Source organism: Salmo trutta, chromosome 12 (assembly GCF_901001165.1).
Source record: "Salmo trutta chromosome 12, fSalTru1.1, whole genome shotgun sequence".
Lineage (NCBI taxonomy): Eukaryota > Metazoa > Chordata > Actinopteri > Salmoniformes > Salmonidae > Salmo > Salmo trutta.
In genome coordinates this window covers 72,189,000-72,310,895 of record NC_042968.1, presented here as the reverse complement: position 1 = coordinate 72,310,895, position 121,896 = coordinate 72,189,000, and the positions used below count along the sequence as shown (strand labels likewise).

General features: G+C 43.7%; 2 protein-coding genes across 5 annotated transcripts; both read right to left on the bottom strand.

The window, feature by feature from the left end:
- Positions 1 to 3,930: 3,930 nt before the first annotated feature.
- Positions 3,931 to 57,249, bottom strand: LOC115204098 (nucleus accumbens-associated protein 2). 4 transcript variants are annotated; one of them, XM_029769415.1, is made up of 6 exons: positions 56,472 to 57,249; positions 21,492 to 22,414; positions 12,385 to 12,561; positions 11,866 to 11,971; positions 11,416 to 11,513; positions 3,931 to 10,561 (listed from the first exon to the last, which is right to left on the bottom strand). In XM_029769415.1, the coding sequence occupies exons 2-6, from the start codon at positions 22,336 to 22,338 to the stop codon at positions 10,017 to 10,019; spliced, it is 1,773 nt and encodes a 590-aa protein (XP_029625275.1). In that variant the 5' UTR covers positions 22,339 to 22,414; positions 56,472 to 57,249; the 3' UTR covers positions 3,931 to 10,016. The 4 variants fall into 4 exon arrangements, with proteins under 4 accessions (XP_029625275.1, XP_029625272.1, XP_029625273.1 ...); XM_029769412.1 differs by lacking the exon at positions 56,472 to 57,249 and adding an exon at positions 52,245 to 52,461; XM_029769413.1 differs by lacking the exon at positions 56,472 to 57,249 and adding an exon at positions 23,534 to 23,659.
- Positions 57,250 to 57,887: 638 nt separating this feature from the next.
- LOC115204099 (transmembrane protein 250) lies at positions 57,888 to 59,179 on the bottom strand. Its single transcript, XM_029769416.1, has 2 exons — positions 58,919 to 59,179; positions 57,888 to 58,613 (listed from the first exon to the last, which is right to left on the bottom strand). Exon 2 carries the CDS (start codon positions 58,418 to 58,420, stop codon positions 58,001 to 58,003), a length of 420 nt encoding a protein of 139 aa, XP_029625276.1. The 5' UTR covers positions 58,421 to 58,613; positions 58,919 to 59,179; the 3' UTR covers positions 57,888 to 58,000.
- Positions 59,180 to 121,896: the final 62,717 nt, after the last annotated feature.

The following is a 121,896-nucleotide window of genomic DNA, read 5'->3' as shown; positions in this document are numbered from 1 at the left end:
AATTTGATTAGTCACATGCGCCAAATACAACAGGTGTAGACCTTACAGTGACATTTTTAATTACGAGCCCCTAACCAACAGTGCAGTCTCTAAAATGTAAAGTTTTGTCACACAACACAATGCCACAGATGTGTCAAGTTTTGAGGGAGTGTGCAATTGGCATGCTGACTGCAGGAATGTCCACCAGAGCTGTTGCCAGAGAATACCATAAGCCACCTCCAATGCCGTTTTATATAATTTGGCAGTATGTCCAACCGGCCTCACAACCGCAGACCACGTGTAACCACGCCTGCCCAGGACTTCCACATCCACAGCTTCTTTACCTGCGGGAGCATCTGAGACCAGCCACCCGGACAGCTGATGAAAGTGTGGGTTTACACAACAGAAGAATTTCTGCACAAACTGTCAGAAACCATCTCAGGGAAGCTCATCTGCGTGCTTGTCATGCTCACAAGGGTCTTGACCTGACTGCAGTTTGGCGTCGTAACTGACTTCAGTGGGCAAATGCTCACCTTCCCTGGCCACTGGCACGCTAGTGGCTGTGTACTCTTCATGGATGAGTCCCGGTTTCAACTGTACCAGGGAGCTGCCAGCATGGCGTCGTGTAGGCGGGCGGTTTGCTGATGTCAACGTTGTGAACAGAGTGCCCCATAGTGGTGGTGGGGTTATGGTATGGGCAGGCATAAGCTACAGACAACAAACACAATTGCATTTTATTGACAGAAATTTGAATGCACAGAGATACTGTGACGAGATCCTGGGGCCCACTGTCATGTCATTCATCCGCCGCCATCACCTCATGTTTCAACATGATAATGCACAACGCCATGTTGCAAGAATCTGTACACAATTCCAGGAATCGGAAAATGTCCCAGTTCTTCCATGGCCTGCATACTCACCAGACTTGTCACCCATTGAGCCTGTTTGGGATGCTCTGGATCAAATTGCACGACAGCGGGTTCCAGTTCCCGCCAATATCCAGCAACTTCGCACAGCCCTCGAAGAGGATTGGGACAACATTTCACAGGCCACAATCAACAGCCTGATCACCTCAATGTGTCGCACTGCATGAGGCAAATGGGGATCCCACCAGATACTGACTGTTTTTCTGATCCACTCCCCTACCTTTTTTTGTGGCCTGTGGAAAATGATCAGACTTCAGACACCCTAGTCATAGATTATTCTCTCTGCTACTGCATGGCAAGCGGTACTGTCTAGATCCAAAAGACTCCTTAACAACTTCTACCCCCAAGCTATAAGAATGCTGAACAGTTAATCAAAGGGCTACCCGGACTATATGCATAGTCACTTTACCCCTACCTATGTACAATTACCTCAACGAACCTGTACCCCTGCACTTTGACTCAGTACCGTTACCAGCTGTATATAGCCTCGTTATTGTGTTACTTTAAAAAAAAAAACGTATTTAGTAAATATTTTCTTAACTCTTAAAACTGCATTGTTGGTTTAGGGCTTGTAAGTAAGCATTTCACAAGTATTCAGCACATGTTTATTTTTACCTTTATTTAACTAGGCAAGTCAGTTAAGAACAAATTCTTATTTTCAATGACGGCCTATGAACAGTGGGTTAACTGCCTTGTTCAGGGGCAGAACAACAGATTTGTACCTTGTCAGCTCAGGGATTTGAACTTGCAACCTTTTGGTTACTAGTCCAATGCTCTAACCACTAGGCTACGCTGCCACCCCAAATAACATTTTATTGGCAAATAACGTTTTATTGAATTTTATTTTAAATGAATCTGTGACCAACAGATGCATGTCTGTATTCCCAATCATGTGAAATCCATAGATGAACATATTTCTGTATTTTAGTAAAAGTGTATTTAAATATAGCCTACAAAATACCTTTCAACATACCAGTATTTGTGTAAACTTTCAAAAGTGATGCTGGTATAAATGATACAATACTAAAAACAAAATGTAAAATTATCCACTTATTTTTTCAAAGGTGGTTGCAATGCTGTGAAAAACATTTGTACAACAGCATGTTTTTGCAGAGGGACTCTTATTTAAAATATAAATAATAGGGATATTGCTGCCAGCATAATATCACAGAGTTTCTACATACTGTATTGTCTTTGATAATATCCTGCTTCTAGGAAAATGGTAATGGGAGTGACGCACAAAAGTAATCTGCAAGGCAGAATAATCAAACCCAGAGCGATGGGCATGCTCGGTTCCGTTCAGAAGAGAGGTATCGCCGAGACCAATGCTTTATATATAGATGAATACCATGGGACAATGTTTTGAAGCCAGCCTCCATTTTAGTACTCCCCCATCGTTGTAAAAAAGCTATATTTTGGAAGCTATAAAAATGAATTTATTAATCTACATTCACTTTTGCCACGTTTATTCTATAATATACTCATTTAAATGATATTGAGCTAAACATAGAAATAAATAAAACATATAAAAACATTTTCCTTAAAGTATACTTTTTTGAGAGCACCAATGTTGCTGTCCCCACTTTAACAAAAAAATACTTAATGACAGGTAATTTTGTCCTTGAAACATTGAGTACAGTTACACGCACACAATTCTATGATTATTGTGGATAGTCAGATTTAAAACGTTTATGCTTCGCAAGAAGACCGTTTTCTCTAATAATCCGGTTTACATGGACACCTTCTAAATCAGGCTACCTGATGGAACTTAAACAAATGCAGAAAATGAACAATAAAATAAACGTTCTACCACTGCGACCATGTTATTTTTGTGAAGCCTATTTGATTCCGAGTTCAGACATTTAAAGTTTGTATAGGAAAAGTATTTCTAAGATGCATACTTTCAGTTCTTCCGAAGTCACTTTACTGGCACAATAGAGCTGAGGCGTGTGCTACCGGTGCTGGCACATGCGCAGATCAAATATACCAGATCAAATACACCTCTGGAATTCCGAGGAGTACCAATATGGCCGGTGGCTTCAAAGCCTCTCATTGGCGAATGCATAAGCCACGTTTAAGACAACTCAGAAATTGGAAATTCCAGACTCGCTGTAGATTGGAAGCTCTCCGCAAAAAACGAACGCACATTTTAACTCAGAGGATCCAAGTTTCCGAGTTGTCTTGAATGCGGCAAGGGCACCAGCAATCCACCAATAGGAAGCTCAACGCAAAAAATCAAACGCACATTTTAACTCGGAGGTTCTGAGTTTCCGAGTTGTCTTCAACGCGGAATCCAGGGTGTAATGCCACGTTCAAGTCAACTTGGGAACTCGCAACCTCCGAGTTAAATGTTGTGTACGTTTTTTTGCGTAGAGCTTCCTATTGGTTGATTCTGATACTTTCCAAATGTGAAACTCTTTAATATATATATATATATATTTTTTGGGGGGGGGGTGGATCAGCTTTAATATTGCAGATAGATTGTTGCTTCCATCAATGTAATTGTCTGCATCATTTCCAATCCTGGGAAACTCTTTCTACAACAAGTATACAAGTTACGAATTTGAACGTGGCATATACATCATTGCCCAAGACTCACATGTGACATGACGTCAAATTTGCAAGTGTCCAAATCAGACAGGAGCTTCTCAGAGAGAAAATCAACCTCAAGATGGTAAGAGAATGAAAACATATCCTCAAATATTGGTAGAATGGAGAGATAAACTATGAAATGCTATGTTTACAATGTTTACTATAATGTTAGACATTTTATTTAACAACACAATCATTGAAATGGTTGGATACCCAGTAAGCTAGCTAGCTAGACCATGCCAGTCCACAGTAATCACACATCAAACCTGTCATGTTTGTTTCCCGAGTTTTCTCAACACTGTATAGGCCTACCATGCCAATTGCTCTATTCATGCTGTTGATACCAGTTAAACGAGGACTGGTACATGTTGATGTGGCCTATTTAAAAAAATAACAATGATAAACAGGGAATATAAAACAAGAAGACAGAAGATATGGTGAAGTAAGGAGTTTTATTAAAAAGCAGACTTCTCAATGTTGCATTTGAAAGAAATCAGTTACTCTTGAACTACACAAATGTCAACCTCAACTAAAACTGATGGTGGAAGGAAAAAACATAACGGGGATGGAGATTTTGTATTCTTTATGCAACATCAAAAGTGGCATCATGTGTTTGTCTTGTATATATTATTGATGCTTGAGTTAGAAAGCGCATACACATTTTAATCATCGTCTTTTAAAATATAAAGCAGTCACAGAGTTCCATTAAAACCATTTTGCCAGGTTCCAACCCTTTGGAACCCAATCTTTAAGAGATTGACAAATGTCAAGTCACTTGTCCTATAGATTTGTCAAGTAGGCTAAGTTACCCCAAAGCGCTGCTCTAGGATCAGCTTAAACTACCCTCATCCTGAACATGACATTTAGGAGTAAAAACACAGCAGGTCCTGAATCAGTACTTAATAAGGGGAACTTCTATCTAAAAACAATCAGGTTCTCAATCAAATCTACAGTAGCTGAGAGAGGTGCACCGAGAACCAATAGTTGCCTTAAGCCAGTGTTTCCCAACTCCGGTCCTCGAGTACCCCCAACAGTACATATTTTTGTTGTGGCCCTAGACAATCACACCTGATTCTACTTGTCAACTTATCATCAAGCCTTTGAGAAGTTGAATCAGGTGTTTTTGTCCGGGACTAAAACAAAACGGTGCGCTGTTAGGGCTACTCGAGGACCGGAGTTGGGAAACACTGGCCCAGGCAATCCTGAGGGCTGGAGTTGGAACTGCCACAGGCCTCCACTCTGGAGTAAGTAGCTCTCATGGACCAATAGCAAAGCTGGAAGCAACAAGGCAGGAATTAGCAGGAGCCCAGCTATTGATGACAGATCTCCCATAGTGCACGTGGGTCTTCCCTGTTCTGATTGTCAGCGCTCTGAGCACATGGCTTTGAAGGTTGCTCCCAGAGACTTAAGTCTGTCCTCCAACCTTCACTCTTACATTTTTTTTATTAAATATATTTATTCTTTATTTTAATGGCATTATGTCCAAAGACAAACAAACAAACTTAGTGCAGTTATTTTCTTAGTCTGTCCATAGGTTCACATGCACATCCATTGCAATAGTCAGTCTTCCAATTCCTCAGACCTTACTGTAGTAAGCTGGGTGGGTTTATGCTAACAGTCATTAGGTTTTGTATTGGTAGACAAAATGGACACTCATTCATGGCCGTCTGCTTTGTCAGAAGCGACCATAGCAAAGAGCTTGATATAACTTAGAAGTAAAATGTGTCAAGATCATAGACTTCAATAAGGTAGGAATAATGGGTGTCTGGGTATCAGCATGCATTACAGACATTGAACAAAAAGCCTGTTGTTACTGAGGCTGACCCTATTTCAACATGTCGAAAATCCATATGAAAGGAATTGTAGTTACTGTATTTTAGAACCTCTCCTTTCTGGACTAACAGCCAAACCAGGGGTACTGAGTTAGAGCTGTGTAGAAGTGTGTACTGTAGGAATTGGGTAACCAAATGCCACACAAAGCAGTTGGTTACGGGGAACACTTAACAGCTCAGATTACTGTGTGCAGACTGTTCACATTGCATTGCCAAAATGGTGGATTTACACACCCACTCAGCACAATCCCATATTCTATCCTACTCATTGAATTCATAGGTTTTGTTGGACAAGCTGGACCAAAATGCAATGTCAGATTATCGCTGATTTCTGGTAGTCAATAGGCCTCTATTTGAAGAAATAGCAAAGTGCTACACTACCGTAAACATTGTAAATTATAGCATTGTATTATGTTACATATGGGACAGAACATTATTTCTTCAGCCACCACAAAAAGAGCTCATTCTCTTTAGGTTAGCCATGACATTCTCTGAGCTTCACTCAGTTTTCTAGTGCAACATCATTTCATTTCCAACTTCACCCCCACAAAAAGACATTAGGGCGAGAGCTAAGAATACAGTTTGTGAGGGTGTTTTTTGGGGGCTTGGACAGAATCAGGTACAGAAGATGCAGAAAGGTAGGCAGGAAGCGGATCCGATATAAACAAGTTGAAGCATTAAAAAAGGTAAATAAACAAAGAGAATGTACATAAGGGCTCCTATGGGTGAAAGTCTGTACTACTGTAGCCTACTCCACGGGTCATCTGAAGCTTTTCCAGTCTTTCTGGACATTTATGGTGATAACTGTTTGAGTGTGTGATATATCTTGCAGATTGATCAAGTTCACATGTTATCCAGGTGGTTTTGAAATAACAAAGTGACACCAATAACTAAATATCCTGCCACTCAGGCAGTATAGACCACTACTGACAAGTCATGGAGTAAACCTGGTTGTTATACCATCCAGTAGCATGAAACTAACAAAGGTTTGTAATATATGTGATAATATGTCACTATTGTAGTCTGTCAGATTCTCTAGACCTATACAAGCATTTCCATGCAAAATGTCACAGTATTGTTTTTCTCGATTTTACACATATTTTGCTGAAATTTAGGAAGGCAAATGGTTCGGGGCTTAAGTCCAAAATCATTATTATTATTTGCTTACAAGAACACAGTAAAGCCTTAGGGGTTATTTTCCAAGAAAAAGCAAGACACCTCCCACATCCTAACCTCACCTGCCAATGTATTCTGAGAAAACAGAGCCTATTTACTGTCAGCATCATTTACCTTAGCATTCAGAACTGTACATAAAACTCTCCATTATGTCATTAGGACTCTAAAGCTAGTTTCTGTATTTGTTGATGTCCCAATGCAAACAGATGGTGGCTATGCACAACACTCTCTCCCCCTGCAGTCTCAATTAAGGCACTGATCCCCGCCCCTTCTTCAGAACAGGAAAACTCCCCTCCCTAATGACAGTATTTTACTGGAAAGCCATTTCACTTCCCCTTAGAGCCAGTAGTGGTTGCACATGCAAATAGACCAAAGGAGTCGATTTGCAGTTATTACCTCTATATTACAGGTTTGGTTTACAGTCTCTTTCCTATCTTATTAGTGATTTGCAACAAGCAGGTTTACTTACAGATGAATAGAGATTGAGAACAAGGAAGATAATTGGTTTCTTGTCAGGATGTGGATAGAATAAGTATATTGGCCTACAGTACAAACATTGCTAGTTTGACTGTATATTTGGAGATTTTCCACAATGGAAGACTTTCACAGTCCTTCTTTATTGAAATCACAGCAGCTCTAGTGGCCTTTAGAGGGAAAGTCAGATACCCCAGCTTTGTTTTCAAAGAAGTGTCATGTTATTCCATTCTCCGGCCCACTTTTAAATGAGTACATACAACACTGTACAAGGTGCTAGAAAATAGTTTTCTCTTGTGGTACCAAGATACTGTATTTTACTGTACAGTACTGTTCCCGTACTCTACCAAGGCTAAGTGAAGCAATTCTACAGTTCACATTTACCCATAGTCCCACACACCCATTCACCCATCCCCCTCCCCTGCCTTATTCTCCATTGCAGGTCACATTTCTCAAAAAAAATACTCTTGTAAACATTTTTGTTTTCTCATTACCTAGTGCAATTATAACCCTGTGCTCCTTATTAAAGAAACCGGACCATGTTAATGCCTCCCCAAAATAACCATACAACAGGATCATATAGATCAACACAACATAATGGGCCCAGTCTAAAAAATGGCACATATAATAAAGCATTTGAATTTGACACAGGAAATGTGATCTTGTTTGTTCTCTCTTGTTTCGTTGTTATGAGATCCCAAGCCAATATGATTACTGCCAGCGTCTTGAATCTTGGCTTAGTGTAGGCTGTAGTCGATTGACATTGAGGACCAAATGATATTCGTTTCTAAAACCAGATCAATCTTGTTTTCACTTAATATAGAACAATAACATATAAAAACCATGATGTGCTTTTGCATCATGCGATTATAACACAACAATTCAAAGCAAGGCTTTTCAGAAGGCTGGCCATTAAAATTATTGTCTTGGAAGTTGATTATTTAGGTTTTTGGGACCACTCAAATTCTACTGTCTCCTTACCTCATGTTTTTACCCAGGTCTTATGATCAAGTACACATTCATAAACTACAACATACAGTGTGGGTGTCTGATAGGCCTATCAATGTGTTACCCCAAGCAACTAATTCCGGTGGGTTATCGACCAACCATTATCGTTAGAAGCTATTTATAGACTCCTTCCCTACTTTTGGCAAAAAGTAACAGAGCGAGAACAGACAAAATATATAAAAACTAAAGTGCAACAAAACTAGTAAATGTCGCTGTGCAACATTTTGTCTCTCGTCTCCCCCCTGCCGTAGAGCAACAGTCGTCGTCAGCATGACCGACCGACCGTCCAAGTCCACAAACCTCAAATCCTCCAATCGAACAGGGAGATATGGGGGCAAATTTCAGTTAGCCTACTTCTTTAGAACAGTCTAGGCAGCTCCATAAGCTCCCCATCAATCTCTTCCTATAACCTCTTCAAGTGCAAATGCAATAAGCCAACAGAAATGTATCATATTAGTTTCATTCAATAATTTACAAAAAACAAATACCGGATGCAAGAAAGCTGTAGGCTGGGTGCTGTAGTATTAGTGCTGATCCTTTCGAGCACGCCGTAACGTTAGTAAAACCGTGCTTTTCACCTGCAACTCACTTTGAAGTCCTCACTACTATGTAGTATGCTCAATTCAGCATGTCTCTAGTGCCCTCCACCCCAGATGAAAGCCAGGCCATACCCAAGTTACACAAACCTGGGTGAAACACAGGCGAAATGCATGACTCCGAAAAGAAACGCATATATAAAAGGTATCTCCTTCCATATTAATGATATATCCTCAGGCAACTGCAGCTGTTGTTTCTTTTCTGTATGCATATTCATAAGTGGCTCTGTTGTTGATGTATTTTAGATTCTCTGAATTCGTTTTGCATGCAAGCTTTGTGTTAGCGCATGTTCGTGTCTCTGACATTTCCATGACTCAGTCTGTGTTACTGTGTACTATTGTAAGGGTATGCTAAGTTTGCAAGCACTGTTAAGCTGATTTGTCAGAGTCTCAGATGCATCAGTACTGTATTAGAGGTTAAAATCACAAGGTGGGTGGGAACAGTGATTGTGCGTGTGTGTGTGTGTGTGTGTGTGTGTGTGTATGTATATGTTCTGTATGTACGTGTGTCTTTCCGTTAAAAGACACAGGCATTGCATTGACTGGCCAATCGAAGATGACGTCATCTTGTCTAAGGATGATCCATAGACAAAAGCTCTTCGTGTTTCCAGATCATTTTTTCAATGGCGTGGAAAACCACAACCCTTAAGCAAGGAAGGTTAAAAGTTTATTCTCTCTCTCTCTCTCTCTCTCTCACAACATCACATGCTATTTTTTTCCCCAACATGAAATTGTTCCACTGATTTGCTGTATGTTGCGATGAGATCATATTATTTCTTCCAAGAATTTGTGTGGCACTTCAAGAAGGAATATGGTAATGTGTATAAAATACACTGAGCCATGTTGCTCCTGTAGAGTACTGTATGTTTAGTCTCTCACACAGCCAGAGCAGGGTGATCTGTTTCATGGTTACTTAGGTTATTTATAGAACCCATGCTGCTTTCCTAGAAAGAGGACTATCATTTTACAGTCTTATCTGAGACACACTCCATAGATGTACAGTAACTGTTACTGTTGTGTAGCAAGTTCTACAACTATGCAGGAATGGTAACACAACAGTGTTACTTTGTTCAGTTTTAACTACAATGTGGTCTTGAAGATGAATACTAAAAATATTCCGGAGAAAATGACCTGATGTCTCAGGTCTAAAGTAAAGTTCTTCCATGTTCAAATGAGAGCATTTTTATTCTCGCTAAGTAATTCTGTTTGTTCCCCAGCAATGCTTGTGTCTGTTCAACATAACACATCTTGTACTCCCTGCCCTGCTAAAGAATACACAGTGTGTGTGTGTTGTACTGTAAGTTCTGAGAGCATGGCTTTTTGTACTGAGAGGTTACCTTAGGAAAGGGCGGAGGAGGAGGGGTGGAAGAGGAGAGAAAGAGCGAGCGAAAGAACGTGTGGCGGTGGATGGAGAGATAGACGTCAGAGGATGTTCACTGCCCGTTCATTCTCAGGTCCTCTCCTAACTCCTTCCCTTCCTGTCCTGGGGCCATGTCACCCCGCCCCCCGGCCTCGCCTCCTGGCATCAAGCCCCCCTCTAACACAGCCTCCTCCTCCTCCTCCTCTTCCTCCTGCTCCTCCTCCCCTGCCTGGGGACCGACAATTTCTGCGTCCACGCCCTCCCCTCCAGCCTCCCCCAACCCTGGGCTGACTGTATCCAACAGAGAGTGAGTCCTGCGTGGGTCTTTCTGCTCCGAGTACAGCCTCTGGTCCAGGGACAGGCTAGAGGGGGTCAGGGATTTAAAATCGGTTTCGAAAGGGAGCACCACCCCGGGTCCGGCGGCCCCCAGGGCCAGGCCCAGGCCCACACCAGCGGCCACCCCCACACCGGCCCGGTAGACCTCCATACCATCAGGCAGCATGGACTTGATCTTGGGTAGCCAGCGTTTGCGGACGCGCCGAGCGTTGGTGCACATGTCTGCGGCAATCACGTTCATCTCGCTCTCTTTGAAGTTGGGTGCAAAGTTCTGACAGTAGACTGGAGAGAGAGAGAGGCAGAGATAGAAAGAGACAGAGAGATGGAGAGACAGATAGAAAAAGCCAGGGAGAAAGAACAAGAGACAGAGACAGAGGGAGAGAAAAAGAGAGAGAGAGAGAGACAGAAAGATACAGAGAGAGAGAGACAGAAAGATACAGAGAGAGAGAGAGAGAGAGAGAGGGAGAGAGAGAGAGAGAGACAGAAAGATACAGAGAGAGAGAGAGAGAGACAGAAAGATAGATAGAGAGAGAGAGACAGAAAGATACAGAGAGAGAGAGAGACAGAAAGATACAGAGAGAGAGAGAGAGACAGAAAGATACAGAGAGAGAGAGAGAGAGAGAGAGAGGGAGAGAGAGAGACAGAAAGATACACAGAGAGAGAGAGAGAGAGAGAGACAGAAAGATAGATAGAGAGAGAGAGACAGAAAGATACAGAGAGAGAGAGAGAGAGACAGAAAGATACAGAGAGAAAGAGGCAGAAAGAGTTGGAAGACATTCTTTTTAAAAATAACCAGCTGTTTTGCCTGTGGCTCAGTCTATATGAATAGTTGATCAAAACCCCCAAAAACGAATATTACAGTATGTTACAGTATTCCATTTTTTTAAAATGTACTCACACTTCCATAAATTCATAAATGCTTGTGTTTTCATAACCTAAAATGGCTAATGGCTACAGACTAGTCTGGAACATCACACTTCTTCATTCAAAGTCTCATAAACCATCTACAATAGTTTGCCTCTGAAACAGTAACATCTTTCAACAGAGGCTGCCATCCCCCTGAACCATTATCCTCCATTCTAAACAACCAGATATTTAACAATGTAAGATCACCGTTTGATCAACTTCAGACTCACGTTTGACAGCGTTGAGCACACGGCTGTCCAGAGGTTTCCTACTGGGGTCACTGGTAGAAGAGCGGATGCCAGTCCCACAGCTGTTAGCCAGGGTGTTCCTGCAGGCACACAGAGCCAACACCAGAGGGCAGCGTGAACACCACTTCCATATGAATACACGTTTCAACACGACTATACCGCACTGCAAACCGTAGGTTTATGTTGACTTGAGAAGATAGATTCATACATATATACTAAACTTTGTGCAAGTAAGGGCATTGAAAACAAGGAATCTAAATGTAAGTTGGATATGTGTATGGATTTTGAGTCTGAATACGATCGCATATGAAACAGACACTTCATCATGAAAACTATACTGATAAATCTAACAGCTTCTGGATCTGAGTCACACCTAAAACATGTGAATCATTTAACTGTTAATCAATACCTTACAGATTAGCTTTGACTTACCTGTCGAAGAAGGTGGCGAGCAGGCGACGCAGTAGGACTTTGTGTTTGATGCCAGCACACAGGTGACAGTTCATTAGCTGGCCCCGTGTCATAAACACAGATGTACCTTGGGTAGTGTGAGAGAGAGCTTCCTGATTGAAATAGGTTTCCCCATCATGACTCCATTACCCTATGTATTTCTATCGCTACTTTATAACCAACTCTCATTTCTTTCATTAAACATTTATGCTGTAAAAGTACTCTCACCAAGACAGTGCTATTTCACCCCATCACTTATCTTCATTCCCATCACTTATTTTATGTGACACCTCTTGAATAAATAAGATTTCCATCGTATTCATTACAAATGGCAAATCAACTTGAACTTGAACATTTCATACAGCATTTGATCTAATCTCTACCTTCTACCTCAACCCTTTTACCAAAGGCCAACAGAGACTTCAGCCTTGCTACTTCAAAGAAACTTAAAAGTCTCATCTAACCAGTATTCACCAATCCCTCTCCCCTCCTGCAGCCTACCTCCTACCAGCTCCAGTTTCTCCCCCGGGTCTCCTTCGGTGTAGAGCTTGGGGTGGCAGCGGTAGCCGATCTGGCTGACGAGGCTGGCGGGCAGGGCCACCAGGTCCCTACGGATCAGCACACAGGAGCGGCTCTCCAGGGACAGGGGCATGGCTGCCATCTCTGGCTTTTCCTGGACTGGAGAGGGACAGGTGAAGAGAGGGAGTGGGTTAACTCTGTAGTGGAAGACATCATAAGAGTTATGGAAATAACAATAAACCCTTTCTGTAGAGAGGGAGGCAAAATCACCCTGGGTGAAATACAGAGAGACAGAAAGACAAAGAGAGACAGGCAGACACACAGGCTACTATCTAGTCCTTCTACAGTGCTCTTACATATTTCAAGGAGAAAGCTAGATAGAATTTAACATCAGCCTACACAAGGTTAAGCTGATCTCCATTAAAAGTGAGGGTGTTTAATAAATGATTCAAGGCCTAGCACAGCTAAATTCCAGATAAGCAACGTGCTGTATCAGCATCTTGAGAGACATAGGGGAGAGTGTTACTGGTTTCAAACTGTGGATTAATTTCCCTCCCAAAACCTTCACATTGACCTCAAAGATTGCGCGTACACACACACGTACACACACACACATACACACACACACGCACGCACGCACGCACACACACACACACACACACTCTCTCTCTCTCTCTCAAATATCCCACAATGTCACCCTGGGGTGTTCTGACTGATTGTAGATAGAATGGATTTCATAAATATCTGAAACTCTAGACTTCGACAAACCTGTCCAATAGCAATGCCCTCTGAAACAAAAAATATAAACCTCTGCAGTAGGGACACTGGGGTGTTTTAGTGTCTGTGTGTGTGTGCGCGTATGAGTGTGCATATGTGCAAGTACAGTGCATTCGGAAAGTATTCAGAACCCTTGACTTTTTCCACATTTTGTTAAATTACAGCCTAAAATGATTTCAATGGTTTCTAAAAATCTAAAAAATATCACATTTACCTAGGTGTTCAGACCCTTTACTCAGTACTTTGTTGAAGTACCTTTGGCAACGATTACAGCCTCGAGCCTTCTTGGGTATGACGCTACAAGCTTGGCACACCTGTATTTGGGGAGTTCCTCCCATTCTTCTCTGCATATCCTCTCAAGCTCTGTCAGGTTGGATGGGGAGCGTTGCTGCACAGCTATTTTTATGGCTCTCCAGAGATGTTCGATCGGTTTCAAGTCTGGGCTCTGGCTGGGCCACTCAAGGACATTCAGAGACATCCCGAAGCAACTCCTGCATTGTCTTGGCTGTGTGCTTATGGTCGCTGTCCTGTTGGAAGGTGAACCGTTGCCCTAGCCTGAGGTCCTGAGCGCTCTGGAGCAGGTTTTCATCAAGGTTATCTCTGTTCTTTGCTCCATTCATCTTTCCCTCGATCCTAACTGGTCTCCCAGTCCCTGCAGCTGAAAAACATCCCCACAGCATGATGCTGCCACCACCATGCCTCACCGCAGGGATGGTGCCAGGTTTCCTCCAGACGTGACGCTTGACATTCAGGCCAAAGAGTTTAATCTTGGTTTCATTAGACCAGAGAATCTTGCTTCTCATGGTCTGAGTCCTTTTTATGGCTTTTGGCAAACTCCAAGCGAGCTGTCATGTGCCTTTTACTGAAGAGTGGCTTCCGTCTGGCCACTCTTGATTGGTGGAGTGCTGCAGAGATGGTTGTCCTTCTGGAAGGTTCTCCCATCTCCACAGAGGAGCTCTGTCAGGGTGACCATCGGGTTCTTGGTCACCTCCCTGACAAAGGCCCTTCTCCCCCGATTGCTCAGTTTGGCCGGGCGGCCAGCTCTAGGAAGAGCCTTGGTGGTTCCAAACTTCTTCCATTTAAGAATGATGGAGGCCACTGTGTTCTTGGGGACCTTCAATACTGGCTTGATTGGTGGAGTGCTGCAGAGATGGTTGTCCTTCTGGAAGGTTCTCCCATCTCCAGAGAGGAGCTCTGTCAGGGTGACCATTGGGTTCTTGGTCACCTCCCTGACAAAGGCCCTTCTCCCCCGATTGCTCAGTTTGGCCGGGCGGCCAGCTCTAGGAAGAGCCTTGGTGGTTCCAAACTTCTTCCATTTAAGAATGATGGAGGCCACTGTGTTCTTGGGGACCTTCAATACTGCAGAAATGTTTTGGTACCCTTCTCCAGATCTGTGCCTCGACACAATCTTGTCTCGGAGATCTACAGACAATTCCTTCTACCTCATGGCTTGGTTTTTGCTCTGACATGCTTTGTCAACTGTGGGACCTTATATGGACAGGTGTGTGACTTTCCAAATCATGTCCACAGGTGGACTCCAATGAAGTTGTAAAAACAAATCAAGGATAATCAATGGAACAGGATACACCTGAGCTCAATTTCGAGTCTCATATCAAAGGGTCTGAATACTTATGTAAATAAGGTATTTCTGTTTTTTATTATCGACAATTTCGTAATGTTTGCAAATGTATTATAAATCTGTTTTCACTTCGTCATTATGGGGTATTGTGTGTAGATTGATGAAGAAACATAAATCATTTAATCAATTTTAGAATAAGGCTTCAACGTAACAAAATGTGGAAAAAGTCAAGGGATCTGAATAACTTTCGAATGCACTGTATGTGTGTGCATAAAAGCCAATTCATGCTTGATCCGAAGATGGAGAGTGTGATGCAATTGCGGAGCCGCCGGAGGTATGCAGAGGCCAAATTGAGCTCTGTACCGCGTTGCCGTGCGCCACCCCTATTTCTTAACAATGTGGACGCCTCCGTATAGCTCCGTATAGCACTGCATTGACATGATTGGTTGATGGTAGGTGGTGGCAGGAGATCCAAAGTAAAAACAAACTCACTTCCTTAACAACATCCTTCACAACAGCTCTGCTCGCAAGAAGTTTAAATGCCCTGAAAACTGCGGATGCTGTATTGCAGTAAATGCTGTATGGCCTCTGCAGAAGTCGGATTGACCATGCAGAGCATTTAGTTGTATAATTAATACAGTAACTATAACCTCATATAACATTCTCATAAGTCTACATAAATAAGACTATTTAAAGCCCACCATCAAATGAGCATGACAAGACACAATGCTAATAGTGCACGATGTTCATGATTGATGTTATGAGATGCATTATATGAAACACCATTTTATGAGGCCACGTGACATTATTTATGACACATTCATGATTTTGTAAAAACAATGTATAGGTCAGCCTGGAAGACTGGCTTGCACGGCTATCATATGTGTTACCTGATACAAGAGTATTAACCTGATCCATTCTCCAGCTCACATGCAACACTCAGTAATGTGTTAATTAAAAAACTATTTTATACATGGCTGTTTTTGTGTGTATAAGGTGAAGGAATTTACCTAACATGCATATTCTTTGATTCTAACATTTAAACATGAAAAAAAATATTGCTTAATTTTTGCATGTTTCATGAACAATGTTGGGGTAATGTGTTATAAAGTGACATGTTACTGTACTCTGATTACTTTTTTTGTGGTAAAGAAATAACCTAACACAGTAGTTCAGTTACTATGTTACTTTTTTAAATAAGTAACTACTTACTTTTACAATATTATTTCCCTTTTTCTTTGTTAGCACAAATAAAACATGAAAATCCCTCCCCATAGGCTACTGTACATTTGTCGTGCTCTTCCTGTTTCTACAAGAATGTTGTGGCGGGTAGCTGGCAGGGGCGGAAATCCTGGGGGGGACGGGGGGGACACGACCCCCCCATCCTGGGAAAAATATGATTTGTCCCCCCCAATATATCACTGAAACATAACTATGTCATTTAAATAATATTAATAATACGCAATGAAAGCCATTGTGCTGATTATAGACACTTAATAGCGCGTTTTTAAGTTTCAAAAGATTGCGACCCACCCTTTGCCTCACAATGGTTTGATCCACTGCCAGTTCCTTAGCTTGCTAGGTAACAGAGAGGTCGTATCTACTGTCTGAAAGGCACTCAATGCACGTAACTGACGTGAGGTTAATCCAGTCAATCGCGCACACACACTAGCTGAATATGCAGAGCTAGCACGCAAATATTAACTATTAAGCTAGCTAGTACCTATTCCATTTATGTGGCGTCGTCAAAGATGGAATCAGCATGCAGATGATGTAAGTTAGTGCTTCAAAGTCCCTGTGATAAGGTTAGCGATAAACTGAAATCCAAACTGAACAGAACTACACTCTCTTCTACCATTGTCTTAAATATATTTAATGGTCTCATTGCAAAAGCTAAATTGTCGCAAGGGAACTTTTATTTATTTAATTTCACCTTTATTTAACCCGGGTAGCAAAGATTATAGCAAACACCACTGAAACTGAATTGGTGCTCGCTAGCTTTGCAAATTCAGCTATTGTTGGAAGCCAGCCAATATGAAACAAACTATTAAAATTACAAAAGGTTGCAGCAAATGTTGTGTAAATGGTGAACTCATACAGCTGTCAACTCTTGTCATTTTAATCCGTTTCACATTTGCTAGCTACCTTTTAGATCGAAGCCCAAATAGAATGATTGAAGATGATAGAAGCCCATCTCCTACTGTAAATAACCTACACACTGTGTGTGTGTAGCCAGCCAGCCAGCCAGGTAGAAAAATGGCAGAAAAATAAAAGACGGACATCAGAGTATTTTTCAATACACCAAAACGCATAGTAAGAACCCTAGTAGCCTAATATCTCAAAGACTAGTTGATAACATGTTCATAAGAAAGAAATGAAATTCTAATGGAAATGTTTCACAATGATGTCATTAGGCAGAGCAGGCAACAGATGGTACACAGACAGCAGAGTTGGGGACAGATATGCAGGGACAGACTGGCAAAGACAGGGAGTCTCAGGTAAGTTTGTTGAGTCTTTGTTTGGCAACATTATGAAAGGTTCTCAATTTTTTTACTTGTAAAATAGGAACATAATTGTAAAATGCCATGGATACCCCCACTCTCAACTTAAACTGGTGACTGAACTAAGATTTGTTAAAGGCAATGGTATTGCTGTTGTGATTAGTTGTGTAGTTTTGGGTACCGGTAGTTAGGAGTACGGCAAACACCTTATTTCTTTGGTTCCTCAATATAAATTTACCATATTACAATGTAGGCTATGTGTTACAGCACTACCTTTGGTGTCCCCCTCAGGAATTGCTCTTGAGAAAATTTCATGTAATTGTCCCCTCCAAAGTTGATATCAGATTTTCGCCCCTGGTAGCTGGCATAGTAGCTGGTAGCTAGATAGCTAGCGAGATGGCAGAGACAATAGACTTTATCGTGGAATTATTCAAATTACTTCGAATTGGTAGTAGAAAAGCCAGTTGTCGTTGTATTTGAGCTCTCATTTTAATGTGCCCAGTTGGTTTTATATATGCATTTACAGTACTTATGTGTAAATAATTCAACAAAATCATTTATTTTAAGTATTGCAAAGGAGATATTGTGTCTGTCATTATTACTTGGTATAGCCCAGAGTTATAGATTAGGCTACGGATGGTAGGCCATGCAAGGCATTCAAAGGCAGTGTGCACCCTTTAATGAGCATAAGAATGAATGACCAACACATGCAAGGCATCTTCAGAGGGTTTTCTGTTTTTGGTAACTCAAAAGTAACGTAACAAGTTACTTTCCATAGTAAGTAACGTTGTAACTAGGGCTGTCCCCGACCCAAAAATATATTGGTCGCCTGAGAGTCGTCTGTTTTAACTTATATTTTTCCATATATAAACACACCCTATGTGTTTTAACAAAATCAACTATATGCACTGAGCTTGTCTAATACTTTAAGTGCACTGTTTGATGAAATAATTAAGACACATAAATGACTCAAGAGGGAGCCAGAGATCAAGATAACCAGAAGAAAAAACCTGTTCCCAACCGTCCCTCTTCCGCTCCTGCTGGCCTTTGACTTTTTCATGTGGAGGGCCAATTTACAATTTATCTTACCCTTTCTACTGATCTGCGTGCCAGTTATGATTTTCATAAGCACATTTTCATGGAACAGTTTCATTTAAATTATAATAACGTATTTTAGATATATTGCAAACTAGGTAAAAATAGCCTACATAAAGCCAACAAAACAAAAACAGGTGGAAAATATCTTGATATAAATAAATATCCTATAAATCACTGGCTACACATGGAGAATTGTTCATGTTCTCCAGTCGCATTCATCTCTCTACTCTGCATGTCTACAACGAACTTGAAACATTGTATCAACTATCAACTGGGTATGGCCTGCAACTGGGTCTAGCAAACTTGCAACATTGTATAAATTACTCTGGGGACTCAGAGTTTCCTGTGCCAGTGAGACAGACACAGCTGTATTTGTGCAAGGGATAAGAAGTCATCTTTTTTTATGACGTTTACACTGGATCAGAGCATGACATTTTTCCCATTCACACCGAGGGTCGGTGGTTATTGAAAGGAGTAGAGCTGGATTGATTTTTCAAATACATTGAGGAACTATTGTCATTCTTAATGGATGTAAAAACAGACTTTGCTTACTTGCTGTTTGAGGTGAATAAAAAAAATACTTTGAGAAGCTCCACAGCTCATTAGTGGTGGTGAGTTAAAACAATCAGACATCCCCAAATGAGCACATTTATACGTTTGCATGCAGGCCAGGTGGTTTAGGCCTACATGTATATGTAATCAGGTGCGTGTCCTTACTCAACAATATTACAGGAGCGCTCCCAACAAAATACAATTAATAAATTGACAACTCATAAATGGAATGAAATAAACCAAAACTTGTTTCTCACAAGTGTAGCATAGGTTGTGCACTCTGCAAACAACGTGTCCACTCCGACAATGAGAATGACAAAAGACTGGAATAATAATATATTGAATGCATTAACAGAAATTACCGTAACCAAACAAACATTGTATATAATAAATTATAGGAATTAATGGTAAATGTACTACTGGTGGTATATGTAATGGTGAGATGCTAGACACAAACAATCAAAGGGCAAACAATTCACACAATTAAGTTATGAAACAATGAATGCGCACAAATTGGCGGGAGAGAGCGTATTCTGGAGAGAGACAAGCCTGGTGCATCTAAGCCACAATCCCCTTCTTCTTGACTCAACATTTTAAATTATACCCAAGACACATTATTTTCACACCTACTGTAGGCCTAAGGAATATTCTCACTCTTGCCGATACCTGTCTAAGAGTGATGGACTGTGCCATCCCCGCGGCCTCCGCAATGGATTAGTCCAACAAGACAGGCGCGAATCAGACAGGTGTCTAGTGTGCCATGAATTTTTTGTTACAATTTTTGACTGCTGAACTAAAAAAATCTCAGTCGAACAACAACCTATGGACCAAAGAAATCGACCAGTTGACTAAATGGGGTCAGCCCTAGTTGTAACATAACGTGTTACTTTTAATGCAAGTAATGTTGTAACATAACAAGTTACTTTTAAAAGTAACGTTCCCCATCAGTGCTCATGAAGTGAGATGTTGCAAGGGAGCCCTTGCTTTGACATGAAAGGATATTCTCATAACAAGAGATAGTCAGAGAACTGGGCAGCACTTTATTTGATACAGTCCTGTAAAGTATTTCCTAGAAAACGACATTGCAACAATTGGCAGTTTGGCAGCTGTTGGTATTCATTGTCGGTATTCATTTTGGCCTGCTTTGTACGAGTTCATTTGAAATGGTTAAATACAACTGTCAACTTTACACCAAATGGAACTTGTGCTTATTTTCCATATGAAGTATTATAAACCAGGAGGACTATATATGGTAATAATGATGACAGCAGCTAGGCAGTTATGTAAGGGATAAATGCAGACATTCTGTACATTACCTTGGAAATAATGGACAACGTAGTGGAGTTAATTTTTCCAAGGTAATGTATAGAACAGAAGAGTTTATCCCGCTTATACCACAGTTACCAAATAAAACAATACTAAATCACACATTTACCTGTAGAAATAAAACATTTTCATTGATATTTTCATTTTTATAACAAATTCATACTTTCTCATCTTTTGGTTGCTAGAGACGCGACCCAGTCGTTCATTCGATTAGTTCTATATTTAAGGACGCAACCTAGATGTTAATTCTATATGTTCCATTACTGTGCTCGCTAGCAATGTTCTTATGCCTTGCTTGCTAGCTAGCCAACTAGCTACAGTTAACACAGTCATGGCGTCTGCAGACATAATAACAGCGAAGTAGCTGAATTTGTGTTTGCTTAAGCTGTTTTCTATTGACATTCATTTGGATACATCCGTAACAATGAGCAGATGATGCCCAATTTTGCCTGGCATAGTGCCTTCTCTCAGGACACTCATCGATACAAATAGTTTGTTGCTAGCAAACCTGCCAATATGACAACCAAATTAAAAAACTATCAGTTGCTGAAAACAGCTGGTCAAACTAGAAACATGTCGGAGGATTTGACAGCACAGCACCACTTGCGTCATGACTACCATAGAATTTCATGTTCATCATTCACCATGTTAGGTCATCCCAAAAATATGTCTCTACAAAAACAAATCAATTGCTAGTTAGCTAGCAATGTTTTTCTTTGTTGGACCTGCTTTTACAATGTATCCAATTTCGGTTTGTGTGGTTGTTGGTTTAGCTTTCTGTAACTTTGTAGCAATGGTCTGCATGTGTAGGTGTATATTGCATCATGATTGCAAGGTTTCCCAGTATCTTTTCCAACTGTCCCGATATCTTGTCCAACCGTCCTGTTATTTGGTTTTAATGTCCATTCTAGAATGCTCTTCTAGCCAATCAGAAACGAGTATTCAACAATGCTGTGGTATAACATGTATTATGTTATTTCTACAGGTATATGTGTGCTTAAGCATTGTTTTCTTTGGTAACTGTGGTATATGCGGGATAAACGCCTCCGTTCTGCACATTACCTTGGAATAATGAACTCCGCAAAGGGACTCGGCGGTCATCCATTATTTTCAAGGTGATGTATAGAATGTCGCATTTATCCCTTGCATATCAAAGTGAACACCAAGGAAATAGCTGGCAGTTAAACAAATGAGTAGCAGTTATACTAATATACAGTTACAGAGAACTGCATTATTAAGCACCAGTTGATACTTACTTCCGTATGGGTTGGCTGAGCGCCCATAGATCTGACTGTAGGCCTCTTCCGTGATCCCGTCGTACGGCTCTTCCTCAAACTCCTCATCCTCATTCTGGTAGGAGGTTGGGCTGTCCGTGGTAGGCAGGCTGGAGGCCCCAGGACTGGACCTCTCTCCCCCGGCCACTGGATAGGGCTGCATCCCCGGGAAGATGGTGGTTCCCCCCGCCCCCGTGTAGAACAATGAGCTTCCCTTGGAGAGCCGCCCTCCCAGCTCAGATGAAGAGGACCCTTTCTTATGGTGACTCAGGCTGGGCAACGGATCGCACCCCTCCAGTTTGATCCTCCGCGTGGGCTGCACCAGGGAGGGGGACCAGCCCGGCAGCCCCAGGATGGACGTCCCTGACCCGGCCAGTGTGTTATTACTGGGGCTCTGGGGCTCTGAGCCTGGTTGCTGCTCCTCCATGGCTGCCGTCTGAGAGTCACAGTGGGGCGAGTTGGCCTTAAACATCAGGTCCATGCCCCGCTCCACAATATGCTGGATCTGAAGATACCCGGCGGTGTACATCACCACCAGCTGCTCGCTGGCTGCCATGGTCAGCTTTCCCGTGTAGCAGAAGGATAATATCAGCTGGAAGCAGGCGGGAGTCACCGACGAGGGCAGCTCGAACTGACTCTTGGACGAGCTGCTGAACAGGTCTCGGAAGTAGAGGCTGCTGGCGGCTAGTACAGCCCGGTGGGCCTTGAAGGCCTGGCCTTTAACCAGGATGGAGACATCGCAGTACTGACCGAGCAGGCGCTGCTCATTGAGGGAGCCCAGCACCGTGCTGCCGAAGTTGGGGATCTCCAAGTGGAGCAGCTGGGACATGGTGGTGGAGGAAGAGGAGGTGGAGGAGGAAGAGGCTTCAGAGAGTCACCACAGACAAGGCCAGAGAAAGGGACATCTGTACAAGGAGAGAAGGAGGGATGGATTAGACAAATTGGAAAACTTGAGAAGAGAGGAGAATAGAGTATGTGAAAGACAGAGAGCAAAAAGAGAGGTGAGACAGATAAGTGAAACCGATGTGTGAAACAGACGGTACAGCGGGAAAGGGAGGAAGAGAGAGGGGGAAGTTGGAGAGAGAGCAGAAAGAGCCATATGAGAGAAGAATGTGTGAGTGAAGAGAGAGACATGGGAAAACTGCAGAAATATGGTACAAAAAAATAAATTAAGGTAATATGCAAAGTAAGTATTCAAACTAGTAGGCCTCAATGACCAAAGGAACAGTTAATATAATCAGTGTAATGATATAATTTACATGTATTTTTCCAACTCAATAAGTATGCTCCCATCACTTTGACTGTATAAACTAAGCTGTAGCCAGCAAGGAAACATGCATAATAACTAGAAACACCTAACTTCAGAGACACAAATAATTGTAACTTTGATAGCTCTTTTTACGATAACACCCAGTTACAGCCAGACATGCTCCCCAGACATATTTGCATACGTTCCTTCTTTCTATGAACCTTATCTCTGTGTTTTTCTCCACCACATACTCGCCAGTTTCATTATTGAGCAATGCTGCAGAAGGGTTTCCAAGAATACAAACGGAAAATTGTCAACCCCTCTCTACCCCCCTCCATAGACACACACACACACACACACACACACACACACACACACACACACACACACACACACACACACACACACACACACACACACACACACACACACACACACAGCCCTCTTCTCCTCTCTCTCTCTCTCTCTCTCTCTCTCTCTCACACACACTTGGATGGACGCAAGCACAAACACAAAAACACACACACACCTCCATCCCAGACAACTCTGACCTGTACAACCCAGTCCTTAGGAAAGGAGAGTGGACACACCATGAAGCTTTCGCACGCCAGGACCAGAAGAGAAGAAAGGAGGAGAGAGAAAAAAGCGCTCTGATGCTCTTCATCTGTCTCAAAGCCTTGCTCTCTGTCTCACTCAGCGCTCTGAGCTTTTCCCTCTCCCACTGTTTCTCTCTTTTAAAGATTTTCTCCCTCGCTCTCTCTCTCCTTTCACTCACCCTCACGCTCTTTCTCTCTCTCTTTCTCCCTCTGTCTCTCCCAGGGCTGAATTCAACAAGTGCTGCTGCAGCTGGAGAGAGCGCATCAATGATGAAGGGAGTGGGAGGCTCTCTGTGTGCAATCAATGCAGCATCTATACGTATGTCGCAGGGAGAGGGAGGGATGGAGCCAGGGAGCGAGATGGAGGGAGAGAGAGAGAAAAACACAGGCTACAGTTACAGACAGAGACAGAGACGGAGACTGGGCGAGGGAGGGAGGGGGTGGGCTGAGACAGAGGGAAAGTCATCTAAGGACAGTACGAGCAAAGAAAGACAATTGCGTTTGGAGCAACTTCAGCTCCTATCTTGATGTAGACAATGACCAAGAGAGAAAACATAATCAAATAACTAAGTAAATAAAATGAAAGTTAAATCAGAGAAAAAGGGGAGCAGAGAGAAAAGGAGTTAATTATATTGTCGGAAATTTGAAGTTGAAAGTAACACAGTCATTTGCTCTGAAATCTTCAATGCAATATCTTATTGAGAATGTGACTCACAAAAACAGCTCCTACTATTACCACTACTGATTCTGAATGATGGAAAAGATTGAACTTGCTAGCGTTTGTGCAAGTATTACGTTAGATTGTCCGTTTAAAATGCTGTGACTGTCTGTTGGGGGATTTCTAACATGAGTGAGTGAGTTCTCCCAGTGAGATGTCACTGAGTTCACTGTATTAGTTTGTTCAGGTAGACAACTTCCTCTGTTGTTGTCTGGCTACATTTTTGCACAGGCACTAAGCAGGGCTCCCGGACTGGTGTTTGGGATGGATTAGAGAAGGAAAAAGGACCCCAGACGTCATTGAGTTTGACAGAGGAAAGCCCAGGGAAAGGTTAGACAGCAGCTTACAGTACAGAGAGTGTCTCTGCTAAGGACTGTGAGGGAAGCTGTGAACATAAAACAACCATGACACAGACTGACACACGAGAGAGAGAGAGAGAGAGAGAGAGATAGAGAGAGAGAGAGAGAGAGAGAGAGAGAGAGAGAGAGAGAGAGAGAGAGAGAGAGAGAGAGAGAGAAGACAGGGAGATATGTGGTGTGGGGTGTGGGCAACATGAAATGTGTGTTTGTAAAAAGTTGGAGTTTCACTCGTAAATTACTCACTGCGTAGCTATGTAAACAACACCTGCTATGTAAACAACACCAGCATTTTTATCTCCCTCCCTCCCTCTCTAGCTCTCTCTCGCTCTCTCTCTCTTATACGCTCCCTCTCAGACAAAAACCCAGCCTGCCAGATGTAATGAAAAGATACCAAAACTGGGCAAACTTCTCACTTCACATCACCACAGGGAAAGAAAATGGAGAAGGGGAATCACACAGTCAGTTAGTGTGGTCACACATCAGCATTCATATTCCTGCCACAGCAGTGGTGATGTCTGTATAAAAAACTAAAACTCAGACGAGTTCTGTCCCATTTAACACCTGCATACCGTCATTGACATGCTTCCCTCATCCTGTCTGTCTGTCTGCCTGTCAGCACGCTGAAGCCTTAGGATACCTCCCCTCACTCCTGCTTTCTCTTTCCCCCTCCCTCTCTTCACACCACTTTCCCTCTGAGCTGCTGTCTTTCTGCCAATTAATGCACACGGGGCTGCAATGCAGTGAGTCCCGTGTGCACCACAGCACAGAGAGAAGTGAAGCATGCTGGGTATAGAGTCTACAGACATGCATGTACGTGCCAGCCTGGGCAGAGAGGGGGAGGGGGAGCCAGAAATATGTTGAGTCAGGCAGACGGGACGACACAGCACTGCGCACAGCACATCAGAGAAAGAGAGAGAGAGAGAGAGAGAGAGAGAGAGAGAGAGAGAGAGAGCGATGCCACATGACAAGAATAACAAGATACATTCATCAGAGAGAGAGAGTTAATGCGCTTGTGTGTCAGACAGGGTGTGTGTGTGTGTGTGTGTGTGTGTGTGCGCGCACATCCACTCTTTATGTGTCACTGTGAGTTATGAGTGTGTAGGTGTAGTTTATAGAATGGGAGATGACATTTGAATGCTTTTACTGCTCCTTCTAAATTTGTTGGAATGTGTTGTGGAAATTTGAATCAGGGCAGCACTCTGGGGCCTGGTGCTGATTACTTGTAGTAGCAGGCTGGAGTATTTGAATATGCAATACATGACAAGTAACAAAACACTGATACAATGATAGACAAGGACAGTCACACAAATGTAATACACAACGATACACAAACAATACAACAACAGAAATTATGTGTGGGTTAGAGTGTGTCTGTGTGTGAGTGTGTTTGTATGTGTGTCCCTTCACAGTCCCCGTCATTCCATGAGATGTTGTTTAATCCGTTTTTAAAGGTAATTTTACTGTTTGCTTGAGTAATTGGAGACAGAAGGGAGTTCCATGCGATCATGGATCTGTATAATACAGTGCGATCCCGTGAATTTGTTTTGTACTTAGGGAAGAGACCCCTGGTGACATGTCTTGTGGGTTATGTATGGATATCTTAGCTGAATGTTATTTGATTATGCAGACAATCTGGAATAGTCATCACAGTAATATTTCTCATAAAAACTAGGAGAGATGCAGTTCGTTTCCCGTCAAGCCTCAAGCAGGAAAGACTAGCAGGCGTGTTGTTGATGTTAGTTCTGTAGGTGCAGTTAACGGCAAGGTGTGCTGCTCTAGCTTTGCTAGGTCTTTTTTTGCTGCACTTGACCATATTACCGGACAATAATCAAGATGGGACAAGACCAGAGCCTGAACAACTAGTACAGTTGATCTTTGAGTCAAAAAGGCAGAGCATCTTTTTATAACAGACAGTCCCCTCCCCATCTTCACAACAACTCTGTCAATATGACTTGACCATGATAACTGACCATCCAATCCTATACCTTTTTATTTATTTCACCTTTATTTAACCAGGTAGGCCAGTTGAGAACAAGTTCTCGTTTACAACTGAGACCTGGCCAAGATAAAGCAAAGCAGTGCAGCTGTATTCATCGACCTGGCCAAGGCTTTCGACTCTGTCAATCACCACATTCTTACCGGCAGACTCAACAGCCTTGGTTTCTCAAATGACTGCCTCGCCTGGTTCACCAACTACTTCTCAGATAGAGTTCAGGGACCTCTGGCAGTCTCTATGGGGGTGCCACAGGCTTCAATTCTCGGGCTGACTCTCTTCTCTGTATACGTCAATGATGTCGCTCTTGCTGCTGGTGATTCTCTGATCCACCTCTACGCAGATGACACCATTCTGTATACCTCTGGCCCTTCTTTGGACACGATGTTAACTAACCTCCAGACGAGCTTCAATGCCATACAATTCTCCTTCCATGGCCTCCAACTGCTCTTAAATGCAAGTAAAACTGAATGCATGCTCTTCAACCGATCGCTACCACTCCTGCCCGCCCGTCCAGCATCACTACTCTGGACGGTTCTGACTTAGAATATGTGGACAACTACAAATACCTAGGTGTCTGGTTAGACTGGAAACTCTGATTCCAGAATCAAGCATCTCCAATCCAAAATTAAACCTAGAATCTGCTTCCTATTTCGCAACAAAGCATCCTTCACTCATGCTGCCAAACATACCCTCGTAAAACTGACTATCCTACCGATCCTTGACTTCGGCGATGTCATTTACAAAAAATCCTCCAACACTCTACTCAGCAAATTGGATGCAGTCTATCACAGTGCCATCCGTTTTGTCACCAAAGCCCCATATACTACCCACCACTGCGACCTGTACGCTCTCGTTGGCTGGCACTCGCTTCATATTCATCGCCAAACCCACTGGCTCCAGGTCATCTATAAGTCTTTGCTAGGTAAAGCCCCGCCTTACCTCTGCTCACTGGTCACCATAGCAGCACCCACCTGTAGCACGCGCTCCAGCAGGTATATTTCACTGGTCATCCCCAAAGCCAATTCCTCCTTTGGCTGCCTTTCCTTCCAGTTCTCTAATGCCAATGACTGGAACAAACTGCAAAAATCACTGAAGCTGGAGACTCATATCTCCCTCACTAACTTTAAGCACCAGTTGTCAGAGCAGCTCACAGATCACTGCACCTGTACAAAGCCCATCTGTAAATAGCCCATCCAACTACCTCATCCCCATACTGTTATTTATTTTGCTCCTTTGCACCCCAGTATCTCTACTTGCATATTCATCTTCTGCATATCTATCACTCCAGTGTTTAATTACTATATTGTAATTATTTCGCCACTATGGCCTATTTATTGCCTTACCTCCCTTATCCTACCTCATTTGCACACACTGTATATAGACTTTTCTGTTGTATTATTGACTGTATGTTTGTTCATTCCATGTGTAACTCTGTGTTGTTGTTTGTGATGCACTGCACTGCTTTGCTTTATCCAGGTCGCAGTTGTAAATGTGAACATTTTCTCAACTAGCCTACCTTGTTAACTCTTTAGGGATAGGGGGCAGCATTGGGAAGTTGGGATGAAAAGCGTGCCCAGAAGCTACAATATGCATATAATAGTAGTAGTAGATTTGGATAGAAAGCACTCTAAGGGGGGCCGTCTGCTCCTGCTGACTCCATTTCAAGGTGAGTGATTCTGTAATGCGTCTGTGTGTAGCTGGTGTAGATAAGTCAGGCGCAGGACAGCAGATATGAGTAATGTTCGCAATTTTACTCAACAATAATCACAATACACGTCAATAAATCCAAAGCCACAATTACGGACCGCAATACAATAAACAATCACTCACAAACAAACATGGGGGAACAGAGGGTTAAATAATGAACAAGTAATTTGGGGATTGAAACCAGGTGTGTAAGACAAGGATAAAACAAATGGAAAATGAAAAGTGGATCGGCGATGGCTAGAAGGACGGTGGCGTCGACCGCTGAACGCCGCCCGAACAAGGAGAGGGACCAACTTCGGCGGAAGTCGTGACAGTCTTAGCGAATGTTTTGAGCCAAATGCAATGCTTTTAGTTTTAGATGTACAGTATTTAAGACCATTTTATTACTAATCACCCATTCTGATACTGACTGTAACTCCTTACTTAGAATTTCAGTGAGCTCACTGGCTTTGGGTGCTGACATGTAGAGTGTGGAATCATCTGCATACACAGTCATTCTAGCTTTGTGTAAAACCAGTGGCAAATCATGTAAAAATAGAGAAGAGTAACAGCCCAAGGTAACTGCCCTGAGGGACACCGCACTGTACATATCTGATGTTGCAGTAGCTTCCATTGAAGAAAACTCTCTGGGTTCTATTGGATAAATAACTTTCCAACTATGTGATGGCAGGTGATGTAAAGCCATAGCAAGTGAGTTTCTTCAATAACATCAAAGGCTGCACTGACATCTAACAATACAGTTCCAACTATCATCTTATTATCCATTTATTTTAACCAATCATCTGTCATCTGAGTCAGTGCAGTACAAGTTGAGTGCCATTCTCTATATGCATGCTGAAAGCCAGTAGTTAACTGAAAAATAGCATTGTATTTGGACAGAGATAGGCATAATATGGAGAAAAAAATAAGTAAAATTCAAACATTGTTTAGCTAATAGAGTCCAATAATCAGGCACTTGTGAGTTTCAGTTGATGTACGTGTGTGTGATGTTGGACTGAAGCTACTGACCCAGAAGTTTGCCTTTCTCTCTCACCCAGGCTTTTGGGCAGGAGGGTGGACAATGAGCTTGTCGTAGCAGATTTAAGCAATGTCCCCATGTTCTCTGGCAGCTTTCATAGCTGGGATAAGTTATTTCCACCTCTGGCGCACAGCTTCAGAGAAGTCCTCATTGAGGAAGATTTTGGTTCCTCTGAAGTTCTTGGCTCTCTCCATAACAGCCATATTGTCCTTGAACCTTAGGAACTTGACCACTATCAGCCTGGGTATGTCACCTGGGCTGGTTACAGGCGCTCCACCTCAATATTCCTATGATCCATCTGCAGCCTTTCGGTGATCATTTTTCTCACTTTCTCCTCAGACTCCATCCAGGTCTCATATGGAGATGCTGGTACATAACTGTGGGAAGCAGAGGTGCTGCAGCACCCACAGAAAAATCTGAATAAGTAGTCCTGTATTAGCGGACCGATATAGCCGTCTGTAGCGCAGGTAACATATTTTCCTGTTGCTGTAACAATTGCTTGTAGACATATTTTGTTGATTTAAAAGATCACACACCTGTGATAGGGAAACACTGTCCTCTCCATTACTCCAACCTTCTTTAAATTTGAACGGCATGATGGTAGCAACATTGGCTTACGCTAGAACTCCACACAATTCCTGCCAGCAAGCTCACAGGGGCCAATGGAAACAGCAACAAACAGCAGGGATTTAAACTGCCACAAGCCCGGGAATATCCGCGGTCCCAGCCACAAGGGCTAACCACGTCACGGGCTGTGTTCAAACTGTCAAGGAAACCTGGCTAGCTCAATAGCTAGCAGATAGGCTAGCTGCTTCGCCAAGTAGCAGCTCTTCAGACTTTAGGGTTTGGCAGTGTCCCGGGACAAATAGTAGCTGTCTCTGTAACTGAAGTACCCGTCCCAGCAAAGATTTTAATTTGATCAGTATTTTGTTGCTGAGAATTTTCCTGCACAGCAGGAAATGCAAACTTGTAGTGTATTCGAGTTTCAAAAATGATCTAAAGTTTGTAATTTCCACTTTAAAATTTCAGACTTGATTTGCCCTCATGAAAAATGTATCAACCCCAACAAAAATGTCCATTAATTATAATCCACATAATAATTAAACATTTCTGTTGCAGGAGGAGTATTTTCCTGCTGTAGCAAACTGGCTCAAATTAAGATCCTACATATGTAGGCTTAACACAATATATGTTTTAATGCATATAGTGCAGCAGCACCTTTCAATGCTTATAATGTGTGTTATTCTATATCCCTTCGAGGATAGATACAAGTCAATTAAAATTCTATACAATGTTAAACAGAGGCAAACATAGGCTAACAGCTTTCCAGCACAAAGTCTAGTCACTGCTATAATGGCGAGGCTATACATTCTCAATATGTGTCACACCCTGATCTGTTTCACCTGTCTTTGTGATTGTCTCCACTCCCCTCCAGGTGTAGCTCATCTTCCCCATTATCCCTGTGTATTTATACCGGTGTTCTCTGTTTGTCTGTTGCCAGTTCGTCTTGATTGTCAAGCCTACCAGCGTTTTTGTTCTCAGCTCCTGCTTTTCCCCAGTCTCTCTTTTCTCGTCCTCCTGGTTTTGACTCTTGCCTGCCCCTGACCCTGCCCGCCTGACCACTCTGCCTGCCCCTGAGTCTGCCTGCCGTCCTGTACTTTTGCCCCACCTCTGGATTACCGACCTCTGCCTGACCTGACCCTGAGCCTGCCTGCCATCCTGTACCTTTGCCCCACCTCTGGATTACCGACCTCTGCCTGACCTGACCCTGAGCCTGCCTGCCGTCCTGTACCTTTGCCCCTGTTGCTGTAATAAACATTGTTACTTTGACACAGTCTGCATCTGGGTCTTACCTTTATCCTGATAATATGAACAATCCCTCTCTATAAATATTCAGATACTGCAGTTGTTCTCATGTCTAAAGTTTAACAGACAACAGATTCCATCTACATTGTTGAGACGGTTGGCTCCATGGCAACAGTTCTACCAATCGGGAGAGAGCCTCAGCTCTGTCTGAGAGGAGCATTATGGTATGCATTGAGAGAAGTGTGAGAGAGAGAGAGAGAGAGTGAAAGAGAAAGATAGAAAGGAGGAACAAAGGAGAGGTGTCTGAGTGCTTATAGCTGCCTATAATACAACGTCAGGCTTTGTTTGACTACTCCCCTGGGAGAAGTTGTCTGCGCAAAGTCAATGTCAGATAATTTATTTTTGTCGTTGGAATCGTTTTGTGAATTACGGCTTGTGTAATATGCATACAGTGATTTGTTTGTTGTTGGTATGAATATTGTTTCGTTTTTTTTGTTCAAAGCTTTCTTAGCTGTCTCTAAGTTCTCGTTATCATCACAATGGCTACATATACAACACAACGTACAGTGTAAACGTAGAGAGCATAACACATATTTATCATATTCATACAACACAACATCCATATATTCCCTAACTAGTCTGGTGCATAGCCTTATAGTTATTGTAGTAACTAACTACTATTTCTCTCAACCAATACACTCACATCTCAACCACCCTCCACTTGAGTCTCTCAACACAGGTTTCTGACAGTGTACTCCTAGGGAGTAAAATCAGTAGAGGGACTGCCAGTGAGTGTGCTAATGGACTCCAAGTGGGCGTAGGAGCTAAACAAACAAACATTCACAGCAGCCCCACTGACAATGAATACAGCATGAGAGAGAGGGGATGGAGGATGACAAAGGGAGAGAGAGAAAGAGAGAGGGGGTGGAACAGGGGAGACAGCGAGAGGTATGTAAAAAGGGGGACAGAGTGATAGAGGCAGAGACATAAAAAGAGAAACAGACAGAGAAAATTACCTAGGTGAAGAGAGAGATAACACAAAAAATGCCATTAGAGTGCTTGAAGAAGACAGCAGTAGAGAACTCAGTATTACAATGGAGAATTGAGCAGGTTATTCCCTTCCGTCCAGGGAAAACCAAACCTGAGGAGTGGGTGTGTGTGCTAACATGAGCGTGTGTATCAGCTGTGTATCAAGGGCAGCATAAGTCCCATGTGATCTAATAACAGCTACAGTAAGACGAGTCATTGTCACAGAGTCTATATCATAGACCAGGGGTACTCAACTCTTACCCTACGAGGCCTGCTGGTTTTCTGATCTACTTGATAGTTAATTGCACACACATGGTGTCCCATGTTTAAATCAGTCCCTGATTAGATGGGAACAATGAAAAAATGCAGTGGAACTGGCTTCGACGTTCAGAGTTGAGTTTGAGGGTCATAGACCTTGTGCGAATCAGGTGCTAGAATAAACTCACAAATACACTACATGACCAAAAGTATAACAGCCTCCACTCTTGTGGGACGGCTTTCCACTAGATGTTGGAACATTGCTGTGGGGACTTGCTTCCATTCAGCTACAAGAGCGTTAGTGAGGTCTGGCACTGATGTTGGGCGATTAGGCCTGGCTCGCAGTCTGCGTTCCAATTCATCCCAAGGGTGTTCGATGGGGTTGAGGTCAGGGCTCTGTGCAGGCCAGTCAAGTTCTTCCACACCGATCTCAACAAACCATTTGTGTATGGACCTCGCTTTGTGCACAGGGGAATTGTCATGAAAAAACAGGAAAGGGCCTTCCCCAAACTGTTGCCACAAAGTTGGAAGCCCAGAATTGTCTAGAATGTCTATGCTGTAGCGTTAAGATTTCCCTTCACTGGAACTAAGAGGCCTAATCCAAATCAACTGCCCCAGACCATTATTTCTCCTCCACAAAAACTTTACAGTTGGCACTATGCATTCTGTGAGCTTGTGTGGCCTACCACTTCGCAGCTGAGTCGTTGTTGCTTCTAGACGTTTCCACAGGGCAGACATTTGACAAACTGACTTGTTGTAAAAGTGGCATCCTATGACGGTGCCAATGTTTGTCTATGGAGATTGCATAGCTGTGTGCTTGATTTTATACACCAGTCAGCAATGAGTGTGGCTGAAATAGCTGAATTCACAAATTTGAAAGGTGTCCACATACTTTTGGTGACGTAGTGTATGTACATTATTCCATGGTCAAATATTTAGGGCATTCATGGAGAGACTTTCAAAAGATTCCTTTAGCAATATGATCTTTATAAGATCTATATTAATACATCATCAAAGCAGGCTTATGTATTCCTCGTGATTGTAAAACTGCAGGAACTATATAATCTAGTGTGATGGAAAATGTTATTGTGTGAAGAGACAGCCTTGAAAATGTTAATCTTGTCTTTTGTGTCATAAATAATCCTTGGTTCCTGCCTGTGCTTGGTAAAGATATGAGAGGGGGCGACATGACCCCCTCCTTAGGACCATCTGGCAGAACACCCAGAATATGTTCTATAAGTTAATATAGGAGACGGTGCCAGACACATGCAGGAACTAACCCTATGAACCATGCCCATGTAACGTGTCTGTAACCAGTATATAAGAGAACTAACAGGCCTGCCCCGACGGAGCTCACTTCAGACCAGGTACTTTATGCATCTAAGTTTGACTGGGAGCTCTCCAGCTTGCTGTTAATAAACAATGATTCATTTAAGATTGACTTCGAGTGTGCCTGTGTAGAATTTCCACGACACTAGCATCAATATCCTCTTATAGCAATCTAGCCAGGGACACAAACGTTTTCTGTTCTAATCAGCAAACCTGCTGATTAGAAGGTCCTGTGACTGTATTTTCAACAAGCAACTATCAGGAAATAACACTGATGAAATGTTTTCACACTTTGACAGTGTTTGTTTCATCAGCTGTTGTACAATATGATACAAAACACAAGGAAAATCCTTTTGACTGCACTGGGCCTTTAAGGACAGGGGGGTCAACACTACAGACTCGGGCCTGCAGAATGTTACTGTCTCATACAGGGATGCAGTTTCCACTCGGTCTGAGGTAATGGGAGGTGTGTGTGTGGGTGGGTGGGAGGGGCATATGTTGTGTGTGTGTGTGTGTGTGTGTGTGTGTGTGTGTGTGTGTGTGTGTGTGTGTGTGTGTGTGTGTGTGTGTGTGTGTACGAGCGGTGGCGAGAAAGTGTAGCATGTATGCATGTGTATGAGAGTAAGTTGGTGTGAGTTTGAAAGAGAGAGCGAGAGAGAGTGTAGGCGTGTGCCTGAGTATGTTCTTGTTTGTGTACAGTATGACACAGAGAGAAACGAGTGTAGGCGTGTGTGTGCGTGTGTGTGTGTGTGTGTGTGTGTGTGTGTGTGTGTGTGTGTGTGTGTGTGTGTGTGTGTGTGTGTGTGTGTGTGTGTGTGTGTGTGTGGAGGACAGAATTGGGTACAGCATCCTCTGCAGGGTAAGAGGACTCTATAACTCAATGTACAAAAAAACTCTGCTGTGTTCCTGTGCCATTGAGTCACCTGTTTTTAAGGACGGAACGCCCTGATTCTATATGAGTCAGCAGAAGAGAGGGGGAGAGGGAAATGAGATTAAAAAAAACACAGAGATACATGGTATATGAAGGGAAAGTGAGTGAGTGAGTGAGTGAGTGAGTGAGTGAGTGAGTGAGTGAGTGAGTGAGTGAGAGAAAGAAAAAGAGAGAAGAGAGAAAAAGAGAGGGAAGAGGCACATAGTGATGAATGAGAAAGACAAACTGTTGTAGGCTATATCCAGTCTCGAAATTGGAGAGTGACTGAGTGAGAGAGAAGACAAAAAAAGACAAAGAGAGAGAGAGTGAAAGACAGAAAACATGCTAGTCAGGTCAGCAGAGCACAAACATAACCTCCATTCTCAGCTGAGTGAATTACTGTATATCATGTGATGCACGTCTGACAGAGTGGGGCAACATGGCTGCTGATGCGCAAAGTGAAAGGAGGACACATCATTCAGCATCACCGGTCACTGTCGGCACACCGAAACGTACACAACACCCTCAGTATACTTCTGAACTGGAGCACAGAGAATTGGTTGCAGATAAACTACTGTAAACCTGCAGGAAATATTGAATTCCATATCCCGCAAGGTCTATTATATAACCTACAGATTTTCCATGATAAGGACTTGGCAAACTTATGCTGTACTTTGCTGTGGGTCCACCCATGCCTCTAAAAATATACTGAACAAAAATATAAACACAACATGTAAAGTGTTGGTCCCTTGTTTCATGAGCAGAAATAAAAGATCCCAGAAATGTTCCATACACACAAAAATCGTATTTCTCTTATATCTCTCAGACTTGCACAAATTTGTTTACATCCTTGTTAGTGGTGTGGCATATCAAGAAGCTGATTAAACAGCATGATCATTACACAGTTGCACCTTGTGCTGGGGACAATAAAAGGCCACTCTAAAATGTGCAGTTTTGTCACAGCACAATGCTACAGATGTCTCAAGTTCGGAGGGAGCATGCGATTGGCATGCTGACTGCAGGAATGTCCACCAAAGGTGTTGTCAGAGAATGTAATGTTAATTTCTCTACCATAAGTTGTTTTAGAGAATTTGGCAGTACATCCAACCGGCCTCACAAACGTAGACCAGGTGTAACCATGCCAGACCATGACCTCCACATCCGGCTTCTTCACCTGAGTGATCGTCTGAGACCAGCCACCCAGACAGCTGATGAAACTGAGTGATCGTCTGAGACCAGCCACCCAGACAGCTGATGAAACTGAGTGATCGTCTGAGACCAGCCACCCAGACAGCTGATGAAACCGAGTGATCGTCTGAGACCAGCCACCCAGACAGCTGATGAAACCGAGTGATCGTCTGAGACCAGCCACCCAGACAGCTGATGAAACTGAGTGATCGTCTGAGACCAGCCACCCAGACAGCTGATGAAATTGAGTGATCGTCTGAGACCAGCCACCCAGACAACTGATGAAACTGAGTGATCGTCTGAGACCAGCCACCCAGACAGCTGATGAAACTGAGTGATCGTCTGAGACCAGCCACCCAGACAGCTGATGAAACTGAGTGATCGTCTGAGACCAGCCACCCAGACAGCTGATGAAACTGAGTGATCGTCTGAGACCAGCCACCCAGACAGCTGATGAAACTGAGTGATCGTCTGAGACCAGCCACCCAGACAGCTGATGAAACTGAGTGATCGTCTGAGACCAGCCACCCAGACAGCTGATGAAACTGAGTGATCGTCTGAGACCAGCCACCCAGACAGCTGATGAAACTGAGTGATCGTCTGAGACCAGCCACCCAGACAGCTGATGAAACTGAGTGATCGTCTGAGACCAGCCACCCAGACAGCTGATGAAACCGAGTGATTGTCTGAGACCAGCCACCCAGACAGCTGATGAAACCGAGTGATCGTCTGAGACCAGCCACCCAGACAGCTGATGAAACTGAGTAGTATTTCTTTCTAAAATAAAGCTCTTTTGTGGGGAAAAACTCATCCTTATTGGCTGGGTCTGGCTCTCCAGTGGGTGGGCTTATGCCCTGCCAGGCCCACCCATGGCTGCGCCCCTGCTCAGTCATGTCAAATCTATAGATTAGGGCCTAATGAATTTATTTCAATTGACTGATATCCTTATGTGAAGTGTAACTCAGTAAAATCTCTTAAATTGTTGGATGTTGCGTTTAAATTTTGGTTCAGTGTAGTTTTATTGTTTCCACTTGCTTTCCACAGACACAGCTAGACACACAGGTATGGCGCTTTCCACAAACACACAGCTAGGCACGCAGGCAAGAATGCACGCACGCACACACACACACACACACACACACACACACACACACACACACACACACAGACAGAATCTCACGTTAGTGGTTTACCAGACTTGGCTAGGTATTATAGCACTTACACCCCCCACACTCCACATACACGTGAACTCAAATAACAGTTCAATTTAAATAATTACTGGAAGCCCCTGACCAGTCCACTCAAAGGAGGTGTCTTTTCCTATAGACCTAGTAATAAACAACATAGACAAAGACTTCCTTATATTTACATGGGATTGACCTTCAGTGAGTTTCCTTAAAAGAGGGAGAGTCATGGGTCTCCATGTAATCTCGGTTAACCCAGAACTAAAATCTCTCATCATTTGGTCAGATACTTGATGTTTACGTAAACATCGAGCATCTGACCATATTATGCAACATTTTTGTTCTGGGTTAACCGAGATTACATGGAGACCCGTAGTCTGTCCATGAGAGATTAGTCTCCATGCATGATAGGATTCATAATAAGGGAATTGATTGTGGCAGCCCTTTCTAAATCTCTTTAAATGTGTATCGCTGTAATCACTAAAATACTATGTAGTATGTCAAATCAAATCAAATGTTATTGGTCACAAACACATAGTTAGCAGATGTTAATGTGAGTGTAGCGAAATGCTTGTGCCTCTAGATCCGACAGTGCAGTAATATCTAACAAGTAATCTAACAAATTCACGATGACTACCTTATACACACAAATGTAAAGGGATGGAAAAATAACATGTACATATAAATATATGGATGAGCAATGGCCGGGCGGCATAGGCAGGATGCAGAAGATGGTATAGAATACAGTATATAAACTCAGCAAAAAAAGAAACATCCCTTTTTCACGACCCTGTCTTTCAAAGATAATTCGTAAAAATCCAAATAACTTCACAGAGCTTCATTGTAAAGGGTTTAAACACTGTTTCCCATGCTTGTTCAATGAACCATAAACAATTAATGAACCTGCACCTGTGGAACAGTCGTTAAGACACTAACAGCTTACAGACGGTAGGAAATTAAGGTCACAGTTATGAAAACAGGACACTAAAGAGGCCTTTCTACTGACTGAAAAATGCCAAAAGAAAGGCATGCTGCAAGGAGGCATGAAGACTGCAGATGTGGCCAGGGAAATAAATTGCAATGTCCGTACTGTGAAACGGCTAAGACAGCGCTACATGGAGACAGGACGGACAGCTGATCGTCCTCGCAGTGGCAGACCATGTGTAACAACACCTGCACAGGATCGGTACATCCGAACATCACACCTGCGGGACAGGTGCAGGACGGCAACAACAACTGCCCGAGTTACACCAGGAACACACATACCCTCCATCAGTGCTCAGACTGTCTGCAATAGGCTGAGAGAGGCTGGACTGAGGGCTTGTAGGCCTGTTGTAAAGGCAGGTCCTCACCAGACATCACCGGCAACAACGTCGCCTATGGGCACAAACCAACCGTCGCTGGACCAGACAGGACTGGCAAAAAGGGCTCTTTACTGACGAGTCGCGGTTTTGTCTCACATGGGTTGATGGTCGGATTCGCGTTTATCGTCAAAGGAATGAGCGTTACACTGAGGCCTGTACTCTGGAGCGGGATCGATTTGAAGGTGGAGGGTCCGTCATGGTCTGGGGCAGTGTGTCACAGCATCATCAGACTGAGCTTGTTATCATTGCAGGCAATCTCAACGATGTGCATTACAGGGAAGACATCCTCCTCCCTCATGTGGTACCCTTCCTGCAGGCACATCCTGACATGACCCTCCAGCATGACAATGCCACCAGCCATGCTGCTCGTTCTGTGTGTGATTTCCTGCAAGACAGGAATGTCAGTGTTCTGCCATGGCCAGCGAAGAGCCCGGATCTCAATCCCAGTGAGCACGTCTGGGACCTGTTGGATCGGAGGGCTAGGGCCATTCCCTCCAGAAATGTCTGGGAACTTACAGGTGCCTTGTTGGAAGAGTGGGGTAATATCTCACAGCAAGAACTGGCAAATCTCATGAAGTCCGTGAGGAGGAGATGCACTGCAGTACTTAATACAGCTGGTAGCCACACCAGATACTGACTGTTACTTTTGATTTTGACCCCCCCTTTGTTCAGGGACCCATTATTCCATTTCTGTTAGTCACATGTCTGTGGAACTTGTTCAGTTTACGTCTCAGTTGTTGAATCTTGTTATGTTCATACAAATATTTACATGTCAAGTTTGCTGAAAATAAACGCAGTTGACAGTGAGAGGACGTTTCTTTTTTTGCTGTGACAGTGACAGTGATAACTTTATTAAATCCATGTTAGTACAATGTTAGTACAATGTTGTAGAAATAATTATACTACTTCTTTGACTTAATGTAAAGTGTTACCACGCCACATTTCCTACCCTACTGACTACACACAGTTAACAGTTAAGACACAAATTATTTTATTTCATCTTTATTTAACCAGGTAGGCCAGTTGAGAACAAGTTCTCATTTACAACTGCAACCTGGCCAAGATAAAGCAAAGCAGTGCGACAAAAACAACAACACAGAGTTACACATGGGATAAACAAACGTACAGTCAATAACACAAAAGAAAATAAAAATAGAAAAATCTATGTACAGTGTGTGCAAATGTAGAAGAGTAGGGAGGGAGGCAATAAATAGGCCCAGGAGGCGAAAATAATTACAATTTAGCATTAATACTGGAGTGATAGATGTGCGGATGATGATGTGCAAGTAGAGATACTGGGGTGGAAAAGAGCAAGAGGATAAGTAACAATATGTGGATGAGGTAGTTGGGTGTGCTATTTACAGATTGGCTGTGTACAGGTACAGTGATTGGTAAGCTGCTCTGACAGCTGATGCTTAAAGTTAGAGAGGGAGATATAAGACTCCAGCTTCAGAGATTTTTGCAATTCGTTCCAGTCATTAGCAGCAGAGAACTGGAAGGAAAGGTGGCCAAAGGAAGTGTTGCTATGGTGACCAGTGAGTTGAGATAAGGCGGGGCTTTACCTAGCAAAGATGACCTGGAGCCAGTGGGTTTGGCGACGGATATGTAGTGAGGACCAGCCAACGAGAGCATACAGGTCGCAGTGGTGGGTAGTATATGGGGCTTTGGTGATAAAACGGATGGCACTGTGATAGACTGCATCCAGTTTGCTGAGTAAAGTATTGGAGGCTATTTTGTAAATGACATCGCCGAAGTCAAGGATCGGTAGGATAGTCAGTTTTACGAGGGTATGTTTGGCGGCATGATGAAGGATGCTTTGTTGCGAAATAGGAAGCCGATTCTAGATTTAATTTTGGATTGGAGATGCTTATTGTGAGTCTGGAAGGAGAGTTTACAGTCTAACCAGACACCAAGGTATTTGTAGTTGTCCACATATTCTAGGTCCGAACCATCCAGAGTAGTGATGCTAGTCGGGTGGGAGGGTGCGGGCAGCAATCAGTTGAAGAGCATGCACTTAGTTTTACTAGCATTTAAAAGCAGTTGGAGGCCACAGAAGGAGTGTTGTGTGGCGTTGAAGCTCGTTTGGAGGTTTGTTAGCATAGTGTCCGAGAAAGGGCCAGATGTATACAGAATGGTGTCGTCTGCATGGAGTTGGATCAGAGAATCACCAGCAGCAAGAGCGACATCATTGATATATACAGAGAAGAGAGTTGGCCCAAGAATTGAACCCTGTGGCACCCCCATAGAGATTGCCAGAGGTCCGGACAACACGCCCTCCGATTTGACACACTGAACTCTATCTGAGAAGTAGTTGGTGAACCAGGTGAGGCAGTCATTTGAGAAGCCAAGGTTATTGAGTCTGCCGATAAGAATGCGGTGATTGACAGAGTCGAAAGCCTTGGTCAGGTCGATGAAGACGGCTGCACAGTACTATCTTTTATCGATGGTGGTTATGATGTCGTTTAGGACGTTGAGCGTGGCTGAGGTGTACCCATGACCAGCTCTGAAACCAGATTGCATAGCGGAGAAGGTACGGTGGGATTTGAAATGGTCGGTGATCTGTTTATTAACTTGGCTTTCGAAGATTTTACAAAGGCAGGGCAGGATGGATATTGGTCTATAACAGTTTGGGTCTAGAGTGTTTCCCCCTTTGAAGAGGGGGATGACCGCGGCAGCTTTCCAATCTTTGGGGATCTCAGACGATACGAAAGAGAGGTTGAATAGGCTAGTAATAGGGGTTGCAACAATTTCTCTGGCAACTGATTTAGGAAGGACTCCTGTATCTTTGTAGTGACTGGGTGTATTGATACACCATCCAAAATGTAATTAAGAACTTTAACATGCTCAAAGGAATATTCAATGTCTGTTTTACTCCTGAACTTATTTAGGCTTGCCATAACAAAGGGGTTGAATACTTTTTGACATTTCAGCTTTTCATTTTTTATTAATTTGTAATCATTTCAAAAAACATAATTCCACTTTGACATTATGGGGCATTGTGTGTAGGCCAGTGATAAAAAAAACTCAATTAAATAAATGTTGAATTCAGGCTGTAACACAATAAAATGTGTAAAAAGTCAAGGGGTGAGAATACTTTCTGAAGGCACTGTATGTGTTTTAGTTTTTTACCGCACAAAATGTAAATCGCAGTAAAGTTATCACAAAATATTTTTTCTGTGTTATAGCCTTACTAGACGATAGGCTATAAAGGCCTGGAGAAAGTTGTTATCAACAGATCAGTTGGGAAAAGTGATGGGCTACTTTCTGCACACGCCACGGTCAGCGTGAACCGGAGTGACTTGACACAATGCTTGCCTAACAAGATGTAGCTAACAACAAACATAACGAGTTAAATAGTCCTATTCTGCCGTGAAGCGTTCATCCATATATACAGGTAAGTCTAGCTACATTTTCAGATATTTTAAGTTTCAAATTTTGTCAGAAAGTCATTTTCATTGCAAGTTAAAGCGTATTGTTTGCTAGCTAGTGAACGTTAGCTTCCTGGCTCGCTAGCTAATGTTACGTGTATGATCTGTGTGGTAATATTATTCTAATCAGAAATCCATTTGCATTGCTAGTTAATGCCTAATGTTAGCTACTTGGTTAGCTCTTTAGCTACCTGCAGATTTATACTACAGCTAAGACAATGTTTGTATTGGTAGTAGTATGAGTTGGGATTATGCCGGTTCATTATTTAGCTAGCTAGCTACATGTCTAAACAAAGACTCCACTTCGCCAGATGATTACATGACCCATCATGTTAGCCAGGTGTGTCTGGGGGTGAGTAAGGCCATCTATTGTATTTCATGAACATGTGTACATGTCTAGACAATAGTGACCCATCCACTTAGCTATATGTGGCTGGTGGTGGTTATAGCATTTCCTTCACATGACCCATCAATTTAGACAAGTGCGTCGGGTAAGCGTCATATAATAATGATAAAATATTTATAAAATATTTTTATCTGGAAAACCTCTGTTTTTGATATTGCTACTATGCAAGTAACCATTTCACTGTACCGTTTACACCTTCTGTTTCCTGTGCATGTGACAAATAAACATAGATTTTATTTGATATAGTGTGTGTTTACCAGAGAAGGTAATGTGAAGAACAGCATGACCTGCACCAAAGTCAGATTAGGATATAGGCCAAGCACTAGATAAAGTGTAATTCTACCTGGAGTTTTTCCTTATTGTAGGTTACTACTTTTAATCTTTAAATCTTAGGTTGTTTACTAAACTACTCACTCTGTTTAGCACATGGCCTCATGTGAATCCTTAAAGAGATGGGTGGGACTAAGGCTTAAGAGGGTGTGAACAATGCTGAATGTGCGTAGGCAAAGAAGCGCTCTCCAGTAGGTGTACCATAACATCCAAAGGCCATTTTCTCAAAAGTGGGGTTACAAGTTTGTCAACTTTCAAAGCAGAATTACTTTCCCATTGTTCCTCGACTGCAGTGTATGATATACCATTTTCTAGCTCTGAAAATCGTATATCCTTACATTGGATAAAAGCTCTACTTTTTTCATATGTAAAAAAAACACAATTTCAAATTTTGCTACATAAGATCGAATCGAAGCAGTTGGTCACATATACACTACATGACTAAAAGCATTCGGAGACCTACTTGTCGAACATCTCATTGCAAAGTCATGGGCATTAATATGTAGTTGGTCCCCCTTTTGCTGCTATAACAGCCTCCACCCTTCTGGGAAGGCTTTTCACTAGATCTTGGAAAATGGCTGCAGGGACTTGCTTTCATTCAGCCACAAGAGCAGTATTGAGGTCTGGCACTGATGTTTGGTTCGATTACGTCTGGCTCGCAGCCGGCATTCCAACTCATCCCAAAGGTGTTCGATGGGATTGAGGTCAGGGCTCTGTGCAGGCCAGGCAAGTTCTTCCAGATGGATCTTGCCAAACCATTTCTTTATGGACCTCACTTTGTGCATGGGGGCATTATCAAACTGAAACAGGAAAGGGCCTTCCCCAAACTGTTGCCACAAAGTAGTAAGCACAGAATTGTCTAAAATGTTATTGTATGTTGTAGCTTTAAGATTTCCCTCCACTGGAACTAAGGGGCCTAGACCGAACCATGAAAAACATTATTCCTCCTCCACCAAACTTTACAGACACTATGCATTCGGGCAGGTAGCATTCTCCCAGATTCAGCCGCTGGACTGCCAGATGGTGAAGCATGATTCATGAGCGCCTCTCTCGCTCTTAATCACTCCAGAGAACATGTTTCCCTGCTCCAGAGTCTAATGGCAGAGAGCTACAGCTGACGCTTGTCATTGCGCATAGTGATCTTAGGCTTGTGTGCGGCTGCTCGGCCAAGAAAACCCATTTCATGAAGCTCCCGACGAACAGCTCTTGCTTCCAGAGGCAGTTCGGAACTCGATAGTGAGTTTTGCAACTGTGGAGAGACAATAAAATATATTTTGATTTGTTTAACACTTTTTTGGTTACTACATGAGTCCATATGTTATTTAATAGTGTTGATGTCTTCACTATTATTCTACAATGTAGAAAATAGTAAAAAATAAAGAAAACCCCTTGAATGTGTAGGTGTGTCAAAACTTTTGACTGGTACTGTATATATATATATATAAGTAACAATTTCCCTGTCTTATGTCAGTTAGGATCACCACTTTATTTTAAGAATGTGAAATGTCAGAATAATAGTAGAGAGAATTATTTATCTATTTTGTGAAGTGCACCAGTCCCTCCTGCAGCAAAGCACCCCCACAACATGATGCTGCCAACCCCGTGCTTCATGGTTGGGATGGTGTTCTTGATGGTTATTATGGCCAAACAGTTCTATTTTTGTTTCATCAGACCAGAGGACATTTCTCCAAAAAGTATGATCTTTGTCCCCATGTGCAGTTGCAAACCGTAGTCTGTCTTTTTTATGGCGGTTTTGGAGCAGTGCCTTCTTCCTTGCTGAGCAGCCTTTCAGGTTATGTCGATATAGGACATGTTTTACTGTGGATATAGATACTTTTGTGCCTGTTTCCTCCAGCATCTTCACAAGGTCCTTTGCTGTTGTTCTGGGATTGATTTGCACTTTTCGCACCAAAGAGATACCAAAGTACGTTTCGCACCAAAGTACGTATCTCTAGGGGACAGAACGCGTCTCCTTCCTGAACAGTATGACGGCTGCGGGGTCCCATGGTGTTTATACAGATGAACGTGGTACATTCAGGCGTTTGGAAATTGCTCCCAAGGATGAACCAGACTTGTGGAGGTCTACAATTGTTTTTCTGAGGTCTTGGCTGATTTCTTTTGATTTTCCCATGATGTCAAGCAGAGGCACTGAGTTTGAAGGTAGGCCTTGAAATAAATCCACAGGTACACCTCCAATTGACTCAAATGATGTCAATTACACTATCAGAAGCTTCTAAAGCCATGACATCATTTTTTGGAATTTTCCAAGCTGTTTAAAGGCACAGTCAACTTAGTGTATGTAAACTTTTGACCCACTGGAATTGTGATACAGTGAATTATAAGTGAAATAATCTGTCTGTAAACAATTGTTGGAAAAATTACTTGTGTCATGCACAAAGTAGATGTCCTAACCGACTTGCCAAAACTATAGTTTGTTAACAAGAAATTTGTGGAGTGGTTGAAAAACGAGTTTTAATGACTACAACCTAAATGTATGTAAACTTCCGACTTCAGCTGTATATATGGTATTCAGCCCAAGCCTTTTCCAGAGCCTGGGTGTCGAGCAGCTGAAGGCCTGGCACCCATGGTGGAGAAGCGTAATGGAGGGGTGACAAGTAGACCAGCAAAGGTGGAGCAAAGAGAGCGGGAGGGGGCATAGAGTGGCAGTTCAGAGAGGTTGGTAGGTGCCAGGTAGGTGCCAGGTTGTTGGAGGGATATGTAGGTGAGGAGTGTCTTAAAGTTAATACAGAATTGGACAGGGATCCAATATAGTTTGATGAGGATTTGTGTGATGTGTTCAATTGATCTGGTGCAGGTGAGGATTCGTGCAGCAGCGTTCTGGACCAGTTGAAGTTTCTTGGTGAGTTTGGTGGGGATACCAGTGAGGAGTGTTGCAGTAATCCAGTCGGGAGGGGACAAAAGCACTGATGAGGGTTTCAGTGCTAGAGTGTGACTGTGAGGGGCGGAGCCTGGAGATATTGCGGATGTGGAAGAATCCTGTCCAGGTGATGGTTTTTATGTGGGGTTCAAATGACAGGTTACAGTCATGGGTGACATTGAGGCGTTTGACTTTGTTGACAAAGGGACCTGGAAACCGTCTATGGTGATGCTGAGTTTGTGCCATTTGAAGAGAGTGGATTTGGAAGAGATGAGCATGACCTCTGCTTGTTGCTGTTGAGTTTGAGGAGGTTCATGCTCATCCAGCTCCGGATGTCTTGGTGGCAGCTGAAGAGGGAGGGGAGTGTTGGGTTTGGTGGAGAGGTGGAGCCGGGTGCCATCAGCATAGTAGTGGTAGTGTACTCTGTGATGGCGATATAGATTAGACATGACATTAGTTGTCCTATAAACAGTTTTAATCTGCATATGCAACCGCCATACTTGATGGATACCTCGTGTTCTGGCCTGGAGCAGGGCAGGTATAACCGTCATGTGAGGCCGAATGTGTTTTATGCTAAACTAAGCCAATATGACATTCTCTCAGTAAACTCACCAGGTAAAATAAAGATGTTATGTATAGTATATAAAGCATTTATAAGTTGTAGTTTGTTTAAAGTGAAAACATAGTAAGATACTGTGCAGAAGTTACACTGAACTCGAGCCACACTACTTTTTTATATATTTCACTGTCAAGTTGAGTGTGTATATATACAGATGTAGGATCTTAATTGCATCAGGTAATACAAAGTTGAAGTGTATTGGAGGTTTAAACAAGTTTGTAATTTCTTTGCCCTAAAGAACATTTATCAACACCTACAAAAAATGTCCATTAATTATAATCCACATAATAATTCACATGTCCTGTTGCTGCAAGATTATGTTCCTGCTGTAGCCAACTGGCTCAAATTAAGATCCTACATCTGTAAGTATTCCAAATTGTCAAGTCACTTAAAAGCCTCGGGGACTGAGGGAATAACATGTACTGTAGGTAATTGAGATATATTAGCCCGTAATTGAGCTAAAGACGTAATCAGATAAAGCCTGTAATCAGAGAAAGCCGGACCCTCAAAAAGATAAAGGAAATGAAAATGCTGTTTTGAGCCCACACACTCTCAAGACCCATTTAGTGTTCACTGGAGAGATAACTCCAATGGTATTGTTTTCCCCTTAGCAAATTCATTTACATTTTACCTCAAGGTCCATGGACGGATACACATTAGTAATACCACTGACCGAGAGCTTCTGTATAGCATAATCTTATAGATACTGTAGGGAACACTTCCTGTTGAAGGTCTGCTATACTTCTTATACAGATTACTATATTTTTTCAAAAATCTATGTAAATTCATGTACTATATGATTACAAGTCCCCATAATAAATTATTAACATTTAGTGTTTTGTATGTATTCACAAATGCTAATGATACATTAACAAATTATTTAATGATTTACACAACATCTATTAATGCTCTACAAACTATTTACTGGTGGTTTTTAGTGATTTTAAGTGATTTACAAGCAAACCTTCAGGAGGTTGCAATAGATTCTATTGACTTCTTTTCAGCCAAGCCAAGACAAATCTACTCTTGAATTTTTGTATACAGTGGGAACAGGGGAAACTGCATGTGTAAGGCTATCAAAATGTCATCAGAATTCCATAATCATCCCACCCCTTAGTACTTCTCTTAATTTGCTGCAATGGCTATGTGCTCTCATTCATAGGGAAACACTTGGAATAGTAAAATGCACACAAAATCTCTCTCTCCTCCTCTCAAACACGGACACACACATACACACACACACACACACACACACACACACACACACACACACACACACACACACACAAAACTGCCGTGACATCCATGCCATGTGATCTTGCCAGGCGTTATGCCAAAGGCCAACCATGTCACTTACCAGAAATCTCATACAGAGAGAAAGAGAGAGTGCACAAGAGCGAGAGAGAGAGAGAGAGAAAGGAAGGGAGGGAGGGAAGCAAGGAAGGGGAGAGTAAAGGGCCTTTAGTTATGCAAGAGCTCTTTGTCAATCCTCTCCACAACGTACACTGAAAAAGCATATGAAGCATTATGACTTTTCTCTGTTATCTCCAATGTTCTTGAGGCAGTAAGTCCTAAGTAACAAGGAGCACATGAGCTCTTATGTTAAATTGTTCTGGAGAGCATGTTTACTGTCCATTGTCTCAGTTCTTGGAAGACTTCCTGAAAATCACAGAATGAGCCAAAGCACCCAAATCAGTTACATCTCTCTCTCTCTCTCAATGTGTGTGTTTGTATTGTTGTGTGTGTCTTCTTGTTGTGTGTTTTCATTAAGAATGTACAGTGGGTTAACAGTTAAGAAAACACACTTTTCTCTCCTCTGCTTTTCTTTTAAACCCCTCTGGTAGAAGGACTTACACAGCTAGGGTGTTTTGAGAACAACGCCAAAGAGGAAAATAATATATGACGAACAATCCACAGTTGACCAACCAAGAACCAACGCCATGCTACACTACCTACAGTTTGATTTAATCTGCCACCCAAAATGTCAACAGTTGTTCAAATAGAGTCAACATACGTCGACATCACTAGTTAGGCTCCATAGGTAGGCCTGTTTATTGTTTGTTGATTGCATATGCTTAGAATGCTTGAAAGATAGAAACAAATGTATATACAGATCTGTCTCGCCATACAGATACAAATCAATCAAACTATTTTCAGTCCATTTCACACAATAATCTTTAAACACTATTATATGGAAAAAAGAAGGAAAAACTAAAAGAGAAAAAAGGTTTGAAACCATACCCATAACTAAACACACACACACGTCAAAAAGAATAAGGCAATGCAATACTGTATGACGGAACCCACTCCACATCTAAATGACAGGAGCTGTGTAGTGGACTCAGTTGACCTTGTGATGGGATCTGCGACAACACCGCTGGCCCAGAGCAACTGTACATACTGTACATAATGATGACGTATGAGAAAATAATGTATGCCTGCTCTGTATCACGTACCATGCACATTGTCATCCCATTGTTCCATCATCATCTCTAGAGGGCCTCACAGACAGAGGCCAGATGAATGCCGTTTGGGGCTTTTTTATACAGAGCCTTTGTAGTATGGTTACTCCCTCCCTCTCACCAAGTGCACTAGCTAAACCAAGGAGCCAAAGAGACAGAAATCAACACTAGGCATTTTTCAGTGAGCACTGTAAACAAAGAATGAGAAAATCTCATCTCAAATATTGGTTGTCAAATAAATAACATTTACTCCCACATACTGGAAGTTAAATAAAACTAATTCTCTAGACATTACTATAAGGTTGAATATTCATATTACAAAAACCAGACTCAAGTTATGGTAGTACAAAAATATGAGAAAATAGTTCTACTGGTCGAGCAACATAGTGGATGGGTCCTACAATGCTGGAGAATAAACATTAAGGAAGGTAACAATAAACCTAAACATTTCCTTTACTGTCGATCGCCCCTTATGATAATGAGTCCATACTGTTCAGTCAAGCATCTGATGATGCAGTTGAGTGAACACAACAACCTCTCTCTCTTCCCATGTACGTGTCTATCAAAATCTGTGTGTGTGTGTGTCTCTCTTCTCACTTCCCCCCTTGGCCCCCCTGTGGAATGTTTTGTAGTGCGGGGCCTATGGAGGAAGGGCATCTGAGGACACGGTACACACAAATACAGCTGTTGAGCGCCATCACAGCGCTTGGCAGCCGTCCAACTCAAAGACGTGTGGCGGTGAAGGCCTTGGTTGCGAAATAAAAAGTTAACAAAGAGCACACTCCTTCCATGTACTGTATGTTGTGTTAAACATTGAAGATAAGAACTTGGCAGTACACCTCGATGCCCTCACTGACTTCCCATCAATATAGCAACCACTAAGAAAAAAAGGTGTCATTGTGTGAAGCACACTATATATACAAAAGTATGTGGACACCCCTTCAACTTAGGGGATTCGGCTATTTCAGCTACACCCATTGCTGACAGGTGTATAAAATCAAGCACAGAGCCATGCAATCTCCATATACAAACATTGGCAGTAAAATGGCCTTACTGAAAAGCTTAGTGACTTTCAACGTGGCACCGTCATAGGATGCCACTGTTCCAACAAGTCAGTTCGTCAAATGTACGCCCTGCTAGAGCTGCCCCGGTCAACTGTGAGTGCTGTTATTGTGAAGTGGAAATGTCTAGGAGCAACAACGGCTCAGCCGCAAAGTGGTAGGCCACACAAGCTCACAGAATGGGACCGCTGAGTGCTGAAGCACATAGCCTGTAAAAATCGTCTGTCTTTGGTTGCAACACTCACTACCAAGTTCCAAACTGCCTCTGGAATCAATGTCAGCAAAAGCACTGTTTGTCTGGAGCTTCATGAAATGGGTTTCCATGGCCGAGCAGCCGCACACAAGCCTAAGATCACAATGAGCAATGCCAAGCGTCGGCTGGAGTGGTGTAAAGCTTGCTGCCATTGGACTCTGGAGCAATGGAAACGCTTTCTCTGGAGTGATTAATCACGCGTTACCATCTGGCAGTCTGACGGACGAATCTGGGTTTGGCGGATGCCAGGAGAACGCTAACCAAACCCAATGCACAGTGCCAACTGTAAAGTTTGGTGGAGGAGGAATAATGGTCTGGGGCTGTTTTCATGGTTCGGGCTAGGCCCCTTAGTTCCAGTGAAAGGAAATCTTTATGCTACAGCATAAAATGACATTCAGACGATTCTGTACTTCCAACTTTGTGGCAACAGTTTGGGGAAGTCCCTTTCCTATTTCAGCATGACAACGCCCCCATGCACCATCCATACAGAAATGGTTTGTCGAGGTCGGTGTGGAAGAACTTGACTGGCCTGCACAGAGCCCTGACCTCAACCCCTTCGAACACCTTTGGGATGAATTGGAACGCCGACTGCGAGCCAGGCCTAATCACCCAACATCAGTGCCTGACCACACTAATGCTTGTGTGGTCTTCATAGCAATGTTCCAACATCAAGTGGAAAGCCTTCCCAGAAAATTGGAGGCTGTTATAGCAGCAAAGGGGGGACCAACTCCATATTAACGCCCATGATTTTAGAATGAGACGTTCGACGAGCAAGAATCCACATACTTTTGGTCATGTAGTGTATATAGGAAGGCAGGCAGCCAAGTACACGCCTACACACACAATGTGCCTATAGATTTCGTTTGAATCAATAAGCAGAGAGATGGGAGTCACTCTGTCTGTATATCTTTCTCTTGTTTGGTATGACAGTTCAGATGGATTTCACAGTGTTGAGAGCTGTGTGTGAAAGGCAAACCTGTAGACTTGGAGTGTTGGATGCCAGCCATGTTAGTTAAAGCTACACACACGCACACACACACACACACACACACACACACACACACACACACACACACACACACACACACACACACACACACACACACACACACACACACACACGAGGCAAATGAGGCCAACCTCCAACCCGACACCATACCACCTCATATAGATGAAAATAGAGGGAACATCTTGCAATATACTGGTCTAACAGCTGTAAATCATCTCCAAAAAATAACTAAACAACATAAAGTGTGTGTGTGGGAGAGAGAGAAAGTTAGAGAAAGTGTGTGTGTGTGTGTGTGTGTGTGTGTGAGAGAGAGAGAAAGAGAGAGCGAGAGAGCAGGAAATGAATAAATTGCCACAAGTCACATGCAAGGCGCAAACAGTACAGTAGGCATTGGTCACATGTCAGGGGCTTCAAGCGAAGCAGAAAGTGAGTGACATGCCAGTCAGACCCCAGGTCATGGAGAAGCACTGATCCAGTGTGTCACTGTCAGAGTGAATGGTTGTAAACCTGGGATTCTGCAACAAGATACTGACTTTCTTTGACGATTTTGATAATTCTGTCATTTTTTGCCAACAAACAGCAAGGATATAGCCTATTGAGATTCCATTGAATCAATAATGGCCTATTACCTATTCACAAACAAAATAATGTATACTCCATAGGCTAAGGCATGTAGGGTATATTTAAACAACTACAGACCCATTAAAGTATTAGACAGAAGTACAAGAGGACGTCATAGTTAAATTATACCAAGTTTATAAGCAATTCTCCATGCTGCATAGCCTACTTTATAGTCTACTCCTGAGGCTTCAGGCTTAGATTGATTTTCTGTACACCATGATTCACAAATTATGGTAGCACCAAGGACATAAAAATACTATGATATATAAGGTTGAAGCCTACATTATGCCAAAAAATATCCTGGTCTGATGGCGGTGAGTCGAGTTGACCTAAGTTCACAGTATAACCTCTCTCATTTGGATCCCATAACTTTAAGATCAACAGCTATGAATAGGCTACATTGTATATAACATACTGTATGTCTGGGGGTGTGGTTAGGACGGATATGCCTATAGCCTACAAAGGAGTGGGGGGCGTTTTTGTTTTGGACTTGACAGCGACGCAATGACCGATATATTCTCCACATATCCCGTTAGAAACACTGTATTTCGTTGACTGATAAAAAGTGGTCCCAAAATGTTAGGCCTACATTTCATAAAGTTCATTGTTAAAGTAGCATTTCTAAACATCTGCGCAAATTCCTTTAGTCTAAAATACTGGCGGGTTTTATTTTCAGGAATCCAGTTGCATTAAATCAATGTCATGGTTCTAACAAAATCACAAAATCTACGAAATTATTAGGCTATTGTACAATACTATAAAAAGTTAAATCGTTGTTGTAGTTTATGTCAATATCGCTATGTCATTCGTGAATTACTATATCACGCGATGGATATGAAAAATGGGCAGATTAAATCTAGCCTACATACGAGGAAATAAAACATGGCAAAACCATATGCGTTATACAAACAAACACTATAGCCTACATATCAAACCACGATTAAGACAAATGTTTACCCGATATGTCGCTCCTCCATAAAAGGGTGCTGTCAGTAGCGGGCACAGCTTTATTTCTTGCGATGTAAAGTTTCCAGGTTCCGTCTGTAGCATAGGCAGGCCCCGAGTTCACCTCGTTCGCTTGCTCGCTCTCCTATCTTGCCTGCTCGCCCCCAGCGCGCTCTCTCTCTCTCTCGCTCTCTCTCGCTGCTCTCTCTCTCTCTCGCTGCTCTTCGCTGCTCTCTCTCTCGCTGCTCTCTCTCTCTCTCTCTCTCGCTGCTCTCTCGCTCTCTTTCTCTCTCTCGCTGCTCTCTCTCTCTCTCTTTCTCGCTGCTCTCTCTCGCTGCTCTCTCGCTCTCTTTCTCTCTCTCGCTGCTCTCTCTCTCTCTCTTTCTCGCTGCTCTCTCTCGCTGCTCTCTCTCTCTCTCTTTCTCGCTGCTCTCTCTCTCCCCAATGTATCCCTGTGCAGGAAGTGAATGACGCTCACATGGACGCTATATGAACTGTGCGCATAGCCGCAGACTGACATCATTCTACAGTCGATACAATTTCATTAAAGACACAGACTCGGCGTTTAGAGATGCTACTGTAGTCGTTCAGATGTTATGTACTTTACTGTAAATACAAAAAACATTGAGCGCTCTACGTTATCCACCTCTAAATTATGACACCTTTACATGCACTCGATTGTAATGACAGAATTCACGACAAGGTTAATTGTTTAACAGTACCGAAATCTAGCTGAAACTCAAGCACGCAACATATGGAGCGTGCGCTCTGGAGTGCACTTACATGCATGGTTACCTCACGTGGCCTATCAGTTGCAGCTGCGCATGTGTGCAGCGCATAATTTTGGGGACCAACTGCGGGCTACATATTATGACCTCATGTCAACTGTCCCCTAACTGCTGTATCCGTTTTACTGTAGTGAATCCATATACCACCCACTGTCAGACAACAAAATGTATTTACATTCACTGATATGTCTATCCATTACTCTATTTCCATAAAATCTGATATTATATTTACTGTTTGTAGACCATGCCCTTAAATCTCAACTGTGCATTTTCATGACGCCAAAATCAACTGACCTTAACCATGTCTGATTGACCTTAACTGACCTTAACCATGTCTTAACCATGTCATGTCATTAAACATATATTTCAGTGTGTGTACCTCGACAGAGGGTGCAATGTAGACTATGCCCACTGTCAATAAACAAACACGTGTATGGTCATTGGTAATGGTTAATAACCATAAGGTCCCCATCATTAATACTGTATACATTTTATAATGTATCCTAATGTATTTCCATATACTAGACAATTGTATGAGAAAAATCTAAATACAACACAAAATATGTCTCTGTAATTCTATGAAACCATAAATTATCAGTCCACAAACATTGCAAACACCTAAAGCATATCAAGCTTTGCCACAGTATTTATTATATAACAGGGAATACATTAGCATGGTAAAGAATGACCCAAATAAAAACACCAGGAGCAGACACATTTTACATTTTTTATATATACATTTATTAATATGCTCTTCCCAAGCGGCTTTGGTAATATGAAAATGTACAGTACAATGCCCTGAATAAAAGCAGCAACGGAGGAAACAACATACCATGTCCATTTCACACATACTTTTCCACATAAGCATTCTGAACAGCTTCGGACAGATTGAGATATTGTTAATGAGGGTCAATGGTTGTCACTAGTTACCACAGCCACAAAGTCAAAATTGGCTATATTGTAAAAATGTATTTAAACAAAAATGTGCTTTTTGGGCTTAATTTAAGGTTAGACAAAGGGTTATCAGCGGGGTTAAGGTTAGGTTTCAAATCAGAATTTAAGAAAAGAAATTGTAGAAATATGACTTTGTGGATGTGGTAACTAGTCACGACCAGGTTCAATGGAGGGTCAACTCACCTGGCATCCATCAACTCAGGGAATAGACTTGAAATGTTGGTGAAAATAACTTGCAACTCTCATTTCATTCAAGGTGAATTATTTACATTCCTCAACTGAATTGATTTGGAATTAACCCCAACCCTACTTGCCATAAGCCTACTATACATGGCTATCTATTTCATTGTACAGCTACAGTGGCTCAGAAAGAATTCACACCCATTGACTTTTTCCACATTTTGCTGAGTTACAGCCTGAATTAAAAATTGATTAAATTGTGAATTTTGTTACTGGTCTACACACAATATCCCATAATGTCAAAGTGGAATTATGTTTTAGTTTTTTTTTTAGTTTTTTTTTACAAATTATTAATTAAATATGAAAAGCTGAAATGTCTTGACTCAAGTATTCAAACCCTTTGTTATGGCAAGCCTAAATACACTGAGTGTACAAATCATTAAGAACACCTGCTCTTTCCATGACAGACTCACCAGGAGAATCCAGGTGAAAGCTATGATCCCTTATTGATGTCATGTGTTAAATCCACTTCAATCAGTGTAGATGAAGGGGAGGAGACAGGTTAAATTATTTTTAAGCCTTGAGACAATTGAGACATGGATTGTGTACTGTATGTGTGCCATTCAGAGAGTGAATGGGCAAGACAAAATATTTAAAGTGCATCTGAACGGGGTATGGTAGTAGGTGCCACGCACACTGGTTTGTGTCAAGAACTGCAACGCTGCTGGGTTTTTCACGCTCAACATTTTCCCGTGTGTATCAAGATTGGCCCACCACCCAAAGGACAATCAGCCAACTTGACACAACTGTGGGAATGCTTGACACCTTGTAGAGTCCATGCCCCTACAAATTGAGGCTGTTCTTGGGGCAAAGGGGGGGTTGAAACGCAATACTAGGAAGGTGGTCCTAATGTTTGGTATATTCAGTGTAAGTTCAGGAGAAAATAATTTGCATGGCCTGTGTACAATAATAAAGTTTAACATTATTATTACAATTACCTGCAAGGTCCCTCAGTCAAGCAGCGAATTGTAAACACAGATTCAACCACAAAGACCAGGGAGGTTTTCCAATGCCTCACAAAGGGCACCTATTGGTAAATGGGTACAAATAAAAAAGCTGACGTTGAATATCCCTTTGAGCATGGTGAAGTTATTACACTTGGATGGTGTATCAACGGAGAGGAAGGAAACTGCTCAGGGAATTCACCATAAGGCCAATGGTGACTTAAAAATAGTTAGAGTTTAATGGCTGTGATAGGAGATACCTGAGGATGGAGCAACAACATTGTAGTTACTCTACAATACTAACCTAATTGACTGAGTGAAAAGAAGGAACCCTGTAAAGAATACAAATATTCAAAAACATGTATCCTGGTTGCAACAAGGCACTAAAGTAATATTGCAAAAAATGTGGAAAAGCAATTCACTTTTTGTCCTGAATACAAAGTGTTATGTTTGGGGCAAATCCAATACATCACATTACTGAGTACCACTCTCCATATTTTCAAGCATAGTGGTAGATGAATCATGTTATGGGTATGCTTGTAATAGTTAAGGACAGGAGTTTTTCAGGATAAAAAAGAAACGGAATGGAGCTAAGCACAGGCAAAATCCTAGAGGAAAATCTAGTTCAGTCTGCTTTCCACCAGACACTGGGATATTAATGAACCTTTTAGCAGAACAATAACCTAAAACACAAGGCCAAATCTACACTGCAGTTGTATACCAAGAAGACAGTGAATGTTCCTGAGTGTCCGAGGTACAGTTTTGACTTCAATCTACTAGAAAATCCATGACATGAAAATGGTTGTCTAGCAATGCTCAACAACCAATTTGACAAAGCTTGAAGAATTTTGAAAAGTATAATGCACAAATGTTGCACAATCCAGGTATGGAAATCTCTTAGAGACTTACCCAGAAAGACTCATAGCTGTAATCACTGCCAAAGATTATTCTACAAAGTATTGAGTTAGGGGTGTGAATACTTATGTAAATGAGATATTTCTGTATTTCATTTTCCATACATTAGCAAACATTTCTAAAAACATGTTTTCACTTTGCCATTATGGGTTATTGTGTGAGATGGGTGAGATAAAAAAATATTTTAATCCATTTTGAATTCAGGCTGTAACACAACAAAATGTGGAATAAGTCAAGGGGTATGAACACTTCCTTTAAGCACGGTATGTCAAAAATGCAATTCTTCCTTCCTTTCAGTTTTAACAGGACATACGAACTAGACTAACAAATATGAGTGGCCCAGAGTATGAGGCATATGATGAGTTGATCATAGAACAATACAAGGTTGTGCTGCTTACCTATTTCGGCCCAATGCCAGTCCTCAGCCACGTCGCCATTTTAAATTGGTGAAAGTAGTCAACTGGGTAGGGATTCCGATGGGTTGTAGCCTCACTGGCTATCACAGACACTATAATGGCACAGATAATAAGATGAGTCCTCTATCTATCTCTGAACTCCATCCAACGACTGGGGCCGAGTCTCAAATCTTTTAAATGGTTTTCTTCCCTTAGTATTGAGCACTGATCTGAAACAGACTGAATAGAAAGTAGCATGGTGGAAACTTGGCTTGCACACGGTTTACTGTTTAAGTACTGAAACAGAGGCTGAGACTATAACTAGGGCCAGACCTTTTCCTGGCCAGGACCTAGGCTTGTGGAAAAGGAGACAAGGAAAGGAGGAGAATTTAGGAGAAATTGATCAGGATTTCAGTACTTAAAATGAACAATGAGAAAGCTATTGGCACATGGTGAGTGAAAACTACAGGCTTTACACATGACCACACTGATAAACATTCTGAATAGGTTTTCATCCTATCATTACAGCCTTTCCTATACTTATCAGATCAGTCCTAGTGTAGGGAAGAAGCTGAGTAAAGGAGGCCATTGGGACACAGCCACAGCCATTGTTTTGGTTGGCAGAGACGGAGGTGTCTGGTTGTGATTGGCTATTGTTTTCTGAGGGAGGCCGAACAGAGTGTTCTCTCTGCGAGAGGGATTCTGGGACCACGTGAGGGACTAAACGAGCACTTCACCCAAAGCCACCCACTGTAACTAACTCGCACTGTTACAGACTCGATGACACAGCTCAAGCAGCAGGCCATGCCCATGGCAGATATTAGTGGCATCAACAAGACACAATCTGCAAACACTCCCACATACTCACTTATCCATATACTTTACAGCACGATACTGTTGCTTTTTATTTTTTTTTATCAAAAGACGATGTATAAAATAATAATGTTACAAAAAGAATGTTGGTCACCTAGGAAATTGATTCCAACACCAATACGAACATATCCTTTATGTTTAGAATTCAACATTTTGCGTGATTTGTTTTCTCCAGTCAAACAGAAGATAGCATGTTTTCCTTTCTAGGGTCTTGAGAGGCATCCCACCCCTCATGGTCCAAACTAAAGTAAGGCTTGTTATTACAGAAGTCTTAGAGTAAGCATGCATCAGCTTTTTTCAGGCAATTAGCACCAGAGTGTAACCATACATTCTGTCCACCTTCTATTCCTGGTCATCCTTACGCCTTCATCGCAACTGCTGCTGTGTGGTAATGTTTTGGTACAAAATGGCTGCTGTGCTGTGCTGACGTTGGTATATAACAGTGCACACACTGTATATAGACTTTTTTTTCTACTGTGTTATTGGCTGTACGTTGGTTTATTCCATGTGTAACTCTGTGTTGTTGTTTGTGTTGCACTGCTTTGCTTTATCTTTGCCAGGTCGCAGTTGTAAATGAGAACTTGTTCTCAACTGGCCTACCTGGTTAAATAAAGGTTAAATTAAAAATAAAAATCCATGGTCACTGTTGTCACCAGAAGCTACATGTCCACAAACACCATGAAGCACCAGCCCAGGCCTCCCACCAGGAACATTGTGACCTGCATACTGTAGATAAACAGGTTGTTGAGCACCCCAAAGTCAAGGCGCCGGTGTCCTAGCAACAGCAGGATGACGGACAGCTTGTATTGCAGCCGCAGGAAGACACGGGCGCTCACGTACTGCAGGCAGAATAGAGCCGACAGCGCCACCCAGAGGAGGGAGGTCAGAAGGCTGCAGCCGAAGTAGAGCAGGAAGCGCAGGAAGCCGTACATGCAGCGTGAGCGCAGGTAAAGGTCAAAATTGTTGTACTTGGTGCGCACAAGCTGGGTGGTGCGTGCAGGCCCACAGGCTGAGTGCATGCAGGTGGTGTGGGGACCATGGAAGCTACGCACACGCCGAGGGATGGGGATCACAGGCATGAGTGGGAGAATTGAGCCGCAAGCTTCTGTGGGGAGTCACGGCAATAGGCCTTGTCCTCTGCTTCAGGGGTGGTGGGGGTTAGCATCATTGACTGGCTTAGAGCTTAAAACGGAACCCCAGGCATGGAATGTGGGCCTCTGATTAGGTCTGTTTGGAGTCTGTCGCTACAGGCATCCAAAAGGCAACAAGGCTCTGTAAAGAGGGCACAACACATTTATGTTACATTTTTGTGTTACACACACCCAACTAAATATGGACATTGCAAGGAGCGATCCCTCTCCCTCACACACTATGATAGCAGTGTGACATTAGGACAGCCTTGATAGTAAAAGCAGTAAATCATGGTTTATGGTGCTTATGTCTTTTGAAAATGCTCATTCTCAAATATTTTAAAATCTCTATTATGGATGTAGCCTGGGCCTATAGACTTGACCGCTTGGAAACGTCGCTTGACATTACAATATGTATCTTATTTATCAAGCTGAAATTGTACATACCGTTCGTTTAGAAAAATGATTTCGAGTTATTGAAAGATGTCTTGCACAATGAATTCTCAGCATTCGATTCGATGCTCATACATGAGTTCCTCAAACTCGTCGTAGTATGCTGTGAAACGACTGCTGCAAGTTATCATGTTATAACTCGTCGGATAAAGACCTTTCAAAAACAACAAACCGTAATTACAGCCCTCTGATACATCATTGTATTGACATAGATGGCTATGCTTGCTACAATGTAACTCAACAGGGGCGGTAGTGTTGCTCTGACAACTGGTGAATACATCCTGTCGTAAAATGTTTCAGTCATTCTTCTCACGACAACATCTGAAATTTAAAGGAGAAGAGTTCAATTGTTTTTTTTGTCCAGTTTAAAACTGTAGTTGGTTCTCTTTTTTGCCTTGGGGGTGATAGAGATTGTTATTGTGAGAAAAATGGCTTGCCAGGCTACCTCCCCAAATCCAAGTTGCATAGAGGCTAATGATTTCCGTGAATGTGTGATGACAGTGAAAAACTCTTCAGTGTCAATGCCAGTCAAGCCAAACTGAAAAATGGTTTTGAAATTAAAAAAGTATTGGAGAGAGTTCAGAAAGAGAATACATGGCCACATCATGTCATAGCCACAGAGATCACCCCCAATCTGTCATTGTAATATTGGGAGACAGTGAACTGATTGTTCCACCCTAACACAAAAGGCCTAACCTAAGGTTTAGCCACTACAGTCATTCCTAAAGCATGTTTACCTAGTAAGTGTGTTTGAAACCTATAGATGAATTCAAATGTGCATCTAAATACGTTTTATAAAGTATACTTTAACGTTTAAAGGTCCAACAAAGCCTTTTTTTAAATCTCAATATCAAATAATTTCTGGGTAACAATTAAGTACCTTACTGTGATTGTTTTCCAATCAAAAATAAATTGCAAAGAGCATTTTCTAAACCAAGAAATTTGCTAGAATTGTCTGGGAGTGTTCTGAGTGCGGAGGGGGAAACTGAAAACGTTCTGTTATTGGCAGAGAGATAACTGAACTGAATGACTATCGCCCCGTTGCACTCACTTCTGTGATCATGAAGTGCTTGAGAGACTAGTCAAGGATCATATCATCTCCGCCTTACCTCCCACTTCAGTTTGCATACCGCCCCAACAGGTCAACAGACGATGCAATCGCCATCACACTGCACACCGCCCTCTCCCATCTGGACAAGAAGAATACCTAGGTAAGAATGCTGTTCATTGATACCAGCTCAACATTCAACACCATAGTACCCTCCAAGCGCATCATTAAGCTTGAGGCCCTGGGTCTCAACCCCGCCTTGTGCAATTGGGTCCTGAACTTTCTGACGGGCCGCCCCAGGTGGTGAAGGGAGAAAACAACATCTCCACTTCGCTGACCCTCAACACTGGGGCCCCACAAGGGTGCGTGCTCAGCCCCCCCTCCCGCCGAGGGTGGTGTGGTCTACACAACACATCACCGGGGGCAAACTACCTGCCCTCCAGGACACCTACAGCACTCGATGTCACAGGAAGGCCAAAAAGATCATCAAGGACAACAACCACCCGAGCCACTGCCTGTTCACCCCGCTACAATCCAGAAGGCGAGGTCAGTACAGGTGCGTCAAAGCTGGGACCAAGAGACTGAAAAACAGCTTCTATCTCAAGGCCATCAGACTGCTAAACAGCAATCACTAACTCAGAGAGGCTGCTGACTTACATAGAGACTCACTAGTCACTTTAAACAATGCCCCTTTATATAATGTTTACATATCTTACAATACTCATCACATATGTATATACTGCATCTTATACCAACTATTGCATCTTGCCTATGACGCTCAGCCATCGCTCATCGATATATCTATATGTACATATTCTTATTCCATCCCTTTAGATGTGTGTGTATTAGGTAGTTGTTGGGGAATTGTTAGATTACTTGCTAGATATTTTTGCACTGTCGGAACTAGAAGCGCAAGCATTTCTCTACACTTGCATTAACATCTGCTAACCATGTGTATGTGAACAATACAAATTGATTTGATTTTTGGTTTGGAACGCTCTTTGTTTTTGGTCTATTAACTAATGCACCAACTGGTGATGTAACCAGGCAGGTCAAAACTCACTCCGACCAAAACAGGCTGAAATTTCAAACAGCTCTAACACTTAAAGCACATTATCATAATTTTAAAAAAATCACAGTATTAGTCCAATCTCATAGTGTGGAAATATATACATGTCACAATATCCATCGTGGATTTGAAAGGAGGACCAAGGCGCAGCAGAAGTGTGGACACTCATGTTTCTTTAATTAACAAAACAAGTAAAGTATCCACTGGGAAAAACAATAAACAAAACAATGAACAGTACTCACGATACGACAGTGTAGCAGGCTAAACCAAAAAAAGCAGTGCTCACCACAATTCCCCACAACCCCCAGTGACAAACATACTCCTACATATATGACTCCCAATCAGGAACAACGATCCCCAGCTGTTCCTGACCAGGAGTCACAAGACACAGAGAACATTCAAACACACACACAAGACTGCCACGTCCTGACCCCAAAACTATTACAACAGCTCCATCTGCTGGTCAGGACGTGACAGTACCCCCCCCTCAAGGTGCAGACCCCGGAATGCACCTAACCACAAAACAAAACACCAACAAACAAAATCCCCAACAAAACCCATAAACACTAACCCTTAACCAATAAGGGAGGGAAGGGAGGGTGGCTGCCGTCACCGACGGCACTGTGCTACACCCTCCCTCCACAACCCACCTATCCTGGAGGTGGCTCAGGTGCTGGCCGTTCCAGGCTGTCGGGGCGGTCTGGCCTCTCAGGGCAGTCTGGGCAGTCTGGCCTCTCGGGGCAGTCTGGGCAGTCTGGCCTCTCGGGGCAGTCTGGGCAGTCTGGCCTCTCGGGGCAGTCTGGGCAGTCTGGCCTCTCGGGGCAGTCTGGGCAGTCTGGCCTCTCGGGGCAGTCTGGGCAGTCTGGCCTCTCGGGGCAGTCTGGGCAGTCTGGCCTCTCGGGACAGTCTGGGCAGTCTGGCAGCTCGGGACAGTCTGGGCAGTCTCGCAGCTCGGGACAGTCTGGGCAGTCTGGCAGCTCGGGACAGTCTGGGCAGTCTGGCAGCTCGGGACAGTCTGGGCAGTCTGGCCACTCCGGCAGTTCGGGGCAGTCTGGCCACTCCGGCAGTTCGGGGCAGTCTGGCCACTCCGGCAGTTCGGGGCAGTCTGGCCACTCCGGCAGTTCGGGGCAGTCTGGCCACTCCGGCATTTCGGGGCAGTCTGGCCACTCCGGCATTTCGGGGCAGTCTGGCCACTCCGGCAGTTCGGGGCAGTCTGGCCACTCCGGCAGTTCGGGGCAGTCTGGCCACTCCGGCAGTTCGGGGCAGTCTGGCCACTCCGGCAGTTCGGGGCAGTCTGGCCACTCTGGCGACTGGTGACTGGCGGGCAGCTCTGACGACTGTTGACTGGCGGGCAGCTTTGACGACTGTTGACTGGCGGGCAGCTCTGACGACTGTTGACTGGCGGGCAGCTCTGACGACTGTTGACTGGCGGGCAGCTCTGGTGATGGTTGACTGGCGGGCAGCTCTGGTGACGGTTGACTGGCGGGCAGCACTGACGACTGTTGACTGGCGGGCAGATCTGACGACTGTTGACTGGCGGGCAGCTCTGACGACTGTTGACTGGCGGGCCGCTCTGACGACTGTTGACTGGCGGGCAGCTCTGGCGACTGTTGACTGGCGGGCAGCTCCTGCCCCGTCAAACAGCCCTTGTGCCCCCCCTAAAAAATTCTTGGGGGTGCCTCTCGGTCTCCCTTACCCGTCGTGTCTCCCAGTCCTCGCCAGCCTTCTTCCGCTGCTTGGTCCTGTGTTGGTGGGGAATTCTGTCACAATATCCATCGTGGATTTGAAAGGAGGACCAAGGCGCAGCAGAAGTGTGGACACATGTTTCTTTAATTAACAAAACAAGTAAAGTATCCACTGGGAAAAACAATAAACAAAACAATGAACAGTACTCACGATACGACAGTGTAGCAGGCTAAACCAAAAAAAAGCAGTGCTCACCACAATTCCCCACAACCCCCAGCGACAAACATACTCCTACATATATGACTCCCAATCAGGAACAACGATCCCCAGCTGTTCCTGATCAGGAGTCACAAGACACAGAGAACATTCAAACACACACACACAAGACTGCCACGTCCTGACCCCCAAACTATTACAACAGCTCCATCTGCTGGTCAGGACGTGACAATACAGTTGAAGTCAGAAAATTACATACACCTTAGCCAAATACATTGTAACTCAGTTGTTCACAATTCCTGACATTTAGTCCTAGTAAAAATTCCCTGTCTTAGGTCAGTTAGGATCACCACTTTACTTTAAGAATGTGAAATGTCAGAATAATAGTAGAGAGAATGATTTATTTCAGCTTTTATTTCTTTCATCACATTCCCAGTGGGTCAGAAGTTTACATACACTCAATTAGTATTTGGTAGCATTGCCTTTAAATTGTGTAACCTGGGTCAAACTTTTCGGGTAGCCTTCCACAAGCTTCCCACAATAAGTTGGGTGAATTTTGGCCCATTCCTCCTGACAGAGCTGCTGTAACTGAGTCAGGTTATAGGCCTCCTTGCTCGCACACGCTTTTTCAGTTCTGCCCACAAATCGTCTATGGGATTGAGGTCAGGGCTTTGTGATGGCAACTCCAAAACCTTGACTTTGCTGTCCTTAAGCCATTTTGCCACAACTTTGGAAGTATGCTTGGGGTCATTGTCCATTTGGAAGACCCATTTGCGACCAAGCTTTAACTTCCTGTCTGATGTCTTGAGATGTTGCTTCAATATATCCACATAATTGTCCTTCCTCATGATGCCATCTATTTTATGTGCACCAGTCCCTCCTGCAGCAAAGCACCCCCACAACATGATGCTGCTACCCCCGTGCTTCACGGTTGGGATGGTGTTCTTCGGATTGCAAGCCTCCTCCTTTTTCCTCCAAACATAACGATGGTCATTATGGCCAAACAGTTCTATTTTTGTTTCATCAGACCAGAGCACATTTCTCCAAAAAGTATGATCTTTGTCCCCATGTGTAGTTGCACCTTAGTCTGTCTTTTTTATGGTGGTTTTGGAGCAGTGGCTTCTTCCTTGCTGAGCAGCCTTTCAGGTTATGCTGATTTAGGACTCGTTTTACTGTGGATATAGATACTTTTGCACCTGTTTCCTCTAGCATCTTCACAAGGTCCTTTGCTGTTGTTCTGGGATTGATTTGCACTTTTCGCACCAAAGTACGTTCATCTCTAGGAGACAGAATGCATCTCCTTCCTGAGCGGTGTGACGGCTGCGTGGTCCCATGGTGTTTATACTTGCGTACTATTGTTTGTACAGATGAACGTGGTACCTTCAGGCATTTGGAAATTGCTCCCAAGGATGAACCAGACTTGTGGAGGTCTACAATGGTTTTTCTGAGGACTTGGCTGATTTCTTTTGTTTTCCCCATGATGTCAAGCAAAGAGGCACTGAGTTTGAAGGTAGGCCTTGAAATACATCCACAGGTACACCTCCAATTGACTCAATTGCTGTCAATTACACTATCAGAAGCTTCTAAAGCCATGACATCATTTTCTGGAATTTTCCAAGCTGTTTAAAGGCAAGGTCAACTTAGTGTATGTAAACTTCTGACCCACTGGAATTGTGATACAGTGAGTTATTGTCACGTCCTGACCAGTAAAATGGGTTATTTGTCATTATAGTTGGTCAGGGAGCCCTGACCTATCTTCCCGGGCGTACAGGAGAGAGCCGTGGAGCCCAGTCCAGTACGTCCTGTTTGTGCTCTCCGAACTAGCCTTGAGGTGCGTGTTACAAGTCTGGCGCCTCCAAAGCCAGCCCCACGCATCAGGCCTCCAGTGCGTCTGCCCAGTCCGGTACGCCCTGTTCCTGCTCCTCGCACTAGCCCTGTGGTGCGTGTTACTGTTCTGGCGCCTCCAAAGCCAGCCCCACGCATCAGGCCTCCAGTGCGCCTGCCCAGCCCAGTACATCCTGTTCCTGCTCCTCGCACTAGTCCTGTGGTGCGGGTTACTAGTCTGGCGCCTCCTAAGCCAGCCCCACGCATCAGGCCTTCAGTGCGCAGTCCCAGTCCAGAGCTTCCGGTGACAGTTCCCTGTCCAGAGCTTCCGGCGACAGTTCCCCGTCCAGAGCTTCCGGCGACAGTTCCCCGTCCAGAGCTTCCGGTTACAGTTTCCCGTCCAGAGCTTCCGGCGACAGTTCCCCGTCCAGAGCTTCCGGCGACAGTTCCCCGTCCAGAGCTTCCGGCGACAGTTCCCTGTCCAGTGCTTCCGGCGACGTCCTACAGTCCGGAACCGACAGAGACGGCCTACAGTCTGGAACGGACAGAGACGGCCTACAGTCCGGAACCGACAGCGACGGCCTACATTCCTGAACCGACAGAGACGGCCTACAGTCCGGAACCGACAGAGACGGCCTACAGTCCGGAACCGACAGAGACGGCCTACAGTCCGGAACCGACAGAGACGGCCTACAGTCCGGAACCGGCAGAGACGGCCTACAGTCCGGAACCGACAGAGACGGCCTACAGTCCGGAACTGACAGAGACGCTTCTCAGCCCTGAGTCTCCAGCGACGCTCCTTAGCCCTGAGTCTCCAGCGACGCTCCTCAGCCCTGAGTCTCCAGCGACGCTCCTCAGCCCGGAGACTCCAGCGACGCTCCTCAACCCTGAGTCTCCAGCAACGCCCCTCAGCCAGGAGTCTCCAGCGACGCCCCTCAGCCAGGAGTCTCCAGTGACGCCCCTCAGCCCAGAGTCTCCAGCAATGCCGCGCAGCCCAGAGTTTTCAGAATGGGGACTAAGCCCGGAGCCACCTCCGTAGTTGGAGGATTGGTGTAGCACGGGAGCTGTCGTTGACGGTGGCCACCCTCCCTTCCCTCCCTTTAAGTTTGGGGTTGTTTTGTGGGGGTTTTGTTTAAGGTGCATTCAGGGTCTGCACCTTTGGGCGGGGGTACTGTCACGTCCTGACCAGTAAAAGGGGTTATTTGTCATTATAGTTGGTCAGGGCGTGGCAGGGGGGTGTTTGTTTTGTGTGTTTGGGTATTTTGGGTTTAGGTTCTAGTTTTCCTATTTCTATGTTTAAATCTAGCTTTTTTATTTCTATGTGAGTTTTGGCAATGACCTCCAATTAGAGAAAGCTGGTTGTTGTTGTCTCTAATTGGAGGCCATATTTAGTTGGGTTTATTTTCACTTGTGTTTGTGGGTGGTTGTTTTTTGTATAGTCCTTGTGTCCTTACGGAACTGTTGTTTGGCGTTAGTTTATTTTTGTTAGTTTATTTTTGTTTAAGTGTTCTCCCACGGGGGGCCAGCACAGAAAAAAAAATAATGTATGAAATTGTATGAAATGTATGCATTCACTACTGTAAGTCGCTCTGGATAAGAGTGTCTGCTAAATGACTAAAATGTAAAAAAAAAATGTTCTCTTAAAAATAAATTAAAGAAGATGAGCACGATACCTGCTGCACCTTGGTCCAATCCTTACGACACCTATGACAGTTATAAGTGAAATAATCTGTCTGTAAACAATTGTTGGAAAAATGACTTGTGTCATGCACAAAGTGGATGTCCTAACCGACTTGCCAAAACTATGGTTTGTTATCAAGAAATTTGTGGAGTGGTTGAAAAACAAGTTTTAATGACTCCAACCTAAGTGTATGTAAACTTCCGACTTCAACTGTGTAAAACACGGGAAAATCACATTTTTGACTGCACTGGGGCTTTAACTCATACATTCATGAAACATAGTCATTTAGTCATTTGTTCCACGACAGTGGTACGAGCAGTAGGCTAGCCATAAACTTTACATAGCCATAAGATCCTCAAATACTATAATGTATTTCAAAGCACTGAGCCAAACTTGGGAAGCATTTCACTTTCTGACGTCACTAGGTCATGCACTTTTGGCCGTGGTGCCGTGCCATCCCCTGGACGGGTCGCATGTCACCCCTGTAAACTGTCTCTAACACTTCTCTAACTTTCCAACAGATCAAGCAACCTTCATTGGGAAGATTTACAAGGTGGCCAAATGATTACAGCCTGGCTATTTGTCAGACGGCCAGACGGTCGGGGGAGAGACAAGGCACACGCAAATAAATCATGAACAGAGTCATTTTTAAAAAGAGTTTATTACAGTCGTTAATGGTGCGCCAGATTACTTTGCACAGGATTTAAAGGTATATTATGCAAAATCTGAAAAACAAACCTTATAATACTTAATCAAACATGCATAAAGCTGTCGCCAGGGCTTAATAAATTATCCCAATTACCTTACTTCCAGATTGTGATTGCTTTTACTAATTAAATCAACAGTGTAATAATTTGAGTGGTGGCTGAGGATTGATATCAGATTTGCGAACACAGAGATAAGGACTTCTGCAGAGAGCTCTGGGGATTATGATTAAAATGGGAGGGCATCTATTCCATCCATTACAGAATGCTTTATTTCTCTACATGCCCAGTTGCCCACCAACTGAACTGCTTTGTAGGGAGAGCTCTACTAACCAAATTAGGTTGTCACAACATTGTCACATGGTAATGTCACAACTTATTTGCAACGTTGTGATAACGTCATGCAGCCTATTAGTAACAAAGCCCTGTCAAACTCTACAAATGCAGCAAAGTGCTATGAAAGATTGTAAGAAAGATAACTAGATCCTAAGTCTTGCAGTGATGGTACTGGTGATTAAAGGGTGTTGGTGGAGGGAAAGGAGGGAGTCACTGCACCAGGAACCAAGTTTAGATTTTGTTATTTTCTTGTAGGGATCCAAAGAGCAAAAGGGAAAAGTATTACAGGAACTTTAGTACAAAAATATAACTAAATTTAATAAAAGTAAACTGCTGGTTTAAATAATGACAACAATAACCCTGCGTAGGCCTACAGTACATCTAAAAAGGCTACCTCACCAGATGGTGACCAGTGAGCATTAACCGAGTAGGCCATTGGAGAGGCACGTGTAACTGGTATAGAGAAGGGTGGAGACACACCGTCCCAAAGAAGGGGGTAATGTAGTGACCTTAACCTACCACCTAGCAACCTCGTCAAGAGGTTCAGACCTCTTGACCTAACGTTTAAGGTGTTGGCTTAACAGTCACTGAGTCCGGATTCGAGTCCTGGTGGGGGTACCCTCCGAATTCACTACAATATGATGTGGTTAGCTGATACGTAAAATACCTATTCAGGCGTTGTAAGAGCTGGCATGTGTCAGCAACGCCTGAGCAGGGGAACACAACTTATAACTAGACACATCCAGTGCATTCGGAAAGTATTCAGACCCCTTGACTTTTTCCACATTTTGTTAAATTACAGCCTTATTCTAAAGGATTAAATACATTTTTCCCTCATCACTCTACACACAATACCCCATAATGAGTTAGCAAAAACAGTTTTTGAATTATTTGCAAATGTATTCAAAATAAAAAACAGAAATACCTTATTTACATAAGTATTCAAACCCTTTGCTATGAGACTCACAATTGAGCTCAGGTGCATCCCTTTTCCATTGATCATCCTAGAGATGTTTCAACAACTTGATTGGAAAGGCACACACCTGTCTATATAAGGTCCCACTGTTGACAGTGCATGTCAGAGGAGGTGGAACGGGTAAGAAGGTTCGTACGATTCTCACTAGAGGAGTGATACGTTTTCGCAACAGAATCTTCGTAAGCTTGGACGCGCAAGGTTCGACTTCAAACAAGGAAGCAAAATAGAATCCATTGTTCTATACAGCAGCGCTAGACTGTGGTTGACATGAATGATAGTTCTGACGGTATGGGTGGGATGATGAAAAGGACCTGGATGGTCTGTGGTGAAAAGTAAAAGTTAAAAGAATGGCCCTGCTATAAGCGCTGCTGACAGCAGTGGCACTTCTAGTGTTGAGAACGTGAAGAGGGTGAATGTTGTGAAAAACAAAAGTAATGATGTGTCTCATCTAGACCCTATTCGATTAACCAATGCCGTTAAGAAGGAGATAGGGGAAGTCACATTAGCCCGGTTCATTGGTAATGGTAGACCGTTAACATTCTGTGCTGACCATGTTCAGCAAGGGGAGATTCTGAAAATGAAAACTCTCAATGGGAAGAAAATCACAGTCATGTCTGGAACTTTGGCTAAGCTGAGGGGGGTCATTTCTGGAGTTCCACTATATATATGCATAGATTATAGAAAATAAAATGGTAGAAGCCAAAAGGCTGTTCAGTAAGAAAGAGGGGCAGAGAAGTGAAAGCCTGTCATTATTATTCATGTTTGAGAAGGTTGTACCTAAGAAAGTACAGATGGGATTCCTGGATTTCACTGTTAGAGAGTTTGTCCCACCTCCATTAAGGTGTTTTAAATGCCAAAGAATGGGACATGTAGTGGCTCTGTGCAAAGGAAAGAAAAGATGTGCCAAGTGTGGAGGGGAACATGATTGTGGTGAATGTGGGAACAATGTCAAGGTTAAATGTTGTGAACTACAGGAAAAGGAGGGCCGATCACGCCCCCATTCACAACGACGGGGCTGTAGTGGAGCGGCTCGAGAGTTTCAAGTTCCTTGGTGTCAACATCACCGACAAACAATAATAGTCCAAACACAACAAGACAGTTGTGAAGAGGGCACGACAACACCTTTTCCCCCTCAGGAGACTGAAAAGATTTGGCATGGGTCCGCAGATCCTCAAAAAGTTCTACAGCTGCACCATCGAGAGCATCCTGACCGGTTGCATCACCGCCTGGTTTGGCAACTGCTCGGCTTCCGACCGTAAGGCGCTACAGAAGGTAGTGAGTATGACCCAGTACATCACTGGGGCCAAGCTTCCTGTCATCCAGGACCTATATACTAGGCATGTCAGAGGAAGGCCCAAAAAATTGTCAGACTCCAATCATCTAAGTCATAGACTGTTCTCTTTGCTACCGCAGACTGGGGCGAAGGTTCACCTTTCAACAAGTCAATGACCCTAAGCACACATCCAAGACAACGCAGGAGTGGCTTTGGGACAAGTATCTGAATGTCCTTGAGTGGCCCAGCCAGGGCCCGGACATGAACCCGATCGAACATCTCTGGAGAGACATGAAAAGAGCTGTGTAGTAACGCTGCTCATCCAACCTGACAGAAGTTGAGAGGATCTGCAGAGAAGAACGGAAGAAACTCTCCAAATACAGGTGTGCCAAGCTTGTAGAGTCCTACCCAAGAAGACTCAAGGCTGTAATCGTTACCAAAGGTGCTTCAACAAAGTACTGAGTAAAGGGTCTGAATAATAATGTTAATGTGATATTTCAGCATACATTTTTAAACCTGTTTTTGCTTTGTCATTATAGGGTATTGTGTGTAGATTGATGAGGGGGAAAAAACGATTTAATCCATTTTAGAATAAGGTTGTAACGTAAGAAAATTTGGAAAGAATCAAGGGGTCTGAATACTTTCTGAATGCACTGTAGCTAACTGATAGTTTCAGCCAAACACAAAAAGATGAACCTTATGGTTAGCCGTAGCCTGCCACTAGTTTGCTCCCATTTGGTGGGTGTGGCCTGATCATGGCTGTGACCATTTGAAAACACAAAACTTGTGCAGCGCACACCATACATTCTCCCTCTGGCCCACCATGAGCACACCATTCTTCAACTGGTCGTTCAGTACAGCACCGTTTCCGTTGAACACCGTTCTGTCACATGATTACAACATAGAATTTTAACATTTTACAACAGTACCAGTCCAAAGTTTGGACACAGCTACTCATTAAAGGGTTTTTCTTAATTTTACTATTTTTGACATTGTAGAATAATAGTGAAGACATCAAAACTATGAAATAACACATATGGAATCATGTAGTAACCAAAAAAGTGTTAAACAAAGTAGCCACCTTTTGCCTTGATGACAGCTTTGCACACTCTTGGCATTCAACCAGCTTCATGAGGTAGTCACTTGGAATGCATTTCAATTAACAGGTGTGCCATATTAAAAGTTAATTTGTGGAATTTCTTTCCTTCTTAATGCATTTTACGCAAGGTAAGGGTGGTATACAGAAGATAGCCCTATTTGGTAAAATACCAAGTTCATATTATGGCAAGAACAGCTCAAATATGCATGCTCAGCTACCCTGAAAGAGACGTTAGTTTCCCTAAATGCAACAAAAGTGAAATGTTATGCTAATTTAACCCCTCTACGGTAACACTTTGTTTTAAGGGGTAATTACACTGTAAAAATATTGCAATTAATTGTAATAACTCATAGTTACACTGTAATAACATGTAATAACAACAAATGCTTGTTACCATGATTGTTATAAATGGGCAAGTTTATACAAAATTAATACATTTAGTGTTTAGTTTCTTCTCAGCTGCATCTGATTCAGTAATAACCTTTCAGAAGGTTGTAATCTCTTGTGGACAGATGCGCTTGGTGTCCGAGATTACAAAGATTGGAGGCTCAATAGGGTGTAATTACCTAACCGTGAATGCACACTCTTCAAAATCTCCACTCAATGCTGTTGCTAGCACTTGCCCCCAAAAAGTGTACGGTCTGGGTTGACTTGGTTGAGTTTACAATAACGGATCAGATATTTTATTTAACCTTTATTTAACCAGGAAGGGCTCATTGAGATTTGAAATCTCTTTTTCAAGAGCGTCCTGGCCAAGATAGGCAGCACCAAGTCATTACACACTTACAGACAGACAAAGTAATCTAGTAACAACCATATAATTCACAAGAGTATAACAAAATCATAAAACAGCAAATTAAAAATATTGACAGGTCAGGGAATCAGCCTCAAAATCCTTCATCAGTGATTTAAAAACACCAATCGGGACAAGTTCTTCCAGTTTTAAAGTATTTTGTAAGGCGTTCCAAGCCGATGGCGCAGAGTACATAAAAGCCCTTTTACCAAATTCAACCATTAGCAGGATAAAGTCCTGCAAACAAAGATTGTAACCACCACATTTCTGAACAATAAAAATGCCCAAATAAAATGGTAGTAAACCCAAAATGGCTTTGTAAATAAAGGTATACCAGTGACTGAGCCAACGAGTGACTAGAGAAGGCCAGCCAACCCTGGTATATTTTTTTTATTTTTTATTTGTATTTATTTCACCTTTATTTAACCAGGTAGGCAAGTTAAGAACAAGTTCTCATTTACAATTGCGACCTGGCCAAGATAAAGCAAAGCAGTTCGACAACATACAACAACACAGTTACACATGGAGTAAAACAAATATACAGTCAATAATACAGTAGAAAAATAAGTCTATGTACGATGTGAGCAAATGAGGTGAGATAAGGGAGGTAAAGGCAAAAAAGTCCATGGTGGCAAAGTAAATACAATATAGCAAGTAAAACACTGGAATGGTAGATTTGTAGTAGAAGAAAGTGCAAAGTAGAAATAGAGATGCAAAGGAGCAAAATAAAATAAATAAATAAATAAATACAGTAGGGGAAGAGGTAGTTGTTTGGGCTAAATTATAGATGGGCTATGTACAGGTGCAGGGATCTGTGAGCTGCTCTGACAGCTGGTGCTTAAAGCTAGTGAGGGAGATAAGTGTTTCCAGTTTCAGAGATTTTTGTAGTTCGTTCCAGTCATTGGCAGCAGAGAACTGGAAAGAGAGACGGCCAAAGGAGGAATTGGCTTTGGGGGTGACCAGAGAGATATACCTGCTGGAGCGCGTGCTACAGGTGGGGCTGCTATGGTGACCAGTGAGCGGAGATAAGGGGGGACTTTACCGAGCAGGGTCTTGTAGATGACCTGGAGCCAGTGGGTTTGGCGACGATTATGAAGTGAAGGCCAGCCAACGAGAGCGTACAGGTCGCAGTGGTGGGTAGTATATGGGGCTTTGGTGACAAAACGGATGGCACTGTGATAGACTGCATCCAGTTTGTTGAGTAGGGTGTTGGAGGCTATTTTGTAAATGACATCGCCGAAGTCGGGGATCGGTAGGATGGTCAGTTTTACTAGGGTATATTTGGCAGCATGAGTGAAGGATGCTTTGTTGCGAAATAGGAAGCCAATTCTTGATTTAACTTTGGAATGGAGATGTTTGATGTGAGTCTGGAAGGAGAGTTTACGGTCTAACCAGACACCTAGGTATTTGTAGTTGTCCACATATTCTAAGTCAGAACCGTCCAGAGTAGTGATGCGGGCAGGTGCAGGCAGCGATCGGTTGAAGAGCATGCATTTAGTTTTACTTGTATTTAGGAGCAGTTGGAGGCCACGGAAGGAGAGTTGTATGGCATTGAAGCTCGTCTGGAGGGTTGTTAACACAGTGTCCAAAGAAGGGCCAGAGGTATACAGAATGGTGTCGTCTGCATAGAGGTGGATCAGAGATTTACCAGCAGCAAGTGCGACATCATTGATGTATACAGAGAAAAGAGTTGGCCCAAGAATTGAACCCTGTGGCACCCCCATAGAGAGTGCCAGAGGTCCGGACAACAGGCCCTCCGATTTGACACACTGAACTCTATCAGAGAAGTAGTTGGTGAACCAGGCGATGCAATCATTAGAGAAACCAAGGCTATTGAGTCTGCTGATGAGGATGTGGTGATTGACAGAGTCGAAAGCTTTGGCCAGGTCAATGAAAACGGCAGCACAGTATTGTTTCTTATCGATGGCGGTTACGATATCGTTTAGGACCTTGAGCGTGGCTGAGGTGCACCCATGACCTGCTCTGAAACCAGATTGCATAGCGGAGAAGGTGCGGTGGGATTCGAAATGGTCGGTAATCTGTTTGTTGACTTGGCTTTCGAAGACCTTGGAAAGGCAGGGTAGGATGGATATAGGTCTATAGCAATTTGGGTCAAGAGTGTCCCCTCCTTTGAAGAGGGGGATGACAGCAGCTGCTTTCCAATCTATGGGAATCTCAGACGACACGAAAGAGAGGTTGAACAGGCTAGTAATAGGGGTTGCAATAATTCCGGCAGATAATTTTATAAAGAAAGGGTCCAGATTGTCTAGCCCGGCTGATTTGTAGGGGTCCAGATTTTGCAGCTCTTTCAGAACATCAGCTGACTGGATTTGGGAGAAGGATAAATGGGGAAGGCTTGGGCAAGTAGCTGTGGGGGGTGCAGTGCTGTTGACTGCAGTAGGGGTAGCCAGGTGGAAAGCATGGCCAGCCATAGAAAAATGCTTATTGAAATTCTCAATTATAGTCGGTTTATCGGTGGTGACAGAGTTTCCTATCCTCAGTGCAGTGGGCAGTTGGGAGGAGGTGTTCTTATTCTCCATGGACTTTACAATGTCCCAGAACTTTTTTGAATTTGTGTTGCAGGAAGCAAATTTATGCTTGAAAAAGCTAGCCTTAGCTTTTCTAACTGTATACAAAGTGTAGTGGTGCGTAAGTTTTGCTGTTTAAAATAAATCTCAATGCGTCATGGTAAAGGGTGTAAATTGATCTCAAACACAGAGCAGAAGCATTCATATATAAAATATCTGTAACGGTTGTCGTAAGGATTAAACCAAGGTGCAGCGGGAACGTGTATACTCATCTTCTTTATTAAATCAAAAGAAGGAAAAACAAACAAATCACGTATACAAAACAACGAACGACACTAAACAGTCCTGTCAGGTGCACAGACACAAAACAGGAGACAACTACCCACAAATCCCATAGACAAAACACCCCTCTTAAATAAGACCTTCAATTAGAAACAACAAGGAGCAGCTGCTTCCAATTGAAGGTCAACCCCATTAACTAAACATAGAAATAGAAAGACTAGAACTAACATAGAAATAAACTAACAAGAACATAGACCAACAAACCCTGAAACACTCTAAACAAACACCCCCTACCACATCCTGACCAAACTACAATAACAAATAACCCCTTTACTGGTCAGGACGTGACAATATCCCCATAGTCTAGTAAAGTCATAAATGTATCTGATACTAGCATCCTTCTGGCTTCAAAAGAAAAACAGGCCTTACTCCTAAAATAAAATCCCAACTTCAGCTTCAATTTTCAATCTTCAACTTCAAAAGTTGTTGAATATGCAATTTAAAAGAGAGGCTGTCATCAATTCAAATTCCAAGATATTTACATGAGGTTACAGTCTCAATCGCATTGCCCTGACATGTAGTAATAGGTGAAAAGTTCAGAGATCTATTTCTTGCTTTAGAAAACACCATTAGTTTAGTTTTGTCAGTATTGAGGATAAGCTTCAATTGACACAAGGTATGTTGAACAGTGTAAAAAGCAGGTTGCAAGTTTTGGAAAGCTTTTGTGAGAGACGAGGCACAACAATAAATAACAGTATCATCAGCATAAAAGTGAAGTTGCGCATTTTGCTCATTTTTGTCTAAATTATTTATATGAATAGTGAATAAGAGGGGACCAAGTACAGAGCCCTGGGGCACACCATTACAGACAGACAATTTAACAGACATCAAATTGAGTGACTATCAAATTGAGTGACTATCAGACAGATAGTTAGCAAAACATGCAACGGCATGCTCCAAAAGACCTACACTTGACAATCTCTGCCTCAGTATAGCATGATCAACTGTATCAAAAGCCTTAGAGAGATCAATAAAAAGTGAGACACAGTGCTGTTTTTTTGTCAGGGCTTCAGTGATATCATTTAAAACCTTCATGGCTGCTGTAATTGTGCTGTCCTTCTTCCTGAAGCCCAATTGGTGCGTTTATAAAAAACTCTTTTAGCTGTTCACTCACAAGGGTTTCAAGTATTTTGACCAGGGGTGACAGCTTTGAGATTGGCCTATAATTATTTAAAAGAGTTGGATCTGTATAGGTACAATATAGGTCAATCTCAATGACTAGGGTCTACCATACCGGTGTCATCCCAACCTGAACCTCCTTGCGAGAGGATAAACCAACAAGTACACCACAGAGTGCATGTAATATCTGCACAAGTTTCATGTAATTACTAGATGTTACACAGGATTTAGCTACTTACACTTCATTTTATCTTCAGAGATACTTACTTGTAATTAATGTGGACTTATATAGTACATTACCCATCCTGACAACCTGGGCCTCATTTTAAGGCTTCCGGAAGCGCCATCCAAGTGGGAGGATAAACACACTTCACCACAGAGTACATGTCAAATCTGTATAGGTACAATGCAATTACTAGGTGTTACACTGGATTTAGCTAGTTAAAATGAAGTGTATCTTGAGGTGTACTTGTAAAATGTATCGGCGTGGGTAATTAGTGTGTACTTATATAGTACGTTAGACATTTTAAAGCTTTTCGAAGCACCATCCAAGTGAAAATATACACACTAGTACACCACAGAGTATTCGTAGTATCAGCATAAGGACAATGTAATTACTAGGTGTTACACAGGATTTAGCTAGTATAATATCTGTTAGATTTATAATTTAATTAAACAAAGAACATAAAACATTAAGAACACCTACTCTTTCCATGACAGACTGGTATTTTTGGTATTTTATTAGGATCCCTATTAGCTATTTCAAATGCAGCAGCTACTCTTCCTGCAGTCCACACAAAACATGAAACATGATATAATAAAGAACATTAATAGACAAGTACAGCTCAAGGACAGAACTACATACATTTAAAAATGGTACACATAGCCTAAATATCAATACATACACACAAAATATCTAGGTCAAATAGGGGAGAGGCGTTGTGCTGTAAGGTGTTGCTTTATCTGTTTTTTTAAAACCAGGTTTACTGTTCATTTGGGCAATATGAGATGGAAGGGAGTTTCATGCAATAATGGCTCTATATACTGTAATACTGTACGCTTTCTTGAATTTGTTCTGGATTTGTAGACTGTGAAAAGACCCCTCAAGGCATGTTTGGTGGGGTAAGTGTATATGTCAGAGCTGTGTGTAAGTTGACTATGCAAACGATATGGAATTTGGAATCCATTCATGTTTTTTATAAAAATAAGAAGTGATGCAGTCAGTTTCTCCTCAACTCTTAGCAAAAAGAGACTGGCATGCTGTCACGGCTGTCGTAGGAAGGAGCGGACCAAAGTGCAGCGTTTGTGTCGTTCCACATTTTATTTTCACTGTGAAACTATGCAAAACATACACATAACTAAAGAACAAAAAAACAACAAACCGTGATGCAGAGTTGAAACATACACTAACTCAAAATCAATCTCTCACAAACCCAGGTGGGAAAAACACCTACTTAAGTATGATCTCCAATTAGAGACAACGATGACCAGCTGCCTCCAGCTGCCTCAAACAAAACCCAACATAGAAATACAAAACTAGAACATAACATAGAAAAACTAAACTAGAAAACCCCCCTGTCACAACCTGACCTACTCTACCATAGAAAATAACAGCTTTCTATGGTCAGGATGTGACAGTACCCCCGCCAAAGGTGCGGACTCCGAACACACCTTAAAAAAAAGGGAGGGTAGGGAGGGTGACTAATGGTTATGGTGGCTCTGGTGCAGTACGCAGAACCTTCTCACCCCACGGATCCTCCAGCAGAGGAGGCGGCTCCGGTTCGGGGCTTAACCCCCGCTCCGCCCGCTGATCCCTCCGCTTTTGTGTCACCGGACCCTGGATCGTCGCCGATGGGCCCGGACCGAGGATCATCACCGGAGGTTCTGGACTGCAGACCGCCGCTGGAGGTTCTGGACTGTGGACCGCCCCTGGAGGTTCTGGACTGCGGACCGGCGCTGGAGGTTCTGGACTGCGGACCGCCGCTGGAGGTTCTGGACTGCGGCCCGTCGCTGAAGACTCTGGACTGCGGCCCGTCGCTGAAGACTCTGGACTGCGGGCCGTCTCAGGAGGTTCCGGACAGCGGGCCATCTCAGGAGGTTCCGGACTGCGGGCCGTCTCAGGAGGTTCCGGACTGCGGGCTGTCTCCGGAGGTTCCGGACTGGGAACTGTTGCCGAAAGCTCTGGACTGGGAATGCACACTGGAGGCCTGATGCGTGGGGCTGGCACAGGTGGCGCCAGACTGGTAACACGCACCTCAGGGCGAGTACGGGGAGCAGGAACAGGACACACTGGACTGTGGAGGCGCACTGGAGGTCTGGAGCGTATGGCTGGCACAATCCGTCCTGGCTGGATGCTCAGTTTAGCCCAGCAACTGCGGGGCACTGGTACAGGATGAACTGGGCTGTGAAGGTATACTGGCGACACAGTGCGTAGAGCTGGCGCAGGATATCCTGGACCGAGGAGGCGTACTGGAGACCAGGAGCGCTGAGCCGGCACAATCCGTCCTGGCTGAATACCCACTCTAGCATGGCAAATGCGGGGTGCAGGCACAGATCGCACCGGGCTATGAATGCGCACTGGTGATATAGTGTGCATCACAGCATAACTCGGTGTCTGACTGGTCACATTCTCCCTACGGTAAGCACAGGGAGTTGTCTCAGGTCTACATCCTGACTCCGTCAATCTCCCCGTGTGCCCCCCAAATTATTTGGGGAGCTGTCTCTCGGGCTTCCGTCGTTGCCGTGCTAGTTCCTCGTATTGTCACCGTTCCTCTCTCGCTATCTCCGCCTGCTTCCATGGCAGGGTCTTGTCCCCTGCCATTACCTCCTCCCAGGTCCAGGATGTCCTCCACTCTCTTCTCTCCCGAGCCCAGGATCCCTGCTCCTCCTGGGCATGCTGCTTGGTCCTTTGGTGGTGGGAGATTCTGTCATGCCGTTCGTCGGAAGGAGCGGACCAAAGTGCAGCGTGTGTATCGTTCCACATATTTTATTGAACTGTGAAACTATGCAAGATACACAAATAAACGAAATAACAAAAACAACAAACCGTGACGAAGTGGTGCAACATACACTAACTCAAAAATAATCTCCCACAAACCCAGGTGGGAAAAATAACTACTTAAGTATGATCTCCAATTAGAGGCAACGATGACCAGCTGCCTCTAATTGGAGATCATCCCAAAAAACAACATAGAAATACAAAAACTAGAACATTACAACATAGAAAATCTAAACTAGAAAACCCCCATGTCAGGCCCTGACCAATTCTACCATAGAAAATAACAGCTTTCTATGGTCAGGACTTGACAACATTGCAGAGTTACAGTATGTGCATCATTTCAAGCAAACTCTTCTCATTAACCTGTGGTGAGTTATTCACAATTTTTGATGAACAAATAAGGTTTTATATGTAAGATGGTTAAATAAAGAGCAAAATTATTGATTATTGTTATGTTATTATTTGTGTTTAATAAATGTATCGTATAGTGAGTGTGTGGCATGCCTACAATGATGGCAAAAACAACATTTGAGAGTGCGTTGACCCTGGTTGTCAAGACTTCCGCCGAAGTTAGTCCCTCTCCTTGTTCGGGCGGCGTTCGGCGGTCGAAGTCACCGACTTTCTAGCCATCGCTGATCCTCTTTTCTTTTTCCTTTGGTTTTGTCTTGTCTTCCATCACACCTGATTCCAATCCCATCAATAACATATTGTGTATTTAACCCTCTGTTCCCCCTCATGTCCTTGTCGGTGACTGTTTATTGTAAGTGCTTGTGCACGTCTGTCCTGGTGTGCGTCGGGATATGTACCCATTATTTGATTGTTCTGTTTTCCGGTGAGTTTTTTGTTATTAAACTACGCCGTTTAGAAACACAGTTTTTGTTCTCCTGCGTCTGACTTCTCTGCTGTCAGTACGTACTCCTTACACTGGTGCTAGAGGGGGTACGCAGCTGGAGGTTGAATGTTTGAAGGGTGCCCAAAGCAAAGAGTGGTAACCAGTTCCTCTTGACCATCATGTGTGCTGCCACTCAGTTCCCTGAGGCCATCTGGGGAAAACGCAATGCCACAATGCCACAGCTGTGTCAAGTTTTGAGGGAGCATGTGATTGGCATGCTGTGTCACGTCCTGACCAGCAGAGGGTGTAGTTGTGTAGTATTTTGGTTAGGACGTGGCAGAAGATGTCTGTGTATGTTTGTTCTGGGTGTTGTGTTTCTATGTTGGTCTGTGTGGCTCCCGATCAGGGACAGCTGGTTATCGTTGTTCCTGATTGGGAGTCATATATTTAGGAGTATGTTTGTCACTTGGGTTTGTGGGTGGTTGTGTTAACACTGCTATGATTTTGTAAGTAGCCTGTTAGCCTGTCTGGAGTCGTTCGTGTTTATTGTTTTGGTGTTCACAGTTTAATAAATATCATGATGAGCACGCAATCCGCTGCGTATCGGTCAACTTTCTCAGACGATGATTTCTCTGTTTCGTCTGACGACGACAGCCGTTACATGCTGACTGCAGGAATGTCCACCAGAATTGTTGCCAGCGAATTTAATGCTAAATTCTCTACCATAAGCCGCCTCCAACGTTGTTTTAAATAATTTGTAAGTACATTGTGCAACCATGCCAGCCCAGGAACTCCACATACGGCTTCTTCACCTGAGGGATTGTCTGAGACCAGCCACCTGTACAGCTGATGAAACTGTGGGTTTGCACAATCAAATAATTTCAGCACAAACTGTCTCAGGGAAGCTCATCTGCATGCTTGTCCTTCTCATCAGCGTCTTGACCTGACTGCAGTTTGGCGCTGTAACCATCTTCAGTGGGCGAATGCTTACCTTCGATGGTCACCGGCATGCTGGAGAACTGTGCACTTCATGGACGAATCAGGGTTTCAACTGTACCGGGCTGTTGGCAGGCAGCGTGTATGGCGTCGTGTGGGCAAGCTGTTTGCTGATGTCAACGTTGTGAACAGAGTGGCGGTGGTGTTAAGGTGTGTGCAGGCATAAGCTTCGGACAACAAACACAATTGCATTTTATTGATGGCAATTTGAATGCACAGAGATACCATGACGAGATCCCCATTGTTGTGCCATTCATCCACCGCCATCACCTCATGTTTGAGCATGTTAATGCACGGCCCCATGTCGTAAGGATCTGTACACAGTTCCTAGAAGTTAAAAATGTCCCAGTTCTTCCATGGCCTGCATACTCACCAAACATGTCATTCATTAAGCACGTTTGGGATGCTTTGGGTCGACGTGTATGATGTTCCAGCTTCCGCCAATATCCAGCAACTTCACACAGCCATTGAAGAGGAGTGGGACAACATTACACAGGCCAAAATCAACAGCCTGATGAACTCTATGCGAAGGAGATGTGTCACGGTGCATTAGGGTAAATGGAGGTCACACCAGATACTGACTGGTTTTCTGATCCCCACCCTTAACTTTTTTTAAGGTGTCTGTGACCAATAGATGCATGTCTGTATTCCCAGTCATGTGAAATCCAAAGATCAGGGCCTAATGAATTTATTTTTAATTGACTGATATGAACTGTAACTCAGTAAAATCTTTGAAATTGTTGAGTTTATATTTTTGTTCCGTGTATATTTACCCCAAAAATGTAAAGGTGGCTGTTTTGTCTCAAATTTAATTGTTGAGTAGGCAACAATACGTCTGCCACACTGATCCTTAACACTGGGGCCCCTCAGGGGTGTGTACTCAGTCCCCTCCTGTATTCCCTGTTCACCCACAACTGCGTGGCCAAACACGACTCCAACACCATCATTAAGTTTGCTGATGACACAGTGGTAGGCCTGATCACAGACAACGATGAGACAGCCTGTAGGGAAGGGGTCAGAGAACTGGCAGTGTGGTGCCAGGACAACAACCTCTCCCTCAATGTGAGCAAGACAAAGGAGCTGATCATGGACAACAGGAAAAGGTGGGCCGAACAGGCCCCCATTAACATCGACAGGGCTGTAGTGGAGCGTGTCGAGAGTTTCAAGTTCTTTGGTGTCCACATCACCAATGAACTATCATGGTCCAAACATACCAAGACAGTCGTGAAGAGGGCACGACAAAACCTTTTCGCCCTCAGGAGACTGAAAAGATTTGGCATGGGCCCCCAGATCCTGAAAAGGTCCTACAGCTGCACCATCGAGAGCATCCTGACTGTAACGGTCGTTGTACGTCATGGACCAAGGCGCAGCGGGTTGAGTGCTCATCTTAACTTTATTAGAACACGTAACAAACAAAACAAGAAAACGATCGAACAAACAGTGTTGCAGGCTAACACACCGCAGTACAATAACAACTTCCCACAAAGGGACAGGTGAAACAGGTCTACCAAAGTGTGACTCTCAATCAGCAACAACGATGTACAGCTGTTCCTGATTGAGAGCCATACCAGGCCAACACAAAGAAATACACAACATAGAAAACCATAGAAATACAAAACAAGAACATTACCCAAAAACCCCTGAACACATAAATCAAACACCCCTCTTACATAAATACATATCCCATTAAACCCCGAACCACATAAAACAAATACCCCCTGCCACGTCCTGACCAAACTACAATAACCAATAACCCCTTATACTGGTCAGTACGTGACACTGACCAGTTGCATCACCGCCTGGTATGGCAACTGCTCGGCATCTGACCGTAAAGCGCTACAGAGGGTAGTGCGAACGGCCCAGTACATCACTGGGGCTAAGCTTCCTGCCATCCAAGACCTATATAATAGGCGGTGTCAGAGGAAAGCCCATAAAATTGTCAGAGACTCTAGTCACCCAAGTTATAGACTGTTTTCTCTGTTACTGAATGGCAAGCGGTACCGGAGCGCCAAGTCTAGAACCAAAAGGCTTCTACCCCCAAGCCATTAGACTGCTGAACAATTCATAAAAATCATGACCGGACAATTTACATTGACACCCCCCCCCCCTCCCCCCATCCCCCCCTATGCATAGTCACTTCGCCCCCACCTACATGTACAGATTACCTCACCTAGCCTGTACCCCTACACACTGATTCGGTACCGGTGCCCACTGTATATAGCCTCGTTATTGTTATTCTTATTGTATTACTTTTTATTATGACTTTTTTTTGCCGACTTGGTAAATATTTTCTTCTTCTTGAACTGCACTGTTGGTTAAGGGCTTGTAAGTAAGCATTTCACGGTAAAGTCTACACTTGTTGTATTCTGCGCATGTGGCAAATAAAGATTGATTTGATTTGACAGCCCATAGACACCATGTTTATATTGGAATATGCAACGCATTTATGTTGTGAGATGGAAGTTATTTTCTGTTGGTTGTCAGCAAGCAACAAAATATAGGATTTATTTGTTGTCTTAAGGGGGAAGGTGTTGCAGGCTTTGTTTTTTTCATTTATGTTTGAAGGTTGGACGTTAGCACGTTAACACGTGGGCCCCACTGATTGGTGTCATCTTGTTAGTCTGTATGTGTTACACCTGTGCTGGCTTGTCCATCTCGTTTGTCGGAAGGTGTTTCACCTGTGCTGGACCAAGTGTTATTCAAGAGTTGCTGGCCCGGTGTTCCAGTTGTCTTGAGAGATGTGGATGGTTAACACTTTGTTTGCACTCCCTATTTGATTTCAAACAATCCTTAATCTGATCTTCCATGTTTTCATTTTTCTCCACTTTTTGGTTTGCTTCCTGTGTTTAAGTGTGGTGTGGGTTTTAATTTTGTTTGCTGGTTCTTGGGCAAATATAGTGGGTGCCTTTTAGGTCCAAGTTGTTGCTGCCAGTCAACTTTCAGTGGACTCCCCCATGAGTGTCTTTCAGAACCCCACCTAAAATCCCACCTGTTTTATTTTGGTTGTTGTCAGTGACTCTTTGTTGGTTCCCCTTTCTGTTTATTCTTGCTGGGGAATATAACACCTAAGACCAAGGCTCAGGGAAGATAAGACCATCAAACTCAGTTAACTGTAGCTAACTAGTTAGTTAGCAAGTAGTGACCATAGCATATTTGCCAACTTTAAGTACCTAGCTAGTCAAGGTTAGGTAGCTAGCTAGCTAGAGTACTAGTTAATCAAAGAAAAAAAATCTGATTGCATGGAATGTCTATGTAGATGGTAACTAGCTAGCTATCCAGCCTAGTTGGTAGGCCCAACAAATGCCAGCGAATGTTTGCAAGCTAGCTACAGTTAGCTAACCATGGTTTCCAGGTGTTTGATGCAATTCCATTCACTCCGTTCCAGACATTATTATGAGCCGTCCTCCCCTCAGCAGCCTCCACTTTAGCTAACATTAGCTAGCCAACACCAGGCTTGCTAGCTAACTACCTATGCTAAATCATCCAGCTGATTTCATGTATCCAAAAAATAATAAAAAATTGCATGGAAGATGTACTTTCTCTCTCCTGAACTGATGCTTTTGACCTACAACATTTGTTTCTTTCGTGGCATCTTTAATGTCTGGATTTTGCACACTGATCATCTTCTTGACCACGTTCTTTTCGCAATATTACATAAGTCAGTGTCAACACATGTAGGCACGTTCAAGGTCATGTTATTTTCAGCGTGTTGCGCAAATGGGCAGATATTGACATGACGCTGTAATTCCTGGGATAAATAATTGCACCAATGCATCCTTTCCAAAAGTGAGAATGTTCCTCAATAGTGAAACCACAGATAGAACAATGACCCAGATGTTTCACCGGCTATATAAATACGGTTGGCATACGGTTGGCATTTCCACTCACTACCAAATATGCTGATGAGAGGAAGCCAAGTGGCCTCTCGTAGGAGAACATGGAGCGTGATGGATTCTGGCCAGTATTCAGCTAACTTTCTCATCTCCATACAGTTTTCTGTTTGCAAAACTAAAATCTGTCACAAAGACAGTGGACTGCATTTTGTAGAATTTACCCTTTGCCAAAGTTTCAAAAAATGGTGTTGTTTAGAAGGAGTGAAAGGGTGAATTGTGTTCAGAGTAGGCTTCTCTTAACTGAAATATGCAAATAAATGGTAGAACGAGCCAATAGGATCTCAATAGCTCACACTTGGCTCTACCCACCTCCTTGCTTGTTCTGCCCACTATGATTAATTTGCTCCCATTGGAACCGCCAGGCTCTGGTCTATCTGGAGTTAGTTATAAAAATCTTTGGTGAAACCCTTGCAAGGTTACACAATGGAATAACAGTTTGTCTTTTGACCATTTTAAGTGCATTTATAAACCATTATTAAACCAAACTTAATAGACGGATTGGTTGTTTAGCAACAAAACCAACGCGTGCGCAACTATGGGCCAAAACAGAAGGGGTTGCCTTAGATTGTTGACAACATGTCAGCTATATTTTGTCTCCACTGTTTATGGAAAACATAACAAAATTTGCACAATGAGCACTTGTTGGCTCTCAAATACTTTGTTACATTGAGCCATTTACTATTCCCATATAGCATTTTCTTGTCATTCTTGCTAGCAATCTGGCCATCCAGAATTACAACAACACGCTGACTTCTGCCCCACTGAAGCACACACATTGTTTTCGTGATGTTGTCAGCTAACCCATCTACAGGCTTACAATTTGTCAAGCACAAATTACTATCTCACAAGTTTAACCATAGCTGTTTAATTAATTTGAATGTGTCCATTTTGGGTGGATTGATGATTAAAGTAATTGACCCATTGTCAAATGCACAGTTAAATGATTTAACAATTGAACGTTTTTTTTAATGTGAACCATTGTGAACCTGTTTTTGCAATTGGGCCTGGGCGTCATACTCCAGATCTTTATTGCAGAGTTATGTCAATGAGGTGGTTCGTTTTCAATTGGCTGACACTTGTCATGTGGTTTGTGCAGGCTGTAATATGGTGCTTCGGGAGGCTATCGAAAACTTTAACATTTGTAACAAGCGTTTGTTGTTACACCCATGTAATTACAGACTGCAATTACCTCCAGTTACATATTGTTATTAAACTGTAACTATGAATTATTACAATCAATTACAGTGTAATTACTTATGTATTTACACTCCAGGAAGGACCGCTTACAATCAAGTGTTACCCATTCTCCTATTTGTTTAAAATGTGGAGGTAAATATGTTTTACAGTGGTAAATATGAAAATAAAAGCTTCCAAATTAAACAAACACCAAAGGTGTCAAACTCATTCCATGGAGTTTCTGCAGGTTTTCTCTCCTCCCTTATACTTTATTGATAAATTAAGGTAACTAATTAGTAAGGAATTCCCAACACCTGGTTGTCTTAGTCTTAAATTAAATGAAAAACCAAAAAGCTGCAGACACTAGGCTCTCCATGGAATGAGTTTGACAGCCCTGCTTTAAACCATTTATGGAGGTGCTGTCCACTCAGTAGTGCTGAATTCTAGATAAAAAATAGCCTTTATTCTAATACATTAGATTTATCCATTGATTTATCATTGTTTACTTAGTCAGTCAGCTATTTAGAGAACTCTTTGCTTTGTTTTTCAGGCGGGCATGGGTACTGGTGTTCTCTGTGCCATCCGTGGCCAGATGTATTAGACCATTTATTTAGCTTTATTATTTTCTATCAATATTGTTATCTTTCCTGGATCAGCTGATGATTTTCAACAATATCACTAGACAACTAGCCTACAGCTAGACACTAATGCCCATCCAATCCATCCAACAAGTAGGCTATATGTTAATGACAGTAGGCCTATAAGGTGACTCTTTCGGTTAGAAGAGATTATTAATGTTTGGTTAGAAGCATTCGATTTTGGCATAGTCCTAAATTATTTTGGATTTGTGTGCCCATGAGAACTGTTTTCATGGCGAAACATAACAAAACGTTATGTAGGTATAATTACACTTACAGAGCATTTTCCAAGATCTCCAAGATCCATGATTCGTACAGGGTTTAAGTTCAATGTTCTAATTAAATTATGTTCTAATCAAACAGATAACTGACCATTTTGAATCCCACCATACCTTCTCCACTAGGCAATCTGGTTTCAGAGCTGGTCATGGGTGCACCTCAGCCACGCTCAAGGTCCTAAACGACATCATAACCGCCATCGATAAGAGACATTACTGTGCAGCCGTATTCATCGACCTGGCCAAGGCTTTCGACTCTGTCAATCACCACATTCTTATTGGCAGACTCAACAGCCTTGGTTTCTCAAATGATTGCCTCACCTGGTTCACCAACTACTTCTCAGATAGAGTTCAGTGTGTCAAATCGGAGGGCCTGTTCTCCGGACCTCTGGCACTCTCTATGGGGGTGCCACAGGCTTCAATTCTCGGGCTGACTCTCTTCTCTGTATATATCAATGATGTCGCTTTTGCTGCTGGTGATTCTCTGATCCACCTCTACGCAGACGACACCATTCTGTGTACCTCTGGCCCTTCTTTGGACACTGTGTTAACTAACCTCCAGACAAGCTTCAATGCCATACATGCTCTTCAACCGATTGCTGCCCGCACCTGCCCGCCCGTCCAGCATCACTAGTTCTGACTTAGAATATGTGGACAACTACAAATACCTAGGTGTCTGGTTAGACTGTAAACTCTCCTTCCAGACTCACATCTCCAATCCAAAATTAAATCTAGAATCGGCTTCGCAACAAAGCATCAAAGCATTCTTCATTCATGCTGCCAAACATACCCTCGTAAAACTGACCATCCTACCGATCCTCGACTTCGGCGATGTCATTTACAAAATAGCCTCCAACACTCTACTCAACAAATTGGACGCAGTCTATCACAGTGCCATCTGTTTTGTCACCAAAGCCCCATATACTACCCACCACTGCGGCCTGTACACTCTCATTGGCTGGCCCTCGCTTCATACTCGTCGCCAAACTCCCTGGCTCCAGGTCATCTACAAGTCTCTGCTAGGTAAAGACCCGCCTTAGCAGGACGCTAGCAGGACGCACCCACCCGTAGCATGCGTTCCAGCAGGTATATTTCACTGGTCATCCCCAAAGCCAATTCCTCCTTTGGCTGCCTTTCCTTCCAGTTCTCTGCTGCCAATGACTGGAACGAACTGCAAAAATCACTGAAGCTGGAGACTCATATCTCCCTCACTAGCTTTAAGCACCAGCTGTCAGAGCAGCTCACAGATTACTGCACCTGTACATAGCCCCTCTGTAAATATCCCATCCAACTACCTCATCCCCATACTGTATTTATTTATTTATTTATTTATCTTGCTCCTTTGCACCCCAGTATCTCTACCTGCACATTCATATATATACATATATATATATATATTCTGCACATCTACCATTCCAGTGTTTAATTGCTATATTGTAATTACTTCGCCACCATGACCTATTTATTGCCTTACCTCCCTTATCCTACCTCATTTGCACATACTGTATATAGACTTTTTCTACTGTATTATTGACTGTATGTATTGACTCTATGTTGTTGTATGTGTCGAACTGCTTTGCTTTATCTTGGCCAGGTCGCAGTTGCAAATGAGAACTTGTTCTCAACTAGCCTACCTGGTTAAATAAAGGTAAAATAAAAAATTCAATAAAAAAATGGTTTAATGCTTAACAATGACAAATAACACTGTCATAAATGTAGTTAATGTAAGGAAAGAAAGGTATTGTTTTATGTCACACCATCTGTGAAGACTCCTAGCATTAATGCATACATTTTGGACAATTCATGAACTAACGTGTGAAACATGTTTTGATTCAACTCATGTATTATATTGAATGTAGGCTACCTGTTGTTCATGTGTGTAAAATTGCCTCGGCTGTATCTTTGATGTGTCTGGGTGGTTTAATATATAAACCACAGCATAATTATTAACTTGATAATGCTTAAAGAGACATTCAATGTATGATTTGTTATTGTTGTTACCCATCTGTTTGTTATTGTTACCCATCTGCCAATCACTGCCCTTCTTTATGAGCCTTTCGTAAAGCTCCCTGGTCTTTGTAGTTGAATCTGTGCTTGACTGTGGGACCTTACAGATGTTGTATGTATGAGGCACAGAGGATGGGTTAGTTCGACAGAGTGAGTCCATGTAACTTATAATGTGATTTGTTAAGCCAAATTGTATTCCTGAAATCATTTAGGCTTGCCTGAACAAGGAGGCTGAATACTTATGCAACGACTATATTTTATTTATAAATGTTTTATTTTTCTTAAATAAATAACAATCTTTCATTTTGACATTTCAGAATATTTTGTATAGATTGTTCACAAAAAAATGACCGTTAAATACATTTGAATCCCACTTTGTAACACAATAAAATGTGAAGAAATCCAAGGGGTCTGAATACTTTTGCAAAGAACTGTACATCGTAGGTTGTGTATTGTACCCAATGGTTTGTTGATATTTTCCTCATATAGGAGCACAAGCTTGAAAAAGATACATAAATAACATCACGTCCGTCTGCACTTTCACCACTAGAGAGAGCTGTTTGTCCATCTCTGCATGCTGCCTTCTCAAACGCAGTAAGTAGACAATGTACATAAATCTGGTGAGCTTAACTCTCTTATTGTGATAACAATGTACATCATAACTCACAGCTTCTTTGTCTAACATATTTCACATGTTTCTTTCTGGTCTGTTCTTAGAATAACATAATATAAAAACTTTTATTAGGAAACATTTTCCTTATACCAACTTACAATTAAGATGCACAAATGTATGCACACACACTCACTCACTCACTCACATACAAACTAATGCACCCACACGCACTTGGGTCAATGGTAAAAAGCTCTTGCATGGGCATGGCAGCAAACTGCCTTTTTTCATAGAAGTGGGCAAATTTGAACAATGTCCAGCTCATACATTAACAACATATCCTTTGACAAATGGGCAGATTCAGCAGCCATTACAGTTTCTACCTCCTTAAAGCAAACAGCACTAAAATGGTGCCAAAAGTTGATGTCCTCTCCTCCTACACTGTCTCCTTAATGAATGCATCTAGTCCAGTGCCCACACAGTTATTAAGAAAAACGACTTCCATAAACCAGTGTCTGTGATTTCTGTATCCGAGCCCCTCGTAAAGGAGGTATACTGGTCCTAATCATTAATTACGGCAATATTAGCACCTCGTATGTTGTTCCCTTAAATCTCGAGGGCATTCGGAACACACATCCGCTGGCTAGTACATCCTTCCAAACTTCTATGGCCACAAATACTGTGCGTAGTTTTTCTTTGGGATAAAAGCTGTTCGCAACACTGAATAAACTCTGACGTCAACCCCGAACCACATATAAATGGCAGTACTTTTATATTTATGTTGATTACTTTTTTATTTCTTCACCATCTCAATATTTATGTTTAATTTCATTAAGAAAAATGCCTGATGCGAAGTTTGCAGTTGTGTGAAGGCCTGAGAATATGACCTTGTACGTCGATCGCTGTTGGTCTAAATCTACAGCAAAATCACAGCAGCATTTCCCAATACATCGCCGTCCAGCCCCAGAGTGACCACACGGCATAAGATTAAAGGTTGAAGATGTAAAAATACTCTTGGAAGCCCAAATACACTTGGGGTAAATCAATTAATTCATTAACTAAGTAGAGGTTACAGACAATAGTTGAGGAAAGACACATTAAATCAATTAGGAGGAGCCAATAAGAAGAGAGGAAGTTTAATTAAAAGTGTGTTTGGGGGTGTGGCGTTATGAGCTAGTTCAATGCATCTCCCTGTAAAGATACATGAGGGCTGTCGCCAGATGCCAGACGTCTGTTCTGTGTCTGGGTGTAATGGCCGGCTCCTTACATACTAGGGTACGGACTTCAGTGGAATTTGTTTTTAAAGTATTTGGGTTTTCACAGTTTTGATCAAATTGTTTTGAGTTTTGTGTAGAGTTGAGCTTTGTTTCATTAGTTTGTTGTAGTGTGAAGATGCGAAGAGTGTGTGTGTGTACGCTTGCACAAGCATGTGTCTACGTCTGAGGGACAATTTCAGTTTGGGTAAGAAAAAAAAAATCCCTTTGAAAGATTGAATGTCTCTTCTCTTTCCTTCTACTTTCCCACAATCGTGGCTGATGGTATTCCATGGAATTAGAAGCTGGGAAGAGGTTAAAAACACACTGATCCTTTTTGCAGGGATTTGAATTGCTTTTCTGTGAGTGGTACTGCCTAACCATGACATATTGGATTTCTTGGGGACACAATCAGGAATATCTTGATATTATTATTATTATTATAAAGCACATGGTCACAGTGCAGTGCAAAGACCTTTGGGAGGCAAGGTGCTCAAAATAAAAAAGGCCTATTTATTTTCGCATCATCACACATTGCAAGCAAGCTAGTGCCAGTGACTCCTTGGCCTAGAGGCGACGAGAGACGATTGACATCAGGAAAATAGTGGCAATCAGCTGATCAGAACGAATTATATAAATATGCTAACTAGCTAGCTAGTTACCTATGCTGCCAAAACAAACTCATTTTTAGGTGATTTGAGTTTGTTCTGCTGCTGACATCCTTCTTCTTACTAGTTTGTCCACAACAGTAGCTATGTTTCCATTTACTTGTCCAGTGATTTTTTTGAAGACATTTAGAAAGTTCACATAAAATAGATGTGACAATTGCCTGCTACGGCACTCACACTTTCACTCACACACACACACACACACACACACACACACACACACACACACACACACACACACACACACACACACACACAATGCACTTGCATTGTTATAGCACCAAAAACGTAATATGTGCTTAGGGGCAAATATGTACAATTAGTGTATCAATTTTATCTGTGAATTCCCTTTGTAATTTATTCATGACAATTAATTAGTTGTAGGCTTACTTTAAAACACTTTTCAGTTGAGTAGAAAACAAGATAGACATCAGCATTGGTTCAGTTCGAACGGAAGCAAAGACCCTCTACTCTCTCCATCCCTTTCCCCATGCATCTTCAGATTTGGCCTGGTGTTAATCCCTGGCAGGATTACAAACTGATGTGGAAACATATGTATGGGTTCTATATCAACCTGGGGGGAGCAGGGATGTGTTTGGGGCTATGATGTGACAGGGAGGGGGGTTTGAGCCCAAGATGTCCTGGATTTCCTAGGATGTTACAGTTTTTTTACAATTGCTAACAAGCGTTTACCTATACTTAAGATACTTTTTCTAAACTCTTAACACACCCACATCACACAATTAGCCAAATAGTTAATTATCTGCTCAAAACCACATTTTGTTCATTAAATACCAACTCTACATTTCAAAATGCAAAAATAACTCTCTACATACACTAACTCTATCAAAACACGGCAAACTCGACTCAATATCTAATCATTTTGTCTAAACACTAGCACATGTTTTCTATCCAAGAGGAACATATAGTCAATCATAGCACAACGACTTTCAAAATACTAACAGTTGATGGCATTACAAAAACTGCATTACTCTTCATGTTTCAGTTCTACCTGCAGACAATAGACAATATGAAATACACCGTTTTTTATAATTCAGTTTCCTTTTACTGTAAACCACTCTACATTTTTTGGTTAAGTGTCAAATGTGTGCATTTTTGGCAACATACTATCTTTACTTTGTAGAATGTACAGTAAAAAAAATTGTAAGTGACAGAATTGCTGCAGTAAAAGCTTTATTAGCAACATGAAATTGCTGCCAGTGATCAAGAAAAAATCCAACATACATGGCCTTTGGTTCCAAATGTGTAAAAATAAAACACAATTACTGTAAAAAAGGCACAGAAGTAAAAAAACACAAAATGCACAGTCCTGTTCTAAGCTATACATTCTTCAGCATTTGGCCACATGTTCTCGTCCACATCACATCTTATGTCGTCTCTCGCTATGCACCTTGGATAGAAACGCTTGGCGTGCCTTATCCACCCCTGGCAGTCTTCAGCTGAGATGTCTCTGCAGCCGACATCCGTTGCATCCAGGAGGGACATTTGGTCATGTGGCCAACTTTCCACCTTCAGGCAGAAAATAATTATTCAATGGGGTTGAGGAAAGGCAAGTAGGGGGGAAGGAAAAGGGAAACCATTCTTGGATGGGCTGCAAACCAGTTTATGATTGCACGAGAATTGTGGAATGCTACTTTGTCCCATGCAATCACAAATGTTTCCTCCCACCTGTTCCCTTTCTGCTTCTGGCACCAGTTGTTGGTGGAGGTCATCTAAAAACAAAAGGTGGCGCTCAGTGTTGTAGGGACCAATCTGGCATTTCTGCAGGACCAAACCAGCACTCCAGGTTGCAGCACACATTGTGATATTTGCTCCTCTCTGACCCGGCACATCAACGGTGGCCCTTTTCCCGATGACGTTTCTTCCCCGCCGACATGTTTTTGCCAGGTTAAACCCTGCCTCGTCTACATAAATTATTTAATGTGGGGTCTGACTAGCCCCCAACTCCATGACTCTATGAAAGAAATCAAACACAGTATGTGTAAATGCTTTTCAGGATGTCCTACTGTATGTACTGTAACCCATGTTAACATGTAGAGTAGCATAGTGTCCTACTGTATGTACTGTAACCCATGTTTACATGTAGAGTAGCATAGTGTCCTACTGTATGTACTGTAACCCATGTTAACATGTAGAGTAGCATAGTGTCCTACTGTATGTACTGTAACCCATGTTTACATGTAGAGTAGCATAGTGTCCTACTGTATGTACTGTAACCCATGTTAACATGTAGAGTAGCATAGTGTCCTACTGTAACCCATGTTAACATGTAGAGTAGCATAGTGTCCTACTGTATGTACTGTAACCCATGTTAACATATAGAGTAGCATAGTGTCCTACTGTATGTACTGTAACCCATGTTAACATGTAGAGTAGCATAGTGTCCTACTGTATGTACTGTAACCCATGTTAACATGTAGAGTAGCATAGTGTCCTACTGTATGTACTGTAATATGTTAACATGTAGAGTAGCATAGTGTCCTACTGTATGTACTGTAACCCATGTTAACATGTAGAGTAACATAGTGTCCTACTGTATGTACTGTAATCCATGTTAACATGTAGAGTAGCATAGTGTAAAACTCACTATAGAACAAGACCAATACCTGGACGTATTGGTGCCCGAGTTCCTTGACCCGCTCACTGTTCCTTTCAAAATGAACTGTGTACAACTGTTTCATTCCAACTCTGTGTTTGGTCAGAGTCTGAGAAATGCTAGTCAGGCTGATGTTTTCCACATTGTGAAATACCAGGTTGTTCTCTACAATTCTGGTCTGAATTTCTCTCAGTTTTATTGCATTGTCAGCAATGACCAATCCTGCAATGGCATGCACTTGGTCTTCACTGAGGAGCTTTCCTCTTCCCCCAGAGGGAGGATGACGTTGCGTCCTTTAGAGGAACAAAAATATGGATTTGCATAAGGACTGGTGGCCTACATTTACTGTGGAACATAGCAACAGTAATGATTGAAGAAGCCCTTGTGAAATGCATTACTTACCTGTTGGTTTGTTGAAAATTCCGGATAATGGAAGCCACAGTTGACCGTCTGAGATTAGGCTGCTCTTTCACCAGCCTCTCAGTGATAGACCATGGTTTATCACATGGTCTATGATGGTGGCTCTTATTTCATCAGTGACAACAGCTCTTACTCTCCATTGAACACCACCACGCATTCTTACTCCTCTCCCCCTACCTCTCCTTCTCCCTTGTCCTGGTCCAGCTACTCCTCTCCCTGGTCCAGCTACTCCTCTGCCTGATCCAGCTACTCCTCTGCCTGATCCAGCTACTGCCTGATCCAGCTACTCCTCTGCCTGATCCAGCTACTCTTCTGCCTGGTCCAGCTACTCCTCTGCCTGGTCCAGCTACTCCTCTGCCTGGTCCAACAACTCCTCTGCCTGGTCCAACAACTCCTCTGCCTGGTCCAACTACTCCTCTGCCTGGTCCAGATACTCCTCTGCGTGGTCCAACTACTCCTCTGCCTGGTCCAGCTACTCCTCTGCCTGGTCCAGCTACTCCTCTGCCTGGTCCAGCTACTCCTCTGCCTGGTCCAGATACTCCTCTGCCTGGTCCAACAACGCCTCTGCCTGGTCCAACTACTCCTCTGCCTGGTCCAACTACTCCTCTGCCTGGTCCAACAACTCCTCTGCCTGGTCCAGATACTCCTCTGCCTGGTCCAGATACTCCTCTGCCTGGTCCAACTACTCCTCTGCCTGGTCCAACTACTCCTCTGCCTGGTCCAACAACTCCTCTGCCTGGTCCAGCTACTCCTCTGCCTGGTCCAGCTACTCCTCTGCCTGGTCCAACTACTCCTCTGCCTGGTCCAACAACTCCTCTGCCTGGTCCAACAACTCCTCTGCCTGGTCCAGCTACTCCTCTGCCTGGTCCAACTACTCCTCTGCCTGGTCCAACAACTCCTCTGCCTGGTCCAACAACTCCTCTGCCTGGTCCAGCTACTCCTCTGCCTGGTCCAGCTACTCCTCTGCCTGGTCCAGCTACTCCTCTGCCTGGTCCAGCCACTCCTCTCCCTGGTACAACTATTCATCTCCCTTGTCCAGACATTATTTTTTCTCTCTCTGCTCCTCCTGTGTTGTTCTGTAGCCACATTGAACAAAATCAATCCAAAGAGTCCCCTTTTTACTGTGTATGTCTGTAACGTCTGCTTCCAACTCACACTCTCAAACATATAGATCCCCTGAACGCAGCTCCCTTTCCAGCCCACTTTCCAGCTCACACTCTCAAACACATAGATTCCCTGAATGCAGCTCACTCTCCAGATCCCAATCACCTGAATTCTGATCACCTGTTCACACACCTGTATGCCATTTACACACACTATTTAGTTCAGTTCTTTGCACCCCATCATTGTGAGGTATTGTTTGTTTTGATAGACATTTCTAGTCGGAGCGCTGTTTATTTCCGTATTAGTCCTCCCGTGTATCGTAGTTTTTAACCATCTTCACTAATGATGCCTTTTTGCCTATTCCCTGCCTGTACTTTTGCCTATCAGATTTCCTGTCGTCAACCTTTTGCTTGATCTCCTGGACTACGTTATTATCCTTTTCCCTGCCTGTACTGTTACCTTTTTGGAGTCCCTGTGTATGACCTTCTAACCTGTCCCTGGACCCAGCTACCTGCCTCCTCCTGTGTATGACCTAACCTGTCCCTGGACCCAGCTACCTGCCTCCTCCTGTGTATGACCTAACCTGTCCCTGGACCCAGCTACCTGCCTCCTCCTGTGGTCCTTTGCTAATAAACACCTGCTGTGTCCTGCGCTTGAAACCAGCTCTCTGTCTCCCATTGTATTCATTACAATGTCCATGTAATTGAAAGAACTTCAACACCTGGCTGTTACTGATTTGAGATTGGAATCAGCTGTGGTTGGTCTATTTTACACAACCTACAGTAAATCTGCTATTTCTCAATGTTTCAATGATCTGCTCATTCAAACATGTTTCAATATAGCTTTTGAGCTGCTGTTGTTACAGAAGTAGAAGCTTTATACTATATTTAAGGTTTTGAACATTAGGTCTTCATTTCTGGCATGCTGCGTGCAAGCGTTAGTAAGACAAGAAATATCCATATTTTGGTATTGGGTAAGCTTGCATGTAATGAAAATGTAAGTATTTTAGAAACGTGTTAATTGACTGTATATTCTGTGAAAACAACATGAATTGTGTTAATGGAATGGTCCACAACAGACGGATGTTGTGCTAATTGTGTTTAGAGTTTTGAAAATGTGACTACAGATTGGACTAAAGGATGTTAGTGATTGTAAAAAACTGTAATTATACTGTAGGGGGATGTCTATGGTCAGGAATTACAGCCTGGATCTATTTCAGTATTCACTGCAACAACCTGCTTAGTAGTTCACATGGTCAAAGTGTGTGTGTGTGTGTGTGTGTGTGTGTTCTTGTGTACTGTTTTGTGTTTACGTGTGTGTTTGGGGGGGGGGGGTCAGCAGGAGCTCTTTGACATTTGACCCTTTTGAGCTTGACATGTCAATACATTCAGTATGTTAATGATATGAGTTATTGTAATGCAATAATCAATAGACATGTTTCTGAATATTAAATAGAGAGTGCAATGTGTTGGTTTAATTTTTGTTTGAAAATAGTAACAAAAGTGGTACGGGAGTGAAAGTGGTATGAGAGTGAAAGTGGTATGAGAGTGAAAGTGGTATGAGAGTGATATAGTAAATGACTGCCTGGCATGTTAAATATTTAAATAATCATATCATATTTCTATGTTTTGATGGAACCATGTGAGTCTTGGTTTAGAGAAACATCTCTGTTACGTGCCTATGGATTGTTATTGAGGTGTATCGTCACAATCTCATCGTTTAGAATTGTTTTATTTTTACCTTAATTTCACTTGGTATCGTAACCTTCATTCAACATCATTAGTAGCTAATGGAGACCATAAAACAATATTGTCCCTCACAATAATAGTTCAAAAGATAAAAAATATAGAACACGTCCAGACTTTTTGTTTGCTTAATTCCGTCCCACAAAAACAACCTGCTCATAAACACTAGCCTCCACTCATTGGAACACTGTACAACTTACATACAAAATACACAATTTGAAGGAGGACCTCCCGAGTGGCGCAGCGGTCTAAGGAACTGCATTTCATTGCTAGAGACGTCACTACAGACCCTGGTTGGATTCCAGGCTGTATCACAACTGGCCATGATTGGGAGTCCCATTGGGCGGCGCACATTTGGCCCAGCGTTGTCCGGGTTTGGCTGGGGTAGACCGTCATTGTAAATAAGAATTTGTTCTTAACTGACTTGCCAAGTTAAATAAAGGTTAAATAAATATCCACAATTTAATAATTAGAGAAACTGCTGGTTCCCAATGAGACCACACAGCAGGCGCTAGTGAAGCATTTAGCATATATTCATATTTCCTAGGTAGCATAGGATACATAGAGCTATTAATATCTCAGGATGATTTAGAAGCCAAGGGAGACAGGGGATGCTGAGGAGGAAGGAGAGTTGGTGTAGAGAGAGAGACAGTTTTTGTTTTGGTGCGTGCAATGATGATAAAAGCCAGCTTTGAGACCATTAGGTGGATGTCAGGGACGAGGGATGGGGGGGACAAGGGGAGAAACATTTGTGTGGGAGTGGTGAGGAGGCTGTGGGTGGGTGGTGCGTTGCAGGTGTGTGTGTGTGTGTGTGTGTGTGTGTGTGTGTGTGTGTGTGTGTGTGTGTGTGTGTGTGTGTGTGTGTGTGTGTGTGTGTGTGTGAGTGCCAGCAAAAGCAGCTGTGGTGGGGCTGATGAACCACACACATACTCACATACATGTTGGAACACACACACACACAAACCTGTGCAGCTGTCCCCCACTGGCCAGCTTAAGTCCCTCTGACACGTCGCCTGCCAGGCCGGAGGGCTCAGGAAGAGAAGACAGATCAGGAAACTTAGTGTGGAGCTTACAGTGGCTAATCCTCCTCCCAGGCCTGCAGCCTCACAGCTTCTCATCAATCTCCCCTAACCCAAATCAATGGGATTTACAGTTCACCCTACCAGCCTTATTTCATCACTCGCCAACTAGTGCTCCCTCCACATCCTGTTGGAAGAGATGATGTGTGGAGTGGAGGCCTTTCAAGTCACGGAGTCAACTTGGTGCTGGTCCTGTGGTTCCTTGTTGTCTTCATAGAAGGAATGGAATTCAACCAAACCTGCACAACATTTTTTTGTGGTGTGAAAGTGACACTTTTGTGTTGTTCGTTTTTTAGACGATGCTCACTAACTGTGTCCAACATGAAACTGTGTATTGTTGTGAATTGTTAGATTCTACTGCACTGTTGGTGCTAGGAACACAAGCATTTCGCTACACCCGTAATAACATCTGCTAAATAAGTGTATGTGACCAATACAATTTGATTTGATTTGGAACTGCAAAGTTGACCGTCTCTAATCAATGTGTTGTAATACTGGGTTCAATGCCATAGTCCCAAGTCCACAAGTTGCTATTTGGATTTCCCCTCAAATCTCACTGTCTTGGCCTAGAAGTTTGTTCAGAACTTTTTGTTTCGAACTTTGCAATGTAGACACTAGTGAAAACCCCTATGGTTTAGCTTAAAGGTCTTCACGGATCCACCTGTACCCGAATACCCGAGTTCGGATCCAGAATTCTAAATAATGGCACGGGTCTGGGTCAGATCTGATATGATTGTCACATGTCTCGGGTAGGTGTAATTTCAACTGACTTGTCTGGAAGGGCCCGTACAGATCTGAACGTGACTGCTGCAGTAGAGAGAGAGAGAAATTGTATAATTTATGCTGCTGCGTCTAGCTTGTTGTTGGCCAGTCATGAGTCATCAAAGTGGCAATAGGCTACAATCTTAGAGAATCGCTCCATGTGTCGCAAAAGTTAGGAGATCTGTAATCAATGGAAGATGGAATTAAAATGACGGAATTAAAAGTTAAAGGAGAATGATAGGCTACAATGACCAAGAGACAACAGGTAGGCTGCTCTTTAATATTCTGAATGGAGTTGTTGTTATTTGTAACTGTAGAATTAGAAAACACATGCACTGCAGCCTCAGTGAATTGTTGTTATTTGTAACTGTAGGATTAGCCTCTGTTTGCCTAACTAGCTAACATTAGCTAGCTTAACTAGCTTCTCCTGCATTGATGCGGTCAAGACAGGTACTATGTAATCATATTTTATGCTAAGTAACTTAGCTATGGCAGCTTCACTATTAGTCTAGTATAGCGCGAGTCGGCTTAGTTGGTAGCTGTCTCTAGTCTCTTGCTCCCTACTCCCTGTGTCACTTGCTCCAAGTACGGCACATGCTAGAGCGGCACCTCTCTCCCTCCTCTTGCATTTTATCAGCTCTGCTCAATAAAGTAGCTTAAAAAAACGACTTTTCTGCTGCTTCCTTTACTCAGATCGGATCCGACCAGGTCTTTCCGTCATTGTAAATAAGAATTTGTTCTTAACTGACTTGCCTATTTAAATAAAGGTTGCATTTAAATAACAAAAATATGGAGCGGGTCTAGTTGTCCTCGGGTCCATTCAAAACGGGTTTCTATATATTTTTTACATTTATTTATGCATATCAGGTCAGGGTGGGAAAGCTCCAGGTCCATTTTGGAATGGGTCCAACTATTTGGAGCCATGAAGACCTCTAGTTTAGCTAGTCTCTTTGGCTGCATTATTATGAAGTGATCAATGGCAGGGGCTGTTGATTTGAACTGCCCTGCAGAAAAAGAGAGAGGTCAGCACTAACGAGACTGCCTCAATGAAGAAAAGCATCAATACGGGCAGTTAAAGTTGAGACAGGTTAGACACCCGGGGTGTGAGATCACATGTTGGTGTGAAGGGTGTGTGTATGTCTGTGTGTGTGTTTGTGTGTGGTGAGGTTGGGTCACTGAGGACCCTCAGACCACCGCCACCATTACTCTGATTGGCCAAAGGGGTCAACAGGGGTCAATCAAGGGGTAAATCACATTGTCGATTGGATGATCAGCCCCATTGGAGTAGTGCACGGAAGGCCGGTCCTTTAGCTCTAATAGCCCGAGTTATTGGCCATGCCAAGACCTGGCTACATTAACACAGAAAATCTATCAGGTCACATACTGTACGCCTGGGCTACTGAGCCCCACAAGCCTCTTGACCAGCTCAAGTGAACATTTAAATGCATGCAGATTTATGTCATAGGTACTTGACTGTAGTTAGACATGGGGGAGTGTTTTGATATGTGAACAATGTACATTTTTGATGCTAGTTGATTGCTTTTAAAAATAAGACTTTGAAAGAAATTGTTGAGTGGCAGGTAAGAATTTATAACCCCGGTAGCTCCTAAAATTAAATATTCTTCTAGAATAAACTCAATGAATGTTGTTTTAGGCCCTAGCTCTAACCCAGCTCAAAAGTTCATCCATGAATAATAAACTAATCAAACCCACATGTGACATGAACCAAAACATGGCCTGGCTAAATATAGAATGAGATAAAAGCAGTTTCCGAACCAAACGACGTAATCCATTGCCCGTGCTTAGGGATCTATATTCCTCAGGGCCCATTAATGTTACAGTAAATATAACAGTATTGCGGCTCGGATACTATTCTTCCTTTAACCCGTCCAAACCGTATCTCCCACAGCCGCTGGAAAGAAATACCTCAACACTCCGCACTGACCGAGGGACATGACCTAAGTAGTCAGTTGGTTAAGGATGGGGAAATGGCCTAACCGGTGACCTAACTCTGTGTTTGCATCACCCTGAATGGAAGGATGAAGTGATGAGAGGATGGATGAGGGGAATGGGGACTGTGGTATTTCTCTCTTCCTCCTTCATTCTCTCATTCTGTTTTCATTTTATGCTTTACTCACCTCTCTCTCTCCTTCACTCCTTATAACACTTATCCCTCTCCCTACAGTATAGCTACTTCCCTCCATTTTCCTTCCTCCCTCTACCTCCCTCCTTTTCCAGCATTAGACTGAGGCTTTGCCAACTCTCCCACCTCCTCCTCTCATCCTCCCCCCTCCCCCCTTCCAGATGTCAGTGCAGGGCTCTAAGTATCTGATTGATCACTCTCTGTGGTCATATTTCTCTGCTCTGTGGCAGGAGATTACTAACGGTAATTTGTGTTTATAGGATTCCCGAAATTCGCTTAACAACTGGCCTCTCATTGAAAGGTCAGGCGGCGAGGTGGGAAGGAGACGTTTTCCCCTCCGGTTTTCTCTCCGTTTCTCTATATGTCCCTGCCTGTCTGTCATTTCAGTCTGCAGCTAGATATGGCTCATAAATGGGAAGATTGGTTCTGTCTGAGTTAAGGGCAGGGAAAATACCACCATAGGGACAGTCTGTGTGGATGGGTCATTCTGCAGGTGAACCACCTGTGAGTGTGTCTCATCACTGGCTTATTGGAGACATTTTCTGAAGTTACATATTCTGCAGGAATTTGGGTGGGGCATAACCTCAAGAAATTGGACGTTGTAGGCTGAAGCTATACATGTTTTGTGTTAACGTACAGTAGGGTATAGCTTATCGCAGGTAAACCACCTCTCTTGTAATCTGATTATGCCAATACAGTACATAGCCTATTCTCACAGTAATTGAAGATAAGATTTCTAATACATACAGTATACCACTATATAAGAAAACAAATAAGAGTACAAAAATACAACCATAATCAGGTTAAAGATATGGCTGCCGGTCTGTTTTCAAGCTTCACACATGGTGACCCCAGGTTGGGAGGTTTGCGGTTACTTCAGCTCCTCCAATATTAATCACACCCCTCCATTATGTCCTCCTGCGCTCCCTTTACACAGGCAGGGACGTGGTGCTCTTTACCAACCACGCACGTACATACACAGAGGAAGACGGACAGGCCCAGGATAAAATATTTATAAAAGCACAGCACATAGGCTGTGAGGTGCTAAAGGTCGGATAGCCAAAAGAGAAAATGAGGAAGATAAACAAGAGGGAGTTATACCCTGACATGTACAGTGAAACTCCATGATGGTGTGTGCTCTGCTTTTTAAAGTGTCTTTACTAAAGGTCTTTTGGACCCATTCTGAAATGGACCTGGGGCTTTCCCACCCGAACCCAATATGCATAAATGAACTTGTTCAAATTTAGAGACCCGTTCTGAACGGACCCGAGGAACATTAGACCCGTTCCGTATAGACCTGGTTGGATCCAGACCTGGTCCCATCCGAGTGAGCGAAGCAGCAGAAAATAAATATTTTAAGCTACGATATTAACCGGAGCTAATAAAGCGCGAGAGGAGGGAGAGAGGTGCCGCTCTAGCAGGCGGAAAGGGACCATGCTGTGAGTGAGTGACACGGGGAGGAGGGAGCGAGAATCTAGAGACACCAATCAACCAAGCCTATTCGCTTTACAGCAGACTAATAGTTGCCATAGCTAGGTTATTTATCATCAAATATGATTATGTAGTAACTGTCTTGACTGCATCAAACCGGGAGAAACTATACTGCTCAAAAAAATAAAGGGAACACTTAAACAACACAATGTAACTCCAAGTCAATCACACTTCTGTGAAATCAAACTGTCCACTTAGGAAGCAACACTGATTGACAATAAATTTCACATGCTGTTGTGCAAATGGAATAGACAACAGGTGGAAATTATAGGCAATAAGCAAGACACCCCCAATAAAGGAGTGTCAGCGTAGTGTCCAGAGCATGGAGGCGCTACCAGGAGACAGGCCCGTACATCAGGAGATGTGGAGGAGGCCGTAGGAGGGCAACAACCCAGCAGCAGGACCGCTACCTCCGCCTTTGTGCAAGGAGGAGCAGGAGGAGCACTGCCAGAGCCCTGCAAAATGACCTCCAGCAGGGCACAAATGTGCATGTGTCTGCTCAAACGGTCAGAAACAGACTCCATGAGGGTTGTATGAGGGCCCGACGTCCACAGATGGGGGTTGTGCTTACAGGCCAACACCGTGCAGGACGTTTGGCATTTGCCAGAGAACACCAAGATTGGCAAATTCGCCACTGGCGCCCTGTGCTCTTCACAGATGAAAGCAGGTTCACACTGAGCACGTGACAGACGTGACAGAGTCTGGAGACGCCGTGGAGAACGTTCTGCTGCCTGCAACATCCTCCAGCATGACCGGTTTGGCGGTGGGTCAGTCATGGTGTGGGGTGGCATTTCTTTGGGGGGGCCACACAGCCCTCCATGTGCTCGCCAGAGGTAGCCTGACTGCCATTAGGTACCGAGATGAGATTCTCAGACCCCTTGTGAGACCATATGCTGGTGTGGTTGGCCCTGGGTTCTTCCTAATGCAAGACAATGCTAGACCTCATGTGGCTGGAGTGTGTCAGCAGTTCCTGCAAGAGGAAGGCATTGATGCTATGGACTGTTCCCCAGACCTGAATCCAATTGAGCACATCTGGGACATCATGTCTCGCTCCATCCACCAACGCCACGTTGCACCACAGACTGTCCAGGAGTTGGCGGATGCTTTAGTCCAGGTCTGGGAGGAGATCCCTCAGGAGACCATCCGCCACCTCATCAGGAGCATGCCCAGGCGTTGTAGGGAGGTCCTACAGGCACGTGGAGGCCACACACACTACTGAGCCTCATTTTGACTTGTTTTAAGGACATTACATCAAAGTTGGATCAGCCTGTAGTGTGGTTTTCCACTTTAATTTTGAGTGTGACTCCAAATCCAGACCTCCATGGGTTGATAAATTGGATTTCCATTGATTATTTTTGTGTGATTCTGTTGTCAGCACATTCAACTATGTAAAGAAAAAAGTATTTAATAAGATTATTTATTTCATTCAGATCTAGGATGTGTTGTTTAAGTGTTCCCTTTATTTTTTTGAGCAGTGTATATAGTTAAAGCTAGCTAATGTTAGCTAGCTAGGCTAACTGACGCTGCAGTGCATGACCTTTCTCATCCTACAGTTACAAATTACAACAACTCACTGAGGCTGCAGTGAATGTGCTTTCTAATCCTACAGTTACAAATAACAACAACTCCATTCAGAATATTAAGGAGCAGCCTACAGTACCTGTTGGCTCTTGGTCAATGTAACCTAGCCTTCTCCTTTAACTTTTAATTCCATCTTCCATTGATTAGAGATCTCCTCACCTTTTCCACACAAGGAGCGAGGCTCTATGACTGTAGCCTATTGCCGCTTTGATGACTCGTGATCGGCTAACAACAAGCTACACGTCCCGTGTTCAACTCTCGTGAAAAGCAAGAGCAGCAGCATAAACAAAAAGATTTCTCTCACTCTACTGCAGCAGTCACGATTGTATCGGTATGGGCCCTTCCAGACAAGTCAGTTAAAATTACACATACCCGAGACCCGTACAATCATATCAGATCTGACCCAAACCCATGATATTATTTAGAATTCTGGATTCGGACCCGCTCAGGTGCCGGATTGGGTCTCGGGTATTCAGGTACAGGTGGATCCCTGAAGACCTCTAGTCTCTAATGAATAGCTGAACACGGTCCAAATAAGCATTTCTTTGGTTGATCCAAAGCACAGTAAAGCTAAAACTGCATCTTCACGGTGTGGCTCAGGCTTTGCAGCAGAGCCCTGCTGGCTTAGTGGGCCTGATGGTAGTTTGTCCAGTCATGCCACTACAAAGAGCGTTTAGACACTCCTGAATAATCCAGACGACCAGAGTGAGCGGCCGGCTGGCAGATGGGGATCTGGGGTTGTTTGAAACAGGAGAGAGACACCTGAGGAGGTACAAGGGAGAGACCTGGGGACTGGCTGGTCCTTGGGTGTGGTCACAGAAGACAGTGACAGAGAGGGTCGTGGCTAGGTTAAATGTTCTCTTCCACCTGGCTATGTGAGGAGTGTCTGGTTTCGGTAGATCGTCATGGGATGCTTGTTGTGCCAATAGTGTGGTGGTGGTCTTTTACGTGTGTGTGTGCACGTTTGTGTGTGTGCGCTTGTGTAGGAGGGAATGGTGGTGTTTTTTGTTTGACAATGCAAGTAGATACGTTGTCTCAATGCCTCAGGTAGATGGTGTATTGTGGTTTGTAACTTATCATGAGGTACATTATTTCCCATTAAACAATGTTGAGGACTATCCATGACAATGCAAGGTTGTTCTCTGCATCTTCTAAGTGTGTTTTCCGACAAACACAGGAGGTGCAACACCCCGAAGTGTTACATGTTCCAAGCTGTCAAGCCATCACATTTAGGGTTGGATTCAATCCGCAGCTCTGAAGTGCTCCGCTACAGCGCTAAATACGTTTAAAAGCTATGTTCCTGAGTTAGCGGAGACGCCATTCATGGTAAACGCTGCTCAGTAACTCATTCCCCTGTCCCTAACCTTTCTGTGCAGGATGGTTATCCATCATCTCAAAGTGCGGATCCATTCCAACCCAACTTCAGCCGGTGGAAAGGCCTTAGCCAGCGTGTGTGTGGGTACAACTTATGAGCTGTCACTACAAAGTGCAGAGCCTTGCCGGAAACTGACAATCAGGGAATGACTGACACTGACACTGCAGCGAGAATGTGTGAGCATGTGTGTGAAGGCCAAGTGCTAGCTCACGCTCTCACTTATTTCTTATTTGTTCCCTCTCCTTTTCTCTCTTTCTCCTCTTTTACATCTCCTCCCTCTACCCCCTCCCCTCCTTTCTCATTCCTCCTTGTGATGCTGTGCACGAAAGTCCCACTTATCACTGAGAATGCTTAATCAGTGTCACCTCCTGAACTCCAACTGAACTGGGGCTAGGCAGGGTATTAACACTCCAACTGAACTGGGGCTAGGCAGGGTATTAACACTCCCACTGAACTGGGGCTAGGCAGGGTATTAACACTCCCACTGAACAGGGGCTAGGCAGGGTATTAATACTCCAACTGAACGGGGGCTAGGCAGGGTATTAACACTCCCACTGAACAGGGGCTAGGCAGGGTATTAACACTCCCACTGAACAGGGGCTAGGCAGGGTATTAACACTCCCACTGAACAGGGACTAGGCAGGGTATTAATACTCCAACTGAATGGGGGCTAGGCAGGGTATTAACACTCCCACTGAACGGGGGCTAGGCAAGGTATTAATACTCCAACTGAACGGGGGCTAGGCAGGGTATTAATACTCCAACTGAACAGGGGCTAGGCAAGGTATTAACACTCCCACTGAACGGGGGCTAGGCAGGGTATTAACACTCCCACTGAAAGCGGGCTAGGCAGGGTATAAACACTCCAACTGAACTGGGGCTAGGCAGGGTATAAACACTCCCACTGAACGCGGGCTAGGCAGGGTATAAACACTCCAACTGAACGGGGGCTAGGCAAGGTATTAATACACCCACTGAACGCGGGCTAGGCAGGGTATAAACACTCCCACTGAACGCGGGCTAGGCAGGGTATAAACACTCCAACTGAACTGGGGCTAGGCAGGGTATTAACACTCCCACTGAACGTGGGCTAGGCAGGGTATAAACACTCCAACTGAACTGGGGCTAGGCAGGGTATAAACGCTCCAACTGAACGGGGGCTAGGCAAGGTATTAACACTCCAACTGAACTGGGGCTAGGCAGGGTATTAATGCTCCAACTGAAGTGGAACTAGGCAGGGTATTAACACTCCAACTGAACTGGGGCAAGGCGGGGTATTAATGCTCCAACTGAAGTGGAACTAGGCAGGGTATTAATGCTCCAACTGAACTGACGCAGGGTATTAATGCTCCAACTGAACTTGGGCTAGTCAGGGTATAAACACTCCAACTGAACTGGGGCAAGGCGGGGTATTATCACTCCAACTGAACTGGGACTAGGCAGGGTATAAACACTCCAACTGAACTGGGGCTAGGCAGGGTGTTAATGTTCCAAATGAACTGGGGCTAGGCAGGGTGTTAATGCTCCAACTCAACTGGGACTAGGTGGGGTATTAACGCTCCAGCTGAATTGGGACTAGACAGGGTATTAACGCTCCAGCTGAACTGGGACTAGGTGGGGTATTAATGCTCCAACTGAATTGGGACTAGACAGGGTATTAACATTTTAACTGAACTGGGGCTAGGCAGGGTATTAACACTCCAGCTGAACTGGGATTAGGCAGGGTATTAATGCTCCAATTGAACTGAGGCAGGGTATTAACGCTCCAGCTGATCTGGGTTTAGGCAGGGTATTAATGCTCCAACTGAACTGGGTTTAGGCAGGGTATTAACGCTCCAAGTTAACTGAGGCAAGATATTAACACTCCAACTGATCTGGGGCTAGGCAGAGTATTAACACTCCAACTGAACTGGGGCAAGGCAGAGTATTACAGTTTTTTTCAATTGTTTAAGCACAATTTTGAAAACAGGGCCCGGTTTGTCAAAACACTACATACAATTAGCACAACCCTACACCAAAGTAGCACAACACTTCAGATCATTTGTAAAATGGAACACTTGTCAAAACTATACACCACTTCATAAAAACTATATTTTGTTACCATACGAAACACATTTCATATGACTTCAATCTTTTTGAACCAGTTACACACTGCTGTTGTTAACCTAAAACACCTTTTGCAAGTCTAATTGTCAGTGATTAGAGTACTGTAAATGAAGTACACAGAGAAAGTGCAACTATACAAACACTACACAAGACCAATGCTGCAGACTGAGGAAAATATCATTTATTTCTCTCCATATACCCAAATCAGTCAACATGTCAACATGGAGAATGACAACAAAACATGGCCCAGTTTTCATGCTACTACAGTAGTGTGCATAACACTGTTAGCTCAGCAAACAGACAAACGTAAAATACTGTATCCAGTACAGGTTACAATTACAGTAAATAACAACAACAAACATAAAAAAGAATCTTAAAAAAACAGACAATATTGTACAGAAAATACTACATTAAACATACTATACATTATCTCTTCGCCTAGCTGGATCTGGCCAGAGAATTTCATCAACATCACAAGCAATATCCTCATTAGCAAGACAACGCGGCAAGAACCGTCTTGAATGTCAAATCCATCCTTGCACAGCTGCGGCGTCGACTTGGTCAGAGGCGTCCTCCATTGCCTGAATGAGCGGTACCTGAGCCTGGGGCTGGAGATCGTAAACCTTCCACCTCCATGCAGAGAAAAACTCTTCCATAGGGTTTAGAAACAGAGAGTATGGTGGAAGGTATAGTACTGTCAACTGTGGATGGTGTTGAAACCAGTTCTGGACCAAAGCAGAGCGGTGGAATGACACATTGTCCCAGATGACAGTGTATTGCATCTGGTGCATTTCATTACCTGCTGTGACGATGTGGTGCAATCGGTCCAAAAAAAGCGAGAATGTGAGGTGTGTTGTAAGGGCCCATTTTGGCATGACGGAGGAGAACCCCATGCTGTGAAATGGCAGCGCAAAGGGTGACGTTACCCCCACGTTGCCCTGGGACATTGATTATAGCCCTGTGGCCAATGATATTTCTGCATCTCCTTCTTGCTTTTGTGAGGTTTTGAACCCTGCCTCATCAATATATATGAATTCATGTAGGATTTCTTCAGCATCCATCTGCAAAACTCCCTGAAATACAGTGAAAGACAAGATTGTGTAGTTCAGGATAGGTCTAGTATACAGTCAATGTAAAAAAGTAATGTGTGCAGTATGCAACATCACAGTGCTAAAGTGAACAATACAAACCTCCACATACTCATGCCGCAGCCGTTTGACCCTCTCTGAATTCCGCTCAAAAGGCACTCGATAAAGTTGTTTCATTTGAACCTGATGTCTTTTCAGGATGCGTGCCAGTGTTGACTGAGAGACCTGATGGACATTATTGAAAATGGCATGGTCACCGATAATGTTGGCTTGTAGTTCTCTGAACCTGATAGCATAATTGGCCAAAACCATGTTTATTATCTCTCTCTCTTGTTCTTGCGTGAATATGGGCCCCCTTCCTCCTTGTCGTTTCCGACCCTCAATCCTATGTAGAGAATAATACATGTAACTTACTGTACAATGTCACAGGAAGGGGTATCACAAGTGCTGATATGGTGCATACAATAAGCGGCTGATTATCCATTGGTAGCTTGTTGTTACCAAGTATTGGTGCTAACCGTGTGTTATAGGATGCTAGCATGCTTGTTAGCTAGTTAGCTACGGCGTCATAGGACACGGTGCACTAGGTGGGTTTTCATGGAAGAATACTGTACCAAGTTAGCTAGCGGAATAAACTAAGTTTGAGCCTATTCCTGGAAACATTGAACCACTGTAGTTTACATCAATTTTCATTTCTAGTGGTAGCTATAAAAGTTATATTTTATTGATTTAGTGTTTCAGTGAATTGTTAGTGAGGGAGGCCCCGCTCTCTCGCTTCCCCAGTTGTTTAGTTAATTTTTCATGCCAATCTCCTTTGCATTAGCGTAGCCTCTCCTGTAGCCTATCAACTATGTGTCGGTCTATCCCTGTTCTCTCCTCTCTGCACAGGCCATACAAACGCTTCACATCGCGTGGCCGCTGCCACTCTAACCTGGTGGTACAAGCGCGCACGACCCACGTGGAGTTCTAGGTCTCCGGCAGCCTCTGGAACTGCCGGTCTGCGGCCAACAAGGCAGAGTTCATATCAGCCTATGCTACCCTCCAGTCCCTCGACTTCTTGGCGCTGACGGAAACATGGATTACCACAGAAAACACTGCTACTCCTACTGCTCTCTCCTCGTCTGACCACGTGTTCTCGCACACCCCGAGAGCATCTGGCCAGCGGGGTGGTGGCACTGGAATCCTCATCTCTCCCAAGTGGACATTCTCTCTTTCTCCCCTGACCCATCTGTCTATCGCCTCCTTTGAATTCCATGCTGTCACAATCACTAGCCCATTCAAGCTTAACATCCTTACCATTTATCGCCCTCCAGGTTCCCTTGGAGAGTTCATCAATGAGCTTGACGCCTTGATAAGTTCCTTTCCTGAGGATGGCTCACCCCTCACAGTTCTGGGTGACTTTAACCTCCCTACGTCTACCTTTGACTCATTTCTCTTTGCCTCCTTTCCACTCCTCTCCTCTTTTGACCTCACCCTCTCACCGTCCCCCCCTACTCACAAGGCAGGCAATACGCTTGACCTCATCTTCACTAGATGCTGTTCTTCTACTAATCTCACTGCAACTCCCCTCCAAGTCTCCGATCACTACCTTGTATCCTTTTCCCTCTCGCTCTCCTCCAACACTACTCACTCTGCCCCTACTCAGATGGTATTGCGCCGTCGCAACCTTCGCTCTCTCTCTCCTGCTACTCTCTCCTCTTCCATCCTATCATCTCTTCCCTCTGCTCAATCCTTCTCCAACCAATCTCCTGATTCTGTCTCCTCAATCCTCCTCTCCTCCCTTTCTGCATCCGTTGACTCTCTATGTCCCCTATCCTCCCGACCGGCTCCGTCCTCCCCTCCTGCTCCGTGGCTTGACGACTCATTGCGAGCTCACAGAACAGGGCTCTGGGCGGACTAGTCTCCCTGCGGACCTGGCATCTTTTCACTCCCTCCTCTCTACATTTTCCTCCTCTGTTTCTGCTGCTAAAGCCACTTTCTACCACTCTAACTTCCAAGCATCTGCCTCTAACCCTAGGAAGCTCTTTGCCACCTTCTCCTCCCTCCTGAATCCTCCTCCCCCTCCCCCGTCCTCCCTCTCTGCGGATGACTTCGTCAACCATTTTGAAAAGAAGGTAGACTACATCCGATCCTCGTTCGTTAAGTCAAACGACACCGCTGGTCCTGCTCACACTGCCCTACCCTATGCTTTGACCTCTTTCTCCCCTCTCTCTCCAGATGAAATCTCGCGCCTTGTGACGGCCGGCTGCCCAACAACCTGCCCGCTTGACCCTATCCCCTTCTCTCTTCTCCAGACCATTTCCGGAGACCTTCTCCCTTACCTCACCTCGCTCATCAACTCATCCTTGACCCCTGGCTACGTCCCTTCCGTCTTCAAGAGAGTGAGAGTTGCACCCCTTCTCAAAAAACCTACATTCGATCCCTCCGATATCAACAACTAAAGACCAGTATCCCTTCTTTCTTTTCTCTCAAACTCTTGAACGTGCCGTCCTTGGCCAGCTCTCCTGCTATCTCTCTCAGAATGACCTTCTCGATCCAAATCAGTCAGGATTCAAGGCTGGTCATTCAACTGAGACTGCTCTTCTCTGTGTCATGGAGGCTCTCCGCACTGCTAAAGCTAACTCTCTCTCCTCTGCTCTCATCCTTCTAGACCTATCTGCTGCCTTTGATACTGTGAACCACCAGATCCTCCTCTCCACCTTCTCCGAGTTGGGTATCTCTGGCGCAGCTCACTCTTGGATTGCGTCCTACCTGACAGGTCGCTCCTACCAGGTGGCGTGGCGAGAATCCGTCTCCGCACCACGTGCTCTCACCACTGGTGTCCCCCAGGGCTCAGTTCTAGGCCCTCTCCTATTCTCGCTATACACCAAGTCACTTGGCTCTGTCATATCCTCACATGGTCTCTCCTATCATTGCTACGCAGACGACACACAATTCATCTTCTCCTTTCCCTCTTCTGATAACCAGGTGGCGAATCGCATCTCTGCATGTCTGGCAGACATATCAGTGTGGATGACGGATTACCACCTCAAGCTGAACCTCGGCAAGACGGAGCTGCTCTTCCTCCCGGGGAAGGACTGCCCTTTCCATGATCTCGCCATCACGGTGGACAACTCCATTGTGTCCTCCTCCCAGAGTGCTAAGAGCCTCGGCGTGACCCTGGACAACACCCTGTCGTTCTCCGCTAACATCAAGGCGGTGACCCGATCCTGTAGGTTCATGCTATACAACATTCGCAGAGTACAACCCTGCCTTACACAGGAAGTGGCACAGGTCCTAATCCAGGCACTTGTCATCTCCCGTCTGGATTATTGCAACTCCCTGTTGGCGGGGCTCCCTGCCTGTGCCATTAAACCCCTACAACTTATCCAGAACGCCGCAGCCCGTCTGGTGTTCAACCTTCCGAAGTTCTCTCACGTCACCCCGCTCCTCCGCACACTCCACTGGCTTCCAGTTGAAGCTCGCATCTGCTACAAGACCATGGTGCTTGCCTACGGAGCTGTGAGGGGAACGGCACCTCCGTACCTTCAGGCTCTGATCAGGCCCTACACCCAAACAAGGGCACTGCGTTCATCCACCTCTGGCCTGCTGGCCCCCCTACCTCTGCGGAAGCACAGTTCCCACTCAGCCCAGTCAAAACTGTTCGCTGCTCTGGCACTCCAATGGTGGAACAAGCTCCCTCACGACGCCAGGACAGCGGAGTCAATCACCACCTTCCGTAGACACCTGAAACCCCACCTCTTTAAGGAATACCTGGGAAAGGATATAGTAATCCTTCTAACCCCCCCCCCCCCTCAAAAAAAGATATAGATGTTCTATTGTAAAGTGGTTGTTCCACTGGATATCTTAAGGTGAATGCACCAATTTGTAAGTCGCTCTGGATAAGAGCGTCTGCTAAATGACGTAAATGTAAATGACTGTAACTGTAGACAGATCTTTTACCTGTTTTCCTGTCGAAAAGTCCTTATGACAGATGCCACTGTTTATCTGCTAAGATTTGGCTGAACTCTCAGTCCAGCCTCCCTCAGCGTCAATCCGTGGTTCACAACATGGTCCACTGGTGTTGCACGAATGTAATTTGATAAGTTTGGTCCTCTTCTTCTTTGTGCACGTTCTCCTCCTGCTTCAGGTCTTCCTCGACCTCTGGCTCGGCCTCTGCCTCTTCCTCTTCCTCTACCTTCTTGTACTCCTCCTCTCACCCTCACTCTTCTTCTGACTCCTTCCATTTTGTTTGAAGGCAGGTGAACCTACCTGCTGCATTTTTATAGTGCTTAAACCTGATTGGTGTGTCTACAATTTAGCAATCATGTGTTTGTGCACCTGATGGCTGTGTTTAACAGATTGGCTCATAGGTGTGGTAATTTGACAGTCAGTGCTTTGGAATTGCAAGGAAGTGACATCATGAAATACTTCTGTGTCTGATGTATACAAGTGTGTTTAGTGCTTTGCAAATCACTGTGTGTAATGTTTTGCAAATAGTGTGAAGCTGACAATGTGCTTACAGTTGTGCAAATATAGCCTTGTGTTTTGCTCCTTGAGTGTAAGGTTTTGCTAATTGTGGGAAAAGTTCCATTTTAGTGTGTAAGCAATCGTAAAAAACTGTAACACTCCAACTGAAATGGGGTTAGGCAGGGTATTAATGCTCCAACTGAACTAGGGCGAGTTTGGGTATTAGTGCTCCAATTGAACTTGGACTAGGCAGGTTATTACTGCTCCATTTGAACAGTGGCTAGGCTGGGTATTGACGCTCCAACTGAACTGAGGCAGGATATTAACACTCCAGCTGTACTGGAACTAGACAGGGTATAAACGCTCCAACTGAACTGGGGCTAGGCAGGATATAAACGCTCCAACTGAACTGGGGCTAGGCAGGACATAAACGCTCCAACTGAACGGGGGCTAGGCAGGATATAAACACTCCAACTGAACTGAGGTAGGGTGTTAACGATCCAACTGAACTGAGGCTAGGCAGGTTCATAACATTACCGACTGAACTGGGACTAGGCAGGGTATTAATGCTCCAACTGAACTGGGGCGAGGCAGGGTAATAACATTAGCGACTGAACTGGGACTAGGCAGGGTATTAATGCTCCAACTGAACTGAGGTGGGGTGTTAATGCTCTAACTGATCTGGGGCTTGGCAGGGTGTTATCACTCCAACTGAACTGGGGCTAGGCAGGGTATTGACGCTCCAACTGAACTGGGGTTAGGCAGGGTGTTATCACTCCAACTGAACTCGAGCTATGCAGGGAATTAACCCTCCAACGGAACTGGGGTTAGGCAGGGTATTAACGCTCCAACTGAACTGAGGCAGGGTATTAACACTCCAACTGAACAGTGGCGAGGCAGGGTATTAACTCTCCAACTGAACTGAGGCAGGGTATTAACACTCCAACTGAACTAGGGCGAGGCAGGGTATTAACACACCGACTGAACTGAGGCAGGGTATTAACTCTCCAACTGAACTGAGGCAGGGTATTAACACTCCAACTGAACTAGGGCGAGGCAGGGTATTAACACACCGACTGAACTGAGGTAGGGTGTTAACGCTCCAATTGAACTGGGGCTAGGCAGGGTATTAACGCACCGACTGTACTGGGACTAGGCAGGGTATTAATGCTCCAACTGAACTGGGACTAGGCAGGGTATTAATGCTCCAACTGAACTGAGGTAGGGTATTAACGCTCCAACTGAACTGGGACAAGGCAGGGTATTAACACTCCAACTGAACTGGGGTAGGGTGTTAACGCTCCAACTGAACTGGGGCTAGGCAGGGTATTAACGCTCCAACTGAACTGGGGTAGGGTGTTAACGCTCCAACTGAACTGGGGCTAGGCAGGGTATTAACGCTCCAACTGAACTGGGGCAAGGCAGGGTATTAACACTCCAACTGAACTGGGGTAGGGTATTAACTCTCCAACTGAACAGGGGCTAGGCAGGGTATTAACTCTCCAACTGAACAGGGGCTAGGCAGAGTATTAACTCTCCAACTGAACTGGGGCAAGGCAGGGTATTAATGCTCCATCGGATCTGGGTTTAGGCAGGGTATTAACGCTCCAACTGAACTGGGGCTAGGCAGGGTATTAACTCTCCAACTGAACAGGGGCTAGGCAGGGTATTAACTCTCCAACTGAACTGGGGCAAGGCAGGGTATTAATGCTCCATCGGATCTGGGTTTAGGCAGGGTATTAACGCTCCAACTGAACTGGGGCTAGGCAGGGTATTAACGCTCCAACTGAACAGGGGCTAGGCAGGGTATTAACTCTCCAACTGAACAGGGGCTAGGCAGGGTATTAACTCTCCAACTGAACAGGGGCTAGGCAGGGTATTAACTCTCCAACTGAACAGGGGCTAGGCAGGGTATTAACTCTCCAACTGAACTGGGGCTAGGCAGGGTATTAACTCTCCAACTGAACTGGGGCTAGGCAGGGTATTAACTCTCCAACTGAACAGGGGCTAGGCAGGGTATTAACTCTCCAACTGAACTGGGGCTAGGCAAGGTAGCAACTCTCCCCTGACCTGGAGCTATAGGGACACAGCAGCACCTATATTCCTGGGATCAAACTCCTCAACATTGATGTGTCAGATTCTTGGTGCGCTGCAAGTATCTATGTTGTAACTTTTATTTTGTTTCGTTTTCAGGTTTTGACTAACGTTTTTCCAGCCATCCCCAGTGGGAAGAGAGGAGAACCTCTTTTGGCTGCTGATGCGTCTTTCTGTGCTTCTTAGCCTCTTCTTGTTCTGCCCTTTCTCCTGAACATCACCCTTCCTTTCTCGCTTTTCTCTTTTTACTCCCCCGTTAGTAATTCTCTCAGACTCCAAACCACCGCCCAATCCACGTGATCCCCCCACCCCTCCTCACCCCCTTCACTCCCCCCTCTCCTCCCCCTACCTCTTCCCATCAGCACCCAAGGCTGATGAATGCGCGGCCTCCTATTGATCGCGATGGGTGATGGATGATGGGCCTGAGATGAGTGATGGGGTGCAGGGGAAGGTGCCAATAAGGGGGCCTCAAGGGGGCGGGGCCTCCCCCGCCAAGCTTAATGCCATGAGACTGGGGCCACGACTGCTGTGGAAACCACTCTGCCCTGCTCCTTAACCCCCTCCCACCCACACGCACACTCACCCGTTTGTGGTTCTTCCCACACACCAGCCCATGTCGTCCTCTCCACTCTTTCTCTTTCAGCTTTGTGCTATCTGGATGTATTGTGGAGGGAGGGGTGCGAGGAGGAGGTGGGGAGAGGTGGAACATGATGCGGGTGAAGGGGGATGAGGAGTAAGGGGGAGGGTGGGGGGGTAGTGGAGGGGTGAGCTCGCGAAAAGATGATGGATGACGGGGCAGAGGGGGAAGACTGCTTCGCCGGTTCCAAATTGATATCCAGGCAAATGTTTTTGTCTGCTGTGAAAAATGCTGCATTAACACTCATCTCTACCGCCCCCCCCCCCTCCTTCTCTCACTCCTTTCTCTTCCCCCTCTCCTTTCCTACTCCCATCCTTCCCTCTGTAGCTTTCCCTGACTGCAGTGAATCCAACACAGCAATCCATTCCCGGCCCGTGCTTTTCCCTCTTGCGTTCCGACAGTGCCAGATCATTTCTCCGGCTTCCCGCCATTCCTCACAGCTTTTATTTCCCCGTCGTCATGGAAACGCACCTGGATTATTGCCCAGCACTCTTTGTTCCTCATTCCTCTTCCCACGTCTCCCTCTTGATGTGCCATTTACAGAACACCATGCAAAGCATACTATCAATTGAGGGCGGATAAGTATATTTGGAGGGCCAGATCAGAGTTAATGCTAAACGGCCACTTGGGATAGCGCTGTTGATTTGCAATGTTTTCAGGGTACATTTTTAGAATACAGTCTTTTAGGTGTTTGACATTTCTGGTGGTTTGAAGGGTGCTTCGTTGTAATCATGTTCTTCTGTATGTAGGTTTTGGACTGGATGGGCATGGGGAGGCCTGGTGCTTCCACCTCTGACATCGGGGATTAGGGGAGAGAGGGAGGGAGAGGGATGAACTCAGTTTTTGTGCAGTGCTTAAGGAGAGAACCATCTGCAGGAGAGATGCAGGGTTAGATTAGGAGCGAGGCGAGGCTCCAGCACCAGGATTACGGGTGTGAGACAGCAGCAACACGATTAGGAGAAAATTCAGCCGCCTGGAACAAACTCTGCCACCCATCCCCCCGGGAACAAACACACACAGAGTCGGACGTCAGTGGATTTGGTCAGCGGTGTGTGTATGTGTGGCTTAAACAGCAGTGTGGCTGTGATCCAGGGGTCACATCTGGATGATAAATACTTCGTCATAAGCAGAGACGTCATAAATCAACCTCATAATGCCCCGCCTTCATTATTAGAAAACTGAGATCATGTGCTAATTGTCATTTATATCTTGGACTTTGTCCTTGTAATAGGATTATCGAACGTTCAATGTTCTACATTATATTACTGTAAAGACTATCAGAGACTGGGTCAAATGAATGAACGCAGTGAAATCCACATTTCTAATAATATTAAACAACTTGCCAATGCAAGTCAGTACCTTTGTGAAATCTGTCATGCCATGTGTAAACAGAATATTTTTTTGCATCTTTCATGCTTGATCAGATATGGAAGCAGGGCGCCAGTTGTGCTGTAACTGTAATCCCAGTTCACCCACTGGGCGGCCCAGTGAAGGACCAGGCCAAGCAGGAACAGGATGCCACCATGTTTCTCCTATAAGACCAGTCTTCCGGACATCTGGGCCTCAGACTTCCTCCTGACTCCAGACAGATGTTGGCCTCAGCCTTTTTAAGCTCAGTGTCTTAGAGCGTATAGAGACTTTACCGTTCTATACTGAGGTTTACAATTACGTTTACACTACGGAAACCTATAGGGTCAAGGTCAAAACGGCCCAGGAGGGATTTAAAATAAAGGGTGACATAAAATAAAGGGTGTCCTTAAAGATGTGGGTGGATGGGAAGTAGGTAGATGCGTTCTAGGTCTGTGTAGTTTAGTGTTTATACGGAGGGTTAAGACAGATGTAGCAGATTTCAGTCTGAAAGCTAGCTAAGCTTCCAGCATTGAAGTGACTGTGGCCTAAAAGTGATTAGGTTTCATTGTTTACATTTTAAGGGTACTGTTGGTTGACTTCAGAATGTCTAGTGCTTGTATTGCATATAAGTATTATTGGTACATAGTACACATTATCCTATCATGTATGAAACGGCCATGCTAGGCATCTTTTTATTTTATTTATTTCACCTTTATTTAACCAGGTAGGCAAGTTGAGAACAAGTTCTCATTTACAATTGCGACCTGGCCAAGATAAAGCAAAGCAGTTCGACAACATACAAAAACACAGAGTTACACATGGAGTAAAACAACATACAATCAATGATGCACTAGAAAAAAATAAAAAATAAATAAATAAATAAATCTTACTAGTATAGTTTTTACATACAGCTCATTAATAAGTTAACTTCACAGAAACGAACTACCTGTTCCTATTCAATATTACCTCTTCCACCTTACCATGATACCATAATCATAGCAGAAAAACCTACCCCAAAATCAAACATTTAAACATTGGTTAAAGCCTTATCAGTTCAGTATCCGTCCTTTCAGCAACTTTTACAGCCTCTCCCAGATTTACAGTTGTGGGTCAAATCCCTTGTTATTCCCAGTCTCAGTGGATTTATAGAGTTTTGGCCAGTCTGTTTGGTAGGCCACCACTGTAATAATTAAAGGGATGATTTGCTGAACTGAACTGAGGCAGCAATTATGATCATAAATCTGGATTATGTAATTAATAAAGATGAAAACCATCTTGGGCACACACATATGGAAGCACGCACGCACGCACATGCACACACACACACCTGCACGCATGCACACACACATTCAGATGCTGTTTTTATATATTTTGGCCATGTTGTTATGTTTATGGTGCTCATTGCTATAAATTGCAGCACTGCGCGTGGAAATATGAATATCTATTTTTTGTATGTGAAGTAATTCATTAAGTGTTTTATACACAAAGTGGACTAACACAGGTCAAGGTTATAATACCTCTCACATCACATCAAAACATTTTGTCATGGAATACACACGTTTGGGGAAAGTCATGCAGTATTGCCTGATTTCAGCACTGGACAGCACCTGTTTAAGCATAACCTGTATGTTACATGATATAGAAAACTAGTCTGCTTGGTAGCGTCATTATTATGCAGTCTGTCATGTTATGAGACTGAGGTAATGGAGGCTACTGTACTGTAGATGTTATGGAAATGGATAGGTGTTATGCAATAGGAAAGGAAACACTTTCAACAGGGTGTTAAAGCAATAGCTGGGAGGGGGTCTGCTTATCGTCACACACACACACACACACACACACACACACACACACACACACACACACACACACACACACACACACACACACACACCCCTGTATATAGTATGCTTACTTACTTACTTATTGGGTTCTACATATTGTTATTTTGTGTGTGTTTTTATCTACTATTATATTGTTATTGATTATTGCATTGTAGGGTTTTTAGTTTGCAAGAAAGGCATTTCACCGTACTTGTGCATGTCATGTGACATTAAACACTTCATGTTGTGAGCCACTCTTTTCACATATTGTACATCAGAAATCGACCAAAATCACAACAGTCTGGCAGACAGTGCCTGTAGGGCCTATCTCTCTTCACAATGGCCAATCTCTGCCTCTAGCTAAAGAAAACCAGGTGATCTACGAGAGTTCCACCATCTCCAAATCATCTGCGGCCGTGATCTATGCTGTTGTAGAGTTAGGGATTACCCTGGTACTGGTTATATGAGATCCCTCAATACTTCTCCCCTGCTCTTGTATTTGGGAGGAGAATATTCTACAGAACACATGTTCATAGATGGGATTATGTGGCTGAGTTCTGTCATGTGGAGTTCTTTAAGTTCTCTACTGATATGCTGTGTGTATTGCTTTTCTTATCCTGTGCATATCTTCTTTATAGGTACAATATGAGTACTCAGAAGTCAACTTCAGACATGTCACTCACAGGGACCTAATACCCATCTAAGGATTATACAGATGATACAGTTTGATTGTCAAATTAAATGACAATCCTCCCTCGAATCTGCCTCATCAGTTCCCTCCCACCCCCTCCCTGACACCCTTTTTAAAAGTGAGGTGGATGCTCACCCTGATAAATGGCCAAGGATTGATTTGGATTTAATTAACAATTTTCCCGAGACTTTTGAAAACTCTCCCTCTCTCGCTCGCTCTCTTTTTTCTCTCTATTTCTTTCACTCTCTCTGTTATTCGCCCAGTCTCAGATCGCAGGGGTGGGGAGGAGAAGAGATGCATGCGTAATTTATGGTGTGATCGATAAGTCGTGGCCTAACATCCACGGGCTGGGATAAGAGGGAGGACTGTCAGGGTCTACACACTGAAGGGAGTGTGAATGGAGAGATACTGAGAGGGAGAAAAAAGGAGTTATGGAGGGAATGCATATTAAGATGGGACAGGGAGAGGAGAGAAAGGAGAGAGGGACACAGGAAGAAAGGGAAGGAGAGAAGGTTCACTAAGGAAGAGAGGACAGCTGGAAGAAAGGACGAAGTGAATAGAGGATAAGGAACTTGTAAGGAAGGTAAGGAGGGAGGGAGAGAGTGAGAGATAAAAGAAGAGCTATGCACATAAGGATAGTGTGAGAGGCAGGGAGAGGGATAAGTGCCATTAAGGAAAAAGGCAAGTGACTGCAAAGCTTGTAGACTTGGCAAAAACATCTGATAGCACTCTAAAATCAATGACTACTTGTGTTCAACTCTTAGAGACTGAGAACCATTTGTGTTCAATCCAAATACAAAGAAGATGTTAACAAGCTAGCATAGTTGAAGTATCCATACATATTGTTCTACTACATGATTTACCTGCCATCATCCCCTACTGACAGTGTTATTCTGTGCCATCCCCAACAGGGGGCAATAGTGGATTTAGGTACCAGTATTACACTGCACTCCTCCAGAGAGCATCTTCTGTGTAAAGATAGATAGCACAACCATCTCCCTCCAAATGGGAAAACAAAAACACTTTTTTGGGCCAACCTGTACAAACCTATATAATGCCTGCTGCACGCTGTAAAATAAATGTCCATTATGGTAAAATCACTAAGAGAGAAGAGACGCCCATAAAAGTAATGCACTTCAATACACAATGACACATCCTCCATCGGAGAGGCCCATAACAGGTATACACACAAGGCGAGGAATGCCCAACCCGTTTATGCAGCAGAACTTGGGCCAAGGTGAGAACAAAAACATTAGTCATAGGCAGCACTCACCCCGGCAATCGTCGGTCCCTGGTTCCTGACCCATTTTGTGGATGTGGCCTTCAAATGGGGCCCTGAGCGGGCCCGGTGCAGGACGACACCGTACCTTTTACTACCAGCCCATAAAAGTGTTTTATAACATATCTTGTAATGCAGCACATTAAGGTTGCTGTTGTTATTTCTAGCAAGGTCATTTTTCCTCCCTCCCTCCCTCGAACGAACCCCCCTCTCGTCTTGCTGTGATGGGCCATACTTAGCATGCTGTGACATCACACTGTGATGGTATTATACACATAAAGAGATGAACATGGAGAAAATATACAGACGTATGAATAACTATGAGGACGGTATCATGACAAGATTATCTATAGTACCAGACGCAGATGTCCTGTGTTGACCGGACACATGGTAGCCATTGGTTAGCGGGCCTGGGTGTGTGTGTGTGTGTAACTATTAGCATATCTATGTGTGAATCACTGATTGGTCATATCCTGTCTTTTGTCTTAGTTCTAGCTAACCTCCACCATTAAAGTTAAACTAAGGATTAGCACTCCACCCACAGTAGACCTAGTTCTACCATTTTTATTTATAGCTTTTCATCATTCATATTTGTCCTCTGCTCGTCTTGATACTTTTTATTATTCCTCTCTTCAATATTAAGTCCCAGGGCTTTTCTCCTAATCCTGTCAGTCAGACCAGCCCCCCACCCCTCCGTTCTGTTGGGCAGTAATACAAGAAATGTATAATCCAGTGTTTAAAAATAAGAGATTTGCTTGTTGGAATCCAGCGGTGCATGTTAGATTATGGTTGACCTGGCCTTGACCTGGTTTGGCCTGACTGGTGAGGCTGTGGCTCATGCCCCCTGGTGACTCCTCAACCCAGTGTTCAACCCTCATCTCTGGATGGAGAGAATGAGAGGAGAGATTGGAGACAGAGAGAGAGGAGAGAGAGGAGAGAGAGAGGAGAGAGAGGAGAGAGAGAGGAGAGAGAGAGAGGAGAGAGAGGAGAGAGAGAGGAGAGAGAGAGGAGAGAGAGAGGAGAGAGAGAGGAGAGAGAGGAGAGAGAGAGGAGAGAGAGGAGAGAGAGAGGAGAGAGAGAGAGGAGAGCAGAAGA

Coding starts and splice junctions, on each gene's coding strand:
- LOC115204098 (XM_029769415.1), bottom strand. CDS start 22,338: ATGTCCCAGCTGCTCCACTTGGAGATCCCCAACTTCGGCAGCACGGTG. Junction 12,562..21,491: donor CTCAGCCAACCCATACGGAA/GTAAGTATCAAC, acceptor GTCCCTCTCCAG/TCCAGGAAAAGCCAGAGATG. Junction 10,562..11,415: donor TGTGCTCAACGCTGTCAAAC/GTGAGTCTGAAG, acceptor CTCTCTCTCCAG/TCTACTGTCAGAACTTTGCA.
- LOC115204099 (XM_029769416.1), bottom strand. CDS start 58,420: ATGCCTGTGATCCCCATCCCTCGGCGTGTGCGTAGCTTCCATGGTCCC.